The 144,179-nt window shown below is 39.2% G+C and overlaps 1 protein-coding gene across 2 annotated transcripts; it reads right to left on the bottom strand.

Annotated features, from left to right (window-relative positions):
- Window positions 1-99,630: 99,630 nt before the first annotated feature.
- Window positions 99,631-102,784, bottom strand: LOC145061595 (uncharacterized protein At4g26450). 2 transcript variants are annotated; one of them, XM_079009128.1, is made up of 5 exons: window positions 102,482-102,784; window positions 100,703-102,270; window positions 100,434-100,614; window positions 100,135-100,213; window positions 99,631-99,864 (listed from the first exon to the last, which is right to left on the bottom strand). In XM_079009128.1, the coding sequence occupies exons 2-4, from the start codon at window positions 102,178-102,180 to the stop codon at window positions 100,142-100,144; spliced, it is 1,731 nt and encodes a 576-aa protein (XP_078865254.1). In that variant the 5' UTR covers window positions 102,181-102,270; window positions 102,482-102,784; the 3' UTR covers window positions 99,631-99,864; window positions 100,135-100,141. The 2 variants fall into 2 exon arrangements, with proteins under 2 accessions (XP_078865254.1, XP_078865253.1); XM_079009127.1 differs by having other exon boundaries at window positions 100,159-100,213.
- Between the last annotated feature and the right edge of the window lie 41,395 nt (window positions 102,785-144,179).

Below are 144,179 nucleotides of genomic sequence, written 5' to 3'. Positions count from 1 at the left end.
TTGTTTCAGGATCAGTGTGTACTCAAGATGGCAGGGCGTGACAATACAGACTAACTCAAGACTGATTGTTGGAGTTTTTGATATTACATTAGTTTATCTTTTCTTGAAATTGGGATTTATAATGTTTAAAAAAAATCAAAGTTATTGTAAAGTTTTGGGATGCTACATGTCTACCCATTCATTTTCTAAACTTTTGTGTTTATCCCAAATAGTATATATATAATTTGATTTTCCTTTATTCCATTGGTTGACTTAAACAAAAAAAATTATATGCTTATTTTTATGTATATGTCAATATAAATTAAAGATGGACAACGTTTCGATGTAAATATAGAACTTTCGTTCGTTACTTTTTTAGGTTTTCGTGCTTAATTTTATATATGATTCTTGTTTTTGAGTTGGGTCGTACATAATATTTTTTTTTTATTTAAGCTTCTGTTCGTTAACTTAAACAAATAATATTATTTATTTATATGTACATATCAGTATAAATTTGAGTTATCTTTACGTTTGGACATAAATTTTGTGTATATTTTCATGATTATTTTTATATACATTTCCTATATATGAATTTGGTCACATATTATACATTTCATTCGGCAGTATAAATTGGTGTTAGTCAATGATACCGACCTTGTATATTTATCTACCAATAAATGCAACAATCTCTAACTTTTATCAATACAATTGTCTCTTATTAATACAACCATAAAAGTGCAATTAAGTATTGAATTTTATAATGAGTTTTGATGACTGTGTTAATAAAAGTTTTGTCAAAACGTAAAAAATAAGCACGAACGGAAAAAAAAAACAAGTATATAAATATAAGCATGCAAACATAAAAATAAATTACGTCGAAACATAGACAAACTCAAATTTACATCGAAATGTCGATATAAATTCAAGGAGGTCAAAGTTTTGACGTAAATTCAAAATTTCGTTGGTTAATTTATAACAAACTTGTTTTTTATTTACGTAAAAATTCGAGTTTTCTACGATTTGACGTAATTTGTTTATATGTTTTCATGCTTATTGTTATGTACATGTTTTTTTTACATTTTGATATAACTTTTATTAATACAATCATCAAAATTCAACTTAGAAAATCCAATACTTATAATTACATTTTTATCGATTGTATTGATAAAATTTGATTTTTGACGATTGTAATGATAAAAGTTAGATACCTTTGAATTTGTTGGTAGATAAGTACAAAGTCGGTGGCCACTAACCAACACAAATTTATACCATCGAATGAAAATATATTATATGTAAACAAACTTGTGCTTAGGAAATACACATAAAAAAACTTAAAAACATACACAAAGTTTACATCCAAACGTAAAGAAAACTCGAATTTATACCGACACGTATAAAAAAATAAGAAAGATTTTTTTAAGTTAACGAACGAGAGTTCAAATAATCGAAAATGTATTATATGTGAAATGAATCATATGTGCGGGACTTACATAAAATAAATCACTCAAAAGTAAAAACAAAAAATAAAAGTAATTAAGTAACGTTTTAAATTTATATTGAAACGTTATCCGCCTTAAGCCGACACTTATATAAACATACGTACGTAAAAAATTAGTTTTTCTAAGTTGGTGGACGGAAGTTATTAAAGAAAATTAAATTACGTATACACATGGTAAAATAAATACAAACGTTTAAACAATGGAAGGATAAATATAATAATATATAAAGTTTAAAATGGATAGTCAAAATGATATTTAAAAAAATAAATGAGTGAAAAAATTAAAAACTTATAAATATAAAAAATATATAAAATTATAAAAATGATCTCTATGATTTATCCTTGGACGCAATTCGTTAAAATTAAAAAAAAAAAAACAAATTACCCTGGTATGTTAGTATGTTAGGCATTTGATATTTGATAAGAGATAATGTGAATAAAAAAGCCTATTTATATAAGTTTTAAAAACCACGAAATAATAATAATAATTATAATAATAATAATAATAATAATAATAATAATAATAATAATAATAATAAACTGAATTTATGACTGCTGGATAAACAACAACAACATTTATATAAATTTTATCCAAATTTTCTAGTATTAATTTGGAAATACCAATTGAGTTGGAGTAAAAGAGAGGAAAGGGATGTGACAATTTGGTCTCGTTAAAAAAGTTAAATAGAAGATGGGGGGTCTGCTGACGTCAGAGGGTTGGCCACGTTGCCTGCTTCCACCGCGTTTGTTGGTTTTTGATTTCTCTTCATACTATAATACTTAATGGTCAAAATGTGCGTGTACACGTGTGGCCTACACAATCGTACTTTTATACCATTTTGTATTCAATATAATTAATACTTTTCCCATTAAAATATTATGTTTTCAGAAAAAGAAAATTCAAGGTAAATTTTCTTATATTTAATCGTATTTGGAGACTGTAATAAGATTGATAATCATTTATAAATATGATTTTATAATAGGATGTCAAAAGGCATGTTTGGCATATTGTACATATCTTAGAAAACATGTAGAGTTTTTATTTTTAAAAATTAATTTGGATCCTACCCATTTGTGTTAAACTCATATATTTCATCTCTATTAACATCAAATGGCTAATTTGTCTTTATTAATTTCTTTTTTCATTTTTTATTAATTTTATCATTTTTAGATTGAAAGAAATAATTAAATAAATACCATATTCCATTTCCCAAGCTCTTGTCCCTTTTTCTTACTCACTCTGTCACCAATACCCCCGTCATTACTATCATCTCAAAGCAATCAAACTTGCAACAAGATTCAACCAAAACCACCACTTTCTCCACAAATTACCCACCCTACGAAACCACATGTTCATCACCATCGTTCCACCACCATCAATGTTTTCCTATTCTCGACCTGCAACAAATTTGTAACGTCCCAAATTTCAGTATAAATTTTTAATCTTTAAATAAAATAAACACCTATTTTTAATAAAGTTACATTCAGGTCAAACTATTTGTTCATAAACCATCATTAAAAAATCAGAGTTATTAAGAAGACAATGCGGAATCTCGAATCATAAAACTGTTGATGTGTGTGTACAGTCCCGCCTTCACAATCTAATAAGTACTTGAAAAATATTTAATTCACAAATGTAAACACAAAGCTTAGAGAGTTCCCAAAAATATCATATACAACACAACATAATAATCTGTTATGGGTTATCAGCAACCCTCAGACTACCAACAATCTTGAGGACTATTAGCATTTTTGAATATCACATACAACACAACAATATAAACAACTATGAGTTATCAACAACCCTTGGGATTATCAGCAGTCCTAATTAAATGTGCACGATTTAGTACGCAGACAAGGTTTGAAAACTTAAACCTTGAATTAACTTAAGATCAATGTTTGCTGCTAATATTTTGGTCCAGTCAAGTTTGGTAAACAAGTCTTGTCTCGAAGTATGAAGATCAACAAAATATTTAAGTAAAGTAAAGTGAGTATGAGTAAAGTAAAGAAAACTTAAGAACAAGAAAAATGATGGTGAAAGAGATTTGACTTGCAAAAGATTTTGTATTTGATGTGAAGTGAATACTGCTACTTCAAGGTTTTAAAGCATGAATAAATCATATTCGTAAATAGGAAAGGAGAGACATAGTACAAACCACAAACATTCTATGGACTAGATAAAACAGAGAACTTAACAAATCTGACACACAAGAGTTACTTGATTTTGTCCTATAAACTATTCACTCAATAAAACGAAAAGGAGAATTTAATTTTTGTATAGACTCTGTCACATCAAAAAACTACAAATGTCTCATAAATATCTTCATCTCGAAAGAGGAATGACATTGGAACTCTCTTCACATCTCGCATTACACCTGACTTCGGATCTAGTTTGGCTCAGATTGCTAGAGGTTCACTTTTATGTATCAACAATCCCCCCTAAGTGCACTTAGCAATCAATTAACTCAAATGGATTCATCAGACACAAAGAGATATGCACTGTGTAGCCAGCTTCAGACTTCCAAGTACCATTTCTGGTGTTCAATGAACTTCTTCTTCACATGATCAAGAACATCACTTTTTGCACCGTTGGAGATGAACTTCTGAAGGATCTTTGACGAGACTAGATGTTTGTCAAGAACTATAAAGAATTCTTTTTGGTTGGTCTTCTTTTTGAGATAGACATATCTGAGTTCCGGTTATTCAATGGGACCTTCTGCCAAGATCTGAGCTTCAGGCAGTTCGTAAGTGATTTTGACCAAAACATTCTCGGTTCCGAACAACTGAGCAAATTCAATGTCGGGCCTACAGAATTCCACAACAAAGTCCTTCAAGAAATTGATTGCAACACTGTAAGCTCTGATGCTTGAGTGATTTGTTTGGCATTCTCGGAGGTAAGCAACAATGGTGAGAATGTCATTAGGGTTGATTGAGGGAAAGTCGACATCCGTGTGAGTGATGGTTGCTTCTTTGTCCCGAGAGACATAGTATTTGTACATCATACAGTTAAGACCGAACTTGCTCTTAATCTTGTTACTGAATCCAACGATCTTGGTAATCCGCTTTCGACACCACACTTCTTTTTGAGGACGCGCATTAACAGAGTATAAGGTTCTCAATCTCTCACGCTCTATCATGATGCTTATTTAAGGATCATCATTCGGATGAAGAAGAGCATACTTGATGTAGAATAGACCGTGAGGAGAGATTGGTAGATCAAGTTGATTGACATCCTGAGTTGGAAGACCATAGTACATGAAGGGCACAAAGTGAATATCATGAATAACTCCTCAGAAAAGAGGAGATATGCCCAACATCGAATTCAGATTGTCTTTCAATGCTTGAATCCTGATGATTTCTTCCAAAGCTTGACCTATTTCTTCTTGAGACCAGCCCTCAGACTTTTTCAATGTCTTCATTGGGCTGTCTAATTCAGTAGCAATCTTTTTTCTTTTGTCTCGTGGAGGCTCTTTTAGGTCAGAGATGATTTGTTGAACAGTTTCAGTGATGGTGAATGCTAGTGGAGGAGGAACCAAAGGCTCTCCAGGGAGGTCATCAGGTTTCAAGGTTGGAGAACCTTCATCGATCTGAACAATCCTCAGAGTAGGGATTGGTGGAAGCATAGATTATGTATCTCGGAATGCGTCCATGGTTAGCTTTGTTTTGATTTTAGCCATATCTCAACTTCTTCTAAACGTTTTTGCTAACGATGATGGCTATGTAACCGAGGACCATTTGATCTTTTCTGCATCCGAAAGGACCTTCACAGGTTTTTCCGTGATAACTTGAAGTCCTAAAACACCATTTTCAATCAGATCTTCAGATTCTTCATCAATAGACTCAGGAGGTTCAAGAGATTCAGCCTCGAGTATATCTTCTTTAGATGACTCATCTGGGAGTGTAAATTCCGAGACAAACTTCCATTGAATCCTTCTTTCTCTTTAACTACCTCCTTCTCCCCTCTTGCATTGGAAGGCCCATCATCCGATGCAAGTCTGGCACTGCTTTGAAGTTCACATAAGCATTATAACACTCTCTGAAATCTCATGTTGATATGTTTCGAGAGAGAGTTGTAGGCTTTGGCGGTGGGAGCTTGAGCTTTTAGATGGGCAAAAGTTTCATCAATAATGACGATTATTTCATCAAATTTGTAATTCGGAACATCAACAATGTTCCAGATGGCTCGGATCAGCTTGATGGGAACCTGTTGCATACTCAAATTCATCTCGTCCTTTTTCCAAATCTCCTTCTCCAGCCTTTAAATTTTCTTTTCATGACGAACATGAGTCTGTTTGATCATTTTATTAGTATCATTGATCATGTTTTCATGAATCTTGAGCATAGTGTTGGTGGTGGAGATATGATGATTAAGGCTGTCGTCGTATTTATGTTCAACTTATTCCAGAGTGTGCTTGACTTGGAAGGAAATAAGCTAGCCAAGTTGATTTTCTCGTTCGAGTTCAGAGGGGCTAGCATCTTTGATCCCAGAGAGAGTTTTGAGAATGACTTCAAGCTTTAAGTTGAGGCTAGTAACCTTCTGATTGATCTTGGAATCAAGTTATACAACAGTCTTGTCGAGTGAGTCAACCTTGGAAACATTAGCAGCAATGTTGTCTCGGAGTTCTAACAAGGCAAAAGGATCTGAAATGTTTTTATCCGAATATCCTAAGTCTGAGGTAGAACTCTCAGACTTTTTATCATCGTCATCACCATTATGATCATCTTGTGGTTTAGAAGGCTTGGGATTATCAGCTGGATTGGTTTGATCTTCATTGCCTTGATTGCCTTGAGTGTTGGCATTAACATTTACTTCTTCTTTTTCTTCTTCTTCTTTTTTTCTTCTTTTTCTTCTTATGAGGAGGAGGAGGAGAAAAGGCCGAAATCATATATTGGTTGGAGGATGAGGGCTCCTGTAATGACTTGAAAGATCTGAGGATCGGAACAACATCAACAGATGTGTTGTCATCATCAACGATTACATCATTTGAATGTTCTTCATCGGATGGAGGATTGAGAGTTTATTTGCTTGTGAACATCGGAGGAGGATCATCCGAAACAATTGTGGGATTGGGAACATCTCCTGTAGCGATTTGTTGAGCTTCTTCGGAAGGGTGGAACTCTTGATCAGTTTCTGCATCAGTTGGAAAAGCGAATGGAATATTGCTTTGAATAGCTCTATGACTCATTGAAATAATCATATACTCCACTTGTGCTCTTGTTAGTTTCGGATGACGAGAGTGAGCCATGTCTACAAAATCATAATAGTCTTTGTCAGAAGTACTCTATCTTCCTTTACATGAACCAGGTATAAGACCGGTTGGGCTTTCAAAGTAGGAGGGACTGCTCCAACTCCGAAAAGCTTAGAATTAGAGGCAGGGGCCCCTGATTGTGGATGTGTAGAACTGAGGGGGATTTCCAAAATGACTCGTGGGTGTGTCCCAGGGGGCTTCAAGGGACTAAGTTCAATACCAGCACCATCATTTTGGGAAGATGGGGGTAGATTATGTGTTGACTCCCCATGAGTGTGTGAATGTGATATTGAAACTCCGAAGGGTACTTCGAAAGAATGGATGGGAGGGGTAGGCTGTCATCCAAAGTCAGATTGAATGCCAATATGTGTTTCTTGTTGAGAGGATCTTCTATCTTTGGTTCTCTTTTTGGCTGTAACTTTTGAGGGAGAGGCCTTTCGTTTTGCTATTTTGTTCTTTCCGCCACCAGTAGAAACTGGTTTGTTCACATCCGAAGGTTGTTCATTCGAGACTGGGGCAAATTATATAAGGTCATATACAACCGAAGTCTCAAGATAATGTTTGAGATAAATTGAGTTGAATGGAACTGTTACCAACATACGTCGTGGCAAGCGAAGAATAGGTCCGAAAGCAAATTGGTTCAATAACCTATAAGTTTTAATAGCCTTAAAAGAACAGTATTCCTCTTTGAGATCGGAATTGAGAGGAATGGATTCTAATCTTTCATCATATAATTGTTGAAGCGTCAGAGCCCAGAATCTCGGACTCGATATCTCGTTAGGCTTCCTTTTGATGGAAAACTTCCGAATGTCCTGCCATAGCACCTCGGTCAAATCCACTTTGTTGCTTCTTCCAGAATAGATAATGTACACTTTGTACAACCAGTCTTTGCTCATGGTGTCAGTACCACCATGCTTGCCAGATAATCCTCGAAGGATTAAGTGCATCAGAACAGTCCAAAGGCCAGGAACAACAAACTTCTTGAACTCCTTAGCCTTGAATTCACCATTGTACCCAATTTAATTGCGAAACGTCTAAAACTCTTCAGACGTGGGTTCTTGAACCCGAAAACCCTTGGGGTTTTTTGGAATGCCGATTGCTTTGAGGAAAGTGTTCTTGTGCAGAGGAATGATTTTGTCATTGTCGATCTTAACTTCAAGCACGTCGTTTTCGATCTTAATCCTCTCAAAGGCTTTATGAAGAATTCGAGGAGAAAATTTAGGGTTAGGGATTTTGGTGAGTGGAACTGCTACGGGATGATGATAGATGAAATAGATCATGATGTCGATTGATTCATCATAATCCATGGGATCTAGTGAGGACAGTTGGGTTGTTTCCCTAAGGATAGGCTCAGTGGATGATGATGAGGCGGAACCCTTGGAAGATTTCTCCTTGGTTGCAGGTTTGGAAAGTTGAGGAACATTTTGGAAAGACGCCATTGATGAATGCTTGAGAGATTTCGAAGAACAAATTATAGAGAAAGGCTCTAAGAAGATGATAGCAAAAGTGAAAAGTGGGAACAATTAGGATTCAAAATCCTTTTATACGTTGGATGTTCTGGGTCGGGTCAAAAAAGAGCAATGATGACACCTGAACACGAAATAGGTTGTATTTAATTCATTGCCGAAAATGGCATCCTTAATAACTATAGCACACAAAATATGGGATGTCCATTTGTTCCAAAGGAGAAAACCGCCGTTTCAGTTCTGACTTGACATGCACTTTATAGGAACGTGTGCCAAATCACGTTTATTGAGAATTAAAGGATAATCACCAAGAAAAATTACCATTAATATATAAATGAGAAAACATTTCGGATAGAAAAACTTTAATGAAAACCTTTGAAATTCTTTTCCAGATGAGGATCTCAGAACAATTGGATTCTGAGATGAGATGTCATAAGAAAGAATATGAACACATTATTGGTACATAGTATAGAGTTAAAGATGACACAGTCTCAAATTGAATATCAGAGGTAAAAATTTATGAAGATCTTAGAGGACCAGTTTTAAAAGGTTTAGATTCCGAGAATTGAAGGATCTAAGCTCAGACGAAGATAAGAGATGAACTCACATTACCGTTTTGGATTTCAATTCTGAGATGAACTTCATAACACATTTAATATAGACAACAACTCCGAGATGTGATTATTGAAAAACCACCGATGTAACTATATCGGTCAGAAGCTTCAGGAGCTGAGGAAAGCTAAACTTAAAAATAAAAGAAGAGGTTAGACAAAAAGACTCATATAATGATCCTATATTTTCTAAGAGGAAACGATTGCAAGGAGACATGAAATTGACTTCGAAATTATTTTACCTTCTAATGTTTGCATTAGAGAGTACAAGCCTCTTGGAAGAATTATGAATCAGGCATCATCATTCGCATTTTGTTTAGAAACCCATTAAATTTGGGTTCATCTAATGCCTTAGTAAAGACATCAGCAATTTCATCATCAGATGAAACAAAAATGAGTTTGATGTTTCTTCTTAAAACATGATCTTTAACTAAATGGTACCAAATATCGATGCACTTGGTCATGGAGTGCTGAATTGGATTGTCAAAATCGCAATTGCACTTTGAACCTCGCAATAGATTGGAATTTGTTGGAATCGATAATCATAGTCCAGAAAATGACATTTCATCCAAAGAACTTGTGAATTGCAGCTTACAGCAACTATGTATTCTGCTTCAACTGTTGAGAGAGAAATACAATTCTGTTTTTTAGATGACCAACTAACCAATCTTCCACCAAAAAATTGGCAACCTCCTGAAGTGATTTTTTCTATCTAGTTGAAGACCTCCATAGTTTGAGTCGGAGTATGCCTGAAAAAAGAAACTTTCATTTTTCAAATACCATATTCTGAGGTTCTTTGTTCCTTTAAGATATCGGAATATTTGCTTGACAGCCAAAAGATGAGACATCTTCGGATTGACCTAAAATCTAACACACAGGCATGTAGAAAACATGATGTCCGGGCGACTTGCAGTAAGGTAGAGTAGTGATCCAATCATTCCCCTATACTTCTTCTGATCAATAACAACACCTGATGGGTTTGAGAAGATCTTGTGTCCGAAACCCATTGGAACCTTTGTATAGGAACATGTGTCCATTGAATACTTTTTTAGAAGTTCGGAAATGTATTTCTCCTAATTAATAAAGACTCCTATATTGATTTGCCTGACTTGGAGTCCAAGGAAGAAACTTAATTCACAATTCATGCTCAATTGGAATCGACTACCCATTAACTTTGCAAAATCAGCAACCATCGTTGAACCCGTGGATCCAAAGATGATGTTGTAAACATAAATTTGGACTAACATAAGATGGTTTCCATTCGATTTTCGGAATAGGTTAGGATCAAGAATCACTCCTTGAAAACCGGAACACTTCAGAAAATCAGTGAGGGTCATGTACCAGGCACATGGATCTTGCATGAGGCCATAAACAAAATTTTGAAGTGTGTAACAATAGTTTGGATATGAAAGATTTACAAAATCAGGGGGTTCTTGAAGATACACTTTTGTATCCAGTTCACCATTGCGAAAGACACTTTTAACATCCATTATGTAAACTTTAAATCCTTTGTGAGCTGCATAAGCAAGAAAGATTCGAATGGATTCAAGACAAGAAATAGGAGCAAAAGTCTCGTCGTAATCAAATCCTTCGATCTGAGTGAATCCTTTGGCCACTAATCTCTCTTTGTTTCTGATTATAACTCCGATGTTGTCAAGCTTGTTTTGGAAGACCTATCTTGTGCCAACAACATGGTGATCATGAGGAGGAGGGACAAGTGTCCACACTTCATTTTTGTCATATTTTGCTAACTCTTCTTACATGGCGGTAATCCAATCAATATGTTCTAATGCTTCCTTAATAGATTTAGGTTCAACCATTGAAATAAATGCTGAGAAATGGAACTCATTTTCGATATTCGTAGCGGAACGAGTTTGAACACCACTTGAGATTTCTAATGACTTGATTTAGAGGATGATCCTTTTTCCAGATGTGTAATCTCAGAAGTTATTGTGTAACAGATGATCCGATATCACCAATGGGGTTGTATTGCTCCCCCTGAACAATTTGAATTTCAGGATGATGCCCCGCTGAACTTTTGAACTGGATATGTCGACATCTTTATTGTTTGGAAAGTCAAAGAAGTTAGCATCGTTGTTGTTCGGAATGTGATCAAATTCAACGAATTGATCTGTTGCATATTGAAATCCATTAATATTTGATTTGAGGGATGGATGGCGATTCTCCCCCTTAACCTGAGAAGGTTGAAATGGATTGGAATCAAATGCAGGAAAGATGGGTGTTGGACCTGAAACATTTTGAGAAATCGGAGTTGCAGCCGACGAGGATGGTCTTGATCGAGATTTCGAGTCAAGAGCAGTTTTTGAAGGTCCAAACAGGCTTTTGAAGTCGACTTCTTAAATGATTTAGGAATTTGAAGACCCAGCTGGTGGAACATCGGAATCCACGATGTGAGTTGTATCATGAGTTGGACTAGAATACCGAACAAAATTATCATCAAAAGTAACATCAAATCTCTCTTCAAGTACACGAGTTTGACAATTCAGAAGTTTGTAGGCTTTAGATTTGACTGAGTATCCCAAAAAGATTGCTTCATCGACTTTGGGTTGAATCTTGGTGAGTTGATCACGGTTGTTTTTGATAAAGCATCTATAGCCGAAAACATGTAAGAACGAGATACTTGGCGTGCAACCATTCATGGCTTCATACGGTGTTATGTTGTGATGGCGATTAATGATGCTTCAGTTTTGAGTGAAGCAGATAGTGGACACGGCTTCAGCTCAAAGATAGAGAGGAAGATTTGCAAAGTTCTGCATTAATCAAGCGGCTTCAAAGAGAGTTTGGATTCTTATTTCAACCACACCATTTTGTTGAGGAGTGTAGGAAGCAAATAAATTGTGGTCGAAGCCATTGTCGGAGAGGAATTTCTCAATGGTGACATTGATGAATTCTGAGCCATTGTCACTTTAGATTCTTCTAACAGGAAGTTTGATAAGAACTTAAATTCCTATGATGAAGTTAATAAGTTTAGAGGTTGTTTCGGAGTTTAGCCTAAGGAAGAAAACCCAGGTGAACCTTGTGTAGTCATCAACAATCACAAGAATGTGCTTTTTGTGACGCAGACTTTCTATGGTGGATGGTCCACAAAGATCAATATGAAAAAGTTCTAACGATTCCGAAATTGACTTTTCAATGATTACAGGATGACCTTTCTTGGATTACTTCCCACATTCACATGAAGTGCATAGATGATCATTTTCGAATTTTAGTAGTGGCAAACCTCTTACCATTTCACCAAAAATGAGATCATTCATGTATTTGGAAGTTGTGATGAGCGAGCCTCTGATGCTAAAGCCAAATAACATCAGGAACGACCTTTAAAAGAAGACAAAGTTGAGGCTTTCTGATGATCATGTTGATGTCTAATGGATACATGTTTTTGATGCGATCTGATTTGATTAGACATTATTTCCGGTCTTCTGTGATGACATAGCTATGCTTTTTGCAAAATTCAACTCTTTGGTTTGCATCAGTGAGTGGAGCTACACTAATCAGGTTATGTTTGAGATCAGCCACATATGCCACATTGGAGACAGAGAAATTGCCATTGGTCAGGATGCCATAACCTCTAATTTGTGAATTTGAGTTGTTACCATAAGTCACATAACCAACGTTAGGAGCGAGCTTTATATCATGCAGAAGGTCTTTCTGCCCTTTCATGTTCATGGAACAAGCACTATCAATATACCATATTGTATCTTGTTCTGAAGCACAGAGTGCCTATAAAAATCAGTGAATTTTGGAGTTTCCAGGCTCTAAGTTAGACTAAGGGAATTTGGCATTGGCTCTGGACTTGGATTGTGACTTTTGAGCAACTAGCATCTTGTAGGGATTGTTCCGAGATACTTTCGAAAAGAAGCAGAATGCCAAGATCTTTTCATTTATCCAAAAATCATATTCAAACAAAGGTTGTTTGGATACTGCTTTTCTTGGACTAAATTTTTTTTCAAGATGTTGTAGGAATCACTGTATTGATAGATTTTGCAGATGCGTTTTCAACCTTTTTGACTTTCCACTTAAACTTTTGTTTTGAATCTTTTGAGGATTTATGAACAACATTGTTCTTATCAACTTGTTTTATGCTTGCTGCTTTCGAAGGTACATTTGGTTTTGGAAATTATTTTGGTTTGAAAATTGTGCCATCAGATTTAGCAATAAACACAAAAGAAACTGTCCGAGGAGAGTCAGTTTTCATAGAAGGAGTCTCAATAGTGACCTTTTTCGGATTAGGATTGACAGACTTGTTTTGAACAACCAAACTAGGAGGATTGGATGGCCTCTTAACAATCTTAACATACATAAAGGTATTGTGGTTCCTAGTGGTTGGACTAACTGTTTGAGACACTTTCTTTTCTATTTCTCAATGAATCTGGAATCTTGCCTAGACCTAATTTCTTTCTTAAGTACATTCTTAGCTTCGGTCTTAGGGTGAACAATATCTTTCTTATTTAACCAAGGTTTCTTCCGAGAGTCAGCTGATATCACACCCTCGACTGAGGCGGAAGAACATTCCGGGCTGTGCGACTAAGTTCATGGATCACAGATAAAGTGAATATATAGCACAAGTATAACAATAAACAAAACAACATTTATATTCCATCTTGACGTTTGAATACATCGTAATCATAGATAATAGTATAATATATGAATTGCCTTAAACATGTAGGTGGGCATCATAAAAAGTAGTAAACTAAATTACCGAGATTCCTGATTATCCTTTGTCTGAATTTGCTTGATTACTAGTTTCCTGAGAATACTTGTAGTTTTGAGGGTCAACACAAGGTTGGTGAGAGTCACAGGTTTTCTGCTATTCGTAGTAATAATACTCTTAAAAGCATTTCAAAAAGTATTTTCTTTATAAGTAAATCATGTTAAAATAACCTTTGAAAAATCCAAACAGTGTCCTGACATAAGTAATTTCGTGCTTAAAACGATTTTTAAATGAACCAAGTTTAGAAGTTGTAGTAAGAGAGAGAGAGAGAGAGAGAGAGAGAGATTTAATGTTTATAGGGAGTCCTATAACCGAGCTATACGAATTGAGTGTACCTGACTACAACGCTTCATTGGACGTTGCAGGAAAAATTATAGAAACCTATCACCCGCTTCGATTGATCAGTCGAGGTTGTAGCTAGCAACTGCAGGTGGGGATGTCAACCCTGTAAGATCTATACATATGTATCTCACTCTGAAGATTAACAGTTATAGTAGTGTGGTTATGCTAAGTGTTTAGACTCAGCTAATGAATAATGTAGCGTCTCACTAAAAATCCCTTAACTAAAAGGTTTGTGAATAACTCTCAATCCTAGCTTACTTGTGGGTATGTTCTAGGTGTAATGAATTTCATGACAACAAGTTTATAAAACTCGAGTATGTTTGACATGTGTGTAAAGTATAAGGCACTAACTTTTATATCGAAGTATGTTTCTTTTATAAACTCTATAGTAAAAGACATATGTTATTTCATGACATCAAGTTTATAAAAGTCGAGTATGTGTGACATGTGTTTAAAGTATAGGGCACTAACTTTTATAACGAAGTAGGTTTCTTTTATAAACTCTATAGTAAAAGGCATATGTTATTTCAATAGTTGTACAATTCTAACAACATAACATACTAGGATATCGAAGTTTAAAATGATATTGTTTACTTATAATATATAAGTGTTAAACAATACTTTGCAATTACTATGAACAGACAGGGCCAGACATGAAACACCGGAGGACAGGACCATTTTGGCATTTAAGCTATTCTGAAATAGAACAACCCTATGAGGCCCTTCAAACTAGATTCCCCTTACTGTAAGTAGTTAAAAGGTATTCTAATTTGGTTTTCAAGTTTGGAAGGAACATGAGGCATCACCCTCCTGTTTTTCGAAGTCCATGCACAGCGAAAAAGAAAAAAAAATTATGCGACTAGTCCTGCGGTTCTCGGAAATGCATGAAGGAATCAAGCAACAACAATTCAAAAAATAGGAGGTGGGAGTGACATACAGTGGTGGAAGTGAAGGGTGGAGGTGGTGGCCGGTGATTTAAAGTAGCGGCAATGGAGGTGTGTGATGATGAAGAAGTCCGACAGCCTCCTGTTTCCAGATTTTCCTTGGCTCTCCGGCAAGTATGAAGTTGTTGCTTTATAGACATGCATGTCCAATGCATTTTTTGAAGCCACAATAAGTCAAAATAAGGGTTTTCTTGATAAAAATAAAAACAAATCATGTATTGCTCAAAAACTCAACTATACTTCAGATACAAACAATCAATCACCCTAAATATCCCAGAGACTCATAAAGTTGCAAATTTTATGAGATCTCACCACTCCAACTAAAAAGAACGTGAACATTAACTGAAAAAACTCAATATCTAGCAACCTAACATGATAAAAATCGAGTCTTGGACACTTACAAAGCTCCAAAAGAGTTCTAGGGCAAAGAATGGAGACTTGCTTGCTTAATCATAGCTTACTTCTTCTTCTTTCTTCCTTCAAGAACTTCCAAGAACACCAAAAATGAGCTTCAAGAATTTAGGAAAGAGATTAGGGTTTCTTTAGAGCTTTAGGAAGCTGATGGAGGCTAAGGATGAGCAAACCCTATCCTCCTAATTCCTTTACATATGGAGCAAACCTAGAAAAATAGGGTTTGCCATTAGAGAGCTGCCACAATGTGGCCAAATACTGCCATGCAGTGGCGGCTTAAATGAAACACGCATTCCAAGCTTGCCTCACCACAACATGGGGGTGCCTCCACCACATCATGGTAACCATAAAATTCTAAAAAAATTACTTTATGATCTGGGCGTTACAGTAGCTGTAGTATTTTTTCCTTTTAGCTTGAAGTTTAGATTTTGTAAATCCGTCCTTCGTACTCCAAATCCTTTTCTTTCCTATTTCAAGTCATATATTGCTCTAGCTTCATGGTGTCAGTGATGTTTCTCTCTTCTTCTTCTCTATATGATGAATAAAAAAGTTTGGATGAATAGGTTCGTCGAATGATTCATCTTCTTTCTCTTCCTTTGGCGATATATTTAACCCTGTTGTTGAACTTTTGGTCATATAATTCCTGAAAAATTGGTTTTAGTTAACTAGCTCAAAATTTAAAAAAAATAGAAAAGTAATTGCTCAAATCATAATCTTGGCGCGGTTGGAAAATCATGTCTTAATGTACGACGAAAGAGGTTTATTCGCGGCGCGACAATGGTGATATATGCATGATTTTTGGTGAGAAACTAAAAATTCTAAATTTTTAGTAGGGAATACCTACTATCTTGATATTTAAAAATTTGCTAATGATTGAAAACTTTTCCTTGTAGGGAATTCCCAATAAATTTGGAAACTTATATATTAGTTGAAAATTGTTCTCTGCAACGGCGCCAAAAACTTGATGTGCGTAAATCTAGTCAAAACTTTTGATTTGATTTTAAACAAGCCTTTTACTTCTATTTTTTGAATTACCGAGACTTAGACTAGTTACCACCAGGCAGTGTACCCGATTAGTGACTATTATATAAGTGGTAAAATCGAGCGTAAACTCAAGGGGAACATGAATGTATCAACAGTAAAGTGTTAAAATACTAAAAGTAAACTAAAGAGAATTTATCAATCTATTAAGTAAAAGGACATTCAACTAACAATAACACTAAATAACAAATAAACTTTTAATAATAATAATAAAGTAACTTTTGTTTACACTTTCAAATCCCTTAATGATTACAGTTAATTTAGATGAAGTGCAATGGATATTATTAATCATTCACTGATTTATAATTAATTAATTCAATTTTCATATCCTTAATCATATGTCTCTAAAATATGTACCAGCAGGGATGTCTTTCCTAGATCCTTTCTATTAATACGTATTATGCAAGACTTAATTTGTATGATCGTTATCATGTGTTAGCAGCTAACATCTCAAATTGTCTATGTTAACAGCCAATCATAAATATTAAATAAATACACTTATGTCAAACGAGGGGATTCCTCCTCCGGTATTTACAACACGCCTCAATTAATCAAGTAATGATCTCCAAAATATTAGCCATATTATGATACAAGAACCATAATATGATCTCCTAATGTAATTACAACACGCCTCAATTAGTCAAGTACTAATCTCCTAACTATCAGCCACATTATGATACAAGAAATATAATATGAAGTCAATCTAAATTATGAGACTTAGTAACTCAGACATAATAATACCTATATTAATAATCATGTATCTTTAATTATGTACACATAATAGATTAAATAGCATCTAATATCCATTCAATGAACCAACACATAATCGAAATAAGATCATCTACATTATAAACAAAAGTATTTTGGACTTAACATATAAACAAATCAAAGAAACAAAAGAAATAAATGGAATGCTAAACATAATGTAAAGAAAATTGATATGACTAATCCTTCTTTTGTCTCCTCTTCTACTTTGAATCTACTGTATTTTCCACTCTCTCTATTTTGTATCATATTTAGTTGCCGACACTAACCTCTTGACAAAATCAAATATGTATCTTGAACACTTGAAGAAATTGAACTCCTTGTTGTTTTTGTAAACACTAGCACCCAAAGTAGAATGCTTCTAATGGATCACACCTAAAAGAGTAAAAATCCTAGAACTTTATGAGAGAGAGAAAGAGGAGAGAGGTCGAGAAATCCGAATTCTCAATCTAGAAAAGAGTAAAATCGGTTTTCTGAGGCCTAGAGGTGCCTTTATATAGTTGTGGTATTTAGCAGATAAACCTGATTTGAATCAATTAAATAATCATATATAATCCAGATTCAAATCTTTATCCTTATCAATTATCTAAAAGAATTTGGAAGCCTTCTGGAAACCCCATAGAACCGTCCACATCCATGGACATCCAGAATGTTCTTATTGCTTAACTATTGAACAATTACAATTCAACCCATGCACCTTTAAATTAATTCCAAATTAATTTTAATTAAGTTTAACTAGTTTCTAATTAATTTATTAACATGTAATAAATTAATAAATTATTTATCTCAATTTCTCAAATTAGTTTCTAGCCATTTTAGCTCTTGAGGGAAACCCAAAAAGAACTTTGTTATTATTCCCAAAGTTATACTAATTAGTTATGAAATTGGACACATATTTCCAACAGTATTCCACTTGGATAAGTTATTAACTACTATTAGTCAAATAATTTTTGAATAACCAACAAAGTGTGCCTTCCACAACAACTGTCGAACTTCGATTTTATTATTTTGAACTGATTCATAGATAATGAAAAAAATTTAGTTTCTTGGTATCCGATTTATGATGATCAAATCAGACTACTAGTTGAACACAACAAATCAGTCTGGGCCAGGCCTAGGATTTTAATGACATCGTCAAATCATAGAGGTCCCACCATACTTCTTTTCTCACTAAGGCGAATTGGAACAAATAAACTTCGACTACGTAGATTTTGTCCACTCATCAAATCATACGTAAACTTACTTGTTATAACCACTAGCTACAGATAGTGTTTGAGTAAGACTAATACACAACCAACTCATATCCAAAGAACTCAAATGTCTCTTCTTTTTAAGAATAAAAGATATTATTATCTTAGAATTACTCATGATTGAATCCATGAAGTGATCTCTCTAAGTGTGGGTTTCTCCAATAATTAAATCACTATTATGTCTAATAACAATAAACAATCTACTAACACTACACCACAATATTAATTCAATACTTACTCCCAATAGTATGATCGATTGTGGAGTTTGAGTAACTTAATACTCGGGAAGTGGGGATTTAAATATGAAAAAATGAAAAACAATAATAAATTAATTGTAAATGGTATGACACTTGAAAATTAATAAATCTCTATTATTTAATCACCTTAACAATTACAAAATTTATTTTACTATTCTAAATGTTTCAAATTAATCAAATAACTACCAAATTTACATTGTCTCTCATGTCTATTCTCCTAGCATGCATACTATGTATTTCGTTGGTCACCCCTTATGTGAATGGATCAACTAGATTCTCCTCTAATGACACTCCCTTCACAACTAGATATCCATCCTCAACTCTATCTCAAATATGGTGGTATTTCCTCTTTACATACTTTGACCTTCCATGATTCCTAAGCTCTTTAGTCAGATCGACTGCACCTTCATTATCCATAATATCTCTAATGGATCGTTGTTGCTTGGAACAACTCCAAGGTCGCCTGTGACGTTTCTGATCTAGGTAGATTCCTTGGATGCTTCACTTGCAACAATATATTCAGACTCGCATGTAGAGTCTGCCATAGTCTGTAGCTTGGAACTTTTCCATGTCTCTACACCACCATTCAAAGTATAAACCCATACAAGTTGTGACTTTGAATCATCAATATCTGTTTGGAAACTTGCATCACTAAATTCATTCATAACTCGTTCTTGTTCGCCATCATATACAAGCAACATGCATTTAATATTTCTCAAATACTTCAGAATGTTCTATACAGCAGTCCAATGACTAAGTCTCGAATTTTCATGATATCGACTTACCATGCTCAAAGCATGTGATACATCAGGGCGACTATATGTAATGACATACATGATCAATCCTATAGCCAAAGTGTATGAGATTCGACTCATTCCTTTATATTCATCACTAGAACTAGGACATTGATAATTACTAAATTTAATTCCATGATGCATAGGAACACTTCCTTTATTCGAATTTTCCATATTGACTCTTTTCAATACTTTATCCACATATGTACTCTAACTAAGTCCTATTAAAAATTCCGGTCTATCTCTATAGATTCTTATAACAAGTATATATGCAGCTTCTCCTAGGTCTTTCATAGAAAAACACTTCACAAGCCAAAATTTTACACTTTGTAACTCCAAAAAATTGTTTCCTATGAGTAGTATGTTATCTACATACAACACTAGGAACACAACAATACTCCCACTCTCTTTGACATATACGCAAGACTTATTTGGAATTCTAGAAAAAAATCTTTGACCTTCTTTTGGAAGCATAGATTCCAACTTCGTGATGCTTATTTGAGTCCATAAATGGACCTCTCAAGCTTACACACTCTATTCGGATATTGGGCATGTTCAAACCCTTCAGGTTGTATCATGTACACATCCTTTGAAAGTTTCCCATTAAGGAAATCCATTTTAACATTAGTTTTTCATACCTAATCATAAAAGGCAGTTATGATAAGAAGTATCCTAATGGAATTAATCTTAGGTACTGGTGAAAACGTTTCCTCATAATAAATTCCTTGAATCTAGTGAAACCTTTTTCCATAAACCTAGCTTTGAATTTGTGTATATTCCCATCCATACCGGTCTTCTTCAAGATCCATTTATAACCTACTATATTAAGACCAAGTGTAGGATCAACCAAATTCCAAACTTGCTTGTCTATCATGGACTGAATTTCGGTGTCCATTACCTCTTTTCATTGGGTAGCCTCAGGGCCTGTCATTGCTTCGTTGTAGTTAGTTAGATCATCCAGACTTACTAGTCTCATGTCACTAAAAATGTGTTTCCTTCTGTCCTTATATGGATACCATAAAGCTCATAAGGGTTGCTAATTCTATCGGATTTACGAAGAGGTAATGATATGACATTTGGCTCAACAGGTTGCTCAACCTTTAGTTGAGTGCTAGAGTTAACTAAGGCTTCATTCTTTGTTGGCTCTTGAATCTCTTCAAGGCCAATTTGACTCCCGATGACTTATTGATACATAAGTTCTTTCTCAAGGAACACCCCTATTCGAGCTACAAACACCACATTTTCCCTAGGTCTGTAAAACAAATATCCAAAAGCCTTTTGTGGATAACCAACAAAATGAAACTTCTCAGATTTGGCTTCTAGTTTATCCCGGGCTTCATCTCGAACAAAAACCTCATAACCCTATACCTTGATATGGTTAATTGTAGGAAATTTTCATATCCACATCTCATGAGGTGCCTTTGAAACCTTTTTAGTTGGAACAAGGTTTAAGATATGGATAGTTGTTTCAAGTGCACAACCCCAAAACATGATTGGTAATGAAGCCCGACTCATCATAGATCGAACCATGTTTAACAAAGTTTTATTTCTCCTTTCAACAACACCATTAATGTAACTCCTTTGAGTTAGGGCTAGTTGTTTTAAAGAGAATTGTTATACTTATCCGTTTTAATTAAAACCCTCGAATATTATAATTGCTCATCTTACGTGTTACAGACTATATAAATATTTATTTATTATATACACGTTATATGGACAAATATTATTGGTATATAATATTTCTATAAATCTTTTTACAAACTTATCAAAGAGCGATAAAATAACGTTTATAAATAAAAGATTATTTATGATAAATAATCTTAACGAAAGTTGTAAATGTCGTGATTACAAACGTATGAGTATAAAGAACGCCCAATTTTGACTACATGTGAAGGAGTTATGATTTTTCAAAGTTTCGTGTTCAACCTAATACAATAATGTGTGTCATAAAATATGAAACGCATATCATTTTCTTGTTAGCCAAAACAATCTAAGCGAAAGTTGATGTCCTCGTAAATATGAATCTATCGATATAAAGAACATCGATATCGGAGTTCGTATGAAGGAGATATGAATTTCACAAAGTCTTTTACAAGTATATTCCTTATAGACTATAATATAAAAATAGAATGTCAATTAGCTGATGAAGCCTAAAGCAAAGTTTTAGTACTAGTCGATACAAAATCGGGGATATAAAGAACATTGAAAATGGAGCTCGTGTCACAACTGGAAAAATCCTAGATCAATCAAGGTCCAAACTTCACCCATGTTGCTGTAAATTTTCAATGTCAAATTCTAGATCAACCATTGTAACTCGTTTTGAAGAAATAAAGATATAAAACAAATAAGACGAAAATAAGCGTCAAAAATAAATGTTAGATAAACACGATTTGTATGAATAAAGTGGTAGTGGTCGTGACATGGATTCCGGAAATATAAAGAACACCGAAATCCGAGTTATAATGAAGACGTTATGACCTATCGAAGTTTCGCGACAAAACCGGCACAACGTTCTGTAACGTAAAAAGTGAGTTTACAATCAAATGCTTTTTAGCCTTAGCTATCTAAACGAAGTTGTAACATACGTTAAACCAAGAGCATCCATAAAAAGAACGTCCAAATCTGACTTCGTATGAGGAAGTTATGATTTTTCTAAGATTCGACACATTAGTGTACAACCCGAAATTTGAATTATAGATCGAGCGATTTTTAACCGACATAACCTAAATGAGAATCGAAGATCTCGTCAATATTAGTTCAACGGTAAAAAGATAGACGAAAACGGAGGTCGGATGATGAAGTTTAGAATTTTTAACGGACTTTTCCTGTCCCGGCCTGTTAAAAATATAACATTAAAAATAAATTCAAAATTAGCCGACGGAGTCCAAACAAAAGTCGTAGAGTATGGTCTCACCTACGCGTGGATATAAATAACGTCAAAAATGGAGCTCGTATGCGAAAGTTATGAATTTTTAAAGTACAAGGTTAAAATTCTGAGGCTGGTCCGAAGTCGTACACCGAGCGTAGAGGGTTACGCCCAGTGTTTGCGTTGCATGGCCTCGGATTGACCACGTCGCCCTTCCTTCGCATGTTGACACGTATCAGCCACGTCCGAAGCTCAGATTTCAATCAGATGCCATGTGCCTTTTACGTCCCGCGTACTGTGAGGCTTCAACCACCTATAAAAGGGTGCGAGATCTCCCAATTTATTATGTCATTTTACTATTTCTTTCACTCCTTACACCCTCTTAAACCACTCTAAACACCCCCCCCCCCGAAGCCTTGGGAACATCCCTATCACTCGAAAAAAAGCCCAAGAGCACCTGAAGTCCCCGAGAAAAGAGTTTTTCGGTTTGAAACTCGGCCCGCGCAAAGCCCGGTTTTCAACAGAAAATCACGGTTTCGTCAAGGAAAATAATTTCAAGAAGCAAAGTGCTGTCCGAATCACTACTTTATCAAGTGAGTTCATAACCCTATATTTTTACAAGTCTTTTCTATGTTTTTAAGGGGGGAATACAAGTAATATACAAGAAAATTTACTTTAAAACGCAAACATCCAAATACGTTTATCTTTCGATCTTTATGAAAAGATTTTACTATCAAATTCATATATTACTATGGGAAAAGTTTTGGTAAAACATACCGATACGATAAACAAATACAAGAGATTTATATATATATATATATATATATATATATATATATATATATATATATATATTGAGTATAACTTGAATCCTATGATAAAGTATATAAATATAGTTTACGGAACTTGTTAAGACGCAACGATTTTCACACAACGTGGAAACAAACTTATAAGCTATAATATGTATAGTTTATTGAACAAAGATACTATTTTACAAAGTTCAGGTTACAACACGAAAACAAACTTATAAACTATAACAAGTATAGTTTGTGGAACAAACGAACTATTTTACAAAGATACATGTTATAAACAAAAAGGGTTTTCAGCTATCAGATAAACAAAAAGGGTTTTTAGTTATTACTCGTAAACACGTTGAAGCAATTTGTGAGATGTTTTCATGTACTTATCTAAGTACATGTAAAAGTCCTGACTTATAACCAGAGTCTCTTGTAGGAAGAGCGAGATATTTGTGTATAGATCTATTTGGGACTAACAATCCCACATCCCGACTATTAGCTAGAGTCAGGTCGGCAGGCCTGGGGTAACAAATGTCGTTAACGTTTCCGATGCTTGAAGAACGTCGCGATCAACGTAACTGTGTTAGTATGGTTATAAGAACCCACAAGGAGAAAACAACGACTTATTTACGATATATTTAAATATTTTTATTTGAATATTAACTTTATATTCGGATTTCAGGGCAAACACAATTGCAGCTAGTTTTAGTTATGAATAAAACTAGGTATCTTTAAAATAAGTACTACCATTATACTTATACTTTTCAGTCTTGGAACGCTTAAAACTACAAATCGGTTTCATGGAAAAATACAGGATTTTCCAAGATAAACATCATGATTTTACAATCAAACAGTTTACAATTCAACTTTTTGGAAACAAATATGGTTACTTATCGAAAACAATACTTTACATTAGAAAAAGTGGAAATAAGAACATATTTGCAAAAGGTTCAACACTTATTTACAAAATAGTATAACATAAGGACCCTCATTTGTTAATTCTATGGTTCCTTGGTTTATACATCAGAGTTATATATAAATAATATCCGATAGACAGTGGAATGTGTGATTTCTGCCTCATTTCCTGTTCATTGTTTGGTTGTGGGCTTAGGGCAGATTCACACATTCAACTGTCCGTTCGATATTAGTTTATATATAGTCAGTATAAGCTAAGTGATCATAGAAGGAACTAGTATGGTCATGTTACTTATCTTTACTTACTAAGAAAATATAGGATTTTCTGGAGGAACACTTGAACAATTTTCAAAGTACAAGGAACTTATTTTCTACTACAAAATGCTTATGAACTCACCAACTTAAATGTCAATACACTTTCTAAATCACTTATATTCTTAGGAAACTAGTAGATAGGTACATGCAGAGGTTTCGAGAAGACGGAGCATAGCAGCTTCAAGTCCTTGGTTCACTATTTACTTTTGAAATCAATCATATGTGAATGGAATACAATATAAACTCTATATTATTAATTCAATTGTTGTTGTTTCTTTGATTACAATTTTACAATTGTTGTGATACTGTACATGACGTCATCCGCCCCCAAACATTTCCGCCGTTCTGGTTTGGGGGTGTGACAGATTGGTATCAGAGCATTGTTTATAGTGAACTAAGTATATCAACCTATAAAAGATATACAAGTATAAATACAATGGGGCCGAAGTGCTCTGAGTAAAAGTATACTTTTAAATTATAATAATATTTTTATAAGAGTATACGTACAACTATATTTATTTGAGATACGAACAACATGTGTTTGGCAGTGATTGCGGTGTCACAACAAGTCTAAAACTTACCAAGTCTATATGCAAAGGAATACTAGAACCAAACATAAATTTTAAAATACTATAGGAGTATTTTATGATACTATACAATAACAACAAGTCTAAAAACTTATCAACTTCGTATACCAAGAAAATCTAGAATCAAACACGCAATTAAGATACTATAAGAGTATTTTAGACACTATAACTAACTTATGTGAAAACTAAAAGACCTTTTCTGGTAGGTCTATAATTACTGAGTGTATACATTAAGGTTATATATAATTGAGATTTTATAGACTTAGAATTTGTGACTTTCGCTCTACTTCATGTTCCTTGTTTGGTTGTGGTCTTAGAGTAGGATCACTTATTCGAATGTCTATTTAATCTTAGTTATATATAATTTGTATACACTACATGATTATAGAAAGACCCGGTAAGAATCATCCTCGTAGATTCTTTAGACACTCCCATTCTCACACAAACAATATAGGTAGATGTAACCACTCAAATAGCCAACAAAGGAGTTAAGAAAGAACCAAAAGAGGGTTCGTGAGGAGGATTCCGAGAAAGGTCCGAATGAAAAGAAAGGAACCAGAGAGGTCGTTAACAAACCTTACCCTATCTGGAGAAAACCAGAAAGCACTCTATACGTTACACTAGTAATTTGTAAATGATATAACTTAGTGAGTTAGTGATTACACTACTCACATTATGTGTTAGGTTTATCAATTATTTTATAACAACAAATACTAGTACAACAAGTCATAAAGTTTCGTTTAAGGGCGATAACTATTAAAAATTCATGAGTTTATTCTATATAGACTTCTGTTATGACTTATTTACAAAACTCTATAAAAGTCAGAATATGATACGCACAGAACCAAGATAACATAGTTCAAGCGACACACGAGTTATAACCACTACTAAAGACTTACTATTGTTTCATTCTTTTAAACCTTATGGTAGAAAGATGCCTTTCCATAGAGTTATAGGGTGCGATCATACTAGCACTAATGCACCGGATCACATCAGAACTCCACAGTTAAGCATGCTTGGACGAGAGTAGTACTAGGATGAGTAAACTTAACCTTTGTACAATATCTATTTCTACTCACAACCATGAATACATCATAGGGATGTAAGTCGAAACATTGAGAATCGCACAACAAAACGAGAAAATTTATATGTATATATAAATAGGTAAAATACAATTAGCAACGACCATAATTACTTACGAACTCGTTTCACATCATGTAACAGAATTACGTCTTCACATGGAAATAACCGGTCAACCGATGAAACCCCAATTCTACATATAGACTCCGCTACATTCCAAGCCGTCGTAACAGCTGCTGTGACAGCTATCATGGCGCATCTCAACGCTAACAACCCGGACGAAAATGGAAACAGTGTCGACAAATCAAACCGTAGTAACAACCAAGGAAACCAACGAATGTATACCTACAAGGATACCCCGAACCACAAACTTAATAGCAAGAAACAAAAATTTTGGAACAAAAAGGAACACAAATTATCTCAAAGACTTGATAAGAGACAACAACCTGTGGTAGCCCCTGTAGCCACAACATCTGTCGCTCCTATACCAGCCAGTCGATATGCTGGAACATTACCGAAGTGTAACAAGTGTGACTACCATCACAAGGAGTTTGTCTGGAGTTGCATTGCAAGAACTGCAACAAGAATGGGCACTCTACTTGCTTTTTGTAGGACTTCAACCCAACACATCACCTCAACCACCGATGCTAGTACAAGTCAAGTGTGCCATGCATGTGGTGAAATAGGACAATTTAAGAGAAATTGTCCAACAGAGAGGAATTACGGAGGAACAGGAGGAGTTTAACAGGACATAGTGGAGCAACGAGGAACCTACTGGGATTTTGGTACGTTTTGTAATAATTAAGCATTATATTTTCAAAAAAGTTTTTGATAATTGAAAATTCAAAATCAGAGACTGCCTTCTCATTCAAATAAAACACATCATTCATATAAAAACTAAGGATCCTTATAGGTGAGCTATGATGGCTTAGTGTAACATTAGAGTCGTACATAATTAAGATTTTGCAGGCTTAGAGTGAGTGATTCAACCTTATGTCATGTTTCTTGTTTGATTGTGGATTTAGGGCAGAATTACTCAATCGAAAGTCTTCTTAATCTTAACTATATACGATTTGTATACACTAAGCAATTATAGAGGGACTTTGTAGGGATCATATTACGAGATTTCATCATTTATTTATCAAAGCTCTTTTACTACCTATACTAGGTGAATGTAGTGTAAATGATCGCAACAGTAATAACAAGAATAAAACAGAAGGCACTAAAGACATAAACATAGAATGTACTATCGTTCTAACAAACACTTCTTCCAAATAGACTTAGCACCTGTTACCATAAGAAATTCCGACGTCGTTATTCGACGTGGATTGGCTTGGTCCTCATCATATCAATTTATGTGCTACAAAAAGACCCTTCGCCTTAACCAACCAACTAATGAAACCCTTCCAATTTATAATGATAAACCTGACACAAACCTCCAAATCATCTCTCGCCTCAAAGCTCAGAAATACCCACACAAGGGGTACCATGCCTTCCTAACTCACACGGTAGATAATAAATAGGAAATGAAAAACAACAAGGATGTTCCAGAAGTCCGTAACCTTCCCAAAGTATTCCCCGCAGACCTCACAAGAATACCACTCATACAACAAGTCGAGTTCAAAAATAGAGACTAAGGACCCATGCGACTAACCTATCACTACTAGGTGTATATACGAATTGTATACACAAGGTGATGATAGATGAATGAGGTATGAGTCCTACCATGAACTTCAGGACAAAGCAACCCAAGACTACGAGTGGACACTCTACTATTCAAGTAAATGTAGACAAGTAAACCAAACCCACACCCTTCCCCGTTTTAAATACAGCTTACCATCCTTACATAAACAATCAGATTAAACGAAACAAAGTTGCATACTAATAGTGAAGGTCCGCTAGAATGCCAAGCAAGGACCTAAATTCATTTGGGAACAGGTAGATCAGATGAAACAGAAATACCCACATCTTTTCCCTAGTTCATGAGTACCACTTTAGAAACAATTTCAGGACGAAATTCCCTCTAACGGAAGGATGATGTCACAAATGGAAAAATTCTAGATCAATCAAGGTCCAAACTTCAACCATGTAATGGTAAATTTTCAATGTCAAAGTCTAGATCAACCATTGTAACTCGTTTCGAAGAAATAAAGATATAAAACAAATAGGATGAAAATAAGTGTCAAAAATAAAATGTCAGATAAACTTGATTTGTATGAATAAAGTGGTAGTGGTCGCGACAAGGATTCCAGAAATATAAAGAACATCGAAATCCAAATTATAACGAAAAAGTTATGATATATCGAAGTTTTGCGACAGAACCGGCACAACGTTGTGAGACGTAAAACGTGAGTCTATAATCGAATGCTTTTTAGCCTTAGGTATCTAAACAAAAGTTGTAACATACGTTAAACTGAGAGCATCCATAAAAAGAAAGTCCAAATCTAACTTCGTATGAGGAATTTATGATTTTTTTTAAAGATTCGGCACAACAATGTACAGCCTGAAATTCAAATTATAGATCGAACAATTTCTAGCCAACACAACCTAAATGAGAATCGAAGATCTCGTCAATATAGTTCAAAGGTAAAAAGACAAAAAAAATGGAGGTCGGATGAAGAAGTTATGAATTTTTAACGGACTTTTCTTGTCCCGACCTGTTAAAAATATAACATTAAAAATAAATTTGAAATTAGCCACCGGACTCTAAACAAAAGTTGTTGAGTACAGTCTCACCTACGCGTGGATATAAAGAACGTCTAAAACGGAGCTCGTATGTGAAAGTTATGAATTTTTAAATTTCAAGGCTCAAATTGAGGCTGGTCCGAAGCCGTACGGCCAACATAGATGGTTACGCCCAGCGTTCGCGTTGCATGGGTTCGGATTGAACACGTCACCGTTCCTTCGCATGTAGACACGTATTAGCCACGTCCAAAGCTCAGATTTCGATCAGATGCCACGTGCCTTTTACGCCCCGCGTAATGTGAGGCATCGACCACCTATAATAGGATGCGAGATATCTCGGTTTATTATGCCATTTTACTCTTTCTTTCACTCCTTACACCCTCTTAAACCACTCTAAACCCCCCGAAGCCTCGGAAACATCCCTAACACCCGAAGCAAGCCCCAGAGCACCCGTAGTCCCCAGAAAAGAATTTTTTGGTTTGAAACTCGGCCCACGCAAAGCCCGGTTTTCAACAGAAACTCACAGGTTTCGTCAAGGAAAATCATTTCTAGAAGCGAAGTTCTGTCCGAATCACTACTTTATCAATTGAGTTCATACCCCTATATTTTTACATGTCTTTTCTATGTTTTTAAGGGGGATACAAATAACATACAAGAAAATTTACTTTAAAACGCAAACATCCAAATACGTTTATCTTTCTATCTTTATGAAAAGATTTTACTATCAAATTCATATATTACTATGGGCAAAGTTTTGGTAAAACATAACGATACGATAAACAAATACAAGAGATTTCGTTTTATTCAGCTAAATATATATATATATAACTATATATATACAATTATTGAGTATAACTTGAATCCTATGATAAACTATATAAATATAGCTTACGGAACATGTTAAGATGCAACAATTTTCACAAAACATGGAAACAAACTTATAAGCTATAATTGGTATAGTTTATGGAACAAATATACTATTTTACAAAGTTCAGGTTACAACACGGTAACAAACTTATAAACTATAATAGGTATAGTTTATGGAACAAACGAACTATTTTACAAAGATACTGTTGGAATAGTGTCTAAGGCTGCAACTATATTAGGTAAGTTTTTGACCCGATTGTGCATGGTCCTTTTGGGTTGCCTTCACCATAGCAACTTGATAAGGATGATTTATTAAGAGAGAGTAAATATTATTCGTATATTATGAGAATAATATAAAGAATAATATATTGTTATTTGATTAATATAAGTCATAGAGTTAATTGGAATTATTTTGGTGACTTAAAGAGGTTAATTAAATAAAGGGGTATCAACTGTCAATTGTTTGATAGTTAAGCTTTAGACTATAAATCCTTATAGATATATAGTGGACGGATTCTAGAAGCTAGGATAGCTCCAAAATCGTCCAATGACTTATCTATGGAAAGGATTTGGATAGCCTTAAGAGAAGATTATCCAATTAGGGTTTAGGTTGTAACCCTTAAGGAGTCTACAAGTATAAATAGACCCCATGGGCAAGGGAAATCGGCACTTCATCTAAAGCATAGAAACCCTGGCTGATTTCCTCCCCTCTCCTCTCTCCTAAATCATCTTCCTTGCTATTGGTGTTTGTAAGCCATTAGAGGAATGACATTTGTGACTCTAGAAGCTCCAAGACAACAAGGTCAACAAGGAATTCAAAGGTATGGTTCTAGATCTGTTTCAATGTTGTTATTTAACCTAATTAGCCATTAGAAGTCTTGGATTCAAAGCATGTTTAATTAGAAAGCCTAGATCCAAGCATTAGGGTTTTGCATGCGCACATAGGAAAGTTCTTATGGCTAAAACCCATCAGTGGTATCAGAGCCTAGCTTGGTTTTCTTTAAATTGTTGCTTGATTAACTGAAACAAACCTGCAAAATTCGATTTTTTGGTTTCTGAGTCATGGACTCAGCGAGTTCCAAAGTGGACTCGGCGAGTAGGCCTGACTCGGCGAGTCCCTTTGAGCACTCGGTGAGTCCAGGCGTCAGGAATGGCCAGATTCGGGATTTTTTCATAATTATCTTATGGAAACTTACCTTAATTATAATAGATCAACCTAAATCCGATTTTTTGATATATATGACTATTATCTTGATCTAGTTAAAGGTATTTATCAACTAATAAAATATTTAATTTCCTTATATGATAATTAATTAATTATTTTGATTATTTTGGTAATTATCTTAAAAAGAAATCTTGAATAAAATCAAATAAAGATAATTAGGATATTAATTGTTAATTAGAATTATTTGTTATTTGATCCTCCATGTTTTAAATGTTTAAAACTTGCCCTCAAGTTTTGAAATTTATATTTTGTGATTAAAAGTTTTAAAATACAATCCTATACTAATATGATATTACTAGAATAATATATATATATATATATATATATATATATATATATATATGTATGTATAACTAAATGCTAGTCTTACCGTTAGTAGGCCTCATTCACGAAGCCGATCTATAAGGTGGGTATAAGGTTACGGCCTATAAAATGGCGCTTAATGGGTGTACACTCACACCCACCGCTTGCTTGATTGGTGGAGGGTCGTTAGCCGAACGGGTAGGATAGGGCAACCTCATCCTCTCATTAAAAGTATAATAAGTAATACAAAGTAACTACACATTTTTTTTAAAATGTCCCAATCTTAGTTACTTTAGGAAAAGTGAATTGATGCAATCCTATGAAATTACTCTTTGCACCCTTGCTAAGAAGTTAATGGAGCATGTGTGGTTTACCGGCACACTAATTGGTTCTAAGCAAAGGTGGCAAAGGGTGATTCATTGTTTATCATAGTTCGATGGAGCGTGTGTGGTTTACCGGCACATCGAATAGGTGATCGTTACAATGAAGGCACCATGTGAATTTGCATGGTAATTCACACCCGCTTTGTGATCCTCGGTATCCCAGTCACAAACGAGAGGGGCATATCGAGATTTAAACATGCCATTAAATAGTTTCAATGAATCTCATCCGAACCTAGGAATTCTCAATACACTTAGGACTAATAGTTTAGGTTTTTATGGTGGAGAATTAGTGAATCGTCATTCACTTACCTTCAATTTATTTGCATGTTAGATTACGGCATCCCTTTTCTAGTATGTAAATGTTATTGTTGGATCCTAGCCCTAATTTTCTTATTGGGTGATAATTAGGGATTCTTATTCTAATCTATCTTTGTCCTTTCTATTTGTAGATGTCGAACGCAAACAACGCGGCTGCTAGTTCTTTCACGTTGATGAGCCTTTGCCAAAAGGTCACCTTCGATGGAACGAACTTTAGCGAATGGATAAGATACATTCGCACCATTGCTCGATATGAGGATAAGGAGTATGTCCTCGATGAGAAGCTCGAGAAGATCAACCCTGAAATCGCCACTCCGGCCGAAATCACCGCTTTTGAAACTCATGAGCGAGATGCAACGAAGGTACATTGCATCATGATTGCCACCATGAACTCCGAATTCCAAAAGTCCTACGAGGACATGTACCCGTACGAGATGCACCAAGACTTATTGGAGAGATACCACCAAAACGCGAGACAAGAGCGTTATGAGATTTTCACCAACATGATTTCCGCTAAGATGGGTCATGGAGAATCTCTTACCGTGCACGTGCAAAAGATGCAAAGGTATGTCGACCGCCTTCGCAAGTTAAATGTTGACTTTGGGGAAGACTTGGCAATCGACATGGTGCTTCACTCTTTGCCTCCGATGTACAACCAATTTAGGATGACCTACCACATGAACAAAGAAGAGGTCACCCTAAGCAAACTCCAAGGTCTCTTGAGGGTTGCTGAGAGCAACTTCAAAGACAAGTCTGTTGCACCAACTCCCAATCCGCCTGCTGCTCCTGTCTTGGCTATTGGTCAAGGAAAGGGAAAGAAGAGGAAAGCTTCATCGAAGAACTATCGCAAGGTCAAAGCCCGAGATGGTGCCTCTTCTAGTGGGACCAAAGTTGATCCCGCTAAACCCTGTCCTAACCCGAAGGAGGCAGAGTGCCACCACTGCCACAAGATAGGACATTGGAAGAGAAGCTGCCTAGAGTACCTGCAAGCAATCAAAGAAGGAAAGATCAAGCCATCTTTCGCAGGTATATACACAATTAAATCTAACGATTCTAATCATGCTATTTCTTGGGTTCTTGATACCGGTTGTGGTTACCACATTTGTTCTAATGTGTAGGGACTAAGAAGAAGTAGGGATGTGGAGCAAGGAAGGATCAATCTAATCATGGGGAACAGAAGATCGTCGCCTGTGACCAAGATTGGAGTGTATTCTTTAGTGCTTAGGAATAATTTGTGTTTAGATTTGAACAATTGTTGCTATTCGCCAGAAATCACTAGAAACATCATTTCATTTCATGGTTTATATAGACAAGGATTTAGATTTTCTTTTAATAATGAGAATGGTTCTATTTTGGCTTATCTAAATGGTGTCTTTTACTTTGAAGCTATACCATGTAATGGAATATATGAAACTGTTATGATTGTTGATAACTTAGGAAATGATGTTTTGAATATAGATTCTTCCACTAGTATGGATAAAGCATCCTTGTGCCATTGTCGTCTTGGACATGTCAACAAGAAACGCATAGCCCAACTCCAAAAGGATGGAGTGTTGGAGTCATTCGACCTTAGGGAAGATGACACATGCGAGTCTTGTTACTTGGAAAGATGACTAAATCACCCTTCACGAGTACGTGTGAAAGGGGTGAGGGTCTATTGGACCTAATACATACCGATGTATGTGGACCGTTTAGATCAACCACGAAGGATGGGAACCGCTTCTACGTGACTTTCACTGATGATTATAGTAGATATGGGTATATCTATTTAATCAAGCAAAAGTCAGAAACCTTTGAAAAGTTCAAAGAGTTTAAGAATGAAGTGGAGAATCAATTGGGCAGGAAAATCAAGATGCTTCGATCCGATCTAGGACGAGAGTACCTAAGTCTTGAATTCCACGATTATCTCAATGAGTGTGGAATAGTTTCGCAATTGACGCCTCCTAGGACACCGCAGTTGAATGGTGTGGCAGAAAGGCGTAATCGAACCTTATTGGATATGGTTCGCTCTACGATGAGTCGTGCTTCACTACCTATCTCTTTCTGGGGGTATCCTTAGAGACTGTCGCCCATATCCTTAACCGAGTCCCTACTAAGAAGGTTGCCAAAACACCTCACGAGATGTGGACAGGGAAAGCCCCCTCGTTCGCACATATCAAGGTTTGGGGTTGCGAGGCTTTCGTAAGACGAGATACTCACGACAAGCTCGAACCTCGAAGTGAGCGATGTATTTTCATCGGCTACCCGCAAACATCCTTTGGATATCTCTTCTATAGACCGAAGGACAATGTTGTCTTCGTTGCGAGGAGAGGAGTTTTCTGAGAGCGAGAACTCATAAGCCAAGGAGACAGTGGGAGGCAAATCGAGCTTGAAGAGATTCAAGAGTCGATAGATGAAGGAACCTCTACCGCTGGTACTCAACCCGAGGAGGAAACTCCGGTTGAACCGATTGACGAGTCCTTACCTCTTAGACGTTCCGATAGAGTTAGAGTTCTACCCCAGTTTTATGGTTTTCATATTACTACCGAAGGGGACACGTATATTAGTGATAGTACACTAATAAATCTTGAAGAACCTAATAGCTATAAGGAAGCCATGGCAGGCCCGGAGTCTGCGAAGTGGAAAGAGGCAATGGATAGCGAGATCCAATCCATGTATGACAACCAAGTTTGGAATTTGGTTGATTCTGTGCCCGGACGTAAGACCGTTGGGTGCAAATGGATCTTCAAGAAGAAGACCGACGTGGATGGAAACGTACACACATATAAAGCGCGATTGGTTGCGAAGGGCTTTACTCAAACTCCCGGAGTTGACTATGATGAGACCTTCTCACCAGTTGCGAAGATAAAATCTATTAGAGTAATGCTAGCAATTGCCGCATTTCATGATTATGAGATTTGGCAAATGGATGTCAAGACCGCTTTCCTTAACGGAAAATTGGCTGAGGATGTTTACATGGCTCAGCCAGAGGGGTTTGTGGATCCGAAGCATCCGAATAGAGTGTGTAAGCTTGAGAAGTCCATTTATGGACTTAAGCAAGCGTCTCGCAGATGGAATCTTTGCTTCGATGAGAAGGTCAAAGAGTTTGGATTTGTACGAAGCGAAGATGAGTTATGTGTATATGTCAAAGCCAGTGGGAGTATAGTAAGCTTCCTCGTTCTATATGTCGATGACATATTACTCATAGGAAACGACATCCCGACTCTGCAAGAGGTTAAGTCCTGGCTGGGGAAGTGCTTCGCTATGAAGGACCTCGGAGAGGCTTCTTACATTTTGGGAATAAGGATAGTAAGAGAAAGAAGTAAGAGACTAATTGGACTTAGTCATAATACTTACTTGGATAAAGTACTAAAACGTTTTAGTATGGAAAACTCGAAGAAGGGAGAATTACCGATACAAAGTAATGCCAAGTTGAGTAAGACTCAAAGTCCGAGTACCGAAGCTGAGATAGCAGAAATGATCCGAGTACCATACGCTTCCGCAGTTGGCTCAATCATGTATGCTATGACTTGTACTCGCCCTGATGTAGCCTTCGCTTTGAGCATGGTTAGCAGATATCAAGGGAATCCTGGCAGAGCACATTGGATTGCGGTGAAGAATATCCTTAAGTACCTTCGGAGGACGAAGGAATGGTTCTTAGTCCTCGGAGGGAGTGATGACTTGAAGGTGCGAGGGTATAGTGATGCCAGTTTTCAAATCGACAGGGACAACTACCGTTCGCAGTCGGGCTGGGTCTTTACCCTGAATGGAGGAGCAGTGACATGGAAGAGTTCCAAACAGGAAACCGTAGCTGATTAAATGTGCGAATCAGAGTACATTGCAGCGAGCGAAGCGTCGAAGGAGGCAATATGGCTGAAGAACTTCATCGGTGATCTTGGAGTCGTACCTGCCATAAAGGAGCACATGGAGATTTTCTGTGATAACGAAGGAGCGGTTGCCTTAACCAAGGAACCGAGGGATCATGGTAGATCAAGACATATCGACAGAAAATATCACTTCATCAGACATCGTGTAGAAGAAGGACAACTCGTAGTGAAGAGGATATCATCAGAAGATAACCCAGCAGATCCGCTTACGAAGGGACTGAGTAGGGTTAAGCACTTGCAGCATGCTAGGAGTATTGGGCTGAAGGATGATATTAGCATAGATTAGATAGTATTAGAAACGTGTAATAGATAAATGTAATTAACATTTGATGATTAAATAAAGGAGTTTTATTTATGAGTAATGTTACTATCTCATGTTAATTGTTTAGCTATTGTTTCACTTTGCATGTTTTGACTTCCAGAATAATTGAAATTATTAAGAATAATAGAATTATTCAAATTGCCCACAATCGTTCATATGTTGGAAGTAGATATGAATGAAGATTGTCATGAATTGGTGTGTAGACTGTCTAAATGGTTTTAGACATAGCAAAGGGTTGCTGCAACGTTCATGAGTGCTTATGAACTAGTTTTGAGCATTGGAACAAACCCGCGCTTGCTGGAATCACCTTATGGAATACGATATAAAAGGTGATCGCAAGACGATAATATCATATAGTCTTAAAACCTAGATATATGGTTTGTTATTTGTTAATTGATTGTACATTGATAATGCGAAAACGCATCAGTAACTCGGTGTTATAAAACGCATTGTTGTGTATAGTTGGTTAATGAATAAGTAAATGCATATAAGTCGAAGTTTATCAGTAACTTTTATCTAAGAAGGTAAAAGCGATATCTCGGCCGCTCGATGATTTGATTTGACTTATGTGCCAGGCCCGGTCGGAACTGAATTGATGTGTTCGATTAAGTTCTATTTCGAATAAATCAGAGATCGAGAAACCTAAATGCTTGACTAACCGTTCCATAGGATTGTCAGCATGATATCTAACAGAGGACTGTACGATCCCTTATCTAAAGGACAAGATTGATTAGATCAGAGTTTGATAGCGTCCTTGAGAGCTACGATTGCAAACCGAATTGTACTTGTGCATATAGTTACTAGACTTATCTAAGTGGGAGACTGTTGGAATAGTGTCGAAGGCTGCAACTATATTAGGTAAGTTTTTGACCCGGTTGTGCATGGTCCTTTTGGGTTGCCTTCACCATAGCAACTTGATAAGGATGATTTATTAAGAGAGAGTAAATATTATTAGTATATTATGAGAAGAATATAAAGAATAATATATTTTTATTTGATTAATATAAGTCATAGAATTAATTGGAATTATTTTGGAGACTTAAAGAGGTTAATTAAATAAAGGGGTACAAACTGTCAATTGTTTGATAGTTAAGCTTTAGACTATAAATCCTTATAGATATATAGTGGACGGATTCTAGAAGCTAGGATAGCTCCAAAATCGTCCAATGACTTATCTATGGAAAGGATTTGGATAGCCTTAAGAGAAGATTATCCAATTAGGGTTTAGGTTGTAACCCTTAAGGAGTCTACAAGTATAAATAGACCCCATGGGCAAGGGAAATCGGCACTTCATCTAAAGCATAGAAACCCTGGCCGATTTCCTCCCCTCTCCTCTCTCCTAAATCATCTTCCTTGCTATTGGTGTTTGTAAGCCATTAGAGGAGTGACATTTGTGACTCTAGAAGCTCCAAGACAACAAGGTCAACAAGGAATTCAAAGGTATGGTTCTAGATCTGTTTCAATGTTGTTATTTAACCTAATTAGCCATTAGAAGTCTTGGATTCAAAGCATGTTTAATTAGAAAGCCTAGATCCAAGCATTAGGGTTTTGCATGCGCACATAGGAAAGTTCTTATGGCTAAAACGCATCAGATACATGTTATAAACAAAAAGGGTTTTCAGTTATTACTCGTAAACACGTTGAAGCAATTTGTGAGATGTTTTCGGGTACTTATCTAAGTACGGGTAAAAGTATTGATTTATGACCAGAGTCTCTTGTAGGGAGAGCGAGATATTTGTGTATAGATCTATTTGGGGCTAACAATCCCACATCCCGACTGTTAGCTACAGTCAGGTCGGCAGGCATGGGGTGACAAATGTCGTTAACGTTTCTGACGCTTGAAGAACGTCGCGATCAAGCTAACTGTGTTAGTATGGTTATAAGAACCCACAAGGAGAAAACAACGACTTATTTACGATATATTTAAATATTTTTATTTGAATATTAACTTTACATTCGGATTTCAGGTCAAACACAATTTCAGCTAGTTTTAGTTATGAATAAAACTAGGTATCTTTAAAATAAGTACTACCATGATACTTATACTTTTCGGTCTTGGAACGTTTAAAACTACAAATCGGTTTCATGGAAAAATATAGGATTTTCCAAGATAAACATCATGATTTTACAATCAAACGGTTTACAATTCAACCTTTTGGAAACAAATATGGTTACTTACCGAAAACAATACTTTACATTAGAAAAAGTGGAAATAAGAATATATTTGCAAAAGGTTCAACAGCTATTTACAAAATAGTATAACATAAGGACCCTCATTTGTTAATTCTATGGTTCCTTGGTTTATACATCAGAGTTATATATAAATAATATCCAATAGACATTGGAATGTGCGATTTCCGCCTCATTTCCTGTTCTTTGTTTGGTTGTGGGCTTAGGACAGATTCACACATTCAACTGTCTGTTCGATATTAGTTTATATATAGTCAGTATAAACTAAGGGATCATAGAAGGAACTAGTATGGTTATATTACTTATCTTTACTTACTAAGAAAATATAGGAATTTCTGGAGGAACACGTGAACAATTTTCAAAGTACAAGGAACTTATTTTCTACAACAAAATGCTTATGAACTCACCAACTTAAATGTCGATACACTTTCTAAATCACTTATATTCTCAGGAAACTAGTAGATAGGTACACACAAAGGTTTCGAGAAGATGGAGCATAGTAGCTTCAAGTCCTTGTTTTGCTATTTACTTTTGAAATCAATAACATGTGAATTGAATACAATGTAAACTCTATAGTATTAATGTAATGGTTGTGGTTGCTTTGATTACTATTTTAAAATTGTTGTGATACTGTATATATGACGTCATCCGCCCCCGAACGTTTCCGTCGTTCCGATTTGGGGGCGTGACAGCTCATATGCGAAAGATTTGATTTTTTTGAAGTTTTCCAGGTTTACCTGTTTATGACAACGCAACACCACCCACATCACGCAATGTGTCACACTAGGAGAGAACCCTTTCTGCCTATTCCAAAGTATAACATGCCTAGGACAATGGCATGGTGCTCCTTCCCAATAGACCTCCTATAAATAGAGCTCAAACACTTCCTCATTCTTTGCTCATTTTCTCTAGAGTTTCTCCAAAATCACTCTCGAACCTCTAGGATCCGATAAAACGAAGTACTCGGAGTCGAAGCTTTGCCCATGGCTTTCCAAACTTTTGCTAGAAAACATGTAAGTTGAGTTATACTTAATACGATTTAAGTGTAACTTATATTTATGTTCATATTCGTTATTATGGACCTTTAAATAAGATTTTCCAATAATTTTAGTCATAATACTGATCGATCTACTTACAAGAGTGATCTGTAGGCTACCTCCAAAGTGATATTACCTGGTCATTCCTTATTTGATAGAATTCGGTATTCTTTAGGATTATTGAAAAAAAAAGAAATGATTAACATAATCTTATAAATACAAACAAATATTGAAGCATAGTAATATTCGTATTTAGGCTGTTTAAAATGGAAAAGTTGAAGTGTTAGTCGAGGAGCTAACTTTCATATAGATCTTCCACCTTAATTAAGTGAGTTCAAAGTTACTTTCATGAATATGATTTTAGTACAAGTATTTACTAATAGTATGCCTTGTATTGTGAATATGTAGTTACTTCCGTAAGCATAATTTTAATAAAAGCATATATTATCAGTTGAAAGTTTATATGCAAATCAAATGCCATATATCTGGAATATATGTGTTATATGTATACTTGATATATTACATAACATGCATAGTACGAGCCATATATGGTTATATATGAGTTAAAACTAATTTTGGAAATACTATGTGACAATCTTAATATAAGTATTGTTACTTAAAAAGATTAAAGGTATGCCAAATACTAACCGGTTGAATTGTATGCTAAATATATACCTGCATTTATGATAAGTATTCCTCAAACAAGGAAGCATATTGAGAATTGGTTATAGCTATTTTAGTATTGTCTAGTTATAAATAAAAGACTTATAAAGGATGCCTAGTTCAAAGTAAGTTGAATAAATGTGCAGCAATAATACAAGGGATGTATGCAAGATTGGAACAGAGAGTAAAAATCTATTCTATGGCACTATTATGTTCTGGAGTATAGGCTACATACTAGAATTATTTGATAAGTTAGATATTGGATATTCTACTTCTATTTGTGTGATTTGAATAGAGAGACGAGTTTTGTTTTTGCCACTACTACATACCCGAGTGTGGGCTATGAAAAGTCATCTGCCACAGTAAGATCACGACCACTGACTATTCTAGATAGTATCATGGAGCAATAGCACACTCATTACCTATAGGTATTAATGAATCATACAATCTGTGAGAAAGGATTGTGTTTTCATTCGGGTACTCCATCCTCCTCAGGTAAGTTTATTCTTCAAGATGATCGTTTATTAGGATTCGTGAGAATTGATTGGGCGGGGTATGTTTGAGTACTTGTATTATAGATATCATCGTTGGATTATGAATCTATAGTGTTTGGTAATAGTTGGTTTTGCAAGTTTATTGATTATGGATTATTATCATAATAACGTTGTGGGATTGAAAACCTTATGTATTTTACCAGGTTTCCCAATCTTACCCACTCAATTTGTATGCATTAGAGATAACAGTGTTAAGGTTGTTGTAACTTGAATAGGATGATGAGTGATTAAAGATAAGATTTGCATTAGTGTTCTGGAAAATATGGGATGTCGTAGTTGGTATCAGAGCATTAGTTTAAGCGAACTAGGAATTTTGAGAAATTTTAGACTTAAACTTAAAGTGCTAAGAGTAGACGGTGAGATGTGTATCTAGTATATTTTAGGTTGTATTCCTAAATTGATATTATATACACAAGAACTAGAATAGTTTAGGGTGTATACCTTATTTTCTATTATGTCCAGATAGATTTATTTTATAACATACCTTAGGAGAGATTCCTTATATGTTGATATGTGTTAAATGATATGTAGTATAGCATGCCTTATGTTACCTACCTAGATTTATCTTTAAGAAGTTAGTGTATTAGAATTAGCATGTAACCTTTAGGGGTGATAAGAATACATACGATACTTAACATCGGTAACTTCTTAAATAGAAAACAATACTAGTAAATTTCATGAGATAATAGACCGATGGCGTGATCATATACAACCAAGAACCAATAGGAGTCCATGAGTTGTATTACGGCCAGATTAAAGCAATCATAACTTGTGATGGAAGAACTAAAGATGGTGATAAATACTTTAACGTGTCACACCCCCAGCCGACGGGGAAATGTCAGGCTGTGCGACGTTAGAATGTTGGATCACAATTATTGAATATACATTGAATAGTACAATAGTATGACATACATACCAACTATTTCATTATCGAAAACAGGGGTTATGTTAGTTTGAATGACTTATCCTTGCATAATAAAACATATTACAAGTCTATATCCTTGCATCATGATCTCTTGTGATGCAAGCTTCCATCCTTCGATTTCCTAGGAATAAATGCAATTTTGAAATGTCAATATAATGTTGGTGAATTCATAGGTTTTGATTTGTTATAACTTGAAAACACTTTTTATACATAACTTTGTTAAGTTGTATAAGTATCTTTAACTTTCAATGTTGGAGTACCTTTTATTCAAAAATAGCATTCTACAATTTAGGTAATTATTTCTTTCTTATCTCTTTTAGTGTTCATTGTAGGTTAACAGGATACCGTCCTATTCAACCTATGTAATTGTTTACTTAGAGTAGGTTAATAGGATATCGTCCCATTCAACCTATTCAGTCATTTTAGTATTTTTGATTTACATTATCGGGGTACTTTTAACTCAAAAGTAGTATTCTACTAATTTATAGTTACTATAGTTTTCATCCTTTATTTGTTGTTCATGGTACAATCCGTAGGAATGGACGCTTCCCTATCAAATGTTTGTGGTATAAGTATCGTGTGTGTGTATATATATATATATATATATATATGTATGTATGTATGTATGTATACTACTTATTCCTTTTTCAACTATATCTATGTATACTCCTACTACTTTCAAGGCGTTCCCCTTTAGATAGTTTAATTAGTTAAGGTTGGTCGAACAATGTTATAGTGAGTTCCCATAATCGAGATTTTGACTTGATAGTTCCTCGCACAATGCTTCATCGGATGTTGTAGTAGATTAGAAATTTATCCTTGTCAGGGTTGTAGCTAGCAACCACATGTGGGGGTGTCAGCCCCGTACAGATCTATACATACCTTTCCCGCTCACTTAAGATTTAACGATTATAGGTCGAGGTCTCAGCTAAAATTAATTAGTTAAGTGATGAATAGTTGTCTCGTTAATATTTACTTTGTTTTCCATTACTTTTCTTACATAGTAATATTTATCTTATATAATTATAAATGTTTAGTGGTTGTAAATGGATATTCAGGGCGAGTAACGATTAGGTACAATGCAATCTGAGAGATGTGACCATAGTAATGGCTAGGTATAATATTATTCGAGAGATTTGGCCACAATAACGGCTAGATATAATATTATTCGAGAGATTTGACCATAATAATGGCTAGATAAAATATTATCCTTAAAATTTGGGCAGAGTAACTACCAGGCATAATACTTTCCTACGATTTTGTGCAGCGTAACAACAAGGCAAAATATTATTCATGACATTTGGGCAGAATAACTACTAGGCATAATAATATCCTGATGATTTGATTTTATAACAAATTAAGATATAATAATCAGCAATAATTTATAGAAATCAGTAATTTGTTAACTAGAATGTATCACTCCTCGCCCCCCCCCCCACAATTTTTTTTGAGAAAAGCTTTGAAAAGGGTGTCGTGAAACTCACCTTTGAAGAGCACTTTATACCCTGATTTCTTGCACCTAAACAACTCAGGATTACTAGGCTCAAAAGAGGGAAATTCCTCAGAGAAATCGAGAGAAATAGAGAGGGAATCATGTACGAAAGTGGCTGGGATCAACCACATATTTATAGGCTAAAACATTCCAGGTCACGTTGCGCCTTTGCGATGTTGCTCCAATCTCGCTCTGCCACGTGTTGAAAGTCTGGTGGTCTGTGTCCCTCTTTCTAGAAGGTCATGCTCATCGCGCCTGACACACGCATGCATGCCAAAAATGTTGATTTTTTGTAAAATTCATAACTTCCTCATACGAGGCAGTATCATTATGAAGTTCGATCACATAAGTACCTGAACTGGACTTGGTTTCTTGAACCTTACCATCCTTGATATCTTTCAAGACCTTTAGGCAGATTTGCTTCCAATGAACCTTAACTCGACATTGAAAACAAATGGATTTGGATCATGATTGGTAGCAATGTCGGAATATGCCTTTCTCTTGAGCCCATGATTAAATGATTCAATCTTTCCTTTTTTATTATCTTTGGAAAGAGAAATTTTTTCTTGATCACTAGCATTACTTCTAATATCCAAGGAATGAGTATGGGCAAACTTTTAATTTTTTCAGTTTCGAAAACTTCCAACAGGTCAGAAAGATCCATTAAATTCACGTCGAGATTTCTTATGGAATATCGTTATGAGCTCACAATATGAATTTGGAAGCGAGTAAAGAACCAAATCAATGGCTTGCTTCTTCAGAAATTTGACAACCATGTTACCCAATTTGCCAATGTACGATTTCATCTTATGAACATGCGCACACACAGATGTTCCTTCTTGGTGTCTAGATGCCAGCAAGGCTTTCATGTTTTGAAATCTTTCTAGACTACATAAGGATGGAAAATAGTGAGGGTTTCGAGTTGAAATTAGGTGGAGGGATTAAGACTGAATGTGGTGGTGGAGGAAAAGGTGTGAGACCATTGATACCCGACATCTAAAAGGAGAAAAAAAGTTTACTTATTTGAATTTATTCCTTAAATAATTACCCAATTTATTTTAAGGCTAAGATTCATATTTTCAATTCAATTTATGAAGAGGGATGTCTTAATCAATATCACAAGTTTATTTTAGGTATGTAATTCACTTTACCAATTTCAATCACTATGAAATTCCTAGATCTTTTGAGATTCATTGAAACTATTCAATGACATGTTAATCTCAGATTTGTACATCCTCTATTTATGCTTAGGATGTCGAGGTCTCACAAATAAGATGGTTAACTAACCATGTAATAATGTGTGACCCTTGGTTATGTCATGGTCCTCAAATTGGTGTGTCGTTTAACTACACACGCTTCACCAAAAAATCACAACCATAAGTGCCCTCATCAGCTTCGTCTTACGTCTCAAATATATATGTCGGTTAACCACACAAGCTCCATAAATAGAAAATAAGGAATAATCTTCATTATTCATGGATTAGTAACAATTCACATTTTCCTAAAATATCTAAGAACATAAATTTTGTTTGTATTGCTTTTATCGAGACGTCTTCATATCGAACCCTTTCGGCTAACGACAATCCACCACACAAAGAAGCAGTGAGTGAAAAGGATACTCTTTGAACGGTCATTTTATAGGCTGTTTCCTTATACATTTCTTATAGCATGGCTTCATGAATGAAGCATAGTCTTGATTCGACTAACGATCATTAATTAAACATGTAAGCACACATGTTGTATTATTCTTTTACATCTAGTAATCTATAAAATATATAAATTATTTTGGTCTTTACATATTCTTTTATAATCTTTTATAATTATATGTAAGGTAAATTTTAAACAATTTAAAATTATATGATTTAAACAAATTATATTAAATTAATCTTTTAATTAATTAATTTTAAATCATTATATATAATTCCTAGTCTTTTAGGCATACTTATCTTCTTAGTTTAATTATCCAATTTCAAAAGATTAAAATGATATTTGAAAAACTAAAGATAAAACCTAAATTTGAAATTATAGCCAAAATCCAAAATCTTCTATTCGTCAGAAAGCACGCCCCGTCTAGGTCTGTGTGCGCGTCCAAGTCTGGACGCGCCGCACCCTGCAACTATCAAGTTTCTGAAGTTGTCGCAATTTTTAACAGTAGTGTCTATAATCAAAACCTAGTGGCTCTGATACCACTGATGGGTTTACTAGGCATCTATACACATAAAATAGGCAATAGAGGCATTCATAATAAAACATAAGTGTACGCGCACCTTAAGATCTAGGTTTTACTATTACCACAACGTACTTTCGAATATAGCGTTATAAACTAAAGAAGTGAATTGATTTAGTAACCTCTTAACAAAATCGAATTTGTAACTTAAATACTTAAAGAAACCGAACTCCTTGTTGCTTATGGAAAGACTAGCACCCAAACTAGAATGCCTCTAATAGTTCACACCCAAAAGACTAAAAACCATAGAACTTTATGAGAGAGATGAGATAAGTTGAGAAATCAAAATGCTCAATCTAGAGGAGAGTAGAATCAATTTTCTAAGGTCTAGATGGGTCTTTATATAGATGTGTTATTTAGCAGATAAACTTGATTTGAATCAATTAAATAATCAGATTTAATCCTGATTCAAATCTTTATCCTTATCATCTATGTGAAAGATTCTAGAAGCTTTCTGGAATCCCCTCATAGCCATCCACCTCTACGGACATCCAGAATGCTCCTATTGTTCAACTAGTGAACGATTACCATTCATCCCCTGCACCTTTAAATTAGTTCCAAATTAATTGCAAATTAACTCTAGTTGATTCTAATTAATTTTAAATAGTTTCTGATTAATTTATTAACATGTAATAAACTAATAAACTATTTATTTCAATCTCTCAAATTAGTTTCTATCCATTTTAGCTCTTGATGGCAATCTAAAAAAAGGATTTTGTTATTATTCCCAAAGTTATACCAACTAGTTATGACATTCTACACCTATTTCTAACAGCTCTGATGGTGCATAAACATTGTTTTGAGACTTTGCATCGAACTCTTGGTGACATTTTAGAAATGTAAAACAACGGAGACAATGGTCCACCATTAAGTGAAAAAGTTGTTTTTAGAGGGGATTTCAGACATATTATCCATGTCATACTTAAGGGAAGTAGGCAAGATATCGTGCATCTCTTAATTCTTTAAATTTTGGCACCACTATAAGGTATTAAAGTTTATTGTCAATATGCAGTTACAATTAGGTTATGATCTTATCCAAGAAATTGTAGATTTTGTGTATTTGTCTTTCTTATAAAAAAAAGGACATATTTTCAACAAATGCTATTTTGGCACCTATGAATGAAGTAGGTCACATAAACGAGTATATGCTTGATCAGATGCTTGGTTATTCACAAACATATTTAAGTACAAACAAATTATGTAATATCGAACAAAATTATATGACCAAAAAAATTGTACTATGATGTCTTAAACTCCATGAAATTGTCACGAATACCTAGCCATGAACTAAAGTCAAAAGTAGGTGCTTTGGTGATTTTATTGTGGAAAGGGTTATGTAATGGAACATGCATATGTGTAACCTATTGGATTAGGTGTCTAAGCTCATAACTATATTTGGTATATGCTTGAAATGATAGTAGCTTAGTCCTTTTGGATTGTCTTCACACTAGCAACTAGACAGGATGATTAATTGAGAAAAGAGGAAGAATTTATTAATTTGATTAATAAATTGAAATAAATGATTTATTAAGGTATTATGGAAATAATATGTTAATTAGAAATCATATTATTAATTAATAGTTAATCAAAAATTAATTTTGGGATTAATTGTATTAATTAAAAGTGTAGGGGTTGTTTGGTAATTTATTAATAGTTGAGGAAGAAGCCCTAGAACCCTCCTAAGAGGCTTGGATGAAAATCTTCTAAAGAGGCTCTAGAATTTTCAGCCATAGGCTATCTTATGGAAGGTTTAAGGCTTGTTTGGTCCTTAAGCAAAGCAATTAGGGTTTCCTTATCCTGACCCTAGCTTTGGCTCTAAGTCACCTCACTATATAAAGACTCTTTCACTTATGATTTTCGGCCACCTTGAAACCCTAGAGAGTTCCAGCCAAAATTTAGAGCTTATTCTTCCTTCCCATAACTCATGTTCTTGCTAAGTGTATTTGTGAGCCATTAGAGGTATTACACTTGTGATACTCGCTCTCAAGCTTCAAGATCTACAAGGTTTTAGATTGTTATTACTACATAACAATCAAATATATGTATATTAATCCTTATCATGTGATTTTCGATTATAATACATAGATCTAGGGTTTGCATGTTGTTGTTCATATTGTATGTTCAATTAGAGAAGACATAGATCAATTAGGGATGCATGCACACATAGGATTGTATGTTTATGTAAAACCCATCAGTGGTATCAGAGCATAGGTTTAGTCTTTTATTGAATTGATACTTTTATGAACTTGAACAAGAAAAGTTTTTCAGATTCTGCATTCTTTTCATCCAACACGTCGTGGAGATCATCCTACATGGCGTGTTGGTCTGCGGATCCGACTCAACACGGTGCGGTAATTATTCACCACGGCGTGTTGAGCTGTCTCCTAAAAATTCGATTTTTCAAATATCTCATGGATTGATTAGGATAATTACCATAATATTTTTTAATTGTTTAAACCTGAATATTTTAGATTGTAATTTGATGTCCTCGTCAATAATTACTTGCCTTGTTTATCTTCCAAATTTGTTTTGATGATAAATTGAATGCCAAGAAATTAGGAGATAAATGTTTGACTAAGTTAATTATTTTGTGGTTAATATAATTAATCAACTTTATGTTCAAAATAATTAATTTGAATATTAATTGTACTTAATAATTAATTGTCAAACATTTGGAATTTAATATTTTAAAATTAAATGGTTTAATTCGATATTAAAGATTATAAAACCTTTGTTTTTTTTTTAAGTTTAAAAATACACATTTATATTATATATAACATTAAAAGTCTAATATTACTATATATGTATAAGACAAGTCAGTCGAACCGCTAGTACGCCTTAATCACTAAGCCAATCTATAAGGGGAGTTTAAGGAAGCGACCTATAAAATAATCGTTATTGGGTATCCACTCTTACCTACCGCTCTTTGGATTAGTGGAGGGTCGTTAGCCGAACGGGTTTGATAGGAAACTTAATTCTCATTAATAAGTATATTGGAATAAATAAAGTAACTAAATGTTTTTATTAAATTCTCAATCTTAGTTACTTTAGGAAAATATGAATTTGATACTAATCCATGAAATTGCACATTGCACTTTATATAAGTCGTTAGTGGAGAGTGTGTGGTTAACCGACACACTAATATGGACTAATAAAGGGCGGAAATGGGTGTCTCGTAAAATATCATTGATTAATGGAGTGAGTGTGGTTAACCGACACATTAATTACGTGATAAATGACATCGAGAGGGTCAAGCTAATTTGCATGGTTATTCACACCTTATTTGTGATCCTCGTATACCAGTCACAAATGAAAAGTACATAATCGAGATTAAACATGCCATTGAATAGTTCAATGAATCTCAAAAGATCTAGGAATGTCATTTAAAACCTAATTCATTTAAATTTTGTTTTTCGTGATGAAATTGGTAAATCGTCATTTACCTACCTTTAAATAATTTGCAATTAGATTACGGCATCCCTCTTTTGAATTGTGAATTATTTAGTAGGATCCTAGCCTTAATATTTCATTTGGGTGTTATATTAAGGATTTTCTTATCTAATCAAAACTTGTCCTTTTTCCTTTTCAGATGTCAACTTCAAATAATGCTTCTGGTTCCTATAACAACAACAACAACTCCTCCAACCACTTCTCGCTCTTGAGCATCTACTCTAAAGACACCTTTTCTGGCTCCATTTATAATTATTGGATGCGTAATATCAAGATGGATTTGCGCTTCGAGGACAAGGAATATGTACTCGAGAAAGAGTTGAACAAGATTAATGAAACAACCACTACTCCTAAAGAAATAGCTGAGTATAGGAGACATTGCAATGAGGCTACCAAAGTAGCATGCATCATGGTGGCTACTGTGACTCCCAAACTACAAAGGCTTTATGAGGACTACTGGTCATATGAGATGTGGAAGGACTTGATGGAAAAGTACCATCAACGAGCTCGTCAAGAGAGATACAAGATAGTTAAGTCCCTCATAACCAACAAGATGAAGGATGGAGAGTCCGTCACGACCCACTTGCAATGCATGCAATGCTATGTGGATCACTTGTTGAAACTCAATGTGAACTTTGAGGAGGAATTGGCCATTGACATAGTCTTGTACTTATTGTCTAGTTATTATGATTAGTTCGTTATGAATTATCATTTTAACAAAGAGGAGAGCACATTGAGTCAACTTCAAAGCTTGCAGAGAACAGCCGAGAGTGGAAAGAATGGAAAAAGTATTGTCTCCACTCCTACAGCTGCTGCTCCCGGCTTGGCCATTTAGCAAGGGAAGGGGAAGAAGGGTAAAGCTCCTCCGAAACATAATTGGAAAAGAAAGTCCCAAGTGGGGTCCTCAAGCAATGGACCCAAAGGAAAATCCGGTTTTGATGCTCCTCCTGCCTCTGACCCTAAAGAGGCTACTTTCTTTTACTGCCATGACAAAGGGGTATTGGAAACGAAGCTACCCCAAGTACTTGAACGACATAAAGGATGGAAAGGTTAATCCAACCTCAGCAGGTATTTACACTATTCTATCTGAAAACTCGTCACATTCTAATTCTTAGGTCCTTAATACAGGATGTGGTTTTCACGTTTGCTCTGACTTGCAGGGTCTAAAAGGAAGTGAGGATGTGGAAAATGGGAAGATCAACCTGATTATGGGCAATAGGAGATTGTCGCCTGTTACCAAGATTGGTGTCTATTCTTTAGTGCTTAGTCTATGTTTAGATTTAAACAATTGTTTCTATGCGCCATAAACGACGAGGAATATTATTTCTTTTCATGGTTAATGGCGCGTATGAAATTGTGATGGTTGTAGACAATTTAGGTAATAGTGTTTTGCAAATTGATTCGTCTAAAGGTTTAGACAAAGCAAGCTTGTGGCGTTGTCGTTTTGGACATGTCAAAAAGAAACGTATTGCCCAACTCCAAAAGGATGGAGTGTTGGAATCATTTGACTTAAGGTCAGATGATACATGAGAATCTTGTTTTCTTGGAAAAATGAATAAATCACCTTTCACTGGCTCTTATGAAAGAGGTGAAGGGTTGTTGGATCTCATACACACAAATGTGTATAGGCCCTTCAGATCCACCACAAAGGGATGAAAATCGATTCTATATGACTTTCATTGATTATTTTAGCAGATATGTGTAACAACCCAAATTTTCAATAAAATTTTTCATTTTTAAATAATGAAATCATTTCCATAAATTATAAAATATCAATCACAATTGTTTTCGAAATTTATAACATCAGATAAATTATTCACAAATCAAAGTGTTCCCAAACAAAATGCTAGAGAGTGCATATCGTGCCATCACGCCGGGCTCTTGCCCTTAGATCCTGAAGTACCTAAAATTATAAAGTTTCCAACTTTATCCTTTGGTACCATCCCAAACGTCCAAAACTCTTAACCAAGTCTTTTAAACCCAAAAGCTTAACCATTAAGCCCAAGACCTTAGAGATCTAGAACCCACCCTTTTAGAAGAGGTTCTAACCTCAAGGACGTCCCAAAGACTAAAGCTTTATAGACATGCATGTCCAAGGCATGTCTTGAAACTATAATGGCCCCAAAAGGAGAAATATGCCCTAACTTCCAAGCATGGCATCAAGACTTGATCAAAATTCAGATTTAGCCCACTGAGAGACTCTCTTGCCATGTAGATTCATAAAGTTGCAAGCTTTATGAATCCCATGCATGCACAACTAAGAATGAGGAGGAATGAAGGGACAAAATCTGAGATCTAGCTATGCATGTACATAAAAATTTGGTTTTGAATACTCACAACAGTTCACTCCAGTGCCAACACAAAGATGCTTGCTAAATCCTTGCCTCTTTATCACCAAGTTCTCCTCTTCTTGCTCCAAAGTTCCAAATAGCTCACAATATGGAAGGAAATGAGGATTAGGGTTTGAAATATCGATATTAGGGTTTAGGGGGCTGATAAGGGTTCAACCTCTAAGACTTAAGGAGACTATATATGGTGCAAATCCTACAAATTAGGGTTTTGCTTTCCAGTGTCAACTCGACGATTTGGGGCTCCCCAACTCATCTATTTGAGTCCTTAAACCCGCATCCAAAATAATTCCTACACGATGAGTTGGAGCTCCCCAACTCGTCGAGTTCAAGTCCAAAATCATAAAATATTGAGAAATAAATAATACCTGGACTAAGCATTACAAATCTCCCCCACTTGAATTAGACTTTGTCCTCGAAGTCTGCTGATGCGAAAAGGTCCAGATAATGCTCTCGCATCTCATCCTCTGGCTCTCGTGTCCATTCTGAGCCTTTTCTATGTTGCCATTGCACCTTCACTAGCTTCACCTCCTTGTTATGAAGAACCTTAGTTTTCTTATCCAAAACCACAACTGGACTCTCAATGTAGTTCATGCTTTCATCCACCTGGATGTCGTCCAAGGAAATAACCACAGCCTTGTTAGTGACACACTTCCGAAGCTGAGACACATGGAAGGTGTTTTGAATCTGGCTAAGCTCATCCGATAGGTCCAAACGGTATGCTACCTTGCCCACTCGGGCAAAAATCCTGAACGGACCAATAAATCGGGGCCCTAGCTTGCCCCTCTTCCAAAACCTAATGACACCCTTCCATGGTGAAACTTTCAGCAGTATGAAGTCTCCCACCTGGAACTCAAGGTCCGAGTAACGTCGGTCAGCATAGCTCTTCTGACGGCTCTACACGACCCGCAGCCTATCACGCACTTGTTGGATCAACTCGGTAGTCTTAAGCACCACCTCAGTGCTTCCCATGACTCGATGCCCAACTTCAACCCAACAAACTGGGGTCCAGAGCTCCTAACGTACAACATCTCAAATGGGGGTCGGTTGAAACTAGCATGATAACTATTGTTATATGAAAATTGTTCTTGTGGGATGTATGTATCCCAACTCCCTCTGAAATCCAATACACATGCCCGCAGCATATCCTCGAGTGTTTGGATCGTTCGCTCGCTCTGGCCGTCTGTCTGGGGGTGGTATGCAGTGTTGAAGTGTAACTATATGCCCAGTTCCTCGTGGAACTTCCTCCAAAATCTGGATGTAAATCAGACATTTCGGCCAGATACCACCAACACTGGAACCCCGTGCCTAACCGCCACCTCTCACACATAAATATTTTCTAATTTCTCGGCAGAGATGCTCTCGGAGATCGGAATAAAGTGGGTACTCTTCATCAATCTATCTACAATGACCCAGATGGAATCCACACCCCTTATTTTCCTTGGTAACTTCATGGTGAAGTCCATGGTGATCTCTTCCCACTTCCTCATAGGAATGGGTAACGGCTGAATGTTGCCATGAGGCCTCTGGTATTCGGGCTTGACCTTAATGTAGGTCAAGCACCGCTCCACGAACCATGCGATCTCGTTCCTCATGCAGAGCCACTAGTAACTCAACCTCATATTCGTATACATCCTGGTAGCCCTTGGGATAATAGAGAACTTGGATTTGTGTGCCTCCTCCAAGATCTTTTTCCTCACACCCTCGGACACCGGTACCCGTACCCGGCCACACTATGTCAAGAGTCCCTGACCACCTCATACAAATAGGGGAAACTGACATCGAATCCGCTCTATCTTCCAGTTCTCTTTCTTCAAACCCTCCACTTGAGCCTTCTTCATCATCTCCAACAATTGAGAGACCACCGTCATCCTCAAACAAAAGTTCCCGATCGGAAAACCCACCGCCTTACGGATTAAAGCATCGCCACCATGTTAGCCTTCTCTGGATGGTGCAAAATCTCACAATTGTAGTCCTTCAGGACGTCCAACCATCTCCTCTGACATATGTTGTAACAGCCCGAAAACCAGGTACCCTTCTATTTATCCCTTCATCTTTGTTATGTTCTCTTTTTAGGGTTGCATGATTTGTGAGTATGTTGGGCGTACAAGAGGTACGCTACGCGTACTCGTGCGCTTCATTTGGATGCGTTCACCCTCAGGTACGCTGGGCGTACCCAAGGTTATGCGGGGCGTAACCGGTCCAGACCTAAAAACCCTAATTCATTTGGAGGGCTATATAAGGAATGTGTGGCTCGACTTCTCAGCCACCATCCCTCAAAAAGAAATCCTAAAGAGAGTGTGCAACCGTTCTTAGGCCATTTGTGAGTATTCTAAGCTTGGTGGTGCCATTTCTAGGTAGCAAAGGAGAAGAGGAGCTCATTGGGGAAGGCTAGAAGTGGTACTCAAGTGTAGATCTGAGCTTAGCAAAGGTTGAGGGTTCATTTCAAGGTAAAAAGCTCGGATCTTGTTCTATAGTTCTTGTAATATGTTTCATGTACCATTTTCTAGGGTATTAGTGCCAAAGGTGGAGACTTTTGAGCAAATGGTCTCCATAAGCTTAGATCCTTCGTATTTATGGTCTATTTGAGTTGTAGACTCATAAAAATGCAATCTTGGTCGTGAACATTGCACCATGCATGAGATCTAGGTCCTTGAGTTGGAATAGAGTGATGTTATGAAGTGTTGGAGCCTTTACAGCCATGCCAAAGCTTAAAGGTCTCGACTTTATGGGTATAGACGCATAAACTGAGCCGGATCTAGAAGTTGGAGTAATGGCTTAACCGATTAAGACCAGAAATGATGTATGCTAAAGTTGGATGGTTATGTTGGGCGTAACTTCCAGTACGCGCAGCGTACTGGGTGGAGACCCCGATCCATGGGTTGGCGATGTACGCCCCGCGTACATCAAGCAGTACGCCCCGCGTACTTGTAGGGTTGACTTTTGTTGACTTTTTAGGGTTTTGGTCAGCATGAGGACTTTGGGTCAAGGAGGGGTAAAATGGTCTTTTACCCTCTGAGGATGATGATAAGGGTTAAAGTTTAGTTGTGGAAGTCTTGATTATTAAATGATATTTTTTATGATTAGGCGAGGTAGAGTCGTCATTGGGTTTTGGAGATAGCGAGTACGCGAGATCTTAGACTTTCCATGAGGTGAGTCTTCTCACTATACGTTACCTTGAGTGGTATTCTGGTTTGGCCAGAGGGTCTTATGTGTTATTTATGAGATTGTATGCTATGTGTTATTTGTATGCTATATGACTATATGGACCGGACCGGAGGGTCCAACGATTCAGAACGGGCCAGAGGGCCCAATGAGCTATGACTGGACCAGAGGGTCCGACGAGCTGCGGGACTAGAGGGTCCTGCTGAGACATCTTGACCAGAGGGTCGGGTTTAGCCTCGAGTGGCGTATTTGTGGTATGTGGTATTTTGGGGAACTCACTAAGCATTTATGCTTACAGTTGTTGTGTTTGATGTCTCAGGTACCAGCGAGGACCGTGGGAAGGCGACGGCTTGACATGTACACACACACCGATGGAGTTTATTATGTGTAGAGATCTTGGGATTTGTTTTTGAAAACAATATTGATTATGGATCTTGATTTGTGATGTGATACGTTATGTGATTTTGAAAAAGAAAAATTATTTTGAAAATTTATGGTGTTACATATGTTAAGGTTCTGTTGATCCATCAAATACTTCAGACTTTTGTGAACAGTAAAGATGGTGCATCGAACTCCGTACAACTAATGCCTCCAGATTTTGAGGGCCAACACAACGGCCCCAAATTCCAGGTCGTGAGTGGGGAAGTTCACCTTGTGAGGCTTCAGCTATCTCGAGGCGTACGCGATCACATGACCCCTCTTCATCAAAACTGCCCCTAAACCCTAGATAGACGCATCACAATACACCACCAAGTCGTCCAATCCCTCGGATAGTTGTAACGACTTGAAAATTTAAACAATTTTTCTCATTTTTAAAATGCATACTCTTCATAACATATCTTATAAAAAAATCTTTTTTTATTTAATTACAAAGCACAACTCCATTATTAATCCAGGATCCTCTTAACTCTTTCTCTGTTGTGTACAATCAAGCCGGTGCCGTCCCGCGATCCAAACAAGAAAACTTGAAACACATAACACATAACACGGTAAGCACGAAGCTTAGTGAGTTCCCCAAAATACCACATACCACACATATTAGCCACTCAAGGCTATAACTCTGTGGACCCTCTGGTCCTAACTCTATGGACCCTCCGGTCCTAACTCCGTCGACCCTCTAGCCTTAACTCTGTGGACCCTCTGGTCCTAAGCTTGTTGGACCCTCCGGTCCAGTCTGCTTAAGCCTTCCAGCCTCATAAATCGTTGGACCCTTCGGTCCGGTGTATAAACTCCGCATAGCATAAATCACAAAGACATAATGCATAACATGTCACATACAACAGGATAACATAATACTCAACGTAAGCACATAAGACCTTCCGGTCACACATAACTACCACTCAAGGTAAACTATAGTGAGAAGACTCACCTCGGATAAGAACAGCTCCTATAAACACTACTGCCACGCACTGGCCTCTAACTCTGTGCCAAACCCACAATTATCCCAATTAGGAGATAAGTCCAACCTCTCACTATTTGGGTCTAAAGATAGACCATCTACCTACCCATTAATGCCTTGAACCCATTGGGCCCACCAAGGCCCAATAATAAATTGGCCCTCACACGGCCCAAAACCCCAAACAAAAAGGCAAACCCAACCCAAGGGCCCAAAGCACATACATATGATTCTATGATCCAAGGCTTTATTACGTGAAGCCCGAACCCCAGGCCCAACACTCAAGGCCCAACACATCACTTAGCCCAAAAGCCCACAGAGGGGTCACACGGGGCGTACCTCCTTTGGTACGCTCAGCGTACTCAAGCATGCACAAATCTGATCGGGGACCTTAGCCCAATACGCGGGGCGTACTAGAATTACGCTGGGCGTACTCTCAGTTTTGCTTAAATTAATTTTTGGGTCTTAACCCATTAAGACCTTAACTCATCTCTTGGATCTGGACTTCCTAACATCTCCTACTTCATAAAGTTAACGACTTTAACCCTTTGCATGGCTGAAGAAGTCACAAGCACACAAAACACTTATTCTCTTTACCCATTAAGCTCTTATCTCATGCATAACTTGGTTCCAACACCCAAGGTCCCATTTTTATGACATTACACCACTAATAAGCTCAAAAGGGGAGGGTCTTAGTCTCTAGAGTTCAGGATCTCATCAAGTCTCCACCTTTTTGGGACAAAACCCTAAAATACCCCATTAACATACTTAAAACAAAAGAGAGGTAAAGTTTGAAGCTTTATAACACAAAAAGATGCTCCTATCTCATATATGCTCAGATCTAGAAGCTTGGACTCCAACTCCTTCTTCTTCAAGGCTTCCACTTCTCCTCAAGAGCACACAAAACTCTCAAAAGCTCTTAAATACACATACAAGCTCCAAGAATGAAGGACTAGGGTTTTGGAGGCTTTTCTCTCTAAGAAAGGTGGCCAGGAATGAGGCCATCTCATTCTTTATATAGGGTCACTTAAAATATTAGGGTATTCCTTTTGTGCCTAGTACACCCAGCGTACCATCTGGTACGCCCAGCGTACTAGGTGGCTCTTTCTTAAGGAACACACACATTTATACGCTAAACGTACGCCCAACGTACTTCGCTGTTAGACTTCTCCACTTTAAGGACTCATCTTGCCAAATATTCAAACTTCCATAGCTTCTTGGATATTACTCCGATTCCAAAGATCCTCATACTTACGGGAAGGTGATGAGATGCCTTACCATTCTAGCAACTCACCACAACCCGAGACTTCCTCATGCCCGACTGGTGGCTCACGAACCCTAATCATGGACAATCCGAATCAGGATGTTACAATTCTCCCCTACTTAATTAGATTTCTCCCTCGAAATCGCTTCTTATCAACACTTAGATTGAAACCAAAAACCCAAGAAGCACTAATAAAAAGGACCTCCTATCCCACCACTATCTTTCCATGGATGCCTGAGTCCGAACAGGAACTCCCAAATCCAGAACCAAAATCGAACCCTCTGCCGCTCAGATATCCCTTTCTGACCTTCCCAAAACCGGAAACTCTAGTCGCCTGGCCCGTCGCCAGACCGCCCACTCATGCTATCACCATGATAGTTTCCCCTTAAACCTCAAACCCTGATAACTCACTGCTCCTCTGACTTCACAAGACAAAATTCAACAATCGTCTATCGATCACTCATACCAATGTACCAAACAATCTGGATCACGCCCCAACGAACAGAAGGGTTCACATCCCACCAGGGCTCATTCACTGAACTGCTATACTAACTGTGACATACCCATTTTCACGGCCAGAAAAGACCGATTTTGTTTATGCTTTATAAAAATCAGAGTACCTCTTTTAATAAAAATGTTGTGGAATTTGTTCCCAGTAAAACATGATAAATACGTTATCAAAGCATTTCCGAAGAAAAGTATTTTTAATTCGTTTTAAAACATTTGGGATGTCATCGTCAATACACAAACATAAGCATAAACAAAACTTACATTTATTTACACTAGTGATCTACATCTCTTTAATCTCTCAGTGTAATGTGACTTCATCTCAACACCTGTAATATAAATAAACTAAGTGGGTCAGGTTGGGAAACCCGGTGAGTACATAGGGTTTTCAACCCACAATAATATAATTATTATGTTTAAACAATCAAACAATCGACCCAATTACCCATCCCCATTATCTTCTTTACTCTTAAGGATCTATCCTAAGAGTCATCTATCCCGCATTCGTTCATTCTGAAGTCCTTTGCTTCCAGAGTTATAGGACTGGCACTAAATCCATAGTTGCCAATGCTCGTTCGTAAAGCACTAATTCCATAGCTGTTGCATACTAAATCCATAACTACCAGTGTTTATCTAATAGTACTAAGTCCATAGCTACCAATTCCTAACAGGTACTAAGTCCATAGCTACCAGTGTTTGTCCAATAGGCACTAAGTCCATAGCTGCCGATGTTATTTGTTAGGCACTCAGTCTATAGCTGCCAATGTTTACTCACATCATCTTTTATCTCTCATCATTCATCTACCCATCTCATACCCAACATACTTGTATATTTAAAATACGTATACAGTTCAAATCATTTAAAACATGTATAAAAAACGTTCATCCAGCATAGACAACAAGTATTCAGATAATATGCACACATAGCACGTAGTTTATATAAAATACTTCATATCTATGTGTAAGATGAAAGTAAGTATGCACTCACCTGAGAAGGCGGTGACTCGGTACTCGGACAATGCTTTGCTTACTTTAAAATAATTTCCTTCGACAAAACCTAGTATTATTACCACTAGATTTTAATCTAATATTTACCGTGACTAATTATTAGTATTATTATTATTATTATATAAGCGTTTGAACAATACTTTCCAACCACTATGTACAGACAGGGGCCAGACATAAAACACTGGAGGGCAGGACCATTTTGGCGTATAGCACTTCTAAAATCCAACAACCCTATGCGGCCCTTTAAACCAGATTCCCCGTACCGCAAGTAGTTAAAAAGATATTATCACGATACTTATATAAGTCATAATAATAGCTCAAATATTTATTATAAATTTATAATAACAATACTAATTTTAAATATAAACTATATTTAAAATAGGGTAAGCATAACTTACTTACAAGGGGATTTTAGCTAGGAGTCGGGCTCTGGAGGGGCAGAACTTCGTCGCTGAATCTTTCTAAGAAAGATTCGTGCAGCGCTTCAGCGCTCACCTTACTATACTAAAACTATAGAAAGAGAAGTCGAATCACGAGGGACCGAAATGCTCGGGGGATAAGGAGAAAAAGACTCTTGAATCAAGAGAATGGTGCAAGAAATATGAGAGCCCAAGGCTCTTATTTATACTAATTAAATTTTCAAAAACTACCCTCCATAATTACTTAATGACCTTTTAGTTATATAAACAACTAAACACCCCTTTATAATACTATTTTAAATAGATTTAACGATATTTGTACTAAACTAATGTCGAAAGAACTCAACATTAGTCTTATAATGACCGCATCGTCGATACCCTTCTAATGATATATACATATGTATATATATGTATACGTATATATGATTTATACTTTATTTTAAAGCGTAAATATGCTATTATAATTTGTAACTCGTTAATACGAACTCCGTTTTTGACGTTATTTATATCCACGCGTAGGTGGAGACGTACTTTACAACTTTCGTTTAGACTCTGTCGGCTAATGTTGACTTTATTTTTAAAGTTATATTTTTAACAGGCCGGAACAGGATTGGTCCGTTAAAATCTCATAACTTCTTCATCCGATGTCCATTTTCTTCTGTCTTTTTATCGTTATGCTACTAATAACGAGATCCTCGATTCTCGTTTAGGTTGTGTCGGCTAAAAACCGCTCGATCTAATATTCGAATTTCAGGCTGTACACTGTTAATCCGAAACTTCGAAAAATCATAATTTCCTCATACGAAGTTAGATTTGGGCGTTCTTTTTATGGACACTTTCGATTTAACATATTATATGACTTTTGTTTAGATCTCTAAGGCTAAATCTCGCTCTATCGTAAATTCACTATTTACGTTTCCCGGTATCGTGCCGGTTCCGTCGCGAAACTTCGACGGGTCATAACTTCTTCGTTATAACTCGGATTTCGGCCATCTTTATATGTACGGAAACCTTGTAGCATATACTACAACTTGGTTGAGATTATTTATTCTAAATAATATTTTGCCTAAAATTCATTTTCGACACTTATTGCCTCTAAATTGACTAGCCCGGATCTACGGGCATTACACTAACCCATCCGAACAGTGAATTCTCAACACTCTACCCTCAGACAGAAGAGAATAATCATGCTCGCTCAGAAGTTTCCTCGGACATAAAAATAACCATAAGCCACAGCTCCATTTCACATACCCCTTTTTAACATTGTGCACTAGGTCTGAACTCGACCCAACCGTTGAACCCCCAAGGTCTATTGCATTATCTCAACCGACTCAATGGTTCCCTTCTCACAATAACTACCTCGGCCCATTGACACACAAGTCATGAAGTTCGCCTTACCCCAAGTGAATGCTACATTCCCAACTGAAGGTCGACTCAGCCCCGACCTATGTCGTTCACTGCTCATAGTTCCATGCATCTTGCGGTACTTTCCGTACTCGAGTACTGACCTACATAGGTCTAAGACATCAGATGATAAACAATACCCCTCAGTATGGAATCCATCTCTAAATCTGGAATCTCATCCCACCTACTCAATACACCACTAGAATCAAACTCAACTCGCGAGTCTGGTCTGGCAAAAAATTGCAACCACTCGTCCCAACGAACACTCACCTCGTGACCCATGACCTGCAACCCACGCATACCTCACTGATCCACTTCCCTTTGGTCACGAAAACCACCACTCAAATCAGAATATAATGACTTCCAACAATCATTGAGACCCCAGTCTCGCCCCTGGTTCGACCCCAGGCTTCCACAACTCAAATATTAGGGCTACCCAAGCCTAAAACTCTTCTGCGTCAAGATCTGATCAGAGAGTACTTCATCACAACATTCTCTTGCTGACCAGTGGTTACTACGGCTCCCCGCAGTATCACGACGACCTCTCACTGAATAGTGAGTACTACGGCTCCCCATAGCATAACCACAACCTCTCACTGAATAGTGAGTACTACGGCTCCCCGTAGCATCATCACGACCTTTCTGCACAGACTCATTGAAACTGCAGCTCCCCACAGTCTTACCGCACTTACTCTTACCACTTCACAATCTCATCCTCAGGTTGACATCACACTGCGATCATTAACTCTTGCTTTATGGCCCAACATAGATAGGTACACACACCTATCTAGGCTAAGCTACACTACTTCGGACGACCACCGTCGTGACAAAACCTATTTTTCTCGCTGCAATTCACATTCTCAAATAAATCCCTTTGATGTCAATTAGCTGAAGGGCCCCCACCGAAACCATAGACCCTCGATACACCACTTGGCATCTCAAGCTCAAAACTCAAAATAATCCGAGATTTAGGACATTAAACTCGGATACCCCGGAATACTCCATCTCCCAAATTAAAACACGGAGAAATTGCCAACGACTCAAAACATGAAGATGACAATCCAAAACTTCCTCCTATATTGCCAAAACTCATGCAAGAATACTCATAACCACCCTGAAGTTGGTTGCCCAATCAACTTCTTTCCTTCCCATACTGCATATAATAGCCTATACTCTGAACCAGAAACTCTCAACCACCGAACTAACCTCACGAGCCAACCACCTCGAAGAATTCTTATCCATCACAAGGTCTCCGACCGGTGGCCACTTGTCGTGGAGACATTAAGCCTTTACCAAACATATACCACATGCATTATCTCGCTCTGTACCCCGCTTCAAACACCAATAACCCTAATCACATGAATCCACACCGTCGGTCTCTATATCCAGATCTTTAACCGATCTCGAACAGATCTCTGATCCTCTCATCAAAATACCTGGACTTCCCCCACTTAGGTTCGAACCATCACCAATTTGGTGCACCAACACTCTGATCCACAGACTGCCTCCACCAGTAACATCGCACCCAATCCCGCAAGGTGCTATGCAACGCTCGATGATCTCCCTGACAGAGATCAAACAACACCAAATACCCGAATCACATAGGAAATTCTCAGAACTTACCATCATGACTGCCTCTAGTCATTCAAAATCTCACATCATACCATCACCGGACCTCCCAAATGTCCAGTATTAACCCTGACTCCTAATCTGGAAATAATGAACTATCATACTCCTCATCCTCGACTCCTCGCCCAACGTTCCGACACGTCCCTTATCATTAGAGCAGAAAACACATTTCCACTCTCTATACTCATCAAAGAAAATAAGAGTTACCGTCCTGATAAACTCCTCTTGATTGTCCAAAGTTGCAGCTGACACATGCCCTACTATACTCAAATAGGGTGTATCCTGGTACTTGACCATCTCAGTCCTCACTGACAACCTGCTCAAGTTATATCATTCCCTCGCGACTGACCTACTACCAGATACTCTGATTAAAGATCACCATCAGTGCGATCCCACATGGCTCACCCCCAACTCAGAAACCGAAACCTCAACACCTCTTACGTCTCCCTCAGGAAACAGAAATAGAACCGCTCGGATCACAGAAGGTGACATCTCTACTATCGGCCGGTTGCCCAGCTCAGACCGTATTCTTCCATAATGTGTTGTCCCTACTCAACTCTGAGTCTTGCGACTCTACTGGCATATCACCAACAATCCCTCGAAGCTAACTCAATTTTCTTATCAAGGGATGCTCCACTAAATCTCGATCATCTTGGCCTTCTGGACCCATACTCTTTCACATCCGACCTTGGTCTGGATAATCACTGCGGAATAACTGGTAAAACCAGAAGCACTAACCGCCACATATCATGGTACTCGAACCATGTCCTCTCTTCTCAACCTGCCTCAAATCATGGTAATCGAACCATGACATCACCTCTCGATCTGCTACTAATCATGGTACTCGAACCATGAAATCACCCTCGATCTGCTACCAATCATGGTACTCGAACCATGACATCACCTCTTGATATGCTACTTAGAACCTTTGGAATACTCCCTGCATCGAGTATGGATCCTCTGCTTTCAGTAGTACGGGCCCATACTACCTGCCACGTCTACCCATACTCTCTACATGAACCATCCCAGATTCCCTAAGTAGCTGCTCAACCTTCTCATCACCAATCTCAACATGCGTGCTCGCTCCCCATCAAAATGCTCTACTCTGTCAGGATACTTATCTGACTAAGGTCACTTCCTAGGCTCTTCCTAGGTTCTCATACTTCTCCCCCATCAACTGCTGAGAAACTCTTTTTGATGCCAGTCATCTACCTCCTGAATATCGTCACATTCACTTGGTAGCTGACTCCCATCATCGGGAGTTCCACAAAGCACGAAGCAAGCAACATTCGGGTGTCGAATAAACACATCTAACTCGCTCTAGGTGATAACTCCAATAGCTCTACTCATACTCAAAAGATATCACCAAACTCTGCAACTCTACCCCCCGCGGGTATCTAGCTACTATCTCGATAGGCTTCACAATGACCATCTAGGTATCTCACCTAGATTACTCCTCTACCCAAATCCCTCTCTACATAGGATTCCTGCTGGATACTCTTACTCAGCACGTACTCGAAAGTGCATCACATATAACACTAACTCCTAGGCTCAGGCATCACAAATCAAGCCACTCTAGTCCTAAAATATGAAATACCTAGCCTATCTCTAGCATGCATAATATCTCATAACATATTTCATAACACAAAAGTAATGGTATTTTGGGAAATCACCGTTCGGGCTCTGGCTGATTATACACACTGCTCCTTCTCGCTTTTTTAGTAGAAACTCTTGCTCGTTTTAGAAAAATCATTCATTTTAAAAATTTTCCTCATTTCCTCAGTTTGAGTCCAGACATACCCGAAGGTACATCCGAATCCCTCAAACCATGGCTCTAATACCAACTTGTAACGACGTGAAAATTTAAACAATCTTTCTTATTTTTAAAATTCATACTCTTCATAACATATCTTATAAAAAATCTCTTATATTTAATTACAAAGCACAACTCCATTATTAATCCAGGATCCTCTTAACTCTTTCTCTGGTGTGTACAATCAAGCCGGTGTCATCCCACGATCCAGACAAGAAAACCTGAAACACATAACACATAACACGGTAAGCACGAAGCTTAGTGAGTTCCCCAAAGTGTGACATACCACATATATTAGCCACTCAAGGCTATAACTTTGTGGACCCTCTGGTCCTAACTCTATGGACCCTCCGGTCCTAACTCCGTGGACCCTCTGGCCCAAACTCTGTGGACCCTCTGGTCCTAAGATCGTTGGACCCTCCGGTCCGGTCTGCTTAAGCCTTCCGGCCTCATAAATCGTTGGACCCTTCGGTCCGATGTATAAACTCCGCATAGCATAAATCACAAAGACATAATGCATAGCATGTCACATACAACAGGATAACATAATACTCAATGTAAGCACATAAGACCTTCCGGTCACACATAACTACCACTCAAGGTAAAGTATAGTGAGAAGACTCACCTCGAATGAAGAACAGCTCCTATAAATACTGCTGCCACGCACCGACCTCTAACTCTGTGCCAAACCCACAATTATCTCAATTAGGAGCTAAGTCTAACCTATCACTATTTGGGTCTAAAGATAGACCATCTACCTGCCCATTAATGGCCTAAACCCATTGGGCCCACCAAGGCCCAATAATAAATGGGCCCTCACATGGCCCAAAACCCCAAACAAAAAGTCAAGCCCAACCCAAGGGCCCAAAGCACATACATATGATTCTCTGATCCAAGGCTCTATTACGTGAAGCCCGAACCCCAGGCCCAACACATCACTTAGCCTAAAAGCCTAGAGAGGGGTTACGCGGGGCGTACCTCCTTTGGTACGCTCAGCGTACTCAAGCATGCACAAATCTGATCGGGGACCTCAGCCCAGTACGCGGGGCGTACTAGAATTACGCTGGGCATACTCTCAGTTTTGCTTAAATTAATTTCTAGGTCTTAACCCATTAAGAACTTAACTCATCTCTTGGATCTGGACTTCTTAACATCTCCTACTCCATAAAGTTAACGACTTTAAGCCTTTGCATGGCTGAAGAAGTCACAAGCACACAAAACACTTATTCTCTTTACCCATTAAGCTCTTATCTCATGCATAACTTGGTTCCAACACCCAATGTCCCATTTTTATGACATTACACCACTAATATGCTCAAAAGGGGAGGGTCTTAGTCTCTGGAGTTCAGGATCTCATCAAGTCTCCACCTTTTGGGATAAAACCCTAAAATAACCCATTAACATACTTAAAACAAAAGAGAGGTAAAGTTTGAAGCTTTATACCTCAAAAAGAAGATCCCATCTCATATATGCTTAGATCTAGAAGCTTGGACTCCAAATCCTTCTTCTTGAAGGCTTCCACTTCTCCTCAAGAGCTCACAAAACTCTTAAAAGCTCTTAAGTACACATACAAGCTCCAAGAATGAAGGACTAGTGTTTTGGAGGGTTTGCTCTCTGAGAATGGTGGCTAGGAATGAGGCCATATCCTTCTTTATATAGGGTCACTTAAAATATTAGGGTTTTTCTTCTGTGCCTTGTACACCCAGCGTACCATCTGGTACGCCCAACGTACTAGGTGGCTCTTGCTTAAGGAACATGCGCATTTGTATGCTAAGAGTACGCATACGTATGCCCAACATACTTCTTTGCCAGACTTCTCCACTTTAGGGACTCATCTTGACAAATATTCAAACTTCCATAGCTTCTTGGATATTACTCTTATTCCAAAGATCTTCATACCTACAGGAAGGTGATGAGATGCCTTATGATTCCAGCAACTCGCCACAACCCGAGACTTCCTCAGGCCCGGATCGTGGCCCACGAATCCTAATCATGGACAATCCGAATCAGGTCACATAACCTCTGTCTCAACGTCTCGAAAGCCAACTGTTGGTCTGGGCCCTACCGGAAAGTAACATTCTTCTTGTTCAAATGAGTCAATGGTACGACGATCTTGGAGAAATCCTGGATGAATCTCTAATAATACCCTGCTAGACCCAAGAAGCTACAGATCTCAGATGCATTCCTCGGTACTTCCCACCGCATCATTGCCTCAACCTTGGCTAGATCAACCGAAATAACCCCTTGGTTCATGATATGCCCCAAAAATTGCACCTCTCGCAAGTAGAAATCTCACTTTAAGAACTTTCCATAAAGCCTTTCCATCCTCAGTGTCTCCAATACCTCTGTCAGATGCCGCTCATGCTGCTCCTTGGTCTTAGACTAGACCAAGATATCATCGATAAAAATGATCACAAACCGATCCAACATCAGCCTACACACCCTCTTCATGAGATCCATGAACGTTGTTGGGGCATTGGTGAGCCTGAATGGCATCACCACTAACTCATAGTGGCCATACCGAGTCCTGAATACTGCCTTCGGTATATCCTCATCCCTAATCCTCATTTGATGGTACCACGACCGAAGATCAATCTTGGAAAACCAAGATGCACCCTACATCTGATCAAACAAATCGTCGATCCACGGAAGCAGATAACAGTTTTTCACTGTTAGCTTGTTTAGTTTCTGATAATCGATGCACATCTTGTGAGACTTGTCCTTATTTTTATAAAACTAGATCGGTGCTCCCTATGGGGAACTGCTCGGACGAATAAATCTTCAGTCTAGCAGCTCATGAAGCTGCGTAGACAGCTCCTGTATCTCGGGCAGAGCTAGCCAGTATGGTGCCTTAGCTATTGGAGCGGCACCCAACACCAAATCAATGCAAAACTCTACTCGCCTCTCTGGATGCACCCCTGGCAACTCTTCGGGAAAGACATCCTAAAAATCTGGTACAACCGGTACAGTACTCAAATCTGTCGTGGGCTCAACCCTCGTATCTTATATGTATGCTAGAAATACCGAACAACCCTAATGAAGAAGTCTCCTAGCCCTCGCAGCCAAATAGAGAGTTGGCCTGTGCAAGGCCCTCTCCCCATGAATAACCAGTTGTCCCCCACTTGGGGTTTGAACTCTCACCAGTTGGCGCTTGCAGTCTATCATGGCCCCATTGGCCCCCATCCAGTCCATCCCAACAATCGCCTTCAGCCCTCGTAACGATATCAGAACCAAATCAACACGAAATCTCTCCTCATACACGTTCAGGACACAGTTCCGATATACCCTCTCAGCACTCATGATGCGGTCATCCGCAATCTCAACCTCCAGAGGGTATCCAGATCTAACATCAATTTGGGTACATGTCATGCGCTTTTAGTAGTACGGGCCCAATACTACCTTCCACACCTACCTGTACCTTCCCCAAGGCTCTACTGATGACTCTAATTTGTCTCAAAACAAAACATATTTCATAGACTACCACATAAATCAAATCCTAGGCAATCCTAAGATTTTCTCAATCCCATAATACCATAACTCAAATCAATCATAACAGGTGGCCCTATGCATGCAAATTATACACAGAACAGGATTAAATAGACTTTCAAATAACAAACTCTACCCTAAGATCACAACCAGACAAGAAAAAGGAAATAAGGCCAAATCAATTATTATAAGGCTATAAGACACTAACCGTATACAATTTTGAAAGCATACACATAGCGAGATTCATACGATTATCACATTACGAATATCAACATAGCATGGCTAACATACTGGGGAAAAATACTTACTTGAGCATGGATGATTACGCGCATTGCACTCTCCTTTTTTATTATGAGAAATTGGTTTAAAATTTTTTAAATTTGATTTTTGAAAACAATTTTACCATTTCCTTAGTTTGAGTTCTGACACACCCGAGTGTGTGCATGAATCCCTCAAACCAAGGCTTTAATACCAACTTGTATCATGTCACACCCCAAAACTGGAACGGCGGAAACGTTTTGGGGTGGATGACGTCATGTCATGTATCACAACACATGCATTATAGTAATCAAAGTACAACAAAACATTGCATTAATAGTAATAGTTTTACACGGTTTACATTACAACAATTCAAAGTATACAAACAAATATAATAAGTACAACAAGGTACTAAGCCGTCTTCATCAACATCTCCGGAGGTGTACCTGTCTAATGCTAACCTGAGAATACAAGTTATTTGAAAAGCGAGTATCAGCATTTTTACAAATGCTGCTGAGTTCATAAGCATTTAGTGATGTTTTCATTCAAACAACTTTAATAAAAGTAGTAGTTTAAGAGATTTCAGTGTATTAGAGTCCTTTCCAGAAAATCCTATATTTTCTTTAATAAAAGCAGCCTTCTACCAAGACTGGTCAGCGTTATGTGGTAAAAAGTTATTTTCCCTAAATTGCTATCATTATCAAAATACTGAATTTGATTATCGAGGAAAGCAAATGACATCAGGGAATAACATATGCCTCAGTAGTGAGGGCTGCTGACTAAGGCAAGGAATCGTAGACTCCAGGAGATGTATCGAACGAACGACACACCTGGTTCAGTCTAACAAATAGAGACACAGACCCCAGAAAGTATCAAATGAAAGGTACCGTTGGTAAGGTCCAAAACAGTGAATACAGACCGCAGACAATATCAAATGAAAGACACGTCTAACAAGGTCTAAAACAGTGAATACAGTAAATACAGTGAATATAGTGGATACAGACCCCAGACAGCATCAAATGAGAGATACGTCTTGTAAGGTCAAAACAGAGGAGATAGACCCCAGACAGTATCAAATGAAAGATACGTCTTGTAAGGTCAAAACAGAGGAGACAGACCCCAGACAATATCAAATGAAAGATACGTCTTGTAAGGTCAAAACAGTGTGACTCTGAAAATGAATTTCCAGCATACAGTGTAAATTGCTGGCGAAATACCGTTACCTTAAAGCCAATGAATTATAAGGTAACCCGAGATACTCGTAACCATACTGACTAGAGTACCAGACGCCCTACAAGCATCTATAATGTAACATTTGTCACCCGTTGGCTTGGTAGGCCGGGACTGTAGCTAGAAGTCTGGGTGCGGGGTTGTCAATCTCGTATAGATCTATACACACAATGTCCGCTCTCCCTACAGGAGACTCTGGTTACCAACTAGACGACGGAGAAGGCCGTGTCCTGAAGATGCATCCCAAATAGTGGGTAGAGACTTCCAACTAGTGGGTTTCTAATGTAAGTGCTGAACTAGAGGTAGAGACTCTTAACTGAATCGAATGAAGTAAACCCGTATGTCTATGCTTGTGTACATAATATATAAGTAATGAATCAAACGACCTTCAGATGGACATCCGATCCCACCAGACCACATCTCAACGAAGAAAAGTAAATAGGGCGGACAAGCCTTCCTAAGTCCTTCAATCATTATTTATATGCATCTATGCAAGCACAGACATACATCTAACTACGACTGAGTGTGTATCAAGTAGGAGTGATCTTTGTGAAGTAGGAGTGTCTAACAAGTGAAGTAGGAGTGATCGCAAGTGAAGTAAGAGTGTCGAACAAGTATAAGCGTATCACGAAGTAGAGACGACAATAAGTGAAGTATGAGCGTATCGAGTATAAGTGAAGTAGAGTCGATATCAAGTATAAGCGAAGTAGAATCGTATCACTAAGTAAGAGTGTGAATAAGTATAAGCGTCCATCAGGTATAAGTGAATTCAAGTATAAGTGAAAGCGTTACAGAGTAGGAGTATAAAATAAGTATAAGCGAAGCAGCAGTATTTAACAAGTAAAAGTATACGTCGAAAAAGGGAAACTTTGATGAAAAACCTTTATATCCGGTGAAAATCACAATTTGTATTCTTTTGTAAAATATGTTTGAAAACCTTAGAAAATCTTTCATAAACCAGTTTAGAATGAATTTAGATAAAATAGTATAAGTAAGAGTTTTGATACAATTGAAAACCATTATAGTGTCCTACTCGGTAAAACAGTGTACAGTGGTAAAATCTTGTGCATGCGGGTTATCAATCACATGTGATTGATATGATAACTGGCATGTTTAACTTGTATTCCCCCCTATAAAACATGTAAAAACATTTAAAAGGTTCATTCAGGGGTTTGAACTCGCCTGGTGTAAGTAGGTCCGACGAAGGTGTCGTTTGGGCGTTCGGTGCCACGCAAGGACTCGAACACACTCAATGACCTATTTAACATATGATAACATATGTTCACATACAATTAGTATATTTAATACTAATTTAACAAGTATACGCACTCAAAGGAGCGGAAAACACTTTAGATAAGTGTTTGGGTGTCCCGGGTAGCGTCTAAGGGTGTGTATGGCTAGGGAATGGAGTTTACTCTCCAAGAGTAAACCCTTAACACTTAGTTTACGGCCCAGGGACTACTCCCCATGAGTTTACGGCCGTAAAATCATGGTGAGGGTGTCCTAGGGTGTTTTAAGGCTTCTACTTTCTCATGGAATTATCCTAAGTCCAAAACCATAAAGTGTGAATGAGTTTAAGCATGAAATGGCCCCTTTGAGGAGTTTACGGCCATAAGCAATGGATCTTACGGCCGTAAGCTCCTATACATACCTTCTTTTGGTGTTTTTAAAGGCTTAAGTGGTAGAGGGTAATTTCCTAAGCATTTTGGTAATAGTCTAAGGCCATTTGGGGGACAAAATTAATGTTTTGGGGATGTTTACTGCCCTGGTACATGTCTTGTCCGTAAAATCCTTTTGACCCTTCATTTTGTTGTGTTTAATTGGTCCAAACCCCAAATACTAAGTCCCTAAATTATGTATGAAGCCTAAGGGTGTTTTAGGAGTGTGTTAGGGGCACTTTTGCATGTTTGAGAGGTGTTTACGGCCTTGGCCAAAGCCTCGGCCGTAAACTCCATTTTACACCCTCAATCTTTATGTTTAAGTGATCTAAACTCAAGAGGATAAGCCCCCAATTTATGTGTTAAGCCCTAGGGTGATTTTGGAGTGTTTTTGGGGCATTTTGACATGGTTTAGAGGGATTTACGGCCTAAGCATGTGCTTGGGCCGTAAACTCTCTTTTATGCCCTAAATCATTGTGATTTAATGTTTAAACACTCCTAGGCAATTCCCTAGATTTATTCCCAAGCCATTAGGGACATTCTTGAGTCATTTTGGCCATCTTTTGGGGGTTTACGGCCTAAGGAGGCACTTAGGCTGTAAACTCCTTTTTCATGTCTCAATCTTGTGATTTTTAGGCTAAAAAGACAATAATGTACGCATAGAACAAGTTAGGGTTGATAGTCTTACGTTTAGGAGTCGGAAATCGCGGTTTTTGAGTCGAAAACGGGCCTAGAGAGAGAGAGTATAGAGAGAGAGGGTGTAAAAGCTCCAAATGGAGTTTACTCCCCTTTATATATGGGTGGGAGTTGGAGCTCAGTGGAATTCTACCCAATACTGCCGTTAAACGGGGCTTTTGGTCGCACCCGATTTAGTGGTTGTAATAATAAAAACTAACTTTTTCCAATTAAATGGAAATGTGTGTTAAGTGCTTTTATTTTCTTTTATCACGACTTAACGGCATAACAGGTGTAAACAAATGGAATGTTTATTGAATTGACGACCTCTAATTAACGGAACTTTTATAAACTGGAATAATCTGTTAACGGTAACGGGGAAAATGTAACGGGACAACTTGGGTTGTCACATCATCCCCCCGTTAGAGGGAATTTCGTCCCGAAATTCAGGTCTAGGCAAGGAAGTAGGTATGAATGGCCAAGTAGAGGTAAGAGAGTACTTCCTATACGGTTGTCCTCGCATTCCCAAGTGAACTCTAGTATGTGTTTGTCATTCCGACAGACCTTCACGTACGGGAGGCGGATTCCGTCTAGTGTAGCTAGTGTGTTCCAACTGGTGTATCTATGAACTCAGGGTTCTCATTGGTTCCTATCAAGATGATTGAGGTACGAAGAGTGTTGTCGGGAAATCACATATCAAGTCTAAGAAGTGGATCGATCGGCTGTGAATCTTGGGGTATATCCGAAGGTAGTAGCGACCTGAATAGGGTTGGACCAAATCTCCATGGGGATTCTCATATGGCCCTAAGCTCTCGGAATGGTAGAGCTTTTCAGTACTTAGAACATAGTGTACTTCTATAGCAATATCATCACTGGTGTGATCGTCGTTCCGAAGTTCCTAATGTTCTCACTCGTACTGTGCGTGTAGTCCTTCAGGTTGGTTCTTAGGAATCTCGAGTGGTCTTTGGTTTCGTGTTTTCTGTCAACTGGCTGATAGAGACTTTCTAGATCGTCGAGTCGGTTGTGTGACTATGGTTTTCGGTTTGCTGTAGAGTGTCTATCTGAAGCTTGTGCAAAAGGAATCTGCACTAACAAAGCTTGAGATGCGGAAACCCTAGAGGTCGGGAATATAAGGTTTCACCAGACGGGTGTTGGACTATCTTGGGAGGTGGTTCTACTATCTCTGCGTGAGATAGTATTCATGGAACACCTAATAGCCCAATGAATCTCTAAGACTGTGGTTTATTCTAGCGTGGAAAGTGTATGCTCCTGCATAACCCTTCGACTAACACCAGTACTGGTGTCAAGCCTATAACCTCTTCGGGATCAGGGTCATGAGGCTTAACGCAACTACTTTCGCTCTTTGATCAAGTACTCTTGGCTGCGAAGGTTATCCTGTGGTTCTCGGTATCCTAGTGTTCACTTCGGAGAATGAATCTATCGTCTACAGGGCGACGACGATTTCCTCCATACTAGAGGGTGGAAGATGATAGGCACTACCTGTCTATAACAGGGTGGGTGAAGTGCCTGAGTAGTGTGAGCATATACTGCAACTACTCTTCCGAAAGTTCTGAGTTTTCTCGGTCTAGGTCAAATCTAGTGGGTATAGGGTCTCATCACTCGGAACTTTACTAGCTCAACCCGCAATGATTTTCTTGACTCCGGCTCCTATGTTATGGAATAGGGTGAAGGGCTTTTCTAAGAGGTTCGTGGTAGAACTCATGCTTAGCCTAACCACCAATACTTAGTGTATGCAAGCAGTGTACAATTGAGGTCGACAGGATGTTCAGCTGTGCGACTCCACCCCAAACCCACAACCTAACGAGGAACAGGGAATAGGGAGGAAACACACACCTTAAATCCTTTTGATCTCAATTATATGCCACCTTTACGCATATACCTAGTTATAGTGGTCAGCCTCATGAGTTCTAATCTCTATGCTTACGAACCTGACGTGCGAGGTGTGAAGGGTCTTTCCGGGGATTCTACGGAGTATGCTTCGGTTAGTTGTCATCTTCTGGAGTATCTGCAGTGTCGTTCACTTCGGTGTTCATCTGACTACGAGGGGCCGGTCAACGGCGCACGGTACCCTCTCTTGGGTACTTCGGAAGGTTTGAGGTAAGAGGGACGATTGACGGATCGCATTAGGTTTGATTATTTGTGTTAGGTTTAGGTTCGGGAGAACCTTTATTTGCCGAAATGGCTATGGAGAAAGTTCTTTTTACACAGCACTAAGGATGTACACACGGTTGCACGAAGTCAAACCGTGATCAATAGAGTCGTCGAAGTTGGCACACTCCAACATGATATAAAGTGAAGATCGATAGAGTCATGTGCCGAATAGGCACACAAGTTCTAGGCGTCTCGGGTTTCGTCCTATGTATCACTACCGCGGATACTTGGACCGATAGAGTCGATGCGGAACTATAGAGAGTTCTAAATGTTTCTGAATAGAGTATCTTTTCATGAGTGGATTCTCACGAGGCATTTCTATAATCGCCTCACATATACTAGTCATGTATATTTAAGGTGGGGAGGACTGTTGACTGAGCGACCCTGCCCTAAATCCACAACCAAACGAGGAACAGGAAATGAGGCGGCATTCGCTCACTCTAGGTCTGTCCATCTTAAATATACATGGTCGTAACGTATATGTTTAGCCATTATAGTTTTACCTAATGAATTTTAAATTTTATAACAGTGCTGCGACTTTCGCCTTACTGGGAAGAATTTACATTTTGAATTAATCTTTTAATGTATTTAGTTTAGTTATCTGAGATCGAGAGACGTACCAAAATCTACCGAGTTCCTTGATGCTTCTCCCTAAGCATTAGAGTTAGACTCCTCCTGTGTCTTTGTCTTTCCCTTCGGTTGGGCAGTCCTTCTTGAAGTGTCCCATTTTACCACATAGGTGGCAAACTGTGCGGGTCGCCACATTGGTGGTTGATGTAATGAACTCAACCGGGGTTCTGCAGACGCAAGCGGTATGCCCCAGCATGTGGCACCTAGCACAATAGAGCACCTAGCACAATAGAGTTCCCGGCAGGCACCATGATGATGGTAGTTGCGCTTGCTGCAGTGGGGAAGGTCTCCTAGGTATGGTCTTCTTCAGGTCGGGAGGGAAGAATTGACAGGGGTATAGACTGCCTCGGCTCGTTGCCCTTCGGAAGGTCCTTGAGCCGAGGTACTTCCCTCCTCAATCTTGAGTTTTCTCTTTAGTGGGTTTGAGTGAGGTTCTTGGGTGGCTGAGTATGGAAGTGTTGGTTGCTGCTGTCCATTGCCAGGATTGGAAATCCCGACAGGGCTCTTGCTAACATTGGCGGTGTTAGCATTCAGGTGAGCCATGACAGCTGCTACGGCTGCTGAGACTGCAACTTGGAACGTAGCTTCATCGAATAAGAGAGTAGGTTTCTTGCTTGTGGATTGGTTACACTTCTTCGGTGGCATGGTTTTCCTACACGGAAAGGAATACAAGGTAATGAGAGACGATGGTTAACCCTGGACATTTCTGTCTAGTACGTATTAGGCATAAATTTTTCCCGTGCCTCGGGTACTGGTTGTCTGAGTGTCGACCTACATCCCTATGATGTAGTCCTGGTAATCGAAGTGGGCGTATGAGTATCGGAAAAAGGACATAAGATGCGAGTCGTTCCTACTAAGTTACCTTTATACTGGGAAAGGTTTCACTCTCCGGCCTGGAGAGATTTGAGAACGGTTCGGAACGAAACTGCAGAAAGAGAGGCTCATGAAAGCTCATGGCTAAGCACTCTCAATAAGGTGCGGGGATCCGCCCTAATCATGTATCTGGCAACGGGAATCGACGATTTACCTAACACATAGGGTGAGTAGTGTAACCACTAACTCACTAAATTGTATTATTTTAAGGGTTTATTAGTGTGACGAACACGAGGAACAGACACTTCTCGGGTTCCACGTACTGGCTCCCTCGATCTGCCTCGTATCTTTGACTGGAATCGGCGTTGCTTTCCTTCGGGTAGTTACCTAGGGTTCTTTTCTTGTGAAGACACATTGAATTTCTACCCCGCCTTCCTTCTGATTCCAACTCTGGGTGTCACCACTTCATGATGGATGACTGGAATCTCGGAAGTTTTAGGAGAATCTCTCACCACTGTCCCTAAAAGAATATAGGCACCTGGTGAATTCAATAGTCTCGACCCAGTTCATTTATTTCCGAACAGGAACTCTTCTCAATGAACCTTCTCTGGGTCTGAATCAACTCATCTGCCGAGCACTGAAGTGGATAGGGTTGTCTACAGGGTTCACGCGAGAATGGAAATGTCTAAAGAATCCTAAGAGATTCTTAACATTTCACTGGATGATCCATATCGAGTCCTGCTACGATTACACAGGGTATACAAATCATATATAACTTAGATCCGATAGGCCTTCGAATATGTGATACTACTCGGGATCCACATCCAAACAAGGAAAAGGAAGTAGAGCGAAACCACACGTTCTTAGCCTATGGGATCCTTATTATATATAACCTTGGGAGTACACCCTCTATAGTTGTAGGTATATCAATAAGGATCTTTTTAGTTATTCACGCAAGGTTGTTTATGGATTCTAAAATACCCCTATGGTATTTTAATTCTCGTTTGATTCTTATCTTCTGAGTTTCATTCTGGGATTAGTGTGGATCTTTTAGTGCTCTAAAATACTCCTATAGTATTTTAACTTTATGTTTGGCTCTAGCATTCCTAGTTGGTAAGTTTCAGACCTGTTGCACACCACTATCACTCCCGAGCACATGTTCATCGCATCTCGAATAAATGTAGTTGATCAGGTTACATTTATCCCAACTTACGATTACATAACTGCCCAGGTTTGACGGAAATGCTCAACATCCGAAGACTTTTATTATTGTTCTTCTTGTGATACTTGTGTTCGAATGTTTAGGTTTTGGATGTTCTTATACTTTGGTAAAATATGGTTATATTTTAAAGTATAATTCTTGGTCAGAGTGTTTTATCCCTTTGTGTTTATAGGTTGTATATCTTTTATGAATTGATATACTTAGCTCAGTATAAACAATGCTCTGATACCAATCTGTCACACCCCAAAACCGGAACGGCGGAAACGTTTTGGGGTGGATGACGTCATGTCAAGTATCACAACACATGCATTATAGTAATCAAAGTACAACAAAACATTGCATTAATAGTAATAGTTTTACACGGTTTACATTACAACAATTCAAAGTATACAAACAAATATAATAAGTACAGCAAGGTACTAAGCCGTCTTCATCAACAGCTCCGGAGGTGTACCTATCTAATGCTAACCTGAGAATACAAGTTATTTAAAAAGCGAGTATCAACATTTTTACAAATGTTGGTGAGTTCATAAGCATTTAGTGACGTTTTCATTCAAACAACTTTAATAAAAGTAGTAGTTTATGAGATTTCAATGTATTAGAGTCCTTTCTAGAAAATCCTATATGTTCTATAATAAAAGCAACCTTCTACCAAGACTGGTCAGCGTTATGTGGTAAAAAGTTATTTTCCCTAAATTGCTATCATTATCAACATACTGAATTTGATTATCGAGGAAAGAAAATGACATCAGGGAATAACATATGCCTCAGCAGTGAGGACTGCTGACTAAGGCAAGGAATCGTAGACTCCAGGAGATGTATCGAACGAACGACACGCCTGGTTCAGTCTAACAAATAGAGACACAGACCCCAGAAGGTACCAAATGAAAGGTACCACTGGTAAGGTCCAGAATAGTGAATACAGACCGCAGACAATATCAAATGAAAGATACATCTAGCAAGGTCTAAAACAGTGAATACAGTGGATACAGACCCCATACAACATCAAATGAGAGATACGTCTTGTAAGGTCACCACAGAGGAGACAGACCCCAGACAGTATCAAATGAAAGATACGTCTTGTAAGGTCAAAACAGAGGAGACAGACCCCAGACAGTATCAAATGAAAGATACGTCTTGTAAGGTCAAAACAGTGTGACTCTGAAAATGAATTTCCAGCATACAGTGTAAATTGCTAGCGAAATTCCGTTACCTTAAAGCCAATGAATTATAAGGTAACCCGGGATACTCGTAACCATACTGACTAGAGTACCAGATGCCCTACAAGCGTCTATAATGTGACATTTGTCACCCGTTGGCTTGGTAGTCCGGGACTGTAGCTAGCAGTCTTGGTGTGGGGTTGTCAATCTCGTATAGATCTATACACACAATGTCCGCTCTCCCTACAGGAGACTATGGTTACCAACTAGACGATGGAGAAGGCCGTGTCCTGAAGATGCATCCTAAATAGTAGGTAGAGACTTCCAAGTAGTGGGTTTCTAATGTAAGTGCTAAACTAGAGGTAGAGACTCTTAACTGAATTGAATGAAGTAAACCCGTATGTCTATGCTTGTGTACATAATATATAAGTAATGAATCAAACGACCTTCGGATGGACATCCGATCCCACCAGACCACATCTCAACGAAGCAAAGGAAATAGGGCGGCCAAGCCTTCCTAAGTCCTTCAATCATTATTTATACGCATCTATGCAAGCACAGACATACATCTAACTACGACTGAGTGTGTATCAAGTAGGAGTGATCTTTGTGAAGTAGGAGTGTCTAACAAGTGAAGTAGGAGTGATCGCAAGTGAAGTAAGAGTGTCGAACAAGTATAAGCGTATCACGAAGTAGAGACGACAACAAGTGAAGTATGAGCGTATCGAGTATAAGTGAAGTAGAGTCGATATCAAGTATAAGCGAAGTAGAATCGTATCACTAAGTAAGAGTGTGAATAAGTATAAGCGTCCATCAGGTATAAGTGACTTTAAGTATAAGTGAATGCATTACAGAGTAGGAGTATAAAATAAGTATAAGCGAAGCAGCAGTATTTAACAAGTAAAAGTATACGTCGAAAAAGGGAAACTTTGATGAAAAACCTTTATATCCGGTGAAAATCACAATTTGTATTCTTTTGTAAAATATGTTTGAAAACCTTAGAAAATCTTTCATAAACCAGTTTAGAATGAATTTAGATAAAACAGTATAAGTAAGAGTTTTGATACAATTGAAAACCATTATAGTGTCCTACTCGGTAAAACAGTGTACAGTGGTAAAATCTTGTGCATGCGGGTTATCAATCACATGTGATTGATATGATAACTGGCATGTTTAACTTGTATTCCCCCCTATAAAACATGTAAAAACATTTGAAAGGTTCATTCAGGGGTATGAACTCGCCTGGTGTAAGTAGGTCCGACGAAGGTGCCGTTTGGGCGTTCGGTGCCACGCAAGGACTCGAACACACTCAATGACCTATTTAACATATGATAACATATGTTCACACACAATTAGTATATTTAATACTAATTAAACAAGTATACGCACTCAAAGGAGCGGAAAACACTTTAGATAAGTGTTTGGGTGTCCCGGGTAGCATCTAAGGGTGTGTATGGCTAGGGAATGGAGTTTACTCTCCAAGAGTAAACCCTTAACACTTAGTTTACAGCCCAGGGACTACTCCCCATGATTTTACGGCCGTAAAATCATGGTGAGGGTGTCCTAGGGTGTTTTAAGGCTTCTACTTTCTCATGGAATTATCCTAAGTCCAAAACCATAAAGTGTGAATGAGTTTAAGCATGAAATGGCCCCTTTGAGGAGTTTACGGCCATAAGCAACGGAGCTTATGGCCGTAAGCTCCTATACATACCTTCTTTTGGTGTTTTTAAAGGCTTAAGTGGTAGAGGGTAATTTCCTAAGCATTTTGGTAATAGTCTAAGGCCATTTGGGGGACAAAATTAATGTTTTGGGGATGTTTACGGCCCTGGTACATGTCTGGGCCGTAAACTCCTTTTGACCCTTCATTTTGTTGTGTGTAATTGGTCCAAACCCCAAATACTAAGTCCCTAAATTATGTATGAAGCCTAAGGGTGTTTTAGGAGTGTGTTAGGGGCACTTTTGCATGTTTGAGAGGTGTTTACGGCCTTGGCCAAAGCCTGGTCCGTAAACTCCATTTTACACCCTTAATCTTTATGTTTAAGTGATCTAAACTCAAGAGGATAAGCCCCCAATTTATGTGTTAAGCCCTAGGGTGATTTTGGAGTGTTTTTGGGGCATTTTGACATGGTTTAGAGGGATTTACGGCCCAAGAAACCCAAATTGGGTTCTAATTGGACCCAATTCATCAATCTATAACATTTTGGGCCATTTGGGCCTAGAATGATTCATTCTACCTCCAATGGGCCATGATGGGTCATAAATGATTTAGTTAACCTTAATGAGCCATAAACCCATTCCTTTTACCATTTTGGGCCGTGAACCTTCTTAAGGGCCCAATAGGCCGAAAAATAATTTTTGGGCTTCATAAATTCGAACAAGACAAAAAATGGGCCAAATCACTTCATCCTCGTCTCTCTTGAGCCTAATTCTCAGCCCACTGTGCTTATTAGACAAAAAAAGGAAAAATAAGGAATTTTTGCATTAGACACCTTATGTTTGCATGGTGGTCTTCCGCGCAAACATCACCTCACCATCTTTCTCTCTCTCTTCCCTTATTAACCTCGGCCAAAACCCCCACCATACCACCTCTGTTTCTCATTCAAAAACTTCCAATATACTCTCAAGAAACTCCTCCTTCTTCCTCTAGATTTTTTGAGATTTGTGGGTATTCTCAAGAGGTTTTTCACCAAGATCATCATCTTTGGTAAGTTCTCACTTGGATCATGGTTTAGCTTCTTGATTTCTTCAAATATCTCTTCTTAAACCATAACATTTCATGATTTATACATCTTTGCTTCACAGAGTTCGAAAATCCTTCAAGGAGCTTGCTAGGGCTGAGATCTTCACTCCATTCTTCATAAAACCGAATCCAAACCTCAATGTGAGTTCATACCCCACTTTTTTCGGATTTACTTTGTTTTTGGGGGTGAATACAAGTTGCTATGTGTTAGATCTATGTATTTGTGCATGTTTATGTGTGTTTTCTAAGTGTATATTATGATTGTGTAAAGAACTTCATAGATCTAGACAACATTTGGAAACTACAACACTTTATACAACTTACTATAAGGATAAATGTGCTAAACATGTGAAGATTCTTAAGAAACAAAACAAAATCTTGGAAAAGGGCCATTTTTGACAAATAACCAAAAAATATGAGACTTTCTTGGCATTTACGATTTTACAAGGACTAAAGGAGTCATTTTTATAAAAGAAATGGGTTTTTACGATATTATGGTGATAAAGGGGCCAAAAACGTAAATTTTTCCATAATGGGCCTTAAAAATGGGCTTTTCGATTTTAGTGGGCCAAAGTTGTAAAAATTCCGATTTGCATCGATTAAATTGTTATTTAACACAAGTTTGAGGCTAAAATGTAAAACTTACGGTTTTATGGGTTGAAAATGTCACATTATTTGGATTTGGGCTAAAAATGCAAATCTTTCCAAAACTTGGACCGAAAATGCCATTTTTTTTTATCAAAAATGGGCTGAAAATGTAATTCTTGGTAAAAATGGGCCGAAAATAATATTGTATATCTATTTGGACCAAAAATGTCAATTTTTATAAAAATGGGCCGAAAATAACATTTTATATATATTTGGGCCAAAAATGTCAATTTCTATAAAAATGGGCCAAAATAATATTTAATATATATTTGGGGCCATAAAAGTAAATTTCATGATATTGGGCCTAATATATCTATTACATGTCCATTTGGGCCTTTGTGGCCCGTTTACATGTTTGTTGGGCCTAATATGGTTACCGCATGTTAATTTGGGCCTTTGTGACCCATTAATATGCTTAATGGGTCCAGTCTATACATCACATGCTTAGTGGGCCATAGCTGCTCCTTTACATGTCTATTGGGCCTTATACATTCATATACCTATTTTCTGGGCTTTGCAAATCTTAACTATATATACGAAAACATTATACATAGCATAATTCAATACTCGTGCGAAAACAATAAATGATCTAGTGAGACTTGTCGGTTGACACCTCTAGAGTGTATGATCGTAGCATGTAGTTATAACCAGAGTCTCCTGGAGGGAGAGCGAGAGTTTGTGTATAGATCTATACGGGGTGACTCCCCACACTTGAGTTGTTCGCTACAGCTAGACTATGTTAGTCTAGGGTGACAAACCTTACCATAAATCAAATCGGTGCCTAAGAACGCCACAACATGCGAACTCGTCAAAAATCAAGTTTGGTTAAAACGGCTTCCTTAGAAATCTTTTCCAACATAATTTTATAGAATACCTATAAAATCTTGTGGATACAAAAACATACATATACTGTCATTCGGTCTTGGGGTTGAGACCACAACACTTTTATAAACAGAAAATATCGGATTTTCTGGGGTATTAACCGTTAAACAGTATCTTTTACGCACTACAGAAAATACAGGGTTTTTATCTGGATAACATTTTTATACATTTCAAATACAGAGAACACACATGCATTAATACTTGATCTTGATACATCACATTCAAACCATTTTCAGAAAATATCGGATTTTCTGGTGTTTACAAACAATTCAAAACTTTTCATGCAAATACGCTTATGAACTCACCAACATTATATATATTGACGTTTTTCAAAATAACTTGTATGCTCAGGGAATCGTTAAGAAGAAAGGTCAGCAGGAAATGGTGGAATTTGTTATATTTTGTTATCAACATACATTAAATATTTTGAACATGTAATATTGTAGTTGACGTAAACAATGTTGGTTGTATTTGATACACATGACGATGATGTTGTCTTGTTTCAATTATATACAATTGTGATGATATTACAAGATGAAGTCACGCGCAAGCCCCCGGACGTTTCTGCCATCTGGTTCAGGGTGTGACACTGACCCAACTCGTCGAGTGCATCTGGAAACTTGTCAAGTTCCTTCCGTGTTCAGAAAGTCGGGACAACCCTAGCCTACTCGTCGAGTTATCTCACCAACTCGCCGAGTTCGCTAGGTATCTAGAAGGCGGAAAAACCCGATCCAACTCGCCGAGTTGGTAAGGAAACTCGTTGAGTTTTTCTTTTGTTGCATACGTTCAGATTTTCCTTCTATTCTAGGGACTCTAATGCTCATATTTGAATTCCTAATGTGCCTTAAAGGATAAATTTTCCAACTTTATCCTTTGGTACCATCCCAAACGTCCAAAACTCTTAACCAAGTCTTTTAAACCCAAAAGCTTAACCATTAAGCCCAAGATCTTAGAGATCTAGAACCACCCTTTTAGAAGAGGTTCTAACCTCAAGGATGTCCCAAAGATTAAACCATTATAGAGATGCATGTCTTGAAACTATAATAACTCCAAAAGGAGAAATATGCCCTAACTTCAAACATGACATCAAGACTTGATCAAAAGTCAAATCTAGCCCACTGAGAGACTCTCTTGCTCTAGAGATTCATAAAGTTGCAAACTTTATGAATCCCATGCATGCACAACTAAGAATGAGGACGGATGAAGGGACAAAATCTGAGATCTAGCTATGCATGTATATACAAATTGGATTTTTAATACTCACAATAGTTCACTCTAGTGCCAACACGAAGATGCTTGCTAAATCCTTGCCTCTTTCTCACCAACTTCTCCTCTTCTTGCTCCAAAGTGCCAACTAGCTCATAATATGGAAGGAAATGGGGATTAGGGTTTGCAATATCGGTATTAGGGTTTAGGAGCTGAAAAGGGTTTAACGTTTAAGGCTTAAGGAGATTATATATGGTGCAAACCCAGAAAATTAGGGTTTTCCTTTCCAGCTTCAACTCGTCGAGTTGAGTCCTTTAACCCACATCCAAAATAATTCCTACACAATGAGTTGGAGCTCCCCAACTCGTCGAGTTGCAGTCCAAAACCCTAAAATATTGAGAAATAAATAATACCTGGACTAAGCGTTACAATATGGATATATCTACTTAATCAAGCATAAGTCAGAAACCTTTGAAAATTTCAAAGAGTTTAAACATGAAGTCGAGAATCAATTGGGCAGGAAGATCAAGATGCTCAGATCTGATAGAGGTGTTGAGTATCTTAGCATCGAGTTCCACGACTATCTCAAGGAATGTGGAATTGTTTCAAAATTGACACCTCCTAGGACACCACAACTTAATGGTGTGGCTGAGAGGCGTAATCAAACCTTGTTAGACAAGGTTCGTTCCATGATGAGTCCAGCTTCACTTCCAATCTCATTATGGGGGTATGCCTTAGAGACTGCCGCCAACATTCTTAATCTTGTCCCGACAAAGAAGGTTTCTAGAACACCTCACGAGATGTGGACAGGGAAGGTTCCCTCGTTAGCACATATCAAGGTTTAGGGTTGTGAACCTTTCGTTAGATAAGAGACTCACAACAAGCTTGAACCTTGAAGTGAGAGATGTATTCTCATCGGCTACCCACAAAAGTCCTTTGGATACTTGTTCTACAAACCTAGCAAAAACGTGGTTTTCGTAGCATGGAGGGGAGTCTTTTGTGGGAGAGAGCTCATATGCAAAGAGGACAGTAGGAGTAAAATTGATCCTAAAGAAATTCAAGATTCAAATGATGAAGGAACCTCTAACACTAGCACTCAACCTGAGGAAGAAATTAAAGTTGAACCATTTGATGAGTCACTGCCTCTTAGGCGTTCTTCTATAGTTAGGATTCTGCATGTGTTGTATGGTTTCCATATAACTGTAGAAGGGGATATGCTTATCAGTGATAGTACACTGGTATATTTGGATGAACCTGCTAACTACAAGGAAGAAATGGCGGGCCCTAAGTCTGCTAAGTGGAAAGAGGCAATGGACAGCAAGATCAAGTCCATGTATGACAACCAAGTTTGGAATTTGGTTGATAATGTACCAGGTCGTAAGACAGTTGGGTGCAAATGGATTTTCAAGAAGAAGACCGACATGGATGGAAAGGTACACACTTTCAAGGCTCGGCTGGTTGCGAAGGGCTTTACTCAAACCCTAGGGGTTGACTATGATAAGATCTTCTCACCAGTGGATAAGATTAAATCTATTAGGGTTGTGCTAGCCATAGTTGCATTTCATGATTAGGAAATTTGGAAGATGGATGTTAAAACCTCTTTCCTTAATGGAAAGTTGGTTGAGGATGCTTACATGAGTCAGCTTGAGGGTTTTGTGGATGCTAAGTACCCCAATAGAGTGTGTAAGCTTGAGAAATCAATATATGGATTGAAACAAGCTTCTCGCAGATGGAATCTTTGCTTTGATGAGAAAGTTAAAGAGTTTGGCTTCTCTAGAAGAGAAGATGAATCTTGTGTATATGTCAAAGCTAGTGGGAGTATAGTCACCTTCCTGGTATTGTATGTTGACGACATACTACTTATAGAAAACAACATTCCAATCTCTCAGGAGGTTAAGTCCTGGCTTGGAAAGTATTACGCTATGAAGGATCTGGGAGAGGCTACTTATATTATGGGAATAAGGATTTTGAGGAATAGGAGTGTAACAGCCCGGATTTCCAGGTATCTTTTATTCATATATTTTGTGTGTATTTGCAAGAAAGGAAGGAGGAAATCAAGCTAGGAGAGTTGGGGAGCTTGGATCTACTTCCATTTCGTCAGAGGAAGCTTATTAAGGTATCATTCAGAGCTTATTCTCGTATTTTTGTTGATATGGTCAAATCTATGGTTTCTTCATGCCTTGTTTGCCTTGTATTTGGAGTGTGAGAGGTCCCATGGGGATATGGTACCTAGATCTGGACCTTAGCAGGTCCAGAGAGTCCCAAATGCCATGCTTTATGTCCTCCTTTTTGGGTTTGGAGAATAGGGTTGCCATCTTAGAGGTCATCTCTCCAAAAAGAGCCCTGTAGGTGTTGCATGGTAGCCAAGACTGTGACTTTACGTGATGAATGAGCTTAGGAAGGCCAGATCTATGAGTTGATGGAGCGGATCTGACCTCAGAAGCGAGATTGAATTGATGCATGGCATGGACTCGCCGAGTCCGAAGAACAGACTCGGCGAGTAGCATGAAGATTGTCCTTAACCACTCAGCGAGTGGTCTTGCCGAGTTAAGGGTTGACTCAGTGAGTCAGGGAGAGTTAGAGAGGGTTGACAGGTGGACTGAGTCGAGCTGGAACTCGCCGAGTTGTTCGTGAGACTCGGCGAGTTGAGTCGTGGTGGCCCCGCGATTCATGCCAGGTGGGACTCGTCGAGTTGGGGGTGTACTCGACGTGTCAGGAGGGGATCCTAGAGAGTCAGTGAACACGTATAGACTCGCCGAGTCGCCATAGTGCACTCGTCGAGTCCGGTCAAAGTTGACCGTTGACTGTTGACCATAGTTGACCAATGTTGACTTGATAGGGGTAGTCAACCTTACTGGTAAAAGTGTTAATTAGAGACATATGATGTTATAGGAGGATTATAGCTCGGAGGATCGAGCACGAGTGATTTCCGGGATTCGCGAGTTATCGAGATATACGAGGTGAGTCTTCTCACTATACTTTACCTTGAGTAGGTAATCAGAGTTATGTGATAGAGTATTTGTATGCTATATGCCTGTATATGTGTTGTATTGCATTATTTCTATGTGATTTATGCTGTGCATGTTTATAGAGTTGGAATCGGAAGGTTCCCAGAGTTAGAACCAGTAGGTTCACAGAGCAGGGTCTACGGACCCACAGAGTTATAGCCTCGAGTGGCTAATATGTGTTATGTGCGGTATTTTGAGGAACTCACTAAGCTTTGTGCTTACAGTGTTAGTGTTGTTTGTTTCAGGTACTAGTGATGTCCGTGGGAAGGCGCCGGCTTGATCTGTACACACGCATGAGATTTTTATAATATGTGATCTTGGGATTTTGTATGATATGGATTGGAGTTTTAAACTTGATGTTTTATGAAAATTTAAATGAAAATGGTTTTATCTTATGCGAAAAATTATTTTGAAATTCACGGTGTTACAATTTGGTATCAGAGCCTTGGTTTGAGGGATTCGAGTACACCTTCGGGCGTATTGAACTCAAACTGAGGATTTGAAGAGTATTTTCAAAAAGAGTAAAAGATTTTGGAAAAACGCAGAGCATAGTGTGTGTACGATCGGTCCGCGCCCGAACGGTGATTTCCCAAAATACCCTCATGTTATGTGCTATTGATATTGATATGATGTATTCGCATGCTAGAGTAGGCTAAGTATTCCTATTAGGACTAGAGTGGCCTGATTTGTGATGCCTTAGCCTAGGAAGAGGTGAGCTGCTATGAGATGCTTGAGAGTGAGTAGGTAGCAGCGAGGGGCTTATGAGAGATCTATTAGAGAGTAGCTTGTGCATGATAGAGTACTTGGAATTTGGGATCCGAAGAGGAGGACTTAGGGTGTATTCTGATACGGTGCGGACAGTAGTATTGGGCCCGTACTACTGAAAGCACCGGAGCGGTGTACAGCCCAAGTAAGAATCTTTGGAATACCAAGGATCAAGGAGGGATGAGTTGTCGAGTGTGAGTATGCTCGAATGGATTCTAATTTATCGTATGTTGTATTTCAGAGGTAGATCATGGTGAAGACACGTTTGATGCCTAAGAGCAGTGATACTAGTGATGAGGAGATCCGTCGGATCATCCACGAGGAGGTGGCTGCGGCCATCAGGGCAGAGATACCAGAGATGTTCGGGTCTATTAAGACCACGCTGATTGAGACTTTTGACGAGCGTTATGCCGCTCTTTCTGAGGCTGCTGTTGCAGCGGCCACCGCAGCTATTACTGCCGCTAGGCCGCAAGGTGTTGATGCGTTGCTGTTCCGGGAGTTCAGCAACACAAAACCACCAGAGTTTGATGGGACCCAGGACCCGGTGGCAGCTATGAGGTGGATTTCTGACATAGAGGGGTGTTTCTTCACTTGCTCATCTCCTGAGCATTTGAAGGTTCGGTTCGCGCTGAACCAGCTTCGCTTGGGAGCGAAGGACTGGTGGAAGTTTGTGACGGCGCACTTTACGCCTGCTGAGCTTGCGGCAGTGACCTGGGAGAGGTTCACTGCCATGTTCCGAGACGAGTACGTTCCCCAGGTGGAGAGGGAGCGTTTGGCCCAGGACTTTCTGACCCTCAAGAAGGGTACTGAGTCGGTTATAGCGATCACCAGGATGTTCCATGAGAGGGCGATGTTCTGCCCTGAGCACGTGTCCACCGAGCAGGCACGTATGAGCCGTTATCTGAGTATCTTGAGGCGAGACATTCAGGAGTTTGCGGCAAACTCCTCGTATTGGACATTTGCTGAGCTTCAGGAAAATGCCCGGAAGAGGGAGATTGAGCTAGAGACTCAGGCCAGGGAGGAGACGGAGTCTCAGGGGAGGGATCGGCGACCGACATAGTCTCAGCCGGCAGCCAAGCGGGCCAAGCCCGCTGATCCCAAACCAGGGAGCCAGAAGGGCCGTACTTGTGGGAATTGTGGCAAGGGTCATGATGGAGTTTGTAGAGAGGGATCTTGCTACAAGTGTGGCAAGGAGGGGTACATGGCCAAGGACTGCCCCAAGGGGTTTGCGGTGTGTTTTCACTGCAATCAGACCGGACACCGGAAGGCAGAGTGTCCGCAGTTGCGAGGATCATCTCAGGGAGCACCTCAAGGATCTGCCCCTGCCGCCATCCGAGCTATAGAGAGTCGGCCAGTGAAGGCCGAGGCGCCGAGGGCACGAGGGAGAGCTTTTCAGCTGACCGCGGAGGAGGTCCGCGCAGCACCCGATGTCGTGGCTGGTATGTATTCTTTCGTGTATTTATTTTGATGTTGAGATATCATGATTATATTATGTTGTGCGTAGGTACTTTTCTTGTGAATTCTGTACCTGCATTGGTGTTATTTGACTTGGGTGCGAGTCGGTCTTTTGTATCTTTGGCCTTTAGTCAGCATATCAGTGTTAGTCGTGAGGCGTTGAGTCGGCCTCTGAGAGTGTCCATAGCTGATGAAAGGGTGATATATGCCACGGAGGTTCTCCGAGGGTGCGTAGTCGAGATTTTCGGTGTTGAGTTCCCGATTGATCTAGTTCCTATTGCGATGGGTGATGTCTATGTCATTGTGGGCATGGACTGGTTGAGCCGATTTGGTGCGGTTATCGACTGCGAGCGACAGCTGGTGACCATACGAGACCCTAGTGGGGGAGTTCTTTCGGTGTACGGCGAGGGTACACGTTCAGGATCATCGTTTTGTTCGGCCGCTACGGCAAGGCAGTGTCTACAGCAGGGCTGTAAGGGTTTTGTGGCGTATGTGATGGATACGCGGGTGGATTCCGAGAGGCCGAGTTCAGTTGAGGAGGTTCCGGTGGTGCGTGAGTTCCCGGATGTATTTCCCGAGGAGTTGCCGGGTGTGCCTCCTGTGAGGCAAGTGGAGTTCAGTATCGATTTGGTTCCGGGGGCCGCGCCTATCGCTAAGGTGCCCTATCGTCTTGCACCTCCAGAGATGCAAGAGTTATCCTCGCAGCTTCAGGAGCTGCTGGGAAAGGGGTTTATTCGGCCGAGCAGCTCGCCGTGGGGAGCGCCGATCCTATTTGTCAAGATGAAGGATGGTTCACACCGGATGTGCATTGATTACCGGGAGTTGAACAAGCTGACGGTCAAGAACCGTTACCCGTTGCCGAGGATCGACGATTTGTTTGATCTGTACACACGCATGGGATTTTTATAATATGTGATCTTGGGATTTTGTATGATATGGATTGGAGTTTTAAACTTGATGTTTTATGAAAATTTAAATGAAAATGTTTTTATCTTATGCGAAAAATTATTTTGACATTCACGGTGTTACAAGGAGTAAAAGAATAATTGGACTTAGTCAAAGCACGTATCTGGATAAAGTGTTGAAGCGTTTTAGCATGGAGAATTCCAAGAAAGGAGAGTTGCCTATCCAGAGCAACACCAAACTAAGTAAGACTCAGAATCCAAGTATCGATGCAGAGATAGCATAAATGAGTCGTGTTCCATATGCCTCCGCCGTTGTATCGATCATGTATTTTATGACATATATGTTCGGTTTTGAGCACTATAACACTCCTATGGTGCACATGCAACCCTAAATGCTTTGGATCTGTGTTTTCTCTAATTATACATGCATTTTGTTTTTCCAAAGCATTCACCCTAGCTAGCATACAATTGAAGCTATATAATAAAACTTAGTTTAGATGCTTACCCCTTGAGTAGAGTAGAGTTCTTGACCTTTGAAAGCTTGAGCACCTCAAGTGTGATGCCGCTAATGGTTCACAAACACCAATATGCAAGAGGAGGATTAAGATAATAAGTTACTTATCCCAAAAGGAAAAGGATAGTGTAACCGATTTTGGCTCATGAGGGTTCTATCTATAGTGTGGCAAATGCTAGGGTTACACTTTGTAAACCCTAATGCTCCATGACTTTTCACATTCTTATGCTCCATGGGTTTAACCTCAATGGACTATCCATGGATTAACTTATTGGTTTAGCCCATCTAAATAATCATGGATCATTGGCCCACACTACAAGAATCATTGATTTACATAATCAATCCCCATATATTTAATTAGTCTCTTTTGACCACAAAATTAATTCCAAATTAATTCTTGATCAATACTAATTAAATAATATGATTTCATATATTAATATATTATACTTTTAATACATTAATAAAATCATAAATAACCTTATTCTCAAAATTTCATCCTATCAAATTGCACTGGTGAAGGCAACCCAAAAGGACCATGCTATTATCGGGTCAAGTACATTCCAGTTATAGTTATGGGCTTAGACACCAAATCCAACAATATACTTTCCCTAACTTGGGTTTTTCTTTGAGCATGGTTAGTCGATATCAAGGAAATCTGGGTAGAGTTCATTGGATAGCAGTCAAGAACATTCTCAAGTATCTGTGAAGAACTAAGGAGTGGGTCCTTGTATTTGGTGGCAATGATGAATTAAGAGTTGATGTCAGTTTTCAGACAGACAAAGATAACTTTCATTCTCAGTCTGGTTGGGTGTTTACACCTAATGCAGGAGCAGTGACTTGGAAAAGTTCCAAGTAGGAAACTGTGGCAGAGTTGACCTGTGAATCAGAGTACATTGCAGCAAGCGAAGCATCAAAAGAGGCTATATGGTTGAAGAACTTCACTGTAGACCTTGGAGTTGTGCCAGCCATTAAGGATACCACTTTATCATACATCGAGTAGAAGAAGGACTCCTCGTCGTAAAGAGGGTATCATCTAAGGAGAATCATGATGATCCCCTCAAGAAGGTTCTAAGTAGGGTTAAGCACGTTCATCATGCAAGGAGCATTGGTCTGGAGGATGATATTAGTTTTAGTGAATAGATAGAAATCTAGAAACGTGTAACAAATAAATGTAATTGACATTTGATGATTTTGTTTATAAGTATTGTTTACTATCTTCTGTCAATTGTTTATCATTGTGTTTCCCTTTTGCATGTTTTACTTCCTGAACAATTAGATTATTCAAATATCCACAGTCAGTCATACTTTGGAAGTAAGTAATGAATTAAGGCTCTCATGAATTTGGTTGTAGATTGTCTAAGGGATTAGACATAGCAATGGTTTGCTGCAACATTCACGAGTACTTGAAAATAGAGATTTTCAGTATTGGATTAACCCACGCTCATTTAGTTACTTCATGGAATTTATCATGAGTAATTCCGAGACGATAATATTGTATAATATTTAAACGGAGATATATGAGTTGTTGTTTACGAGTTGGTTGTGCATTGATAATGCGTAAACGCATCAGTAACTTGATGTTATAAAATGTATTGTTGTGCATGATTTGATGAGTAAAAAGTGCAAGCATATAAGTCAAAGTTTATCGGTTCCTTTTCCCCTTAAGCGGAAAAGTGATATCTTGGGACCCTCGATGATTTGGTGTTGACTTATGCGCCGGGCCCGGTCAGGACTAAGTTGATTTGTTCAATTAAGTTCTTTTTCATTACAAATCAGAAATTGGGAAACAAACTATTGGATAATGAGAATGATTTTGTTCCATTTCATTTGTCCACATGATATCTTGCATAATAGAGGATTATATGATCACTTATCTTAGGACACATATCTGACTAGGTCAGAATTCGACAGAGGTTTTGAGAGCTACAACTTTCTAGTCAATTTTTGAAGTCATACTTGCAACTATAGTTATTAGACTTATCCAAGTGAGAGACTGTTGGATTAGGTGTCTAAGTCCATAACTATATTTGGTATATGTTTGAATTGATAGTAGCTTAGTCCTTTTGGGTTGCCTTCACACTAGCAACTAGACAGGATGGTTAATTGAGAAAAGAGGAAGAACTTATTAAGTTAATTAATAAATTGAAATAAACGATTTATTAATGTATTATGGAAATAATATATTAATTATAAATCATATTATTAATTAATAGTTATTCAAAAATTCATTTGGAATTAATTTTTGGATTAATTATATTAATTAAAAGTGTAGGTGTTGTTTGGTAATTTATTAATAGTTAAGGAAGAATCCTTAGAACCCTCCTATGAGGCTTGGATGAGAATCTTCTAGAGAGGCTCTAGACTTTTCGGCCATAGGCTATCTTATGGAAGGTTTAAGGCTTGCTTGCTCCTTAAGCAAAGCAATTAGGGTTTCCTTATCCTAACTCTAGCTTTGGCTCTAAGTCGTCTCACTATATAAAGACTCTTTCACTTATGATTTTCGACAACCTTGAAACCTTAGAGAGTTCCAGCCAAAATTTAGAGCTTCTTCTTCCTTCTCATAACTCATCTTCTTGCTAAGTGTGCTTGTGAACCATTAAAGGTATTACACTTGTGATACTTGCTCCCAAGCTTCAAGATCTACAAGGTTTTAGATTGTTATTACTACATAACAATCAAAGGTATGTATCTTAATCCTTATCATGTGATTTTCGATTATAATACGTAGATCTAGGGTTTGCATGTTGTTGTTCATATTGTATGTTCAATTAGAGAAGACATGGATCAATTAGGGTTCCATGCACACATAGGATTGTATGTTTATGTAAAACTCATGATAACCAACCTCGAAACTTGTGTAATTGAAGTAGAAATCACTTATACAAATAATAGTGGAGCTTGAATGTTCATACATACCATTCACTTAACTCCCTCTGAAAAACATATATCATTCAAATTTACCCGCAAACAATCCCCTTTATTGTTGAGTTTGCAATGACCATCAATAAAAGTCAAGGCCAATCACTTTCAAGAGTTAGTTGTTCTGTGAAAACTCTTGTTTGACCATGGATAATTGTATTACGCTATGTCTATGATCACAAGTAAATAGAGAATAAAAGTAGTTATCATGGACGAAAAAGTCAACTTATCAAACATAACAACTAATATAGTGTACAAAGAAGTAATTCAAAATTTGTAAATAACCTACTGATATTTGTAGTTTATTTTTTCATTTTCTTTTACTACAAAAATTAAAAAAAATCAAAACACAAAATAAATACTACCCCTACCCTACCCCACCCCCACTCATTTCCCTCTCTTACAACTCTCATTTTCAAGAGACCACTACCACCGGACATTCACCATCACCAGAGCACCACCATCGTCTTCAAATCTGTTAGGTCCATCACCCAACTCTCTCACATCCAAGCTTATACCTTTTCATGTCTAAAAGAATCGATCTCCATCATCTTGGGGAACTTTAACCTTTCTCCATATCAATACCACCACCCTTACACCACCTAGCCAAACCACCCTTTCTTTTATGCTCACGTATGCAACATCATAATCAAGTTGTCACCTTCTACCACCAAAAATAACCCTCGTCCCTCCATTCTAGCCATCATCAAACACCTTTTAGACATTTATCCTCCACCAGAAGTCCCCACCATGACTACAACCTTCAGTAATGACAAACAAAGCACCCTTACAACCTCCTTTACACTCACCTTACCATCAGATCATCACCTCCATCATTAAAACACCATTGACCACCATAATCACCGCTAAACGACTAACCAACACTACATCTACCAAGAAAAATCAAAATAAGAGAATTACCAACATCCCTACACCAGTTGCATCCACCCTTCATTTTTTCCAAACAACTGCTAACTGACCATCACTACAGCTTCATATTTTTAAGGGTAACAAGAAATTAGCACCAAAAATTTGATAATTGAAGAAGAAGAGGGTGTGGATTTGTGCGATTTTGAGATGAGAAAAAAATGGGTCTTATTTCTTGTTTGATACCTACGTGATGGAAGCACACAACAACTATATTCATCAATTGGTTAACATTCTTATGAATCAAGTACATATACACCAAAAAGATCGATGACGATACATGACAAAAATGCAAAAATGGTCCCTATGGTTTGTCATTTTATGTGGATATGGTCCAAACCTTCTAAAAGTTGGATTTTTGGTCCTTATTGAGAGGTTTGTTTGTGGAACAAGTCTCTGGACTTAACTTCCGTTTGTTTGCGGCTGTTAAACCCCTCACGTGCATTGCACACGAGGGCATAAATGTGTTTTTACTTGAGGGACCATTTTTACAATTCCTAAACTAATATATGGAGCCTTCCCCAATGTTCAAGTTCTTCCACAAACATTTCTGCAACTTTCAAGTTGTTCTTCTTTCTCTCTTCTGTCTTTGTTATCGATCGTCTTCTCCGTTAATCACACGGTGGTTCTCTGTTTTTGTGGTAACTTTGCTGTTGTTAAATGCTCATGGACACTGAAGAACCCAGGCAAACGTTTCTATGTTTGCCCTCAAAAGGTAAAGAAATCCGTTTGCACCCACTTTGATTTGTAATCTTATAACATTTGTTTTTTCCGCTTTTTAAAGGATTCTGCTTGTCGCTTCATCGGATGGGTTGATCCCCCATGTGTGAAAGGTCTAAAGTCATTATTCTTGGACTATTGAGAAATATGAACCGAGTGCAAGCTTGGTGCACAACTCTAAAGATTTTGTTGTTGGCTAGTTGGGTGTTTTTTGTGATTTTGTTCATACGGTCTGTTTAGGTTTAGGTAATAAGGCAATGGGCTGGATTTTTTTGTTGAAGATCGATAAAAGTGTGGTTTTTGGGTGGATTAATGGGTTTTGGTACTTTGACCTAGGTTCTTTGTAGTTGTTTGTAAGGTCAAAGTTAACTGACTTCCTGATATAAATGTGAATTTTATGGAATTGCTTATGTTTGTAAGGTTCTTTGTAGTTGTTTGTAAGGTCAAAGAAAGGTTAATATGAATAATTGACTACAATTACATGATACACAACAATAACCAAAAACCATAATAACCAAGGCTACCATTACATAATAGACTATAAACACATCAACCAAACTGTCAAGCATATGGTGCAATTACATTATCCCAAAATATGCAACCATATATATGTTCTAAAACTTATCATACTAATGAAAACCAAAATAACCATAAGTCATAAATTTTATAACATCAAAACACTTTCAAAAGTAGCAAATAACATCTGCCAAAACAAACACAACCTTGATCTTCAACTTCCACCTAGCTTGGCAACCCACCTTCATCCACCTCCTTGACCTTTGCACGTCCTTAATTTGTGACCTTTGTTTTTGCATTTTGCACATGTTACGCTAACATATTTCCTTGTTAATTTTTTAACTCCATCAGGACCAACTTTACAGCCTTCTTCCTGACTTACACCATGAGTACCACTCTGACTTTGACTCCCTCTTTGACTCTAACTCAATTTTTCATCCTCACTTTTCTTCCTCTTCTTTGTAGGCCTACCTGGTTGCTTATGATGTATTGGAGGGATAAGTGTGGTGGGACACAAACTTTTAGGCCACATTGTTCTTCCTTTTATGGGCTCTACCTTATAGGAATATGCATTCTTCCATGTATCCAACCAGTATACCTTATTGAACCACCTATAAATGTCACCAACATCCTCTGAGTTCTTGGTCATTTCATAAAGGGTTGCAATGGCATGTTTATAGGGGATGCCTATTAGCTCCCACTTACTACAAGTACATGTGTTGTTCCTAACATCTACAACATGTTGATCTTGCCATGCCCCAGTGACTTGGTATTTCTCACCCCCATTCTACCTAGCAATGTAATGTGATGCATGAGACTTGTTTACATCCAATATGGTTGTTGCAGTGGGTGTTAAAGGCCCTTTTGCCTTGTCCATCACCTTTATAACATTATAGATTCTCTTCATCAAGTATTGTCTAACATACTCCAAACAACCTATGATAGGCTTATCTCTTCCCTATATTATCTTGCTGTTAAATACCTTACAAAGGTTGTTCAACAATATATATCAGAGATTGCTCTGCCTGTTAAAAAGAACAGCATACTGTTTTAAGTACAAGTCCACATTTAACATATAGTAATTTATGGTAAGTTATGTACCTATAAAATGGCTTCTTGCCCAATGTTTTGGAGGAATCTTTCTAAGCCATTCACATTCCTCCCTGTCATAGTTGCTAAATTCTCTCATGCAATGTTCAAATTCAAGTACAGTGGTTGCAGTTCCACATCTCCATAAATGATCCTTGTACTCTTTCAATTTCCATTTCACTCTCATGTTCTGATGTATGTGCCTGAGACAATACCTGTGCTCAACACATGGGAATAGTTGGGATATTGCTGGTATTAAACCCTAAAACAATAACAATAATTGTTAGATGCCATTTTATGCATCTTATAGGGTAGTTTTCATTAGCATTTAGGATCATATTTTGTACATTTTCATGTCATTTATTTAAATAATGTTCAGCTCATGTATTTCGTTAGAATTCCCATACTGCTCATGTTTTTATGTCAATTTCAGATAATTTAAGTGGAGCAGTGCTTTGGGAACAGTTGGATGCGCATTTGGAGCATAAAATGGAGCTTGAAACTTATGAAGTATGTTTAGGAATGTTTTCAAGATGCTTTGGTCAAGAAACATTCGATCGAATTGATCACACGAAGATAAAATCTGCAATCTAAAGTTAAAGGATGTTGTTGGCAGCTTTGACCTCCTGTCAGTATTTTGACCATATCTCATGAACTGTAACTCTGATTGACACGATTCAAAATGATTTGAAAAGTAGACGAAGTTTCAAACGTCATAGGCTAAACATGTGATCACATGTTGTGACTATGCGATCGCATGGGGCCTTTATGCGATCGCAGGTTTGGTCGCAACTTGTCTTCGAGGTTTTTTGTGCCAAAAATTCATCCAGGAGTGAAAACTCAATACATGCGATTGCAGGTTGGCCAAAAAGTTCCAAAATAGCATCCTACTTCATTAAAAAGGCACAAGACGCGTTTTCTTCAAAACCTGCGATCGCAGGTTGTCTACATGTGATCGCATGCGCGTCGTTTTTGCTGTTGGACGTATAAATAGACCCTTATAGCATTCTTGTAACCTAAGTTGACGATTCTGGAGGTTCCAGACGACGAAAATACGATTTTGGAGGTGTTTCTTCTTCGATTTCAACAATTTCTAAAGACCTGAAGACTGTGGATCATCTCCTTCAAGTAGATTAGTAAGATTAGTTGTTTGATGTCTCTTTTCATTTGTTTTTATCAGTATTTAGCCATGTCTGGCTAAACCTTAGTTTTCAGTTCTGCAAAGACAAGTACTTTTCATGTGATTAATCATTAGATCTGGTTTTTGATTTGTGCTTCTATCTAGATTTTTCAGTTTTGTTCTTAATGAATGTTTGATTTTGACTTCTTGTTAGTCTGATCACCTAGCTAGGGTTTTATCATTCCAGTTAATCAGTTATAGAATACGTAATTGTTCTTATCAACTAGTAATAAGTAACAAGTAATAAACCAGTTCCGTGTTTGGGATTTGACTTTATTATAAACTGTAACAATCATATCTTTACGCTTCCGAGCTTGTGAGAAGTATTGGGTATTGTTGGGAATTTTACAAAGAGCTTAATGTAATTTTTCTAATTTAATTAAGAGCTTGTTTAATTGAAAAGTAAAAAATTAGGGTTAATTGAAGAGCTTGTTTTGATTAACTAATGTAGGTAAAAGAGAACTTACTAGAGCGTGTTAGTTTTTCTCAGTACCAGCTTAGATAGAACGCATTCCGAATAATCAGATCTGGATCAGTTGCATGATTAGGAAAGTTGCAACAAAGCTGAAACCGTTTTTATTATTGGTTTTCCTTTAATTTAATATCACTGCATTTTTAGTTTTTAGTTTAATAAAAAAACCGCCATTTTATAATTTCTGTCTTGACTAGATTGTGCCTGATGCAAAAAGGCATTGATCATTATGTTGTGTCCCTGAGGATTCGACCCTGCTTCCCTGTGCTATATTTTTAGTGCAACCAGCAGTGATAAATTTATTTGTTTAATACGTGTGCGACAGCGTGTTAACAGTAATTAAGTGTTTAGTTTATTTAATAATAATTAACGAATAATACAAGTTAGAAGAGATACCTTTTGTCGCTCTGTGATAAAAGTAAAGTTTGAGTTTGAACCAAGATCCAAGTCTTCTCCTAAACACTCCAAGAACCATATCCAACTACTTTTGTTCTCTGTCTCAACAATGACATAAGCAAGGGGTAAATGTCATTGTTAGAGTCCAACCCAACTGTTGTTAGAACCTGCCCAGGAAATGGCCTTTTCATATGCGCACCATCGAAACCCAAAAGATCCCTGAAGCCAGCCTTAAAACCTTTTTTCAGAGGATCTAAGCAAATGTAGATTCTTTTAAACTTCCTCGTTGGGTTTGATGGGTTATGTTCACTGTAAACATCAATCTTGACAGTTGTGTCAACATTGGTTGCTTGCAATTCAAGGACATAGTCCCTCAAGAACTCATATTGTTTCGTATAGTCACCTTTCACGATCTTAGTTACAATAGCCTTGGCCCTGAATACATTGTCAATAGAAACACCAACCTCGAAGTCCTTTTGAAGTTGTTCCTGCAATGCTCGAAGAGGAATCCCTGGATTCTGTATACACTTCAATGACCTTGTTATCTCCAATATATTGAGCCAAATTCAAGACATCATTATCATTCCCTAAAACTCTAAGACCAAAATTCAAGTCTTCATGAGGAATCCTAAAATGGTAATATATTACTGGGGGTACAGAGTAACCTAGCTCTAGCATCATTGCGTTTAGTTCAGAACTGAGAACTCATCAATGTCTACTAAATCGATATATCACACTTCACCTTTAACATATTTCGTGTTTAGAAGCTTGGTAAAATTTCCACCATGGTGTAGCTTTATGGTGAACATTGTTGGTACACGCTCTACAAGATACAAAAAAAACATTAAGTAAAAAATTACCAGATGTTTTATTTTAGGCTCTGTTCTTAAGATCATCAAGAAACCCAATAAAATTTCGTAAACAGAGGATAAATGAAACTAACCATATTCATTTGTGATGTCATACGTCTCGCCTTTTAGCCTAATCGCCCACATTACGAACACCATTTATAGTTGAAGAGCAAAAACAAATAAACACCTTGGACCAAATCTTGATTAGGGTTTTTGCATTTAAAATGAATGACCAAGAAGATGGAAGTGTGAGAGGTAACTAAAATATTTTTTGTGTAATATGGCGCTAAGACGGTAACAAGTGGGTTTAGTTCATGAATTGTAAAAATGGTCCCTCAAGTAAAAAGATAATTATGCCCTCGTGTGCAATGCACGTGAGGGGTTTAACAGCCACAAACAAACGGAAGTTAAGTCCAGGGCCTTGTTCCACAAACAAACCTCTCAATAAGAACCAACAATCCAATTTTTAAAAGGTTTGGATCATATCCACAAAAAATGACAAACCACCATTTTTGCATTTTTGTCACGATACATTATAGAAGATTGATTGAAGATCGACGACATCAGAGAGAAATTTACCTGGTCTTTAAAGATCGATGGAAGCTAAATCAGAGAAGAAAGATTGAGGAGGTGAAGTAGTTAAGGCTTTAATCTTGAATGTCGTCGGAAAGGAAGAGTGATGGAAGACGTGGGGTCGCCAAAAAGGGGAAGAGAATTAACATGGGGAAAATAACTAACGTCTTGGGATGGAGGGTTAAGATTAATAGGGTTTTTTATTTATATTTTTTTATGTTAATATTAGTTAAATAAATATAAAATACTATAAAGAAGGGTATAACGTGTTTTTAGATAAGACGGTCAGAAAGAGATCAACCACAATAAAAATTGAAACCATATAGGTTTTTCTTGAGAGCAAAAGAGTGATGGAAAACATGGGGCCGCCAAAACCAAAAAAAAGGAGAATTAAGATGGGGAAGATAGAGTTAGGATTAATAGGGTTTTTTATTTATATTTTTTATGTTAATATTAGTTAAATAAATATAAAATACTATAAAGAAGGGTATAAAAGTATTTTTAGATAAGACAGTTAGAAAGAGATCAACCACAATAAAAATTGAAACCATATAGGTTTTTCTCGAGAGCAAAAATATTAAGGAATAAACTTGATATTCTGAAAAACCTAAGGGACCATTTATGAAGATTTGTACTTAACAAATAACCCTCTTGAGTTGCGAAATTTTACACTCGCCCTCTGGACTTGCACAATTTTACACTTAAAGCCCGTAATCCCGTCGATGAAAGTTTATGCGTTTCACGTTAAATTATAGATTTGAGATTGTTAATTAATAATATTTGAAACCCTAATATCATGAACCCTATCGATTGCCTAGTGTTTGTACTTTGTACGATCGATTGCATAACGTTATCATTATCGTACCCTGGATTTGTTGCCACCTAATTGCGTCAAAATGGGTGGTTCTCCAAATAATCACAAGCGATAAATCAACCACGTGGATACCAAATTAGGTAACGAAAACATTCAAACCACAAAATCAGAACCGATGAACATCATCTTTTAACTTATAACCTACTCTAATTTAAAAAATAAATAAAAAGATAAACTTAATCTACAAACAATAAACATGATCCCGACAATATTATTTTATTTATTTTCATATTTAAACCAAAAACAACACGTTGGACAACACAACAAAACACGTCTTATTTTCAAATATAATTTTCTATTTTCCTTTCATATCTCATATTATATATATAACAAAAAGAAATATTAACCATTCCAATTATAATAATCAACCATGTGTTCAATTCATCTAAATAAAAGAAAAGCCAAAATACACAAACTCTAAAGTATTAAATAACCTAAAATGGCATCTTTTATTACAAATGAACATACCACATTACACACACACTTATGCTATATGCATCATTTTCTAATACCGCTTATCGTATCCCTGCGACGGCTGCTGATCCCAGACCGGCACAAAACCTAGGACACATCAAAAAAACACCCATAAGTACACGGGCCCACAATTCAAAATGAAAAAGAAAACAAAAACAAATCAAGTCTTCTAACATGACATGACAAAACAAGCTGTACTGCATCTGGCATGCCTTGGACTTGGACAAAGATTGCAATTTTCTGTCCAACCCAAAACTTGCTATCGATCTTTCGTCTGTGCGAAAAGATGTGAATGCCCTTTCTCGTTATGAACACATAGCAACGGTTTTTTTAAGTAAATAAATAAAATAAAATTACCAATAAATTAAAGTTGTGGCATACTTATCGGTATTTCTCCCAATGACATATATATGGACTCATCGTCACCAAGAATCCCCTGAAATAACCATCAAATCACTCAAACTTAATACCATCATAAATAGCAACATACTTTACTCCTTTCAGGCTTTCACAACCAACTTTATTTTTACCCATAATAGCAATATTCGAACAACTTGCTTAAGATTATTTTACCAATAATAGCAATGTGCTTATAATTCTTTACTCACAAAAGCAACATACTTGCATTTACTTTAAGATTATTTTACCAATTATACCTCTTCATTTTGGAGACTAATCTCATTATGCATAGAATTAACACCAGATGAAACACTAGAATTAGGAATATCAGCCTCAAGCAACTCTGATATCATAAGCCCATAACCATCTTGAGGCATGTCACTAACTCTCTGCATGCTATCTGGAAAGCTTTCAAGATCTGTAAATATAGCTTCCTCCCTATGTAATTGAAAAGGTCTTATGTTTAGTTATATGATAAATTAAATTCCATTTTGTAAAAATATTTTATATAAAAAAATCGACTTACCTCCGTTCTGAGTTATTGAAATCTTTATCATCTTGTACAGAATCACAATCCAAATCAATGATTTCAACTTCTTTCCCATCAGCTCCCCGCCTTGTATTAGTCATTGACAAGTCAAAGTCAACAGTCACTGGCTCTTGTTTTGTTTGACTGATTGCTGGAAAGGCGATGACTTTATTGGTATCGTGATTATTCTCGTTTACTTCAGAGCCTCCCATTAAATTGAGATCACAAATCTTGAAAGAAGACAAAGAACTAGGAAAAAGTTGCTTCTCTTCTGCATAATCATCTGTTTGAGTGTTTGGAGAAACCCAATCTTTAAGCTTCTTGGATCCTTCTGTGTTATCATTGATTTGGAGTGATCGTTTCTCACCTCTACCCAATAAATCAGAGCTGCATCTAGCATATCCATGGTGTTCTTCACTTGATTCTTGTTCAGAAATGGAGGATCTTTGAGGGAAAGATTGAGATCTTGTGCATACCCCATGTCCAAATTTGTACTTTTCATCTTCTTCAATCTTCATTTCATCGTTTAATTCTTGATTTTTGTTCTCGGGTTCTCCAGAATTCTGGGTTTTGTCTACCGGGTCGCTTTTTGAGCCCTTAATGGAAGAACGTGTTCTTGTGGGTACTTTGTTAAACCTGATGAGTGTTAGCAGATCACTAGTACTGCTATTGTTATTGTTTGCAGTATTGTTGTTATTCTCTTCTTTAACGATAGGTTTCTCTGAATCTTGGTTACTATCATCTGTAATCACCTCTTCTGTACTCATGTTAGGGTTCTTCGAGTCATCAACAATCACCTGATCTGAATTTGGCGTCTTGATGCTTGGATTATCATCAGGGGATTGGTTTTGTTGGTTCTCAATTGTTGTCTCTATGTTAGCAGTATTGTGATTTTTTGATTCTAAATCACCAGAGACTGATTTTTGGTCCTCACTGGTACCATCTTTTCCAGATCTCTGTTCTTCCATGGATCCAGAAAAGGAATCACCCTCTCCTTGTTTATCTGAAGAACCTTTAACCTTTTCGGACCATGAAGAACTTCGGTTAATTTCATGATTATATTCAAACGCAGGGTTTTTGAAAGATCCCGTTGTTTTCCTAGCCCTAATTCCATCTCGTGAACCTGTTGCACCACTGTAATCGTCGGAAAGCCTTCTCCGACTAGTAGTAGTACCGGAAACGGCATCAGAAACGCCGTCGGCACCACCGATCTGATTCTTCAGATTACTATTTTGCCATTTGGCATTAAGCGAATTTGGTGGAAGTAAACCTTTTGAAACTAGATACTCGGTTGCTAATTTCCCAGCTTCTAAGAAGATATCAATCCTGCGAGGTGGAGGAGGCTGACCCCGGCCAAAACCACTCCGATTGTAATTTCGGTAACCCGGACCACCGGCAGCTACGCCACCAGCACTGCCGCCGATTCCGATAGGATTAGACCTATATCCATTTGCAGGATTACGATGCCTCTGCATAACTACTAATTTGAATTATCTGATTATGTTGCCCTATAAAAGGGGAAAACGAGATTGGCTACGCTTGGCAATTTGTAGTCAACTGAATCCCTGCCGAGAAAATCAACATAAACACGTTCGTATACAAGTTAATTAAGTATACAAACACATAAACGAATTCAATTACTAAAGCAAAATTAGCAAAATGGCATGGATCTTGGATCGTCTGGAGAAATTAACCCGGATAGAGTGATAGATTGGGAGACATAAAGCTGACTTCTTTGGAAACAAATTACCAGTATGAGTGTATTCATTGACGTACCTGTGCTGGTGGATGAATTTAGGGGAAACGATTTTTGCTGGTGGAATTATTATGAAGTTATTACTACGTGGGTCCTAATTGAGGGTCCGGCGGAGGCCCGTCGGTGGATTACGGCGGCGTTAATGAATTATGTAGGTGATGAACTAACTTGAACGGTGGTGAAAACGAGGGGTGAAGCTCCGATCGCCATTGACACGGCGGAGAGAGAAAGAAGCCATCAAGAAAATGTGTTCTGGTCGGAAGTTTTATTAGGAGGCTTTTTTACAGAGATTGAAATCGGAAAATGGTCAAAAAAAATCAAAATGAATATAGATTTTTAAGAGGGTCAATAATGAATAATCTATAATCAAATAAGCACATTGGACTTAACAATGGGCTTATATTTGGGCTTCATATTGGGTTGATGCGTAAGATACTTCATATGACCCAAAGTCTCAAAGTTCAAGTATTTAGACATTTATTAGCAATAGAAATATATAGTTCAATACATATCGATTTAAGGCAAACGAGCAACAAGCTGCGCCTAGTCCTTTTTGGATAGCAAAACCAATTCTTTTGAAAACTACATTTGTGGATCTAGAAAATATGACATTAGAATGCATGACTCGTTGGACTCTATTGAGGAGCTCCACCGCATCAAGTATTTTAGTTTTAAATTGAGGTTAATTGGTGTTTGTTTTTCATAAACAAAAATCTACAGCAGATTATATAAGGAGACTTTTGCAGTAAAAGAGATCGATTAAATATCTTCATTTTATAAAGAAAATTGTTTGTTTTTTAACGACTACATGCTGCTAAAATAAACTCAAATTTAAATAAACGAGTTTTTTAAACTTAAAAGAATTTTTCAATACTGAAATTTAAATAGTTCTAGTTTTAGAACATTGAAATGTTTCATCAAATTAAAATTTCTTTCAATTTCAATTCATTTAAGAAATTTCACATTGGAATCGGGTCTTTTGTCTTTGATAAATATTTTCTATATGTAACACCAGCTCTACGTATATTTTCCTTCGTGTTTTTGGCATTTAAAAATTTAAATTTTGGAATTTTGGTTGGTCACGACGTAGTGGGGGAAGGCACCACGGCGTAAGAATGTGCATTCATTTTAAGTACCACAGCATGGCAACGTAGTTGCCATGATGTAGTGGTCACATACATATAAAACCCTCATTTTTGGGATTAGTACCCTTATTAAAGGGATGTGATGGCTAGGGTTTGCACACCCTCAGCCACCATCGCCTCCCTTTCATCCCAAACAAACCCAAGCCTCTATTTTTTAATTAATGAAGCTTAAGTGGTGATTTTTGGTGTCTTAAAGGAGAAGAAGGTGTTCCTTGAGCATAGATTGTAACACATGTGTTTCTGGGCTTGTCATTAATGTTGATGTAATAGACTAGGTTAACATTTGTAACCCATTTTGAAATAATAGAAATGTATTATTTGAGTATTATGTGTTTTGTGCTTAACTGTGTGACTTAATTGAATTAGGTATGAAAATAAGCGTCAAAATGAAATATTAGATCAAGCCGATATCAATGGATAATGTTATAGTAGTTGAAACGAGGTTTCTGAATATATAAAGAATGCCGAAATCCGAGTTCTAACGAAGAAGTTATGATCTGTCGAAGTTTCACGACAAAACCGGCACGACGCTGAATGACTTAAAAAGTGAATTTACGATGGAGTGATATTTAGCCTTAGTGATCTAAACAAAGGTCGTACAGTTCATTAAACCGAGAGCGTGCATAAAAAGAAGGCTCAGATCTGACTTCGTATGAGCAAGTTATGATTTTTCTTAGTTTTAGCTTAGCAGTATGCAGACCGAAGTTCGATTACGAGATCGAGTGATTTCTAGCCGAATCAATCTAAACGAGAATCGAAGTTCTTGTTATTAGTAATGCAACGATAAAAAGACAGACGAAAACGGACGTCAGATGAAGAAATTATGAATTTATAACGGAGTTTTCCTATCCCGGCCTACTAAAAATAATATAATAAAAATAAATTCGAAATTGGCTCACGAATTCTAAACGAAAGTTGTAGAGCTTAGTCTCATCTACGCATGGATATAAAGAACATCGAAAACGGAGTTCGTATGAGGAAGATATGAATTTCTGAAGTTTTTAAATAATTAATATTTATTTATTTAATCTTTAATTCGGATAGATATCCGAAGGAGTCATTGATCTAATCCGAACTACGCCCAACGTAGTTGTGTACGCCCAGCGTACCCCGGTGCATGAATTGCCTCGGACTCGAGTGCTCCGATGATGTAAGCAGTGACGAATTCGAGCTACGCCCAACGTAATGTGAGGGTTCAGGCCCTATATAAAGGGTGCGAGAGCAGCCGGCCTTCTTGCTCATTTTCTCTTCTCTCTCTCCCGTTTTGCATCGTTTTTCATGCAAGAAATATCCCGAAGCCCCGGTATCATCCCCGAGACCCTAAGCAAGTCCCGAAGCCCTGAAGATCCCGAGAAGTAAAATTCCCGAGCCGAAGCTCTGCCCACGTGAAGCCCGGTTTTGGAGGAAAGCATCCCGGTTTCGTCGCAAAAGATTATTTCAAGAGCCGTAGCCATGTCTGATCATCTTCTAATCAAGTGAGTGTGTAGTTACTTTCTTTTAACACATAATTTGAAGTATTTGATACGAAATATGTGTTATGTGTATATATTGTTGTTTATATGTGGGAATGTATATTCACTTTCTTCTAACTCATGGATATGATTTATTCTCTATGAAATACGTGTTATGTGTATGTGTCTCATCTGTTATCTGGAATATGTATTGAATGGGCATGCTATACAGGTTTTAAACTCTCTCTCTCTCTCTCTCTATATATATATATATATATATATATATATATATATATATATATATATATATATAATCTACTAATATGTTGGGTAGATAGTTGATGTGTGATAAACAGATGAGAGGCCTCGATGTTGTTGTTGATCTATTCATCTAGCGGAGTATGGATGATGACCACAGACTCTTTCTAGATAGTCCAGTGGAACGCTGGCAGGTTCATAACCTGTAGGTGTTGTGAACGATGTGTTCACCGGTGTACTCTATCCCTCTCATGGTTGCCTTAGGACTTTTATTTCTGAGGAAACCCCTCGCGGTAAAGTCCATCACAATGAAATTCCTAGATTAGGTCCCTTGAGATAGATGTTGTTTTAGGGACGTAAAGTGAGGATAACGAGGATGAATAATCGGGTTATTGTTGGTTGGTGAAATTAAATATAATTATTTATTGTGGGTTGAAAACCCTATATGCTCACCAGGCTCCGAATCCTGACCCACTCAGTTTGTTGTATTACAGGTAGTGGCACGAGAGCATAAGTTGGATGACTTATCAAGATCTTTTGATATTAGACCAATTGTTATATGTAACTGTTGTATGATCTATCTTTTGTTGTTTATGCTTTTTTGTCTGTATCGGAACATGACATCCCGAGTTTTGATATCTAATAAATATGCATTCATTTATGAAATGCTTTGGTAAATATTATTTTATCATATTTTGTTTTTGGAAACAATTTCTGCAACTCTTTTAAATCGATGGATTTACTCTGAAATTATTTTAAAAGCATAAATTAAAACGGTCTTTTTTGGCCGTGATTTTGGGGATGTCATAGTTGGTATCAGAGCATTAGTTTAAGCGAACTAGAAATTTGTAGGATTTCTAAACTTAAAATTAGAATGCTAAGTGGAGATTGTGACATGTGTGTCTGTTATATTATAGACACGAGCACTAGTATATTTTAGGAAGCTGCCTAAAATGCTTTTATGTGCTAAATGTTATATGTTGCCATATATGATATTATTTGTTCGGATCTATGGTCTGTTGCCGACCGGATCAGGAAACCTAATGTGTGTATGATTCTAAGCGTAGGATTACGGTATTAGAACTAGCATGTAAACGTTTCAGAGTGATAAGAATGATTTAATTATCTATCATGAATAAGGATCTAATTTCACCTTATTCGGTGTGTAGATAAAAAATGGTAAGAACCAGAAGTGGCGTTGGAAACGCAGGTGAAAACAGGAATCAACCACCAGTGATTGAGCAAGCACCTGTTGTAGCAGCACCACCAGATCCAATAACAATGGCTGGGGTGCAAGCCATGATTCGGGCTATGTTAGCCAAACAAAGGGAATAAATGTGATAGATGTTGCATGAAAATAGGGACAAACCTATCATGCCCATTGAGCAACCCGAGCTGATTCCCGAGCAATCGGAGGAAGGGAACAATAGTCGCATTGTGAGTCAAGTTGGGACTCAAGGAGAACGAAGGAATGACCCGGAAAGGGGAAACAACAAGGATGGGCGAATGTATAAGAATTTCTTGGGCGCCAAGCCGCCAAGTCTTTCTGGAAGCCCAAAGCCTGTTGAGATTATGGATTGGATCTCCAAAATGGAGATGGTATTTGAAAGTTGCGACTGTAGCAACAAACAAAAGACTGTCTTTACAGTTAGACAACTGAAGACCAGAGTCTTGAGCTGGTGGAAGTTGTTGGCAGATACTATGCCATGAGGAGAATCCCTGAAAATGTCATGGGAGGAGTTCTTGGAACAACTAAGGGTGCAGTACTGTTCAGAGATAGATCTGATTGATCTGAACAATGAGTTCCAAAACTTGAAGAAGGGGAGAATGAGCATAGACGACTATGCTACTGCATTCATTGAGAAAATGAAGTTATTTTCGTACCTATTGCCAACCGAACTCTCCAATATTGAGAGGTTCACTTATGGACTGCCCCTGCCAACTTTGGCCCGACAGTCAAGATGGCAGCCACTCTGAAAACATCTATTCGAGTAGCTAAGAATGTGGAGGCCCAGTAGAAGGAAAAGGGTCTGGAAAGAATAGAGGTTGGTGAGAAAAGGAAGTTCGATGGACCTTCAGGGTCCAACAAGAAACGTAAATTCTCGAAATCTAGTTCGAGAGGAGGAGGAGGCGAAGCGAAATGGTGCGAAAAATGTAAGAAGAAGCATGATGGAAAATGTGAGGTAGTGGCCACATGTTTTAAATGTGGAAAGCCAGGGCACTATGCCAATGAATGCACTCTCACCATGAAAGTTTGCTATGGTTGTGGTGAGGAGGGACACATGTCTAGGGACTGCCCGAAAAAGAAGGAGGCAGCAAGACCCAACATTCCGCCAAAGCCAAAAGCGAGAGCCTTCCAGATGACACTGGAAGCTGCTAAAGATGAAGTTTATGTCGCTTCAGGTACCTTTCTCGTAAACAAATTTCCTGCCCAAATTTTATTTGATTCTGGAGCCAATTACTCATTTATTTCGCATGAATTTGGTAGAAAACTAATTTTGTCTGTCGATAGACTAGATAATGCATTATTAGTCGAAGTTGCTAGTGGCAAGTTTATACCTGTTAGCCATCGAATGAAAAACATTTTCATTGACTTGAATGGGAATAAGTTCCACGAGAAATTATTGCATATCGAACTAAACGGTTTCGACATCGTGCTGGGAATGAATCATTTATAGTGTATGGGGACAAATACAGAGTAAATTCTGGAATCATTTCTCTAATGAAAGCTATAAAGTGTTTGACCAAAGGATGCACATCATATTTGGCATTCGTGATCGATGCTAAGAAGGAGAAAAAGGAGATGCAGAGCATTCCTATCGTGTATGATTATCCGGAAGTATTTCACGAAGATCTTCCCGGATTACCGCCTGATAGACAAGTGGAGTTCAGAATAGACTTGTTACCAAGGACGACGCCTATAGCAAAAGCACCTTATCGATTAGCACCAACAGAGATGAAGGACCTGATGATGCAACTTTAGGAGTTGTTGGACAACGGTTTCATGAGACCTAGTTCATCACCCTGGGGAGCTCCGGTGTTATTCGTGAAGAAGAAAGATGGAAGTATGAGAATGTGCATCGATTATAGAGAGCTGAACAAGGCAACAATAAAGAATAGATATCCGTTGTCGAGGATTGATGAGCTGTTCGATCAACTACAAGGTTCAAATTATTTTTCAAAGATCGATCTGAGGTCAGAATATCATCAGCTGAAAGTAAAGAGAGCAGGATATAGAGAAGACTGCCTTTAGAACACGATATGGACACTATGAGTTTTTGGTTATGTCGTTTGGACTAACCAATGCTCCAGCAACATTCATGGATTTAATGAGCAGAGTTTGTAATCTGTTTCTTGATAAATCTGTGATAGTGTTCATAGATGACATTTTGATTTATTCGAAAAGCCATGAGGAGCATGGCAGACACTTGCGAGAAGTGTTAGAAGTCTTGAAGAAGGAGAAGTTGTATGCTAAGTTCTCCAAATGTGATTTTTGGATTCGAGAAGTCCAATTCTTGGGTCACGTTGTTAACCAAGAAGGGACAATGGTTGATCTAGCAAAAATTGAAGTTGCGATGAAGTGGGAACAACCGAAAAGTCCCACGGAGATCCGAAGCTTCTTAGGAGTAGCCGGATATTACCAAAGGTTTATCCAAGGCTTTTCTTCGATCGCTACTCCATTAACAGCTTTGACCCACAAAGGAGCTACTTATGCTTGGAGTGATAAACACAAAGAAGCATTCGAGCTGCTAAAGAAGAAGCTATGTGAGGCACCAATTCTTTCTCTACCTGATGGAGTTGAAGACTTTGTTATTTATAGCGATGCGTCAGGTGTTGGGTTGGGTTGTGTTACGACCCTAAATGAGAGTTGTTTTGGCATTTCAAGCCCTAAGTGCCATGCATGAATGTAAAGCTTGCAGCTTTACGTGACATTCGAGCCCTAGGAGGCTAGATCTAGAGTTTGGGGTTGTAGATCTGACTTAAAACGTCTGAATGAGGAAGTAGACTGAATGGACTCGCCGAGTCAATGAGCTGACTCGACAAGTCGGCTAGGGTTTTCCCCGATGAGTCTGGACATGGGTAACTCGACGAGTTAAGTTGGATTTTCGCGACATCTCAGAGGAAACAAGGGGACTCGGCGAGTCACATAGATACACTCGGCGAGTCGGGTCAACATGGACTGTTGACTCAAGTGTTGACTTCTGTTGACTTTAAGGTTTGGTCAAGACGAGGATTATGAGAACCATGGAAGGGTAAAATTGTCTTTTACCCATTTCAAGAGTTGAGAGAGAAAATAACGTAGAGTCGTAATTTAAGTGTTAATTAGAGATAATTATCATATGTGTTAGGCGGAGGCTAGTTCGAGATTCGTGTACGAGGTTATTTGCTTTGTTGCTTACGAGGTGAGTCTTCTCACTATACTTACCTAGAGTGGTAACCTTTGCATGGACAGAGGGTCTTATGTGCTTATATTGAGTATTGTGATATCTTGCATTATGTCTTTGTGATTTATGTTGTGTATTATTCTGAGCTTAATGAGTTAGGACCGGAGGATCCACCTGAATTGTGGGATCGGAGGGTTCCACTGAGTCACATTGACCGAAGGGTCTTATTTGAGTATAGCCATGAGAGGCTAATGAGATGTGTGTGGTATTTTGGGGAACTCACTAAGCTTTAGGCTTACCGTGTTATGTGTTATGTGTTTCAGGTGCTTCTTTGGATCACGAGAAGGCACCGGCTTGATTGTACACACACGAGTTGGAGATATGTTTTGGAGGATTCTGGATTGTGTTTTAAACAGTTATTGAAAATGTGTTTTTGATAACTCGATATTTGGGGGTTTTTGTGGTTGTGTTAATGAAATTAATGTGATTTTTAAATGAAAATTTTGTTTGGAAAAATTTCGGTGTTATAAGTTGGTATCAAAGCCTTGGTTTGAGGGATTCGGATATACCTTTGGGTGTCTCTGGACTCAAACTGAGGATTTGAGAAAAAATTTCAAAAGAACTGATTTTTATAAAATGAGAAAGAGTTTAAGAGAAAAAAACTGAGTTGGAGCACTGTGTACAATCAGCCAGAGCCCGAATGGTGATTTCCCAAAATACCCTTACATATTTATGTTAGAAGATATTTATGAGATGTTAGAGATGCATGCTAGAGGATAGGCTAGGTATTTCATATTTAGAGCTAGAGTTGCCTAATTTGTGATGCCTTAGCATAGGAATTGTTGTTATCTGTTTTTCCCTTGAGTATGTGTTTAGTAGGAGTATCTAGCAGGAATCACGTAGAAAGAGTTCTGAGTCGAGGGTTAATCTAGGAGAGGTAACTAGATGACTATATGAGGAGTCTACTGAGAGAGTAGTCTGATATCCGTGAGAGATAGAGTACTTGTGAATTGGAATCCTAGGAGGAGGACATGGGGTGACTACAGGTTGGTTTGGAAGGTACTATTGAGCCCGTAATACTGAAAAACACCAAATCTGTATGCAGCCCAAGTAAGAATCCTTAGGGTACTAAGGAGCATGTAGGGGCGGGAAATAGAGTGTGAATATGCTCGAGCGAGTCTCTGATGATTTTTGTGTTGTGTTTCAGAGACATCATGGTGGGTACGCGCCACAATCCCGAGGGCGGTAGTGCTAGTGATGAGGAGATCCGCCGGATCATTCATGAGGAGGTGGCCACAACTATTCGAGAGGAGATACTGGAGATGTTTGGGTCTATTAAGACCACTTGATTGAGACATTTGATGAGCGTTATGCTGCTGTTACTGAGGCTGCTGCAGCTGTAGCCACCACAGTCGTAACTGCTGCTAGGCCACAAGGAGGTGACGCGTTGTTGTTCCGAGAGTTCAACAGCACGAAGCCACCAGAGTTTGATGGGACACATGATCCGATTGCTGCCATGAGATGGATTTTCTGATATTGAGTGATGCGTTTATACGTGTTCATGACAAGAGCACTTGAGAGTTCGGTTTGCGCTGAACCAACTTTCCTTGGGAGCGAAGGACTAGTGGAAGTTGGTGACAGCCAGTTTCACTCCTTCAGACCATGTTGCAGTGACGTGGGAGAGGTTCACACAGTTGTTCCAAGATGAGTATGTTCCCCATATGGAGAGGGAACAGTAGGCCTAGGAGTTTCTATCTCTCAAGTAGAAGACAGAAACTATGATTGAGATTTTGAGGATGTTCCATGAGAGGGCGTTGTTTTTCCTTGAGCACGTGTCTACCGAGTAGGCACGTGTAAGTCGTTATCTGAGTATTCTTAGGAGGGATATACGACAGTTCGTGGCAAACTCGTCTTATCGAACATTGGTCGAGTTGCAGACCAATGCCCGACGGAGGGAGATTGAGCTAGAGTTACAGGCCAGGGTGGAGGGGGAGTCCTTGGGGAGAGACCGGACACCGGTACAGTCGCAGCCAGCGACGAAGCGGGCAAAGCCCACTGATGCAAGAGTTGGGGGCTAGAAGGGTCGCACTTGTGGCAAGTGCGGCAAGACTCACGAGGGATCATGTCAGGCGGGGATTTGCTACAAATGTGACAAAGAGCGGCACATGGCGAAGGATTGCCTCTAGGGGTTTGCAGTTTGCTTTCACTGCAACCAGACCGGTCATCGGAAGGTCGAGTGCCCTCAGCTTGTTCGGGGATCAAACCAGGGTTCCACTCCTGCTTCTTTACGTGCTACTGATAGTCAGCCGGTGAAAGCCGAGGCTCCAAGGGCTCGTGGGAGAGCTTTTCAACTGACAGCGGAGGAGGTCCACACAACACCTGATGTCATGGCTGGTACGTATTTCCTTATTTATTTTATTTTGAGATTTGTTTTGCTTATTTGGTGCTGTATTTAGGTACTTTTCTTGTGAGTTTTGTACTTACTTTGGTGTTATTTGACTCGGGTGCGAGTCGATCCTTCGTGTCTTTAGCTTTTATTCATCACATTAGTATCCGACATGAGGCGTTGAGTCGACCTATGAGGGTGTCTATAGCCGACAAGCATGCAGTTTTCGCTACTGATGTATTCCGAGGATGTGTGCTAGAGATTTTTGGTGTTGATTTCCCGATAGACCTGGTTCCTATCGCGATGGATTATGTCTGTGTCATAGTGGGCATGGACTGGTTGAGTCAGTTTGGAGCTATGATCGATTGTGAGCGTCAGATGGTGACCATACAAGACCCTAGTGGGGGAGTGCTTATGGTGTATAGCGAGGGTACCAGATCTGGATAAGCTTTCTACTCTGCTGCCATAGCGATAGAGTCTATAGCAAGGATGTATGGGTTTCTTGGCGTACATGATGGATACACGGGTTGCTACAGAGAGGTCGAGTTCTATCTCCGAGGTTCCGATAGTGTGCAAGTTTCCAGATGTTTTTCCCGAGGAGTTGCTGGGTGTGCCTCTCGAGAGGCAGGTGGAGTTCCAAATTGATTTGGTTCCGGGTGCGACGCCTATTGCCAAGGCACCTTATCGCCTTGCACCACCAGATATGCAGGAGTTATCCTTATAGCTCCAGGAGCTGCTGGGGAAGGGTTTCATCAGACCAAGTAGCTCACCGTGGGGGAGCACCTATCCTTTTTGTTAAAAAGAATGATGGTTTACACCGGATGTGCATTGATTACCGGACGTTGAACAAGCTGACGGTTAAGAACCATTATCCGCTACCGAGGATCAACGATTTATTTGATTAGTTACAAGGAGCATCTTAGTTCTCCAAGATTGATTTGTGATCTAGATATCATCAGATGAGAGTTTGCGAGGAAGATATCCAGAAGACGACCTTCAGAACTCATTATGGGCATTACGAGTTTGTGGTGAGACCTTTCGGGCTCACCAACACAGTGGCAACGTTCATAGATCTCATGAACCGGGTGTGCAGGCCCATGTTTGATCGATTGGTGATCATGTTCATCGACGATATTTTGGTGTACTTGAGGTCCAAAGAGCAGCACGAGGAGCATCTGCGAGAGATTCTTGGTGTATTAAGGGCTGAGAGGCTTTATGCCAAATTCTCCAAGTGTGATTTATGGTTACGATAGGTCCAGTTCCTGGGGCATCTCGTTAATCAGAATGGGATATTGGTCGACCCGGCCAAGATTGAGGCAGTTATGAGATGACTAGTGGTAGGTGGTCCCGCAGAGCTTTCAGAAAAGGGTAGCCTAGTGTGTAAGCACAACAATGAACCACGACGAACCGAGATCCCCATCAGAGATCAGGAGTTTTCTGGGTTTGGTCAACTACTATCGGAGATTTATCAGAGATTTCTCCAAGATCGTTGTTCCTGTCACCAGATTGACCCGGAAGGGTGTTACTTTTGACTGGGGGCCCGAGCAGCAGGCATCATTTGAGACTCTTCGCCAGAGATGTGCAAAGCTCTAGTGTTTGCCCTTCCCGAGGGAGTGGAGGACATTGTAGTTTACTGTGATGCATCTATATCAGGGTTGGGTGCGGTGTTGATGCAAAGGGGGCATGTGATAGCTTATGCATCTAGGCAGTTGAAGCCTCATGAGAAGAGGTATCCCACCCACGATTTGGATCTGGGGGCGGTGGTGTTCGCCATCAAGATGTGGCGCCATTATATGTATGGAGTCTGGTGCACCATATACACGAACCATAAGAGTCTGAAGTACCTTATGGATTATCCCAACCTGAATATGAGACAGAGGAGGTGATTGGATGTAGTGAAAGACTACGACTGCGAGATCTTATATCACCCTAACAAGACTAACGTGGTAGCCGATGCCTTGAGTTGTAGAGCCGAGAGTGCTCCGATTCAAGACGTGTTCATGAGGATGACGGTGATGACTCCAGTCCTAGATACCATCCGGGAGGCTCAGGTGGAGGCTGTGAGACCAGAGCACCTCAAGAGGTAGTGAGTGATCGGACAGGTTTCCGAGTCTGGGATGGATATTGGGGGCTTATGACTTTCCATGGGTGGATTTGGGTCCTCTATATAGGTGGAGCTCGACGCATACTGATGGAGGAGGCACATAGATCGAGATTCTCGATCCATCCAGGTGCCACCAAGATGTATTTAGACCTGAAGAGAGATTACTGGTGGCCCTGTATGAAGAGGGATGTGGCATGGGTAGTTGAGAGGTGCTTGACCTGTCGTCGGGTTAAGGAGAAGCACCAACGTCCACATGGTCCTTTGCAACCTTTAGAGATTCCCCAGTGGAAGTGGGGACAAATTTCTATGGACTTTATCACCAAGTTGCGTGTGGGGTTGACACGATATGGGTGATAGTGGACCTGCTGACGAAGAGTGCTCACTTCCTCGCTATCAGTGAGAGCTCTTCTACAGAGAGACTGGTCAAGATTTATGTGAGAGAGGTGGTGGCTCGGCATGGAGTGTCGACCTTGATAGTGTTAGATCGAGACGTGCGCTTTACTTCCAGGTTTTGGAAGAAATTTCATGAGGAGTTGGGTACCCGGTTACATTTCAGTACCGCGTACCATCCGCAGATAGACGGGCAGAGCGAGCGGACGATTCAGACGCTTGAGGACATGTTGTGTGCATGTGTTATGGACTTCGGAGGAAGTTGGAACACTTATTTTCCCTTGGATGAGTTTTCTTACAACAGTAACCATCATTCGAGTATTGGTATGCCTCCCTTTGAGCTTCTATATGGGAGGAGGTGTCAGATTCCCTGTTTTTGGGGAGAGGTAGGGCAACGAGTGACCGGTGGCATTGAGATAGTGCTGAAGATGACCGAGCAGATTCAATAGGTCAGACAAAGGTTACTGACAACCTAGAGTCGCCAAAAGAGTTATGCAGATCTGCGACGATCCGAGCTAGAGTTCCAGGTCAGAGATTTTGTCCTCCTGAAGGTATCCCCATGGAAAAGGGGTGATCCGATTCAAGAAACGGGGCAAGTTGGGGCCTCGATACATTGGTCCTTTCAGAGTGATCGCCAGAGTAGGTAGAGTGGCCTACCGGTTAGAGCTACCAGCAGAGTTGAGCCAGATTCATAACACCTTCCACTTGTCTCAGTTGAGGAAGTCTGTAGCCAATGAGACGGCAGTGGTACTCTTAGAGTGATAGGTTTTGAGCATTATATCAATCCTATGGTGCACAGGCAAACCCTAAAGCTTTGGATATAGTTTGTCTAGTTGTACATGTAATAATCATCCAAAACTCATAAACCCTAGATCTAGCATACTATAAACGAAATTAACATATGAATAGGGTTAGGAATATTACCTTGATTATTATGTAGCAATAATAATCACAAACCTTCTTGATCTTGACATCTGAAATCCTAGTGCCCCAAGTGTTTCACCTCTAATGGAGTCACAAACACCATTAGCAATAAGGATGAACAAGAGATAGAGGAGAAGGCACAAAAATCATCCTAGGGTTCTCTCAAAAGGTTAGGGACGATTTTGGTGGCCTAAAGGGTTCTTTTTATAGTTAGGCTTCTAGGGTTATCAACTTGGAAACCCTAATACCGTTGCTTAGTCCTTAAGTAGCCCAAATATCCTTCCAGAAGGCCCCTTGGATGATTTCTATATGGACTCTCATATAGAATTCATCCACTGCTTCCTTATGGATCCTAAGCCCAAATTTGTAACTATCTTATAATTACAGTATCGGTCCCCTTTATTTAATTAATCTCTTTTGACCACAAAGTTAATTCTAAATTAATTATTGATCAATATTAATTAAACAATATGATTTCTCTTTTAATATATTATTCACATAATATATTAATAAATCATAATTAATCCTCTTTCTCCTTAATTCATCCTATTAGTTGCTATGGTGAAGGCAACCCAAAAGGATCATGCTCATAATCGGGTCAAGTACATACCAAAATAGTTATGGGCTTTGACACCTAATCCAACAGTCTCCCACTTGGATAAGTCTAATAATTATTTTGCAAGTACGACTTCAAAACCTAATTAGCAATCATAGCTTTCAAAAGCCGCTGTCAACTCTGATCTTATCAGTAACGCATCCTTGAGATAAGGGATCATATATTCCTCCATTCTTAAGATATCGGATAGACATAAGACATGTACTTTAATCATTCTCTCAGTCTATGTGTTGTTTCCTGATTTCTGATTTATGACGACTGACAACAGACTACAGTTGAACACATCAACTTAGTCTAGACTTGGCCAAGCGCTTAGGGTGTCATCACTAAATCATCGAGGGGCCCACAGATATCGCTTTTATCCCTCTTAGGGTAAAAGGAACAGATAAACTTCGACTCAAATGCTCGCTTGTACCTACTTATCAAATAACACACAACAATATGTTTTATAACACCAAGTTACTGGTGTGTTTACATATTTCAATGTGCAACCGACTTGCAAACTAGAACTCACACGTCTCCGTTTCAAGAATATAAGATATTATCGTCTCACTAAACACTCGTGATAAAATCCATGAAGTGATTCAAGCGAGTGTGGGTTTAATCCAATACTCAAATCTTATTTCAGGAGCACTCATGAACACTACAGTAGACTTTTGCTATGTCTAAACACTTTAAACAAACAGTCGGATTCATGACAATCTTACCTAATTACCTACTTCCAATGTATGATCGACTGTGGATGGTTTGAATAATCTTATTATTCGGGAAGTCAAAACATGAAAAGTGAAACACAAGAATAATCGAACCCAATATGGCCTCAAACTCTTGAGTATAAATAAAACACCTTTTATTTAATCACCATATCGATTACACATTATTCATTGTATAATGTTTCGAGTAATCAACTTATTATTTGAATTATAACAACAGTTGTCCCATGTTCCATGCATGCACACTATGTTTACCTATGGTCCTTACTTTGTGAAACATATCAATTGAACACATTTCCAACGATACTCATTTCATAACTCCTAATCTTTATCATTAGTGTAAGAATACCAAATTCTTCCCACTATTAGAATATGTTAGATTCTAATATTTTATGCAACGATCCTTTCGTAATGTCACAGCACCAAAGCCACCCAAAATTTGTCAATGATATTACAAAGTGCTCTATTGGAGATTGTTGCAAGGAAATTCCATAGATATAGATTCTTAACGTCCAAATCCCAATATGGAAACATTTCCATATTTTCCATATGACAACTCATTCTAAATAGAGTCCTATCTATTCATAATAATGTCAATATAGTCCATTCATTACTATACAATCCTTGGCGAACCTTAGATTGTCCTTGACAGTTGTTTAATTATTTTAGTCATATCAGGTTCTGGTCCTTTTCCTTCTTAATGACCTAGGCATTTGGAAAATTTAGAACGGTCGAATGTTACAGCATATGCAATCGATCCTATACCAGAAACGTATGGGACACAATTCATGAAAACCGTGATACTTTACCGGTTTTTTGCTATAATATTGCCATATATAGAATTCTTTTAAGTTGAACCTTTTCAACATAACATCCATATATGTCTAAATGTTTCAACATAGCAATAAGTTCTAAATGTTTAGACTAATTGTCAAATCTCACAATTTGAACTATGAAGAGGGATGCCATATCATAATCGAATTTGAGAATGCAAATATCACGATTGCTATCTCCTAAAAATCTCTCTTAGTGAAAGCGTTTTGAAACATCCAAAAATATGACCCAAAATTTTTTATTTTAATAATAATAAAAATCATATACCGATCGTCACATCATAAAACCATATGTCAAACATCTCATCCCATAACAAAATGTCACGAACATTTGTTCTAAATCAAACTATGAATCAAAACAAACTCCTAGGAATAAGACTGAAGCTGTGGTGTGTGGTATGCCATCATCCCGAGCTCTTCCCTTTACTTGCGGAAGTACCTGAAAGTAAAACGGAAATTGTAAGCACAAAGCTTAGTGAGCTCCCCCAGACTACCACATACCATATGGGCCTTGCCCACTGCATCAGACCGAAGTCCGGAACTACCCAGGGCCTTGCCCTCTGCATCAGACCGAAGTCCGAAAACTGCATCGAACCGAACTCTGGAACTAACTGGGACCTTGTCCCCTGCATTGAACCAAATTCCGGAACTAACCAGGGCGTTGCCCTCTGCATCGGACCGAAGTCCGGAAGCTGACTGAGCATAACATAGCATAGCATAAACATATCAACTAGCATGAACACATACTGCATACTGCATCGGCCGTAGCCCGGAACACATAACACATAGATTGTAACATCCGGATATCCAGGTATAGGAATTTGAGTATTTTTATATTGGGGAAATGAGGAGACTCGGCGAGTTGACGACTTAACTCGTCGAGTAGGATCGCATTTTGGGGACTAGTTTAATGAAGGGACTCGATGAGTCGGGTATTTGGACTCGCCGAGTCGGCGCTGTCAAGGAAAACCCTAATTTTCCGGGTTTGGGACCTATTTAAAGGCCCTTATGGCCTTCAGTGGCGGCCACCTACACCCTTGAGAGACTCCTATCGAGCCAGAGAGCTGAGAGAGTAAAGAAGAGCCATTTTGGAGCATTCTTGAGGTGGTTGTGCAATGGAGTAGTCATTTCCAGCAAAGGGAGGTCAAGGGGGTGTCGATTCAGAGCTTCTGAGCTTGCATCTTCACCATAGAGGTATCAAATCGTTCTCCCTTTTCTGTTTTGGGTAAGATTGGTGATTTTAGGGTTTTCTAGCTTCTTTTATGGCTTGATTTGTGGAGTATAATGTCCCATTGAGTATGAAGCTATAGATCTAGACACAAAGAGGTCCAGAGAGTCCCTTCCATCCTGCTTTATGCATTCTATTTGGAGTTTTGAGCAAGGGTTGTTATGTAATGAAGGGTTTCACCCAAATGAGCTTATAGAACCTTGCATGAGTGCCCAAGGTTCGACCTTTTCGTGGTTATTGGCTTTGAGGGAGTTAGATCTATGGTTTGGTGAAGCAGATTTGACCTCAGAAGGTCAGATGAGGGTTGTCATGGGAGCAACTCGCCGAGTCCATAGGCAGACTCGACGAGTCGAGTCGGGGTTACCCCGCGTTTCGTTGCCGAGTAACTCGACGAGTAGGGAGGGAACTCGTTGTGTCTAAGGGGTTAAAAAGAATTTAGAGAACCCGCATGGACTCGCCGAGTCACTCTTGTGTACTCGCCGAGTCTGGTCAGTGTTGACCGTTGACTTGAGTTGTCTTATGTTGACTTTGGGAGTTTTGGTCAACAGAGGTAATAGAGGTCAGGGAGGGGTAAAATGGTCTTTTACCCATTACTCGACTAGAGAGGGAAAGAGTAATCGCCGGTTAATTAGAGTTGGGACTTCGAGTACTAATTAGAGATATTTGCCTTATGTGTTAGGCGGTGGCAAGTCCGAGGTTCGCAGGTGCAGATAATTGCTTTCTGATTTGCAAGTGAGTCTTCTCACTCTACGTTACCTTGAGTGGTAGTTATGTGTGACCGGAAGGTCATATGTGCTTACATTGAGTATTATGTTATCCAATTGTATGTGACATGCTATGCATTATGTCTTTGTGATTTATGCTATGCGGAGTTTATAGACCGGACCGGAGGGTCCAACAATTCATGAGCCGGAAGGCTCAAGCAGACCGGACCGGAGGGTCCAACGAGCTTAGGACCAGAGGGTCCACAGAGTTGTGGGACTGGAGGGTCTCACTGAGACACATTGACCAGAGGGTCAAACAGAGTTATAGCCTCAAGTGGCTAATGTGTGTTGTATGTGGTATTTTGGGGAACTCACTAAGCTTCGTGCTTACAGTGTTTTGTGTTATATGTTTCAGGTTTCTCTCAGGATCACGGGACGGCACCGGCTCGATTGTACACACTAGAGAAATAGTAATGTTTTGAGGATCCTGGTTTATTATGCAAGTGAAAATGGAGTTCTGTTTTGTAATTCGATTATGAATGAGATTTTAAGCAGAGTGTTTTTAAGAATTAAACGATTATTTTTAAATGAAAAATTGTTTTGAAATTTTCGGTGTTACAAGTTGGTATCAGAGCCTTGGTTTGAGGGATTCGGATGCGCCTTCGGGTAAATCTGGACTCAAACTGAGGAAGTAAGAAAAGTTTTCAAAGAAATAATTTTCTAAAGCGAATAAGAGTTCAAAGAGAAAGCGAGAAAGAGCAGTGTGTACAATCAGCCAGAGCCCGAATGGTGATTTCCCAAAATACCCTTACTTTTGTGTTATGAGATATTTATGATGCACTTTATGAGATATTATTGCATGCTAGAGACAGGCTAGGTATTCCATATCTTAGGACTAGAGTGGCCTGATTTGTGATGCCTTAGCCTAGGAATTGATGTTATATGCGATGTGCTTTTGAGTATGTGATGAGTGAGAATATTTAGTTGGAATCCTTTAGGGGATTTGAGTAGAGGAGTAATCTAGGGGAGATACCTAGATAAGTACCGTGGTACTTAGAGAAAGAATAGTTAGAACCCGCGGGGGGGGGGGGGGAAGAGTTGCAGAGTTCGGTGGTACTTTCGAGGATGAGCAGAGCAAGCGTAGTTATCACCCAGAATGAGTCATATATATTCTTCGATGCTCGAATGCTGCTTGCTTCGTGCTTTGTGGAACTCTCGATGATGGGAGTCAGCTACCAAGCAAATATGACGATATTCAGGAGGTAGATGGCTGGCATCATTAGGAGCTCTTCAGCAGCTGATGGCAGAGAAGTGTGGGAATCTAGGAAGAGCCTAGGGAGTAACCTTAGGCAGATGAGTGCGCTGGCAGAGTAGAGAATTTCGCTGGGGAGTGAGCGCACGACGGAATTGGTGAACGAGAAGGTCGAGCAGCTACTTAGGAGCTCCGGGATAGTCCATGTGGAAAGTATGGGTAGATGTGGCAGGTAGTATGGGCCCGTACTACTGAAAGCAGAGGACCCATACTTGATACAGGGAGTATTCTGAAGGTTCTAATGAGCGGATGGAGGAGCGATGTTATGGTTCGAGTACCATACATCGGAGCGGATTGAGGAGTGATGTTATGGTTCGAGTACAATACATCGGAGCGGATTGAGGAGTGATGTTATGGTTCGAGTACCATACATCGGAGCGGATTGAGGATTGATGTTATGGTTCGAGTACCAAACATTGGAGCGGATTGAGGAATGATGTTATGGTTCGAGTACCATACATCGAAGCAGATGGAGGAGTGATGCTATGGTTCGGGTACCATACACCGGAGCATATTGAGAAGAGATGTCATGGGATGAGTACCATGGTTCGTAGTGAATGATGCTTGTGGTTCTCCGGTTATCCGGTCATGATTGATGAGGTAGAGATTGGACGCTATGGGTTTTAGGCTTGTGGGCCATGATTGAGTTCGAAGAGGCGTCCCTTGAGAGGGAGGTCGAGAGACTATCAGAGTATTTTGGTAAGGAGTTAGAGGGAGGGGAGAATTTCGGTCTGAGTTGATCAATCAGTCGATAGAGGAAATGTCACCTTCCATGACCTGAGTGGTGCTATTTATGTTCGTGTGTGGAACATGAGAGGCCTGATGTTTAAGTTTCGGGTTTGGGGGTAAAACCCTGCAGGTTGTCATTGATGATGATTTTCCATCAGAGTATCAGGTAGCATGTGTGCTGCGAGACAGTAATTTACCATGAGCAGATAGTCAGTTAGGACTGAGATAGTCGAGGACCACGTTGCACCTATTTAAGTATAGTAGGGCGTATTGTAGAGGTATCAGTGGGGAGTCCAGTCGAGTTAATCAGTGCAGTGGTTTTTCTATCTATGTTGGGTATTGAATATGGGAGTGGGTCCCTGTTCTTGGGATGATCCATGTGTTGGAACGTCGGTTGATGAGTCGAGGTGGGGGAGTATGATGATTTCGTGGTCCAGTCTATGAGTTAGTGATGTTATTGGACAATTGAGTTGTTTGGTATGGGATTGGTACGAGACTTGGAACGACTAGGGGCAGTCGTGATGAGAAGTTCTTGAGGATTTCATCTGAGGTTCATAGTTATGAGATCGATTGATTTCCTTAAAGGGGATTATCGGGCGTTGCGTAGCACTTTCTAGGGGCAGGTGCGTTATTGCTGGTGAAAATAGTTCGTGAGGCTGTTGATGTGTCAGATAGTGATGGTTCGAACCCTAAGTGGGGGAGAACCGGGTGGTTTATTGAGAGAACCAGAGATTTGTGCAAGAGCGGTTAGGGGTTGGATGTAGAAACCTGCGGCTTGAATTCATGAGACCAGGGTCATTGGTGATCAAGGAAAGGTGCAGGGCGAGATAATGCATGTGGTATATGTCTGAGAGAAGGATGGGTGTCTCCACGGCGGGTGGTCAATGGTCAGGAATCTGGTGGTGGTCAGAGTCGTTTCAAGTGGAAGACTCGTAATGATGATATGGGCAATTGAGAACTTTTGGGTTGAAATATGGGTAGAAGATTGTCGAGTAGCCAACTCCCGGGCTGGGATGTGTATTCTTGCTTGGATTTTGAGCAGTAGTGGAAAGGGTTTCGGAGGATCATCAGTGTGTTCTGAAGGGTTAGCGCCTTCCTTGTATTCCAATTGAGTGTTTGGATGCACTGAAGTTGCGCATTGAGTGATATAGGAAATTATTATGGGATTCAGAGGAAATATATTGTTGTATGTGTATGGTGATGGGAGTAAGGGAATCAATGGTAGAGGTAGGACATTGTGATGCTCTGATAGGGTGTTTTGTGGTTTCCGCGTATAGCGTCCCGATTTCAGAGTTATTTAGAGTCTTGGGTTTAAGATGACTAGTGATGTATCATGTATCCACGGTTCCAGTGGGAGCCCTTCGTGTATTGTCATCAAGAGGGATTATTTAAGGAAGTGGATCTCCGCAGAGGTAGGTTCTGTGTTATGGCGGTTGCCGCCAGAGTGTGTAATGCATATCGGGGCAAGTGTGTGTGTAACTATCTATGATAGTCTTCGGTGCATGAGTTAGTGAACATGGTGTGGCGTTGTAATGAGAATGAGAGTATAAGGTGAAGCTACGGGGAGCCGTAGTATTCACCAGTCAGAGGGTGTTGTGATGCTACGGGGAGCCGTAGTACTTACAAGTCAGAGAGAGAGAGAGAGAGTCATGATGCTACTGGGAGCCGTAGTATTCACCAGTCAGAGGGTGTTGTGATGCTACGGGGATCCGTAGTACTCACAAGTCAGAGGGAGGGAGTCGTGGTACTACGGGGAGTCGTAGTACTCACTAGTTAGTTGGCGTTGTGATACTACGGGGAGCCGTAGTACTCACTAGTCAGAGGCTGTCGTAATGCTGTGGGAAGCCATAATACCCACTAGATGGCAAGAGAGTGTGATGATGGAGTGTTCTCCGATAAGTGCATGACGCAGAAGAGTTTTAGGCTTGAGTAGCCCTAGTGTTGAGTTTTTGGAGCCTAGTGGTTAAACTGGGGCGAGACTGGGGTCTCCGTCTCTGTCGGGAGGGTCAGCGAGGCGCGCGGGAGAATATGCGCAGCAGACGCCAGAGGTTAGAGCTGAGTCGATCTTCGATTGGATTGTATTTTTTTATGAGGAATAGGGAATTTCGTGACTTGCGTGTCACTGGGCCGTGATACTGGTCACGGGGAGGAAGTTAGCGAGATGTTTTGGATCATGTTATGTGTGACCTTTGGAGGTTCAGTTGTGGGGCCAAAAGCTGACCTAGTGCTCGGTATCGAAGATGAATATGAGAAATGAGCTAGAGTTTACCATGGTGATGTATGCGGACACTTTAGAGCAAGCGAACGATTCAGATGCTTGAGGATATGTTTCGGGCATGTGTATTAGATTTCGGGGGGAAATTGTGGCCCGTGTTTGCCCTTGGCAGAGTTTTCCAACAACAACAGCCATCTTTAGTGCATCAGTATGCCGCCATTTGAGCTGTTGTAGGGAAGGGGGTATTGGACCCCATTTGCTGGGGAGAGGTAGAGCAACGTGTGATGGGAAGTACAGAGATCGTGCTTTAGACGTCAGAGCAGATACATCAGGTCAGGCAGAGTTTGTTGACCGCTCAGAGTCGCCAGAAGAGTTATGCGGACAGGCCGGTCCGAGCTCAAATTTTTGGTCGGTGACCTTGTACTCCTGAAGGTCTCTCCTTGGAAAGGAGTGATCCGATTCAGGAAGAGGGGCAAGTTGGGGCCCCGATATATCGGTCCTTTTCGGGTGATCGCGAGGGTAGGCAGGGTAGCCTACCGGTTGGAGCTACCTGCAGAGCTAGGTCAGATCCATGACACTTTCCATGTGTCGCAGCTGCGAAAGTGTATAGCCGAGGAGTCGACAGTAGTGCCATTAGAGGATACTCAGGTGGATGTGGGCCTGAACTACGTTGAGGGACCGGTGGCTATTCGGGATCGAAAGATCAAGGTTCTAAGGAACAAAGAGGTGCCTTTGGTGCAGGTCCAGTGGCAAAACCGGAAGGGGTCAGAGCTTACTTGGGAGCCGGAGCGCGAGATGCGTGAGCAGCATCCGGAGTTGTTTGCAGAGTGAGACTTTGAGGGCGAAGTCTGATTCTAGTGGGGGAGATTTGTAACATCCGGATATCCAGGTATGGGAATTTGAGTATTTTTATATTGGGGAAATGAGGAGACTCGGCGAGTTGACGCCTCAACTCGTCGAGTAGGATCGCGTTTTGGGGACGAGTTTAATGAAGAGACTCGACGAGTCGGGTATTTGGACTCGCCGAGTCGGCGCTGTCAAGGAAAACCCTAATTGTCCGAGTTTGGGACCTATTTAAAGGCCCTTATGGCCTTCAGTGGCGGCCACCTACACCCTTGAGAGACTCCTATCGAGCCAGAGAGCTGAGAGACTAAAGAAGAGCCATTTTGGAGCATTCTTGAGGTGGTTGTGCAATGGAGTAGTCATTTCCAGCAAAGGGAAGTCAAGGGGGGTGTCGATTCAGAGCTTCTGAGCTTGCATCTTCACCATAGAGGTATCAAATCGTTCTCCCTTTTCTGTTTTGGGTAAGATTGATGATTTTAGGGTTTTCTAGCTTCTTTTATGGCTTGATTTGTGGAGTATAATGTCCCATTGAGTGTGAAGCCATAGATCTGGACCCAAAGAGGTCTAGAGAGTCCCTTCCATCCTGCTTTATGCATTCTATTTGGAGTTTTGAGCAAGGGTTGTTATGTAATGAAGGGTTTCACCCAAATGAGCTTGTAGAACCTTGCATGAGTGCCCAAGGTTCGACCTTTTCGTGGTTATTGGCTTTGAGGGAGTTAGATCTATGGTGTGGTGAAGCAGATCTGACCTCAGAAGGTCAGATGAGGGTTGTCATGGGAGCAACTTGCCGAGTCCATAGGCAGACTCGACGAGTCGAGTCTGGGTTACCCCGCGTTTCGTTGCCGAGTAACTCGACGAGTAGGGAGGGAACTCGTCGTGTCTAAGGGGTTAAAAAGAATTTAGAGAACCCGTATGGACTCGCCGAGTCACTCTTGTGTACTCGCCGAGTCTGGTCAGTGTTGACCGTTGACTTGAGTTGTCTTATGTTGACTTTGGGAGTTTTGGTCAACAGAGGTAATAGAGGTTAGGGAGGGGTAAAATGGTCTTTTACCCATTACTCGACTAGAGAGGGAAAGAGTAATCGCCGGTTAATTAGAGTTGGGACTTCGAGTACTAATTAGAGATATTTGCCTTATGTGTTAGGCGGTGGCAAGTCCGAGGTTCGCAGGTGCAGATAATTGCTTTCTAATTTCCAAGTGAGTCTTTTCACTCTACGTTACCTTGAGTGGTAGTTATGTGTGACCGGAAGGTCGTATGTGCTTACATTGAGTATTATGTTATCCTATTGTATGTGACATGCTATGCATTATGTCTTTGTGATTTATGCTATGCGGAGTTTATAGACCGGACCGGAGGGTCCAACGATTCATGAGCCGGATGGCTCAAGCAGACCGGATCGGAGGGTCCAACGAGCTTAGGACCAGAGGGTCCACAGAGTTGTGGGACTGGAGGGTCTCACTGAGACACATTGACCAGAGGGTCAAACAGAGTTATAGCCTCGAGTGGCTAATGTGTGTTGTATGTGGTATTTTGGGGAACTCACTAAGCTTCGTGCTTACAGTGTTTTGTGTTATGTGTTTTAGGTTTCTCTCAGGATCACGAGACGACACCGGATCGATTGTACACACCAGAGAAAGAGTCATGTTTTGAGGATCCTGGTTTATTATGCAAGTGAAAATGGAGTTCTGTTTTGTAATTCGATTATGAATGAGATTTTAAGCAGAGTGTTCTTAAGAATTAAATGATTATTTTTAAATGAAAAATTGTTTTGAAATTTTCGGTGTTACATAGATACTATCTGAGCCACGAAGGCACCAAACATATTAAATACTGTACTAGACCAAAATCCGGAAACTACTGCTAGCTAAACGGGCCGACATTGTGGCCTTAGACCCGTTCCTACTGGAAAGAAAACTCACCTCGTAGCCTAGCTGCTGAAAGAACTGTTCCTGAATCTGTTTGCTGCGGCTCCGGTTTCACCCCGGATACAATTTCCATAAGTACCATCAATCAAACACTGATAATAGCACTGAGGGTAAAATGACTATCTTACCCCTGGCTAAAGTCAACCTATCGGTCAAAGTCAACATTCAATTGACCTGACTCGTCGAGTTGGGTCACCAACTCGTCGAGTCCTTACTCTCACTTTCTTGCTTCTACTCGCTACTACTCGTTGAGTTTTGGCACAAACTCGACGAGTTCCTCTTTGATATTAACACTCAGACAATCTGCATCCAACTCGCTGAGTTGTATGAACAACTCGTCGAGTTCTCCTTCATCGGATGAACACTCTAGCTGTGACTCACCGAGTTGTATGAACAACTCGTCGAGTCTATTCATGAGGCATGAAGGTTTCCTTGGACTCGCCGAGTCAGGGCATTGACTCGCCGAGATCTTCCACAAATGAGTTTAACCCTCTAGCTCACCGAGTCCTTCTCTCATTCACTGGTTCCACTCGGCATAACTCGAAACGGGGAAAAACAGGGGACTTGCGACTCGACTCGCCGACTCTGAAGAATGACTCGCCGAGTCATATGCATGCAAACACTATATACTCGATTCTGCTTGAAACCAGTCCATTCCATTCATAGATCTGGGTTCTTGGGGCTTGATTAACATGTAAAGTTTCCAACTTTACGTGTAAATAACATCAAATGAAGGTTTTAGTGTTCAAAACACACTATAAGAGTAGATCTAGAGCTTTCATGCAAAATGGATCCATAAAGGTACTAGATCTAAGCTTCTGGAACTCGAACCTAGCTAGATCCGAAGGCTAATCATCTCAATAAGTCCTTTATGCTACTACTAAGCCAAGAAATGGTTCAATAACAACTTTAATTGCTTTAAAAAGGGGATTTAAGCATAGAAACAGAAAAGGACCAAGATATACCTTGCTATACTCTGAAATTCCACAAGGATTTAGGATCTCCTTCTTCTCCTCTTGATCTAACTTCCTTTTTCTCTCAAGATCTTCAAAGAAACACACAAAAATCACACAAAATGCTAAGAGGGTTCTAGGGTTTCGAGAATGATGCTCTGAGGGGTGATGGGGGCTGACTTGAGGCCCCAAAAGTTGTTTAAATAGGGTTCAAACCCTTGAAATTAGGGTTGCATCTAGACTGGCGGACTCGCCGAGTCCGGAATATGGACTCGTCGAGTCGCCAACTTAAACGTGCTCGAAAACCCGACTCTACTCGACGAGTCTGGCTACTGACTCGTCGAGTTCCTCCCAAAAACTTGAATAATTAAATATATAAATATCATACCAGAATTGGGGTGTTACAAGTCTCCCCCACTTGTCTTAGACTTCGTCCTCAAAGTCTGCTGCTGCCGAATCTAGAAACAACTCTGGGTAATGCCCCCACATCTCCTCCTCGGACTCCCACGTCCACTCTGAACCCTTCCGGTGCTGCCACTGCACCTTCACTAACTGAATCACCTTGTTCTTCAAGGTCTTCACCTTCCGATCTAAGATCGCAACTGGTCTCTCAACATAATTCAGGCTGTTATCAACCTGAATATCCTCAATGGGTACAATTGCTGACTCGTCCACCAAACACTTCCTCAACTGAGAAACATGGAAAGTGTTGTGGATCTGACTAAGCTCTGCCGGAAGATCTAATCGATAAGCAACCCAACCCACCCGGGCCAAAACCCTATAAGGACCAATGAACCTGGGGCCCAGCTTGCTCCTCTTCCGAAACCTGATAACACCCTTCTAGGGTGACACCTTATGGAGGACCATATCGCCCACCTGGAACTCCAAATCTGAATGCCTCCTATCGGCGTAACTCTTCTGCCGACTTTGCGCAGTCTACTACGAACCTGCTGGATCAACTCCGTCGTCTTGAGCACCACTTCGGTGCTTCCAATGACTCGCTGACCGACCTCGCCCCAACAAATCAGGGTCCTGCACTTCCTCCCATAGAGTATCTCGAAAGGAGGTTGATCAATACTTGTGTGGTAACTGTTGTTATACGAAAATTCCGCTAGCGGAAGATACATATCCCAACTGCCACCGAAGTCTAGAACACATGCCCGCAGCATGTCCTCAAGAGTCTGAATCGTTCTGTCACTCTGCCCGTCCGTCTGAGGATGAAAAGCGGTGCTAAAATGGAGACGAGTATCCATCTCGTTGTGAAACCGCTTCTAGAATCTGGAAGTAAAACGGACATCTCGGTCTGACACCACTGAAATAGGTACTCCATGCCGTGCCACCACCTCTCTCACATAAACATTGGCTAACTTCTCTGCTGATATACTCTCCTGGATCGGTATAAAATGAGCACTCTTCGTCAACCGTTCCACTATAACCCATATAGAATCCACTCCACGCTTAGTCCTGGGAAGCTTCGTGATGAAATCCATGGTGATGTCTTCACATTTGCACATTGGAATGTCTGACGACTGCATCTTTCTGTGAGGTCTTTGGTGTTCTGCCTTAACCTTCCTGCAGGTCAGGCACCTCTCCACATACCAGGCGACATCCCGCTTCATGCAGGGCCACCAATAATAGGGTCGAAGATCTCTATACATCTTCGTCGCCCCTGGATGAATGGAAAATCGAGACTTATGAGCCTTATCCATCAACACTTGCCGTACTCCACCCCAGTACGGTACCCAAACTCTCCCATGAAGGGACAACAATCCTCTACTATCATAGTCAAAAGAAGCTACCTGGCCCACGATCCTCTCACACTTTTGCCTCTCCTCCTTGAGGCCCTCTACCTGCGCCTCCTTGATTTGCTCCAATAATGGAGTAATCACCGTCATCCTCAGAAAAATGTCTCTGATCGGGGCGGCTACTGCCTTGCAGCTCAGGGCGTCGGCCACTACGTTGGACTTCCCCAGGTGATAAAGGATCTCACAGTCATAATCCTTCAACACATCTAACCGTCGCCTCTGTCTCATGTTCAGATTCGGCTGATCCATGAGATACCTCAAGCTCTTGTGATCCGTGTAAATGGTACAACGGACCCCATAAAGGTAATGTATCCAAATCTTGAGGGCAAACACCACTGCCCCCAACTCTAAATCATGCGTAGGATAATTAGCCTCGTGAGGCTTCAATTGTCTCGAGGCGTAAGCTATCACACGGCCTCGCTGCATCAACACTGATCCCATACCTGTGATCGAGGCATCACAGTAGACTACGAAATCCTCTACTCCCTCTGGCAAGGTAAGAATCGGTGCCTCGCACAATCTCTGCCTGAGGGTCTCAAATGCTATCTGCTGCTCAGGCCCCCAACGAAACGCTACCGACTTCCTGGTCAGTCGGGTGAGCGGTACTGCTATCTTGGAGAAATCCTGGATGAATCTCCTGTAATACCCTGCCAAACCAAGGAAACTCTGAATCTCTGATGGAGACTTCGGGACCTCCCACTGCATCACGGCCTCAATCTTGGCCGGATCTACCAAATTACCCTTCTGGTTGACGAGGTGACCAAGGAACTGCACCTCGCGCAACCAGAACTCACACTTGGAGAACTTTGCGAAAAGTCTCTCCCTCCTCAAAACCTCTAGCACCTCTCTCAGGTGCTCCTCATGCTGCTCCTGAGTCTTGGAATACACCAAGATATCGTCTATGAATACTATCACAGACCGATCCAGCATCGGCCTGAACACGCGGTTCATGAGGTCGATGAACGCGGCTGGAGCGTTGGTGAGCCCAAACGGCATCACCACAAACTCATAATGACCATACCTGGTCCTGAAGGCAGTCTTCTGCACATCCTCGCCTTTGACCCGCATCTGGTGATATCCGGAGCATAAATCGATCTTAGAGAACCAGGACGCTCCCTGAAGCTGATCAAACAAATCATCTATCCTCGGAAGTGGGTAATGGTTCTTTACCGTTACCTTATTCAGCTCCCGATAATCTATATACATACGGTGCGACCCGTCCTTTTTCTTCACAAATAAAATCGGTGAACCCCAGGGCGAACTACTCGGCCTGATAAATCCCTTGCCTAGCAGCTCTTGCAGCTGCGTAGACATTTCCTACATCTCCGGGGGAGCCAACCGATACGGTGCCTTGGCTATCGGAGCCGCACCAGGGATTAGATCAATCCCGAACTCAACCTGTCTCTCAGGAGGTATCCTCGACAATTCCTCTGGAAATACATTTGGGTAGTCTCGCACCACCGGAACATCATCAACTGTCGTCTTGCCCTTCTCCCGGGCATCTAAAACATAGGCAATATAACCGGCACAACCCTGCTGGAAGTAGCGCCTCGCTCTCGCTGCTGAACACAAACCTGGTCCACGTTGTGGCTTCTCTCCCTGAATCACTAACTCTCCCCCACTGGGAGTGCGAACCCTCACCAACTGAAGCTCACAATATATCACTGCCCCATTGGGGCTCAGCCAATCCATGCCTACTATAACCTTATTCCCTTGCAGGGGAATAGGGACCAAGTCCACCGGAAACTGCTCATCAAATAACTGTAGGGAACACCCTCTGTGTACCCTTGCAACCCTAACGGTCCTATCATCTGCTATCTCAACCTCGAGTGGACAATCTAGCTCCCCTGAAGCTCTGCTAAATCTCTTGCACGGTGCAAGAGAGACGAATGATCGGGTAGCCCCCGAATCAAACAATAATGTAGCTGAAATGTCGTTCACCGAGAACGACCCTATACAAAACATATAACCATAAGAAACAAGCAATAATAAATGCATAGATAAGGGGAAAATACATACTCGTCACCACATCAGGAGTCGCCCGCGCCTCCTCTGCTGTCAGCTGAAAAGCCCTACTCTTCACCACCGGCGTCTCGACTCGGCCCTGACGGCCATCTAAAATCCTCAAAGTAGCAGGAGCAGGTGCTGACACCTTCCCTGCAGCAGCTAAACTCGGACACTAGGACTTTTTATGTCCCCTCTGATTGCACTGGAAGTAAATCCGATCTAACGCCGCAACGGTGGTAGTAGTGGCTGTACAATCTCTGCTCATATGCCTAGTCCGGCCGCACTTGTAGCAACCGGCACTCCCTGCCTTGCACGCCCCATCGTGCAATCTCCCACACTTGCCACACCGACTGTGGCTCTGCTGACTCCTAGCTCTGTGATCTGAACCCTTGGGCTTTTTGCCCGCACTCCCTGAACCTGGAGCCGCCTCCGGCTTCCTCTTTTTCTCCATATCAATGTCAATCTCTCTCTCTCTCTCTCTCTCTCTCTCTCTCTCGCCCTAGCAATCATATCATCCAGCGTTTTATAGCTGGACCGGCTCACAAACTGGCGGATATCACTCCGCAACATCTCATGATACCGAGCCTTCTTCATTTCCTCATCAATTGCGTACTGAGGAACGAGAAGTGCTCTCTCCCTGAACTTGGCGGTGATCTCCGCCACGGTCTCTGTCGTCTGGGTGAGGTCCTGAAACTCTCTGGCCAACTGTTGCACCTCAATAACCGGTGCAAACTCAACCCTGAACCTGGCAGTAAAGTCTACCCAGGTCATGGCATCCAAAGCTGCATCATCCCCGATGGCATGACCAACCTCCTCCCACCAATCCCATGCCCTATCCTTCAGAAGACAGGACACCAATCTGACCTTGTGCCCCTCGGGACATCTGCTCATGCGGAAAGCGTTGGCAACATCCGCCAACCATCTAGTACTCGCTATGGGGTCCCGCGCCCCGTGGTAATCTGGAGCTCCACATGCCCGGAACTCCTTGAAAGTAAGCGTGCGCGACCCCATCATGGCCGCTACCTCAGCACGGAAAGTGCTCAATCTCTCATCCATCAAATCTAAGATGCCCTCCTTGATCGAACCGAAGATCATAGGAGTCTGCTCAAGTATGGTGCGAGTAATATCTGAAGAGAGAAACTCCTTAATCTGCTCATCCATCTGCCAGGCCTCCGGGCCTGACCCTGATCCCCCTTCGGCACCTGAACTGCCGACTGCTGGTCGAGGGCGTAGTACCACCATTCTGAAAACACATCATAATAAACTTCAGAAACATAGATATATCTCAATGGATCATTACTACCACAAGTTTCCTGGTCTCATCTGCGCTTTCCTTGATTCGAGTACGGATCCTCTACTTTCAGTAGTACGGGCCCATACTACCTTCCACATCTATCCGTACTTTCCTCAAGTATCGCCTTGACTCCACCAAGTCACAACTACTGCTACTAATCTCTGCTACTCCCATCCTAGGCTTGCCCTAGGGAAATCTCTGACTCTACCCAATCCAATCCTCAGTTGCTGAAGGTCTCCTTGTAATGCCAATTAGCCATCACCTGAATACCATCGCATGTGGCGAGGCTCAGATAAGCCTTCGAGTAAAGGCCCGTCCCTACTTTGGTCAGACTCATACAAGAGTTACGCCATAGGGCCAAATCTAGCACTCTGAGATTATTCAACCCTGTTCACATGTGACGTGACGTATTCACCTAATGGCTAACTCCCATCACTAAGAGCCCCACAAAGCACAAAGCAAGCAACATTCAGACACAGGAAAACTACTCAATCAATTCTATCCTCATAACAAGGAACTATACTAGCATACCCTGCTAAGCTCATAATATCAGGCATAACCTAAACAGGCTATCCTAAAGCTGTCTACTCAACTAGCATGCAATTCTCATAAGGCTGAAACACATATAGCAGGCACATAAGGCATCCTCCTAGATCCTTAGTCCTATTCTAGCATGTTGTTCTACTGAAACTAAAACTGATAACTCATAACATAAACTTGTATGGGTAATTTGGGAGTACTTACTTGAGCTCGGCTGATCGCATGCACCACACCCTTTTCTCTTTTCAAAATTCTTTTTGCTTTTTCTAAAACTCTTTCCTTTATACTTTTTCTAAAATTGTTTTCTTTTCTCAAAATTCTTTTAAAAAAAACACTTTTGAAAATCCTTCTACCATTTCCTTAGTTTGAGTCCAGTCACACCCGAGAGTGTGCCTGAATTTCTCAAACCAAGGCTCTGATACCAACTTGAAACATCCAAAAATACGACCCAATTTTTTTTTGTTTTAATAATAATAAAAATCATATACTGATCGTCACATCATAAAACCATATGTCAAACATCTCATCCCATAACAAAATGTCATGAACATTTGTGCTAAATCAAACTATGAATCAAAACAAACTCCTAGGAATAAGACTGAAGTTGTGGTGTGTGCAATGCCATCATCCTGAGCTCTTCCCTTTACTTGCGGAAGTACCTGAAACCAAAACTGAAACTGTAAGCACAAAGCTTAGTGAGCTCCCCCAGACTACCACATACCATACAATAACATATAACACATACTGGGCCTTGCCCACTACATCGGACCGAAGTCCGGAAACTACATCGGACCAAAGTTCAGAACTACCCAGGGCCTTACCCTCTGCATCGGAATGAAGTCCGGATACTGCATCGAACCGAAGTCCGGAACTAACTGGGACCTTGTCCCTTGCATCAGACCAAAGTCCGGAATTAACCAGGGCCTTGCCCTCTGCATTGGACTGAAGTCCGGAAGCTGATCGAGCATAACATAGCATAGCATAAACATATCAACTAGCATGAACACATAACTGCATACTACATCGGCCGTAGCCCGGAACACATAACACATAGATACTATCTGAGCCACGAAGGCACCAAACATACTAACTACTGTACTAGACCGAAATTCGGAAACTACTGCTAGCTAAACGGGCCGACATTGTGGCCTTAGACCCGTTCCTACTGGAAGGAAAACTCATCTCGTAGCCTAGCTGCTGAAAGAACTGCTCCTGAATCTGTCTGCTGCGGCTCCGGTTTCACCCCGGCTACAATTTCCATAAGTACCATCAATCGAACACAGATAATAACACTGAGGGTAAAATGACTATCTTACCCCTGGCCAAAGTTAACCTATCGGTCAAAGTCAACATTTAGTTGACCTGACTCGTCGAGTTGGGTCACCAACTCGTCGAGTCCTTACTCTCACTTTCTTGCTTCTACTCACTACTACTTGTTGAGTTTTGGCACAAACTCGACGAGTTCCTCTTTGATATTAACACTCGGACAATATGCATCCAACTCGCCAGGTTGTATGAACAACTCGTCGAGTTCTCCTTCATCAGATGAACACTCTAGCTGTGACTCGCCGAGTTGTATGAGCAACTCGTCGAGTCTGTTCATGAGGCATGAAGGTTGCCTTGGACTCACCGAGTCAGGGCATTGTCTCGCCGAGCTCTTCCACGAATGAGTTTAACCCTCTAGCTCACCGAGTCCTTCTCTCACTCACTGGTTCCACTCGGCATAACTCGAAACGGGGAAAAACAGGGGACTTGCGACTCGACTCGCCGAGTCTGAAGAATGACTCGCCGAGTCGTATGCATGCAAACACTATATAATCGATTCTGCTTGAAACTAGTCCATTCCATTCATAGATCTAGGTTCTTGGGGCTTGATTAACACGTAAAGTTTCCAACTTTACGTGTAAATAACATCAAATGAAGGTTTTAGGGTTCAAAACACACTATAAGAGTAGATCTAGAGCTTTCATGCAAAATGGCTCCATAAAGGTACTAGATCTAAGCTTCTGGAACTCGAACCTAGCTAGATTCAAAGGCTAATCATCTCAATAAGTCCTCTATGCTACTACTAAGCCAAGAAATGGTTCAAGAATAGCTTTAATGGCTTTAAAAAGGGGATTTAAGCATAGACACAGAAAAGGGCCAAGATATACCTTGCTATACTCTGAAATTCCACAAGGATTTAGGATCTCCTTCTTCTCCTCTTGATCTACCTTCCTTTTTCTCTCAAGATCTTCAAAGAAACACACCAAAATCACACAAAATGCTAAGAGGGTTCTAGGGTTTCAAGAATGATGCTTTGAGGGGTGATGGGGGCTGACTTGAGGCCCCAAAAGTTGTTTAAATAGGGTGCAAACCCTTGAAATTAGGGTTTCATCCAGGCTGGCGGACTCGCCGAGTCCGGAATATGGACTCGTCGAGTCGCCAACTTAAATGTGCTCGAAAACCCGACTCTACTCGACGAGTCTGGCTACTGACTTGTCGAGTTCCTCCCAAAAACTTGAAAAATTAAATATATAAATATCATACTAGAATTGGGGTGTTACACGTTTCCTCACAATCATTTTCATGAAGCAGAGAGAAACCTTACCACTTATATTTTATGGTGTATGCGTTCTCATCCATGTGAATTTGTCATAACCATAATCATAGGACAAAGTTTGTGACAAATCCAACCTCATATGGACTGAACTTGTTCAATCTTTATTTCTTTCCACCTAGTAGCACAAGGGCATACCATGTCTTCCAAGTAATCAAGCTGCTCACCCATACAGATTAATGAACTTTCATCAATCAAGGTGCTTTGCCTTATGCGATCAAATGAGAACTTGTAGAACTCACATGCATAGTTAACTGGAATGGCACAGAAATAAGAATATATCAACACGATAGGTTACAAACCTCAAGCCGTGTGCTAGTGTTTAACAATGGGTTTACTCTTGATTAGTTCTTGAAACTTTTCAAGATCATATAGACACCCACTGACCTCTTAACGTATAAGATTCTTTTGTCAAGAACCATTTCTTGTCAAACAAATATTCAAGAGTTAATGCAGTTTCTTATCAAGATAAACACCTCACACAGTTGGTCCTAGTTCTTCAACCTCTTCTTAAGAATATGTCACCCAAGTCACAAACTTGGAGTATTACTCTAAGACTCAATTTTGGAACGAAGTATGACTCATCCTTTTGATTTAACCATTTCAATAATTTCCAATTCCTATGCTTAGAGGATCAATTGTGATATGGTTTCAAAATCACTAGGATGATCATAAAACATGATACTTAAGTACTCTCCCTTCTTTTCAGATTGGAGAAACTTTTATCTTTTTGCCTAATTGATTCTTCTTATTCATTCTGCTATTCATTGGAACTTTTCCAATGATTCAGAATCACACTTAATCTTGTAATCATAACCATACTTACTAAACTTTTAGTAAATCATGACGAATAGTCTTATTGTTTTCATGGTGGACTTGACCCGTGCACAACATTGTGTTCTAGTCCTTTAGTCCTTCACTTGACTCACATACTTGTGTGAATAAGGAATAAGTCTTAATTTCCCAAATGCGAAGGTTCTGATTAATCATACAATACAAGTTGTATGATTCAAAGTTTCTGTCCAATTGAAACTTGGACGATGAGAATCTTTCCTTATTTGGTAAATTTCTGACACTACCACAAATAACATAACTAAAAATCACATCCATTTTAACATTGCTAATAATAGAAACAAACAAACATCAATTTTCACAAATGGCATTGCAAGGAATTATAAATAAGACAAAAAATCAAAATTTATTTTATTTATAAAATTGCGGAAAAAACTTGTCCTTACAACGCAATTCAAATGAAAACTATGCTATTACATAATCCTAAGCAATCTATCATAAATCTCTAAGTAGCAACTCAAAAATCTGATCATCAAACCATGCAATCAAATTCCATTTCTTCGTGATCAGACTTAACTCACTTTTCCTTTGAGCTTCCTTTCTTTCCTTCGATCCTACAAAACATCAAAATGTAATCTTATCACATCATGTTTTAAGAATATAAAAATAGGAACTTAATAGAGTTAGATAGTGGATTTTACCTGAAGCAGAGTCATACATCTTGACTCTCCTCTCCTTGCGATCTCTCAAGTAAACATGGCAGCTTCGCATTCAATGCCCCTTCTCTTGGCAGTAGAAACATATGGACTCTTCTAGAATGGTACACGGGACTATCTCAATCTCAACCTTTCTCTTGCGTACAGAAAATGTTTTTGGACTTCCAATGTTGCCATTTTCCATAGAAGGTTGGGACATTGATTTACCAGACAAATTTGCTTGACCAGTCCGCCAAATCATTGTTGATTCAACAGCAATAAGCAAATAGGTAAGATCAATGAGGGTTACGTCATGGCCTATCATATAGTACTCTCTAATGAACTCACTATATGAGTCAGGAAGTGATTGAAGAACCTAGTCAACAACCAACTTCCTTGAGACATCGACACCCAACATCCTCAACTTGTCAATGTGTGACTTTATTTCTAAGACGTGTGCACACACAGACTTAATTTCCATCTTCGTGTCTTTTTGCCAATAGGGCTTGAGTGACTTTGAACTTTTCAAGTCTTCGAACACGTGGGTTAAGGAGAATTATTGGAGGAGGTGGAGGAAGTGAAGCATGATTTCCATTTCCACAATCCAATCATGAAACATCATCTTCATGTGGAAAACTTTTTCCAAAGGATCCGGGAAGATCATAGTTGATAGACTTTGACATCTACAAAACGGGAGAAATTCAAGTTAGTTGATTGAGTCCTTAATAAAACACCCAAATGAGATACTAAGGATAGGACCCAACACAATATTGTACAACTCGGAAGAGGGATGTCGTAATCCAGTTGCAGAACATTTGAAGGTAGGTAAATGATGATTTACCAATTTCCACCATGAAAAACGTAAAGAAAATTAGGTTTTAAATGTTTTGAAACTCCTAGATCTTTTGAGATTCATTGAAATTTTGAATGGCATGTTTGATCTCGATTATGCCCTTCAAGTTTGTGACTGGGATGCCGCGGATCACAAACAAGGTGTGGACAACCATGCAAATTAGCTTGGTAATCTCGATGTTGACCACCACCCAATCAATGTGCCGGTTAACCACACACGCTCCATTGATCAATGATAATCTTACGAGAAACCCATTTCCATCCTTCAATGGTCCCATATTAGTGTTCCGGTTAACCACACACGCCCCATTAACGATCAACAAGGTGCAATGTGCAATTTCATGGATTAGCACCAATTCCACATTTTTCCTAAAGTAACTAGGATTTGGGAATTTGTAAAAGTGTTTAGCTACTTCATATTTCATTATAATTATAATGGAAGGTTGTGTCCTATCTACCCGTTTGGCTAACGACCCTCCATTAGTCAAGGGTGCGGTGGGTAAGAGTGGATACCCAATGACGGTCATTTTACAGGCCGCTTCCTTAAACACCCCTTATAGACCAGCTTCGTGAATTACGCCTACTAATGGTAAGACTGACTCTTTACTCATACATATATAACATTAGACTTTTAATTTTATATAGTATAATGGTGTATTTTACACTTTTAAAATACTAGGTGGTTTAATCTATTAATAAATTTAACTTTTAATTTGATTAATCTTAAACCATATTATTATGGATTTATTAATTGTCTCTTTTAATTAAACAATAATCTTAAACCATATTATTATGGATTTATTAATTGTCTCTTTTAATTAAACAATTAATTAATTTAATAAAACCATAAGTGTGTAATTTGAACTTTTCAATACACTAGGGTTCTAGAATTTAGTATTTCAAAATTAATACCTTTCAATTAAATTATAAATTCAAAAACTTGAGGGAAAATTTTGAAACTTTTTAAAATATTGTTTAGATCAAATTTGAAAAATAATTAAATATCATATAATTAATAATTATCACATAATTTGACCTAATCAAAAAAAAATTCTTACAAGATAATTGGAATCAAAATACAAATAATTAATCTTTATCTTATAAAACAAGTAATTATCTTAAATTGACAATTACCCATTAATTTGATATGGATATCAATTACCATAGTTGAAAAATCTTATTTTAATTTGGAAAAACAATTTATGGTAATTATGCAAATCAAAATAGAGCAAAAATTTCGATATTTGTTGTTAGAACTGAGCTCACGTCGTGAGCACTGTGCTCACGTCGTGATCCTGGACAAAACCCAAAAAAAAACAAAAATTTTCATCTTTGAATGATCAAACATAGCATCAAATACATTAGATAAATAGTCTAGCTCTGATACCACTTATGGGTTTTGAGCATTACATCAATCCTATGGTGTACATGCAAACCCTAAAGCGTTGGATCTAGTTTGTCTAGTTGTACATGCAATAATCATCCAAAACACATAAACCCCATATCTAGCATACTATAAACAAAATTAATATATGAATAAGGTTAGGAATACTACCTTGATTGTTATGTAGAAATAATAATCACAAACCTTCTTGATCTTGACTTCTGAAAGCCTAGTGCCCCAAGTGTTGCACCTCTAATGGAGGGTAATAAGGATGAACAAGAGATAGAGGAGAAGGCACAAAAATCATCCTAGGGTTCTCTCAAAAGGTTATGGACGATTTTAGTGGCCTAAAGGGTTCCTTTTAAAGTTAGGCTTCTAGGGTTATCAACTTGGAAACCCTAATCCAGTTGCTTAGTCCTTAAGCAGCCCAAAGATCCTTCCAGAATGCCCCTTGGATGATTTCTATATGGAGTCTCAGATAGAATTTGTCCACTGCTTCCTTATGGATCCTAAACCAGTGACAACCCAAAATTTATTCCGTCATTATAACCCGTTTCCGTTAATAGAATATTCAATTTTATAAAAGTTCAGTTAATTTGGGGTCGACAAATAAATAAATGTTTTATTTTATTTTCATTTTATGTTATTATCATCGTAATAAAATAAATCAAAACACGTAAATTATCTTTCCATTTAATTGGAAAAAGTTTATTTTAATTACGACCATTTAACCGGATAAAAACTTTAAACTTCGTTAAACATAAGTATCAGGTAGTTGTATACCGGGTACAACACCCAAGCCCTATATAAGGGTGGGTGGACACTCCTTAGGACCTTTTTACCACACTAGACACTCTTTCTCTCTCTACTCTCTCTCCTCAAGTCCGATTTCATCTCAAGAACCGCAAGTTTTCCGCTCCAAATCTTAAGTTCTCTCACCCTAAATTGTTCTAAACATCATTGTTTGTTGTTTTAGCTCAAAAATCATCCAAGAAAGCCAAAGAAAAGGAGTTTACGGCCTAAGAACCTCCTTAGGCCGTAAACCCCTAAAATGATGCCAAAAGTGCCCAAATTCTCCCCTTTAGGCTTAGAAACTAGTTTTGGGTTTAATCTAGAAGTGTTTGAGTCATGAATCAACAAGATTGAGGGCTTGAAAGAGGGTTTACGGCCCAAGCATATGCTTAGACTGTAAACTCCCTCTAAGCATGCAAATCAAGCCCAAAACACTTCCAAACCACATTTTAGGCTTAGATATGACTTAGGGACTTACTATTTCAGACTTGGAACACCTAAACATCATCATTTGAAGGATAAACTAGAGTTTACGGCCCAAGCATATGCTTAGACCGTAAACTCCCTTAAACCATGCCAAATGACCCTCTAAACCCCTAAAAAGCCTTATACCCTCACTAGAACTTGTTAGGAATGAGCCAAGGACCTCAAAATCGAAGATTGGAGGGTGCACAAGAGTTCACGGCCTAAGCCACAAGACTTACGACCGTAAACTCCCAAGGAGTGGTATTAGGACCGTAAACTCCAAGGGAGTACTCTTTTAGAACCTTAAACACCCCTATAGCCTTGTATATTGCCTTAGAATCACTTCTAGAACCACAAGAGGCCTGAAAACACTCAATTACACTCCTCCCATGAGTTTACGGCCGTAAAATCATGGGGGAGGTGGTCTCCCAACCGTAAACTCACCAAGAGTGGGTTTGTGAGGAGTAAACTCCATAGTGAGGCCTAGAACTCCTTCCTTGCAACCCTTTAGCCTTCTAGCACTCAACCATAAAGATTTTATTCACATTAGGATGTCTATATGTGTTTAATTAGAGTTTAAATCACTAATATCTTGTAAACATATGTCTTCATATGTTACTAGGGTCATAAAGGGTGTACAAGTCTTTACTTGACACCAAACGCTCATCCGACACTTCCACCCGATCTACTCATTGCAGGTGAGTTCATACTCCTTAATGAACCTTTTTAAATGTTTTTAGATGATTTAGGGAGGGGGGATACAAGTACAATGCTACAAGTTTTGTTATCAAATCATATGTGATTCAAAATTTACCATCAAAAAGGGGTTTTCCTATACTTTTAGCTACTTACCAATAAAACTGTTTTAAATAATTACCAAATGTGTTTTTAAGATTAAATTGTTCTTAAACTATTTTCAAACTATGTTTAAACTACTTTTATTTTAAAATATATCTACACTAATATATTTATATAAGTAAGACTTGAAGGACATAGGACCGATAGCCCGCCTTATTTCCTGTTCTTGTTTGATGTGGTCTTAGGGTATATGTTATCCGTCCGACTGTCGTTGATTTCTTAGTTATATATCATATATATTTGTGTTAGATATGAAAGTTTTCATCTTATTCAATACCATTGTTGATCAAAGGCAGGAATTCACACACTTTAATTAACTATAATAGGTATAGTTAAGACTACTGCTCGTTACCTCTACTAGTACTATACTCATTATAACCGCTATTATTACAAATTAATGCACGAATAAGAGAACACTCTACATACTATACTAAAAGTCTACTATACTATAACACAAGAGAATACCCTAATCCAGAGTATAACACACTATCCCTCTATAAGGCACTCTACCGCGCTTACACCATGTGGCCAGGGCTTCCCGGAAGGAAAGCAACACTACATGAATAGATCTATACAGGATGGACACTATTACATCTCGACTATCAACTACAGTTCGAGCCAACTAGGCCCATGGGTGGCACTACATCACTACACTACGTATGACCGGGAAGGTCATTGGGCTCTCTATTATCATACAATTGGTTACATGAAGGGTTACACCCATATCCAAATTAACACACCAAGATTTAAAGTCTAAGATAATATCCCGAAGTAAATAATTATCTATTACTAGTTGAAGTTTGCAACACTACTACAGTCAACAAGCATAACTTTTTCTCATCTATGTTACTTAAATGAGATTCATTACTTCATTTTTATAACTGAAGGTTTCAATAATAGTACTTATACACACTCAAAGGATTTTAACTTACAAATGTACATTTATGGAAAATATAGGATTTTCTAGGGATTTCTACTACTCGTAAACATAAATTTCAATATTTATATGTTTGTAAACACTTTTACACAAACAACGACACTAAATTCTTATGAACTCACCAGCTTTATGCTGATACTCATTTTTAAAATAACTTGTATCCTCAGGTCAAAGATACACAGGTACTGGTGCAGCTTTTGGAGAAGATGGAGCATATACAAGACCCATCTCTTATTTTTGTTATACTTTTGGTGTCTATTTACTATACAGAACACATTGTAATTAAACTTACTATATAAATGCAATGGTTGTTGTCGCTTGTTTTTACTATTATGCAATTGTTATGATACTGTACTTGATGTCCTCCACCCCAGAACGTATTCCGCCGTTCTCGGTTTTGGGGTGTGATAGATTGGTATCAGAGCATTGTTTATAGTGAATCAAGTATATCAACCTATAAAAGATATACGAACTATAAACACTTTGGGACTAAAACACTCTAACCAAGAATATATACTTTTAAATACTAAAATATTTAACTAAGTATATATATACATCTCTATGAAATACAAGAGTCAGTGTCGCGCTAGAACAGAATAAAAGTATTAAGATTGTTGGACAGCACAATTGGGCTTAGAGACATATAGTCACATCAGGGAGGATGTAGCCTGATCAACTACATTTTTCTAGGAGTGACTAGCATGTGCCTAAGATTGATTGTGGTGTTGCAACAAGTCTAAAAACTTACCAACACTACCACAAGAACGTTAGAAAAAGAATACTATAGGAGTATTCTGCACTCTACTTAATACATATGTGATAACTAAAAGGGTCGTTATTGGTAGGACAATAGTTGCTAAGTGGATACACCACGGTTACATGTGACTAGGGTGCTATAGACTCAGAATCTGTGGCCTTTGCTTCATTTCCTGTTCTTGTTTGATTGGGGATCTGAAGTTAGGGTTGCTTATTCGAAGGACTATCTTACTTCGGTTACATGTAATTGGTATGCACTACGCAAGTATTGGGTCGACTAATAACGATCCATCTTATAAGTATCCTAGACTAGTACGTCTATTAACCTTTCTTTCCCCATTCTCGCGTAGATAGCATGGCTAGCTTCCACCATCCCGTCGATCCGTATTACCCAAACCAAGGCAATGGAGGATGGCTCGATGAGGAGCCAGAAGATGATCACCCGATCCCTTTGGATGATCACCATGCAGAAGGCTTTTTGGATAGCTCCAGCTCCGATCTAGAAGTTAACAACCTACCCATGTAGCTTCAAACCCCAACCCCCGTCCGACATTTCAAGGTCCCACTCCCATGTGGGCAATAACCTTGAACCGATGGAGCGAGGAGCAGGGTCAGCCTTTACCTTACAATATAGACCGAAGCTTCTACAATATAAGCAAGGGAGGATCGGCGGACCGAGTTCTACCCATCATGGTCCGAAGGATTGCCAGGAACGTTAAGCAAGGTCAAGCAGCCATTGGCCGAGTTGTAGAAGTGGATGCCAACTCTAATCTCAACACTGTTCGCATCCGCCAACTTGAAGAAGCTATGGATAGGACGAGGAGGACC

This window comes from Lactuca serriola, chromosome 7, assembly GCF_051521515.1.
Source record: "Lactuca serriola cultivar US96UC23 chromosome 7, Lser_US96UC23_V15, whole genome shotgun sequence".
Taxonomy (NCBI): domain Eukaryota; kingdom Viridiplantae; phylum Streptophyta; class Magnoliopsida; order Asterales; family Asteraceae; genus Lactuca; species Lactuca serriola.
Note: the sequence above shows the minus strand (reverse complement) of the source record. Positions and strands in the feature narration are given on the sequence as shown.

Coding starts and splice junctions, on each gene's coding strand:
- LOC145061595 (XM_079009127.1), bottom strand. CDS start 102,180: ATGCAGAGGCATCGTAATCCTGCAAATGGATATAGGTCTAATCCTATC. Junction 100,615..100,702: donor TTCAATAACTCAGAACGGAG/GTAAGTCGATTT, acceptor TCAATTACATAG/GGAGGAAGCTATATTTACAG. Junction 100,214..100,433: donor TTAGTCTCCAAAATGAAGAG/GTATAATTGGTA, acceptor TGGTTATTTCAG/GGGATTCTTGGTGACGATGA.